At 39.0% G+C, this 144,179-nt stretch overlaps 2 protein-coding genes and 1 long non-coding RNA gene across 14 annotated transcripts; 2 read left to right on the top strand and 1 right to left on the bottom strand.

The window, feature by feature from the left end:
• Window positions 1–45,243: 45,243 nt before the first annotated feature.
• Window positions 45,244–49,057, bottom strand: LOC121335537. 2 transcript variants are annotated; one of them, XR_005952588.1, is made up of 3 exons: window positions 48,886–49,057; window positions 47,368–48,166; window positions 45,244–46,646 (listed from the first exon to the last, which is right to left on the bottom strand). It is a non-coding gene; the product is annotated as an uncharacterized LOC121335537 (long non-coding RNA). The 2 variants fall into 2 exon arrangements; XR_005952587.1 differs by lacking the exon at window positions 48,886–49,057 and having other exon boundaries at window positions 47,368–47,655; window positions 47,998–48,402.
• Window positions 49,058–78,179: 29,122 nt separating this feature from the next.
• SLC39A10 (solute carrier family 39 member 10) lies at window positions 78,180–130,701 on the top strand. Of its 11 annotated transcripts, XM_041403695.1 has the most exons (12): window positions 96,874–96,970; window positions 97,977–98,131; window positions 110,029–111,099; window positions 111,999–112,200; window positions 116,232–116,401; window positions 117,352–117,570; window positions 118,854–118,974; window positions 120,255–120,623; window positions 122,437–122,517; window positions 124,253–124,443; window positions 127,506–127,674; window positions 128,567–130,701. In XM_041403695.1, the coding sequence occupies exons 2-11, from the start codon at window positions 98,120–98,122 to the stop codon at window positions 127,662–127,664; spliced, it is 2,595 nt and encodes an 864-aa protein (XP_041259629.1). In that variant the 5' UTR covers window positions 96,874–96,970; window positions 97,977–98,119; the 3' UTR covers window positions 127,665–127,674; window positions 128,567–130,701. The 11 variants fall into 11 exon arrangements, with proteins under 11 accessions (XP_041259637.1, XP_041259638.1, XP_041259636.1 ...); XM_041403700.1 differs by having other exon boundaries at window positions 96,833–96,970; window positions 97,981–98,061; window positions 127,506–130,701; XM_041403694.1 differs by having other exon boundaries at window positions 96,833–96,970; window positions 97,981–98,131; window positions 127,506–130,701.
• A 4,671-nt stretch (window positions 130,702–135,372) lies between these two features.
• On the top strand, window positions 135,373–140,223 carry LOC121335493 (baculoviral IAP repeat-containing protein 5.1-like). The gene is made up of 4 exons (XM_041403705.1): window positions 135,373–137,341; window positions 137,973–138,082; window positions 138,433–138,547; window positions 139,626–140,223. The coding sequence occupies exons 1-4, from the start codon at window positions 137,204–137,206 to the stop codon at window positions 139,812–139,814; spliced, it is 552 nt and encodes a 183-aa protein (XP_041259639.1). The 5' UTR covers window positions 135,373–137,203; the 3' UTR covers window positions 139,815–140,223.
• The last annotated feature ends 3,956 nt before the right edge of the window (window positions 140,224–144,179 follow it).

The following is a 144,179-nucleotide window of genomic DNA, read 5'->3' as shown; positions in this document are numbered from 1 at the left end:
AGAATTCAGGTTAAAGTCAATTTATTTTTTTCTGATGGCTCATCCATGGTCCATTAAAACTGTTCTCAAAGGTAAAAATGACATGATGTCTGCTAAAAATAACAGCCTTGATATCAAACATGCAAGATAGAGCCTGAGTCTCAAAGGGGAAAGGACATATTTTCATGGACATATGCTTGCGTCAGCAGCTGATGTATCAAAAGATTCCCCCATGTCTAACCTAAAATGTTGCTGTTACTGATTAGGTCAGCGTTTTGACCTGGTGACAAGAAAGCGAGTTTTCAAGTCTCAGACAAACTGGCATTTACCCTTGGGAAGGAGGCAAAATGACCCATGAAGTTTCCATCTGCTGATAGAATAAACATCTGTAGTACTCATGACTGGCATGAGCTCAGTAGCAGTGGAGTGATCTCTGGCCTCCTCACTTACACTGCTATTGAACAGCAGTGGCTTCAGATGGAAATTACCCCTGAGACTCCTCAAAAGACTGGACTCTGCCTGTTGAAAGTACCAGCAAAAAATACAGCTCGAAGCATGCACAAAGTTTAAAGTCTTACATGAAGGGTGAATATGAAAAATGAAATATTCACAGAAATATGTACTGGATAGCCACAGGTAACCAAACCGTGAGGGCTCTTTGGCAGGTAAATCTCTGTGTTGGTTCAGTGGCCACAGAGGCTTCAAACAGGAAATCACAGGTCCTGTGTGCATTCATGCTTGTGAAAACATTTTTCTGTCTCTATTATAATAGCTTTTTTCATGTATTAAAGAAATACACAAATAAACTTCTACCAAATATCTTAGCTCTTTATTGTCCAAGGATAATTTTCATTATACTGTAAATAATAGACATGTTGCTCCACTGTGCTGAAACCAGAGTTGTTTTTTATCTGGCTTGAAAGAGAAACTATTTAACATTCCAAAAGAAGGAAATAAATGTTCAAAGAGGATGAAAGCTCTTGTGATTTAAACTGAAAGTTGTCTACCTCAGTAACAACTAAACTGTTCTGTTTAGCAAAACTGCTTTTTGTATTAATGAAAAAAACTATGCCTCGTGTTTACACTGTCTACCCACTGATATCATGTCCATAAAAAAGCAGGAGACTTGTACTCAACAGTGACAGGAATGTTCTGAAAGTGTTGAGTCATTTGAAAGCAGAATGTTACATTCTTTCTGGCCTAAATGCAAAAAGCAAAGTCAATGGCAATCAATTCAACCAGGCAATCCCAGATTACTGTATTCATTCTTTAATTTCTAATTCAGCTTGCTATTCTAACTGCGACATATGCTTCTAAAAGTACAATCTGCTAGGAACATTAATAAGACAGTATCTAAATAAGTCTAATAGTCTGATTTCTAGAATACTTCTATGCAAATTTCATAACTGATGTGGTTCTAGTTCTTACTCATAAAAATTGCCATTAAATTAGTTGCCAATGTCTATCCCCTAAATTATAAGTAAATTTTAAGTTATTTGAGCACTGAAATAATTTTTTAAAAAATAATTTGGGTTTTCAAGGTTATTCAAATGTGAAGACTAATAAAAGTACAAAGTAATTACAAACCACATATGCTTTTAATTTGTAATTACTATAATTTTAAAAATATGGAAACCATCAAAATAATTCCATTTCAATATTGGTTTCTCTTCCTGCTTTCAATCTTTAAATGAACACTCCTGATTTCACATGCTAGTCTATAAAATCTATTTATTAGCCTAACACAACTGTAAACCCAAAAGTTAACATTCCAAAGGCTAATGGCAACACACATGCTTAGGGGTGGTGCCACCCCGTGGAAGACTTTGTCTAGAATTCTTACTGTATATATTTGGAAGTGGATCTTTATTTTCCCTTGGTAATAGCCAATTTAGGAGATTCAGTTCTAGAAGATTAGTAAATTAATTGTGAAACAATTTTTTAGGAAAGCTGACATTTTTGAGTGATGTCTGAAGTGCTTCTAAATCTTCTTTGTAGTACTTGAAAGGTTACTAATTTACAGTTTCTTTACTTTCTAAACCAAATTCATGGCCCAAAATTTCCCTTGAACTCAGTGAAGGGGCAGACCTGGTACTATCCCTCCAGGATCCCACAATGCAACTTGATCCAAAATCATGGTAGATTCCTGTACTGTTCATAGTGCTGCAGAAATCTGTGTAATGAATAACCATCTCTCCAATGGGCTACGGAATACATGCATTTGGTCAAGGATGAACTATGTGTTTCCCTGAAAAGTTGTGAAATTAGTAAATTTCACTTGAAGCAAGTTAGAACTTGATAATATACTTGGATTCTGTACTTGTGATATACCATGTTGTTATACCCTAGTAATTGCTAAAGCCAAGAAATTGAAAACTAGAGAAAAGAGGTATATGATTTTCTGATGAGGACTGTACTTCCCTATAAAATAGGGATGATTTCATTTTAATTTAAAAGGCATTCCTTCTGTAAAATAAGGAATTTTGAGTCACCCTTCTGACCATCTGTGCCTTGGCTCATTGAGGTTTTAAAGTATGGTGATGGATGAATGTCTGTGACTGTCGTCTTCTGTGAAGTAGGAAGGTTTTCCAGTTACTGTTCTTTGTGCTCCTAGTAAATTAGAGTCAACAAAGGAAATATTTTCAATTACCAATTGACTTATTAAAATGTTTATTCCTAGAGTTTATGCAAGAAGCACTGACATTCTATACTTCAGAATATATTTACCATGCCAATCTCTTCTAAAAAGTTAATTTGGTATGAAAGTAAGAAACAAAATATGAATGAAATTTTTAATTAGAGCACCTTAGAGAGCAAAATGTCACTTTAATTCTATGCTCTGAGTGGATTGTATGAGGAAACCAACAGAAAAATAATTTTACCTCAGATCTAGAGTCACTGTTTATTCAGCTTGCAGGCAGTTGGGTGTTACTTATAATATCAGACCAAGCATTATTTGCACATGATGTAAAGTGCATATGTATTACAGGTTTTATTTGTCTTCTACCATGCTGTATTTTCATGTGCTAGGCATCTATACTTAGGGATCACTGAAAGTGTGACATACATCTTGTGTTCTCAACTCTCCAAATTTTAGTAGAGATTAATACAGGCTTTGTCCATACAAATGTCTTGCAAATAAATATTACTAAGGACACGCATGTGGTTTGTTAATCTGCAGCCACAGCAACAGTTCCAGGTTCTTGGCTGGCTTTGAGCACCATTGAGATTGTAACTGTTGTGAGCAGGCCTATAAGAGCCCAGGCTGTGAGCTTTGATTTCTTGAGACTCAAAATTTGGTGGGGCCATAGTGCCTCATGCATCTCTTGCAGAAGAAGCACCAGAAAAGCCTGTTCCTCACTCCTGTCTTTCTGCTACCCCTTCCCAAAGCTGTTCATGTCACTGAGCAGCAAGCTAGAGCAGGACTCTTGTCCGGTTGAAAGAAGGTTGGAAGGGGAAGGGCCTTATTCTTCAGCTACATTAATTTCCAGTTTAACTCATTGCTTTGCTGAGTCAACCCTCATAAATGCAGGGGTTAACTATGTAGGCCAGTTTGAGCAGCACTAGGACTGAATATGAAAGCACAACCCACCACTGTGGAGTCATCTCCAGCTCAGGACAGCAAAACAACTGAAACTTTTCCTGCCATAACTGCAGGTATTGCAGCTCAAACCAAACATAGAATACCACGTCACAAGTCTGCCCAGCTGGAAGGTACACAACACATGGTACTTCCCCTCCAGATCTTATCCCAAACTGAAAAGAGCTACCCTAAAACATCATAAGCCACAGCCTCGTGATGCTTCCCTGGAGAATATTATTTCAATCCTGCAGAGGACTTTGCATGCTGTTAGTAATGCGGGAAATTATGGAAGGGAAAACACATTGTAGCTGCAAGTTTTCCTAGTTCAGTACTATTCCCTGACAAGTGTGTTGTCCTGTAGGCACAGCCCACTCCCATGACTTCCCAAATACCATGGCCACCAGGGTAATAGGCTAATGACCAGGCTGTCTCTGTCTTGACTGAGATGCACTCATTAATTTAACACTATACTTTGCAGGTCACGTGGTTGTATATTTTGCTGAGCTGAGCAGTGTAACGACTGAGATATTTTTTGTACTCTTTTTTGTGTGTACTGTTAGTGAAGATGAATACACTCCTAATTTAGTTGAATTTGTCACAGATCCGGGCACCTGTCTCTCTAGCTGAGCTCCTCCACATCTCAGCTGTGGATATTTTGAAGTACTTTGGCAACTGAGCTACAACTTCACTGGTTGAACACACTCAGCTGCAAAGTTATTTACAAACTTTACTGATCAAGCTGCATATTCTGGGGCTGAATTTCCTACAGACAGCACTTTACAGATGGAATTGAATTCTTCACTAATCATAAGCAATGAATTAATTTATTTGATTAGCAGTAATTTGCATCATTTGTTGATTATGTTCTCCAATTCTCACTGTTAAGAGCTGTGTTGTGTTGCTAATGATGGTTAATCATTTACTACATTGTACTTCAGAGAGGAAGGCATTTTGGTTGTAGATAACGAGATCTTTGTCTTCAAATACTTCTAAAAACATTTCTTCCATGTCACATAGGGAATATATAATTTTTTTTCATATTACCGGTGAAAGCACATTTTCCTATGAAGGAGGGTTTTTATTAGTTCCTTGTTCCACAATTTTTGAAATTTCTCATTATTTTTTATGGCTATGGAGGTACTGTTTCTATAGCCATTGCAGGGGATGGTGCAGAGCTTTACTCACCAGTGGTGAGTTAGGAGGGAACGCAGTATATTCTGTACACCTCACTGGGCCAAACTGCTGTTTTTATCATCTTCTGTGTGTGTCTGAGCATATCATGGTGTAATTCCTCTGTAAATAAGTAAAATCCATGCAGGACACAGTGTAAAACCTTGTCTTCATAAAAATCTACCTCTACTGTCTGCTGTCAATCTCTTTTGGACAGCTTCTGCAAGTATTTTTTACAAAACTTCTCTAAAATACCTGGCAGTCTCTGTTCTAGGCACTTAAGTCTTCCCCTCCACCTTGTGCAAAGTATTCTTTACTTACCTATGTAGTGCTTAGAGTAGGAAATTTTTGTCGCCCACTGAAGTGGTGCCCACCCATCATTCGCAGAACACAAAACTCATCAGGGGTCAGATTTACCAGCCAGAGCTGTGCTGTATTATTTCATTAACAAAAGGCAAAATTACAAAAGGTAAATAATCTGAAGAGTTAAATCAGTCCTGGCCCCTGAATTGCGTCCAGATAAGGAAATTAATTTTGCATATTTGGTTTATTCAAAACACAGTATAAAAAGACTGAGGTTACAGACCGCAAATGAGGAATATAAACCTTTTTCTTAATCAAAGATATAAAATACAAGTGGACTCTGAATTACAGGGATATTACTTAGTCAAATGCTTAAAAATTCAGTAATTAAATTTTTTCTTAGTTGGCTAAAATTTATTGTAATTTCAATAAGGATAGAAATGTAAATATTCTTTTTGATTTCCATATTGCAAAGTTTATCTTTAAATTTAGTTTTGCTTCCAAATTTGAGATTTATGCAGCACATATCAGGGACTGCTAAAAACCTGTGGCTTAATTTCTCAGTTTCAAAAAGCTTGGTTAGCATCAGAAGTAGAATGAGAGCTTTCTGAAATCTTCACCAAAAGTAGGCATGAAAAATGTAATGCAAATTCAAACTCTGTTTAAAGTTGCAATTGTTTTCCAGTTTATAACAGTTTTGGGGTTTGTATGTTAAATTTTATGTGGCCTTTTAGAACTTTATCCTTTGGTGCCCTGAGGTCATTCTAAAAGTCCTTGTAAGTGGTTTAGTAGTCTGTAGTTCTCCAAATCCCTTAAAAACTGTCTTGAAATCTTGGTATTACATCAGCCACCTCTATTTTTCTGGCACCAAGGTACTTATAAGCAAAAGATTACATATTACCACATTATAGTAATTTCATACCTGATTGCCTCTAAAAAAATCTTACTGAATATCTCTTGGTCTTGGGGATTTGCTGATTATTCATTTTACCAATCTGTTTTTAATTCTGTTCTACTGATGGTCTGTCTGACATGTCCATCATAAAGAACCTTTGTGGTCGATCTTAACTGAATTGGTTTTCGAGAAGTAGGAGAAAAGGTTCATTCTTTGGGCATCTTTCTTATTGTAAACATGTATTGGCCCTACAGACTTTCTGGAATATTTGAAATAAGATAGTTTTAGAATTTATGTTGTTAGCAAATTCATCACTGATTTTGGTCTTCCTGTTTTATATCTATCTTGCCTATATTTGTGTAAAAATAGATTTAAAAAAAAAAATCTAAACACCATCTTTCAAATTATATCATTGATTTCCCTTTCCAACTATACCGACTTAGTTTTCTTTCTAAAACCATTGAGTAACTAACATGCACTTTCTACCCGCCTATAAACTTTTAACCATTGCAGCCAATTTTATCCATCTACAAACTGAATACATCTTTTAAGTAAGTTTCCATAATAAAAGGAAAAGTTTCTTCTTATGACAAACTGATAAACATTTTTATGTAGCTGTCATTTGGAAATAGAAAACTGATAGATCAAATCTCTAGGCTCTCTTGGTGTGATCTGCCAAGTATATTGAATGCAAATATGTTATACTTCTCCTTTTCTGCATCACTTAAATGAAATTTTCTTTACAGCATTCCTCTTCAATTTTTTTTTCTTTGATTTTGTTTCTTTCACTCTGTCCTTGATTTTCCAACAAGAGGCTTCTGGGGCTGGCTTGGGCTTTCTGCCCTTCAGGATCCCTTGACTTTCCCATTCTCTTTCTGGTTACTTGTCAGTAGAGATTCTCCTTTCAAATGCAGAACACGTGGGATCCCAAGGCTCAGAAATATGGAAACAGGCTTTAGTTCAGTAAATTTGAGTGATCTTTACATAAAGTTACATTTCTCAGACAGTACAACTTTCATTTAGCTCCAGTAGGTTTTGTATCATAGTCTGAGTCTTTCAAATTCACTCAATCAAATTACAGTAACTAATCCTGTTATTCCCTCAGGTTTGATAATACTTTGTCTGAGAATTTTAAATTCCCCCTGAAATCTGCCAAAATGGTCAGAACTTAATGAAAACAGAAAGTATCTCCAATAAAAATATATAATTTTCTTTATATGGTGTAAAAAACAGTTAAGGTGTCTCTGCAGTTTTGCATCCCAAGCAAAGCTGCTATAGGTGGTTACTTCATTCTGTATACATAATTGGTCTGCAGGCATTACCCCCACATTACTTCAAGGGATGGAAATAAATTTATAAAATGCTGTGTAAAGCCTGAAATGGCCTCCTTTAAGTTTAATCTTCCCCTTAATGCTGCAGAGTCTATAAAATATGCATTAATTCAAGTTTTTAATAGCTTTTATTAATCCATCTTTCCTTTGTAAAGGAGACAATATCTAATATATGTGGTCCCTCTCTTTATGCTTTCAACTTCATGATAAATCTAATTATCTCACCTTGTTTTAGAGTTACTTTTAGCAATGTTTGGTTGTCTGGAGCATGCAAAGCTATAAATATCTCCTGCTCTGCTGATATCCTTAGACCCAAGCAGTCAATACAAAGGTATATCGTATAGATGCACCCTAGATCAACTGAATGATAATTAATGTCTTTTCACAGAAGCAGAAAGAAAATGGCTCATAAAACTTTAACATATTGTTGTGTGATGTACACCAATTAATATGTTTGTATTGACTATGTACTTTTCCTTTAAGTGTGTGCTTTCAGTAATATCCCTCAGCTTGCTGCTTTCTTAATGAACCTTCTATATTATATGGGAAAACAACACAATAAAAGAAATTACATGAGTAGAACAAGGCTATCACTGACTTCAACCATTCAATCACAAAATAATATTAAAAACTAATCATGGGATGTTGCTTCAACACCTAAAAGTATAATAACTGCAGTCATGCTTAATAATTGACATAAAATACATAAAAGCCAGAGTATGGCTGGGACCAAAGAGAGCAAATATAAACTTCTCCTCTTTGTACTACATGGATGTTTGTAGGCTTCCAGTAGCTTTCAGGGGAAAGGGGGAAAAAAATGAAGGGAAGGCTCCTGCTTGTTTCTGTAGGTCTTGTGGATTTGTGGATTTTTATCTGGAACAATGTATTTTCAGTCAGCCCCTCTGTCCTGGGCTTTCATAATGACAGCGGGACAGAAGAGTTGAAAGACTTTGTTTTCACTGACATTTCTAAATACTCTTGAAGTGTATCAAATTCTTAATTTTTTCCTTTAACTTCATCATTACAAACTATTAAAAAACATCTGTCTTGAGAATAACTGGTTAATATTTTTAAATGAAAATGTAACATTACCATGGAACTTACTTCCACTCACAAAGTACTTGTATAGATTCCATAAAAGGTGAAATATTTATACTCTGATGGGATTTTGTATCTTTTGATTCACCAAAATCCAGCTGAATCAACAACGTTGATTCCCTTTGTTTTCTAGGAGAGAAGGACCAGGCAACCAACTGGAAAAAGTGAGGGCAGGGTGACAGAAAACTCAGTGCATACAGGCACCTGTAGACGAAAGCAGGGTTTGTGCCAATGAGATTAAAAACTGATTTAAGGGAAATGTAGGACAACAGAGGAGATCATCCTAAACTTGCTCACTCCTGTGCCCCTGGCCCTTTTTCCCCCAGCCTGGGTGCCCGTGCAAGTGCTCTTTGCTGCCTGTTGCCCACAGAGAGTCAGAGCTGAAAGGCAGTCCCTGCACAGCACCTGGAGCTCGCCGTGTGAGGACGAGCAGCACTGATTTTTTTTTTGTCCAGGACCTGTGCATCATTAGCTGAGCCACATTTGCAGAGAAGGCAAAGCAAGAGCAAGCACTGCTGCAGGGGGTTCTGAGGGATGATGGCCTTACCCATGAATTCCAGCACTGAATGGGAACACTTTGAGGCTCTGCGGAGCTGATGAAGGGCTGAAAGCCTCTGTGATGGCGAGACCAGTAGATGGTGGTGTTTTGCCAGTCTCAGCTGTTGGGTTATGTGTCACAAATCTTGGGAACAATACTGGGTTTGTGACAGAGCAGCCAGAAATGGGCAATCAAACAATGATTCTATCTGTTAGCAGCCTTCTTGAAGGTTTCCTGCATTGCTGCACCTGATTTAACCAGTTTATGTGTGTTTACTGGGGTTTTTTCATTCAGATACATTCTGAGTGAATGAAAACATTGGCTTCATGGCATGCTATGGTGATGGGCTTGCCAATGAGCTGAAAAGACTTTGTGTCAGGAAGTTTTGGTAGATGTTACCTTTCCTGTGAAAGAACATTTCTTATCATTTACCTTTTCTGGTAGTACCTTGAGTCACTTGCTGCTTAGCCGTTCTGAAACTAATGCTTAAGACCAGCATCATAATGATGCTTCAGACCAGCTTTCTGTAACATTACATTGCAGTACCTCCAGAAGTAAGGTGTGAATGTGAAACTAGGCATTGTTACCATCTTAAGATCAGTACAGTCCAGCAGATGCATGCTTTGTAGGTGCCAGGGAAGAACTTTCATCCTTGTTGAGTCCAGAAATGTGAGTTCTTGATTGTAGCTCTCAACCAATTTTACCGCAGATAATTGTCAGAATCAGAAATATGAAACCTGAAATATGAAAACCCAAACAGGAGTCTAAGGTAGCCAACGAAGATAGGAAGGATGTGTTATTGTAGTCTGCTATTCAGTGGGCTTCAGTTCATGTCTTTGCTAATCCAAATAATGTTTCTGTAACTGAACAAATCAATTTTGTCTGCAAACCCCGATTGCTAAATTAGAATGAAATTTTAAGCTCACAGGAGAAAATCTGAAGTAGGTTAACTTGGATATTATTCAGAAAGACTGGTATCAAGGAAGGAGAATTTACAAACTATTGCAGGGAATTGAGAGTAGAGGTACTAATGAGGGAGGCAGTGTCCACCAAGCAGGGGATGAGGATGGCAGGTCCCTTCCTGCACTTCATCTCACCAGTGAGGTACCAGCAATGCAGGGCTGAGTCACTGGCATCATATTTGCCTTTCTTCTGTTAGTGCCAGGGAAAATGACAGCCTGTGGTCCCTGGAATCACCCTGTGGAAGGGAGATGGAATTGAGCATTAAACAAGATGGTTGGATGGGGAAAGAGGAGAGGCGAGGTAGGCTGCTTTCACATAATACCTTTGGCAGTAGAAAACAAGGAGAATGAGTAGGAAGATCTTACATTAAAAAAAAAAAAAAAAAAAAAAAGAAAAACCTGATATGCTTTCCAAATACCCAACACAGGAGTATTGCCAGGAAACAGGAAGCCAGCAGAGAAGACCTTTATTGCTTTCTTATTACCTTTTTTTCTTGTTATCACTCAAGTGTTTGAAATCCCAGAACATGTTGTTCCTAAACTCTCATTAATAAGCCACACTATAAATATGAGAATGTTGTTTTATAAATACTGCTTTTCTAAATTCCCTTTGGGCAATAAATATGGAAGTCAACTCACTGGAAATTATCAGAATTAAGAAGCTGTAATGTAGTAGCAGTGTCTGTCTCCTGAGCTACCATTTTTCAATTTTCATCCATTATTCTGTCTCCATCCCACTGGCTAAGCCAAGAGAAGGGTGCATTGTCAGCGACACTTCTGCTGAGAAGTAAAGTTGTCTCACTCCCAGTGATGCTAATGGCAGCCAAATGTTTTGCTCACATAAAGCTAGGAAAAACCTATTCCTGGTGGGTCTGAATGCATTGCAAGGCAACTTCCTGTGCAGGGCCTGGCTGGGGACTGGGGTTATTGCCCCTGATACCTGGTGGCATGCAATAGAGTGATGTTTGCACAGCATTAGTATGATCTAGTCAGTTTATTTTAGCAATGTGGTCCGCAGGAGAGCAGGAGCCAAATACCAGCTTGGCTTCTATGGCCACTACTTTAAAAAGTTTTAAATTGATTGAGCAGATTGCTCATGTAAAAAGTCCAACCCTACAACCAAGGCAGCATATTCACTCACCATAGTTACTCATAATTAATCACTAACCATAGTTACCAAGACAAGAGTTTGGTGACATTTTTCAAAGTTAATTTATTTCCATTGACAACAGTGCACAAAGAAAGCGACTGTGGGACACTTGTATTTGCAGTCCATGTTAAGAAACAGAGAGCAGATGATAACCAATCAAATAGTTGGATTTAATAGGTGAAGTTTTGCAGGGACTACGAATGGTCTGTTTCAGTTGTGAAACATGTCTCCACCATGCAACCTCGACAGAATAGTTAGGTCAGTCTGTTTGAATCTCTGAACACCTGAATTTTCTTTCCAAAATACAGCTAGTGAAATCGTGCCCAGTCTGTCACTTTTCTTTATTACAGCTGTGTTTCCTGCTGGCATAGATTGTGCAGAGCTGACTCGAGCACGAGTTAAGAGTGACACCAAGTGGTTAAGCATTGTATTTCGAGGCAATTTTCTCAAAGTATCTTTCGGGTTTATCTTTGATTTTGAAACACCACTCTTGGGGTTTTTATTTCTAAACAGTCCTGATTATGTCACCGAATATTTTTTATTTTAATAAACAGACACAGGTTCTCACTTGTTTTATAAGCAAACATCATCCTCAAATTTATGCTCCAATTCTTTCTGTGCACATAATGCAATTTACATAAAATTTTCCCAGAATAAGGCAGTTTCTGGGTCTTAATGAGGTATGTGTTGAGAAACGTGGAACTGTTTTCAAAGAGGAATAGGAAAGCAGCAATTGCACTATAATTATTTGACTGTAGAACAGTAAAAAGAATGTGCAGCAAAGTGTGCTTCTGGGTAAGGAATCTTCGGGCAGTCATGCTAGAATAACGCACATTTCTTTCTCCCACGCTTCCTTTCAAATGGTAGATATCTAGTTGCAAGCTGTGCCCTTGTTTTCAGCCTCAGCAGAGCCCTGTGAAGGACAGGTGTGAGGTAGCCCACTTACAACCCTACTGAGAAAACCAAAATTGACAGAACTCTTGAATTAGAGCCTACTGCTAGAAAGCTCTTTAAATGATGGCCTCGTTCATATAATCAGCAAAATAACAGCTCTGATGAGAGTTATCCCCTCCTTTATCAAACTGTGATTCTTTATAGCTTCACAAGCAGCCATTTTCTGGAATTAGGTAATCACTGTTCTTGCAGAAAGAAACTATCTGCTTCTGAGGTATTCCTTTTTGTGGCAAGTAGAAAGACTAAGTCAAAGCAGGTTTTCTTACCAAGTAACCTGATTATCCTAGCCAAAGCTTACAGTGCACAGAAATCCAGTACTTTCATTTCTATGGTCAAAAGCACAAAGGAAAGGGAATCAGTGTTGAGGAGCACTTGGGCAAATGACAGACAGAAAAAGCCTGAAGCCTACCTGTAAGAGAAGCCCAACAAAGGGAGCACTGGAAGGAACAAAAGTGATATTGCAGAATGAATATTAGTTGGAACAGCAGTCTTTGGAAAGTCTCTGAGTTAATGGCCAGTCCTGCTACGCACATGGAAAATAGTAGTTTTGGAGTTGCTTGCATTAAAAGTAATGGCAAAGACAGACCAGTTAGAGGCCTGTAGACAAAAATAATTACTTAGGTTAATCTTATATGCTTTTGAAAAATGTAATCAAAAAAAAAAAAAAAAAAAAAAAAAGGCAGCTATTTTAACTGCAGACACGAAATTGTTTCCATAAGTGAATTTTGGTATAAATAGTAAGCTCTCTGCTGTTCATGTAAGACAAGTGTTTTTGTGCCACTGAGTTGGAAGGTGACAATGTTTTTAGATGGTGCCCTTGTGATCTCAGTAATTATCACATCCCTTGCCAGGGTAACAAACTAGCAGAGTAAAATACAGTTTGCTGGTAGAGTTGTGAGAATTCAAGTAATTCAACTGCTGCTTGATGTGTCAGGATGGAGTGAGAAAAAACTGCAAGGGATCCCACTGTGTTTTGTGGAAATGTCAGAGCAGGATCACCATAAAGGGAATAGCCACAGTAATGTCTCCTATTGATGTTCTAGTTGATTTCAAAATTTTTATGTAATTTTTTTTTTGAGTTTCTGTAAATTCTGCATTTCGACAGTGCTGTTATATTTTTGTTTCTTGTCAATCAGAATCTGCTGATAGTGAGTTCTTCAATTTTGCAGTTAAAAAATAGCACTTTTCATTCCATGTACGTGTTTTATACAGAAGTTGTAAAGCTCTTCATTAATTCCTCTGTGTGCCTATTAACTGGCATTTCTTTGGCAACCTCTTATTCACGTGTTTCATTCTTCCACTTAATGGCTCGACAAAAATTATCTTTGTGTGATATCAATATCAGTCAGATTTTGTAAGACACAAGATAAAGTTTGTTGGTAATAGTTGCCTTCATTATTTTTTTTAGTTATAACTGGGTTTGTACATGGGGGTTTTAGACATTTTGAGTTTCAAATGAAAAGTAAAAATTCTGGGTGCAAGGCATTTGTCTCAGGGGTCTGGTGTAGGTGTGAAGTGACACTAAAAGCCAATACCCAGCCATTTCTGGCCATGCCTCTCAGTGCTCACCATTCAGGAATGTGGCAGCTGTTTTAGTGCCAGAATTGTCTGCTTTCCCTAGAAATCTGATATTCCCTCACTACGAATTGAAAGTTACCTAATAAGAAAAACTGTTAAAAGGACTGCTTATGCCATAAAAGGAGTTCCATATGGCTTCACATTTCCCACATTAAAAATCATATTGCTACTCTTCATTCATGCTTTAGCAAATTGAGAGTTATGTTGCCATCCTCTTTTGCAAAAGGGCATCAGAAATAGCACAGAGAATAAACAAAATGAAAAAGAAATTATTGTTGTCAATCAGTGGCAAACTAGGATGGTTCCAAATGTTGCATTTGAAATCTGTATCTCACACCTGAGACCTACATGGGAGATTGCATCAGCAGGTGCTTGGAGAGGATGCTGTTTGTCTTCATTTGCAATAGCTTTGTATGGATTTAATTATTCATAAGCTATGTCCTTCAGTGGTTCATGCCTGCAAATATCAAGAGAGTTTCAAGACTTCAAGTAGTAGTCATTGGAAGACAAATACTTAATTTACCTCAGGGTGATTTAAGCGTAGAGCAGCATAAAAATAGCATTTTTCCAAGATGGAGAACCAGGAGGGACAGCATACTTGTGTTTGGCTTGTTCTAATGTAGATTGAAGTCCTACAGGGGAAAAAAATCACCTTCACTCTCAAGATCCAGGCAGGTTTTTTGACATATGAGGCACCATATGGGATATTGCTGAATCGTGGGACTCAATTTAGCTCTTGCTAAAGCTGTTTTATCTAAGAGATGTTTTGAATTGTTTTCATACAGTTTGCAGGAGTTAATAAAATATCATATGAAACAGTCTCTGAATCCATCAAAAGCATTTTGAATCTCTACTGACAGAAAAAAAAGCTGAGAGCTGTCTAATATTTTCTGGCCTCCCTTGAGGTGCCAATCAAATCAGCTGTAACAAAATGACCATGAGATTTTGCAGTATTATCAGGAACAGTTAAGAATTGCCTTTTTTTTTTTTTTTTTTTTAATGCAAAACAAATATGTATTTCTGGTAAGCTCTCTGTTGACCCCAGCAAAATGGATATGATGCATGAAAATTCTGGTAGTTTTTCTGCCTGGTACTAGAGTAGTGAAGCACCAGACTTTCAAGGAAAACTCAGAAAACCTTTTATGCTTCTTTTGTGCTTTCAAAGGCCATGGGTAGGACCAATTTTTACAGCAAAAATTGAGTTGATGTGGTCAATGTTAGCTGAAGGTAACTAAGGTGAATTCTTGGCTTTTCTATTTTCTAGGAGCTGAGGAGGGTCCTCTAGGTGCTATTTATATAGTATTGATACAGCTTTTTTCTGAGACTATTTCCTTTTGTTCTTTGTTCTCTTTATTTTAAATTATTTGTTGAGGTTTTCAAAGGCTTCTATAGTCTTATCTGTTAACGACTCACTACCATAATCTTAACAGATTTGTGTTACAATACAAAAGAAAAACAACCCATCCTCTCTGTACCAATACAATACTCTCACCTCTGTCCCGGGTTAAGTAAACTTTTACAGTTCTTCATAGAAATTCTGTATCTACTATTTAGAAGAACTTCAAGGGAAATGTCTTAAGAAGCCTAAAAGCAGCTGAGCACAGGGAAATGCATATCATCGATATACAAAATAAAGCATACATTTGTATCTCTTAATTATATACAGCTGATATATGACATGAGGCTAAATTCTCTATTGGGAATTCTCGGTAAAAGTGCAGTTGCCAAAGTGTTTTCTTTAAGGGTGCCCTAGGTACTTCAGCTGCATGTGGTATTCACCTCCTCAGGTGTGGGCTTAAACTTCTATCAGCCCTTATTATTGCACATTATTAACTGACAAGTCATAAATGATTATTCATTATATTTCAATGAGGTAACGATGCATGAGGTCTTAGCAAATCATTCAATGAAATCATCATGCCATGCATGTTAACTTTGGAGTAATACCCTATTAACACAGGGCAGAAAGGAGAAGAGTCATTAATGAAGGACTGAAAATTAAAAGTATTAACTCCTTTTTGTTTTACAATTAACTTGCCCTATATAACACACGAGGAGAACCTAAGCCTTTCCTATTCTAGGGTTTTTACTTCTTCTCCACACTAAAAAGTAGAACTAATCAATAATGTTGCCCTCTTTATAACTAGCTTTGGCATGTTTTCTGCTGCTTCCTAGGTTCTTTACAAGACTTGAAAATCAGTGGTGCCTTTGGGCATGGACCACATTTCCTCAAATTTCTTGGGGGAAAGATTAAATTGTTTCTGCAGATTATATTTTTTAAAGAAAATTGGTTTTCCAGATTTTATTTCACCCTTTTTTACATATACCAATTAAGATGTTTTACTATTTTTCACTCTGCTTCTATTTGCCAGGACACCTAACAAAGATTTCATTTGCATTTTTCATAAAAAGAGAGACCAGTTTGGTGATTGGTATGAAGAGAAAATTGAAAGAATTGGCATTTTGATAATTCCTCTATCCCAGAATAGAAGAAGCAGTCTTGTATTTTTTTCATGGTTATGCTCCATTAAGGAACATCATTGTTCAGTGTCCTCTGAACTCTTCTGTAAATTTATAGAGGAAATGTAAAGGAAAATATTTTGGAAAACCTTGAACCTAGAGAATATTCTTCTCAGCTTTGAAACTGACCTATACATTCCTAAATTAATTAAATGTAATTGTACAGAACTTGTTTGCTCAAATATGGATTTTCATTCTTTCTGCTGGATTTTTGATATTTTAAAAATAAATCCCTTACACTTTCAAATGGTGTCAATTGGCCCAAAATAGCATCAGGTTTATTGCTTTATGTTAAATGTTATATGACTATTTCAAATGAAAATGCATAATGAAATTTGCAGTAATAGGGTTGTCTTTGTGGTTGAAAAACATTCTGCATTCTGATATATTTTAATGAATATTTTGAAAACCCCAGAGACTAATTTAGATTTTCTCTGACATTTTGTAAATACTTCATTAGAGTTATGTTTCCTTCAGCATTGGCAGGCATTCTTAAACTGAGTTAATGAATAAACATTGCAACAGTCATCTAAAATAATTTCCATCCTTGTCCCTGTAAACCTCTATACATTCAGTAACACCAGAAAACAAGGCCAGCTCAGGAAAGCTGCTCTGGGGAGAGATTAGGGGCAATCAACACTGATTTCAGGTATCAGAATTAAGAAGAAAATCAGTGAATCTTTACTGCACAACAACATAAAGATCAGCAGGATGCTCTCAGCAAGCAGGAGTGACAACAGGACACCAAACTTGAGGACCATGATATTCAAGACAATATCAACCCTCTATTTTTCCCTATGTGGCCCCAATATTTATACTAAAGCAGTGATAAAATCAGAACAATCAAAACTTGTATTGCCTGCAGACTCTCTGCTGCAGCTTCCCTTAGGAAGAGTGGACACAGAGCGTGTCCACACAGAAAAAGCAGGAAGTTTTCCTCAGCAGCTGCAGAGGTCACCAGGCCTGCTAATGCTGTGATTTTGGAAGTACATACTTTAAATGAAGGGGGGCACAAATGGATTGGAAGATCACAGACTGCCAGGCACTGCACACAATAAAATTAGACAGTAAGGCACTCTAGCAATAATAGGAAAACAAATCAAAGACGTGAATAAGGAAATATTCATATGAGTTGCAGATGACTTTTTTGGGGGGGCAGGGACAGAAGCAGCAGTGAAGGATGGTTCCTAGGCAACTTCATTTCAAGTCTTTAAAAGCAGATTTGGAGTTCTATTCTTCACAAGATTAATGCTTCCATCTCTATTTTTTCTTCTTCTTCCATCTTGCGGGGGTTAAGAAAGGCAAAAAGTTAAAAATTTAAGATGGTTTTGCCTGTTGAAAGTGTACCTGTTATTACAATCACACCTAAGTACATAACACTTCTAGGTTTTTAGCTGTAGTCAGTATTTTATATCAAGTGAAGTAAAGCACTTTCAAGATCTTCATAGCAGTGTCTTGGGTTTAATATTGAGGAGGGAGATAGTTTATGTAATAGCACAGATGACTTTAGGGTCAAGGGAGTAGCCTAGCACTCCTTTTTTTACTGATTTCACTTTGGTTTATTGAATTCTTCTTGAGGTCTATGCAGTTTGTGTTATCTTGCAACTTTACATGCAAGAGACACACCAAGTTTATATAGTGGGGGTTCCCTTGGCACTGTCCCATCTAGTTCCTAACACAGTTTCTGTGTTAGGAGAAAAGACTGAAAAGACAACTGCTTTTTCCCAGTTTCCAGGAGTGATGGATCATCCCTTGTCACCTTGTTACTCCAGTTCATAGGAAGAGTTAGGATTTCAGCTGCTCAGTTGGAATTTTTCTACACTCACTAATTTGTGTGAAAACAGATTTTTTTTTTTTTATTTAAGTTGGAGTAGCTATTTAAGATTAATCCTTTTTGATGATTCTTACAACAGAATAGTAGTGGTTTTTAATCCAGTTCAGAGTCTGAGGTAAAAACAAAGCATTTTAAGTTCTAGAATAAGAGTTAACAAGCGTTATGTACTCAAAAGCTATTCCCTCCTGTGGATGATCTCCTTAGATTCCATGCCTGATTAGTTATTCAGTGACAAGCTACTATTACTGTTTTTCAGTTTCAAATTGCTTCCAATCCAACCAAAATCCCCATTGCCATTGCAGGGAGAACATAAACATTTACTGTCATTTTTTGTCTGTGCAAGTTTTGTGTTTAAAATAAACCATTTCCAAAACTTCCCATAATCATGGGCCCAAATGTCTAATCACGCATTTTTAACCTCATTTGTTATTTTCTAATAACAAATAGTAGCTACTGTATTATATTCATTCCTTCCAGAGAAGTAAATCCATCTATATGTACAGAATCTGCTTTCAGCAACTGCAGTTTGTCGTTTTTGTGATTGATGTTAGCACCACATCAGAGAGGCTTGACACTGGTTTCTGAAATCAGATCAAAACAAATAGCAGGGCTATTTAAAAATGGTGGGGATTTCCTAGTTTAAAAGGGTTTCGGCTAGAAATTGAAGAACACCTCTCACAGAAGGTGTTCTGAACAAGATTGTGTTTGAACATCCTGGTGGTTTGGGACTGCCCACATGAGATTTGGGAATTTAATATGCAAGCGGCTGTTGTGTCAGGAACGAACCATGATGGACTCCAGGGCACTGGTTGTGTAATGGGATATGAATTTTCTGTCCTATGTGAAAAGTGCAGATAGAGAAAAGGATTTTTTACTTCAAAGAGACAAAATATCTCCTGATCTTTTGCCAGAACACAAAATGTTATATTGTCAACCAAATTAAGTGTTATATTTCAAAAAGTTTGTTCTAAACATTTTGTTTCTCTTTAATGATCTACTGTAAAGTTAAAAATGCTATTTTGAACAAATCTGTATTTAAAATGGAAACATTTCTTGTAAAATTCCCTCCTTTGAAATTTTTTGGCAAATTTTCAAATACTTTTAGCTTCCTGAAATGATAATGAGTGACAAATTTCCTGCTCAACAAATAAGATTTTGCCCATCTCATTGCCAAACACTTTGAAACTCACCAGAAAATACAGATAATTGCACTTCCTGCCAGTTCATCTTTATAGTTAATTAGGTAGTAAAGATGGGCATAAGTCCCAAATCTGAATTAAGGCAGCCTGGGGTTTTTAGCATAGTTCAGTACCATGACAGAGAGACCTCCAGGCTTTCCGGATTTTTTTTTTTGCTTGGTCCACAATTGAGGGTTAGAAATACCATCTCATTTGTCTAGTAACAAACATGAGATCCTCATGCAATGATGTCACTGGCTATAGGTGCTGGCTTTTGAAAGCTTGGGTGTGTTGTGCTTTCCTCCTGATCTGGCTGACAATTGCCAAGATAAGTTATCCAAACAAATATTTTGTGCAACTGTCTGGTACAGTTACCTGCTTTCTACAAAGGAGCAGCCACATGGAACTTGCAATCAGATCAGCTCCTTCCACTCCCCATCTGTATGAGAAGTGGAAGCTTTGGGGTGACTGGGTGCTCTACAGAAAGCTGATGTTCTTATCTGAGCATACTCATGCAGAGAAACTGAAAGGATGGGCCTTGATCAGGGAAGGTTTTTAAAACTACAGTTCAGAACTCTTCAGAAGACAGTTTTGCACTCCCTTGGGTTGGTGGGTGACAGAAGAGAGCACAGGGAATAATTCCTGTCCCTGGGCTTTAGCACTTGGTTAGCCAGCTGCAGCAGCACAGCTGGGTTTTCCATGACAAAGGGCAACCGCATATTTTTGATCTGGCTTTTGTTAACACTGTGAAAAAAACAAAAGCTGAGATTCCCATGAGGAAATGCCACACGTGTGAGTGCTGTGAGCCACAGTCAGAACAAAATAACTCTTGCCTCCATGTAAGAATGGCTGCTCTCCGAAAATTCAGATTCAAGTTTAGTGAATATGGAGAAACTTCGATTCATAACTACTTCATGTCACAGTAATTATATTTATAAGAAAGCTTTTTCAACATAGCTATCCCACAACCTGCATGTCCCTTTCACTGTTTCATTTCCAATAAAGGAGGAAGGACTGACATGATAAAAAAGAACTTCGTTTATTACAGGGACACTCAGAAATATGAACTAGGCTGAAAGTTCCAAAGGCACTGGCTAAAAGCACATGTGGATCTAGTGTGTACCTTAAACCAGACACATCCATCCAACCAGGCTTATGTACACAGGAGTCCTTCTCCTGTTTTTGGCTACATCCACGGGAAAGACCAATTCCAGCCTGTGTTTCAGTGGCTGCTCTCCAGGTGAGGCAGAAATCCTGTGGGAAGGATTTCTGACTGTGTTGATTTGAACCCTGTAAAGTGGCAAACTCTGGTTTCCAAACAGTTTTGAAAATTTATTGCTACAGGTTTTAATGAGACCTGACAGAAGCAGATGACAGGTGCATTTGGTTCACTCATTCTGTTACACTGCTAAACATCTTCTCCTTCCCATGTGCCCTTGTGGGGTGAGAGAAATGCTCCTGTGACATCCTGCTGCCTTTCAAAAATGAGAGAGGGATCTGTTTAGAAAAGTGGGATCACAGCAGGGGAGGACTGGTTTTAATTTAAAAATGAGGCGTAGGTCATATCTTAAAGTCTAAAGCACAGTCCTGAAAAACTGTACTAAATAGAAGTTAAGTGAGAAAATAAGACAAGTAAATACTCTGTAAAAGACTGTTATTTTTATGAGATGCAATTAATTGCTTTTAACTCTCTGGCAAGCTGAAGAAAATAGTTGCCTCCAAAACTGATGACGTTTCTTCCTTTTCCATGAAGGTATCAGAGAGAATTGTAACCTGAAGGCAGTGTTACCATGCAAGCTGTGTTATCTCTGTAGCAGGATGCAATATTGCTGATAAAGTGAAACTTCCCTGAGACAGTTCTGATTTGTAAAGAGATTTTAAAAATGTTCAAGACATGAATAAATCGTTTGATGTATTAGAGCTGGAGTAATGGAAAAGGGAGTTTGGCTGGAGTGTTCTGTATGTACAAACAGCATTTCTCTTTTCTCTTGTTGAGAAGGAAACTGTAGAAGTGAGTAATTACATCTGTGTGCTTGGTATTGTTCATAAAAACTCCTAATAAATTAAACATCTCTTATGACTTAAGTTTTCTTCCATTAGACAAATTTATCAGGAGAGTAGTGGACGTACTTTTTCCTCAGCAACACATTTTATTTCATTTATTAAGACACATCTATATTAAAGACTGAGCCTGTTTTAAGCATTTGAGATGGACTTTAGTAATGGATTTGCTGACTTTTTCCCAAGCCATTTCAGGAGGTCTGTTTTTCTCCCGGGAAAAGTTATTACTTCCCTCTAAAATCTGCAGGAATGCAGATGCTGCCAGTACAAAAACCAAGGCCTGCACAAGCTTGGATGCATGTAATTGGATGTTCCCCAAGGCCTCTCATATTTTTTGCACAGTTAATCATCAGGTAGGGTTTGTTAGAAGGCCCTTGGGCATCTGTAGATGCTGATTTTGTGCCCTAAATAAATGGGATCAGAGCAGTATTAAAAAAAAAGGCATCCCCAACAAAATTAAAATCACTACCAATATATTTAGCCAATTTACATGCATCCATGCTTCATGAATAGGCTCTGTTATCCAATACCACCAGCGCTATTCTGTCCCCAGAGCTGTGCTCTTTTGAGGACACTGCTCTGAATTTCTAAAATGCTATTTGGCACATATCAACTTTATTGATGTCTGGCTGATGCCTTCCCATGCAAAGAAATACACCTTGAATGGGATTTGTTCTGCTCTAGTGTTAAGAAAAGGAGACATAGCTTAGATGATTCATGATTCATTCTCTTTCTTCATTTGACTGCACTAGTTAACCAACAGTAAAAAACATATATCTATAAAAACTGTAACCTTCATGTCCCCTGCAAATTTTTAAGCTCTCCTAGGACATGTTTCTGTGTATCCTAAATTGCAGTTGTAAGTAGGCAAATCATCCTGTCAGCAAGACACAAAACAACTATCCCAAATTTCAACACTGAGTTTGATACCTTGGAGACAAGACCACCGTCTGAGAATTTACAAAAGGTTAGTGAGAAATAAAGGCCAATATTCCACTGAGAAAGGTTACAAGGTGGGCAGAAACAACAGGGAAGCATTTTGCCTCTGTGAGAGGCAACAGGGAGCTGAGGATTTTAAAGAGAACTCACAGATAATGTACTAAGAGGGGTGAACCTTTATTTATTTGTGAATTTATCTTCATACAAAAAGCTGAGTATTTTAAAACATATTTCCCAATAGTCTAGATGTGAAACAATATAATCAGGCAAAGAAAAGTGGAATACTAGAAGCCAGACTAAATAAATCTGCAATGATTTTATAGCAAAAGATTCCAAATTAGTCTCCAAAATATCTAAGTTGTAGAAGAATCATAAAATAAAATTTAAAAACTGTTCAATGTAAAAGCTTCTGATAGCGTTCTTAATCACGCAGCTGCACTATTTAAAAACAATTCTGTAAGAAACTGGGGTGTTTTTTACATGATTGGAATATTCATAAATAGAGTGAGTAGTACAACCAAATCTTTTCTAAATTAGATCCTTCTAGACTTACAATGGATATCTATCTCAATGGAAGTTGCCATGGTTACAGCCCAATTCTGCATGGAGCACACTTTCATCACAAATTGTTACACATTTATATACAAATAGTTTGGGCACATTTTTCCAGCTTCTTTTTGAATGGGAGCTACAAGGACAGCCTTGAAGGAAAATTTCATATTTGTGCCTGGGCAAAGTGATGGTCCAGCTGCACTGGGAATCATCAGATAAGTCAGACTGGGGTGGGCCTCAAGAGGTCTCTAATGAAAGCTCCTGTTGAAAGCAGAGTCAGTTTTTGGATAAGACCACATTACCTGGGGCTGTACCCAGATATATTTTGGAAAACTCCAAGGTTGGAAGCAACAGAGCTTTTCCTGGGCCACAAACTTGTGTGCAAGAGATGGCAATGTTCCTTGGCAACCTCTTCCTTCTTCCTTTCTGTGGCTGGGGTAGTAGAAAGCACCCCTGTACAACCTCTCTGATGAGAAAGACCTCACTGACTATTCAGTCAGCTTTGCTCTCCAGGCTGCAATGAGCCTCCCTTCTCGCATTCCTGCTCACACTGCAGGTACAAACGGCTCACTCTGGTCTCCTTTCCTGGAGTGGTGTTCAAAGGAAATTTCAAAAGCATCCTTGTGAAAAGACAAATGTTTGCTGAGTGCTCAGGCGTCCTGCTGAGGAGGTGTTATAAAAACAAGTTTTTTTCTTTATTGTTCTGCTGCATTATATTACTCTGGTTGCATCAGAGTGTGCCACACTTACTGAACAGAGTGGTAGCTCTTGTACAGTCTCATGTCACAAAGTGCCTGGAGATCAGAGGTCATCTTGCTTTTCAGTGTGGGTTCTGGATGATTTGTCAATGTTTGAAGTAAAATTCCACTTCTGAACACCCATCTATCTAGTTTTATTAAACAGCCTCCATTCTTGCCAGGGTCTGGACAAGTCTTTTTGAATAGGTTCACATGAAAGTCCTGAGGATTAGTTTGGGTGAAGGCTTTGTGCTATAATTTGAGGTTCAAATAGAAAATTTCCCATAATTCTACTTTAGAATACCAAGGAGAAGTTGCAAACAAGGTAAAGAAAAAAAAAAGGAAAAGGTAGGATATCTTTGTCTAGGAAGTATTAAGCTGACAACTCTTACATATTTCCATTAAGTAATCTGCAATACTGTGGAAAAATACTTTTTTTGACTTTTGCTCCATGAATTCCACCACCAGCAAGCCACAAGGAATAGAGTCACTCAGTAAGTTCTCATTATGCATATCTGGAATGGACTGACTCCAGACAGCCAGAGAACAGGTTTGCTGGGTTGGTTTTTTTGAAATATGGAAAGTGTGAGGGGGATCTCTGGTGCTGTAGAGAGTACAGAGTGGCAACATTGATTGGAGTGGAGGAGTGTTCTTATGAAAGAGCAATACAAGGTTATTGCATTTACAAATTACCTGGTGGTCTGCCAGTTGCTCAGTGCCATCTTACTGGAATCAAGCCACTAATCCTCTTCTTCATTCACCCTTCTGTGATGTCTTTAACTCCTGTAATGGACTTCTCCATTTCTGTAGGCTCAGAATAGTTGATTTGAATATTACTTCTGATACAACTCTGCAATTCTGAGAAAGAGGAAGGACAAATTTTTTCAACAGCTGATAAATTCTAAAATAAATCAGCCTTATTAATGACTCTACCTGTGATTCTCATGTGACTAATTTGGCTCAAGGATTCTTGGCATGGTTTAGGAGACAAGACACAATCTTTTTTCTTCTTTTTCCTTTACTGGTCCCTGATAAGTAACATAAATTAGAAAAACCTGCACGAAGTGTGGACTCTCCTCTGAATCTGAAATAAGTTTTCAACATATGATGGTTTTAATTTTCAACATATTGATGGTTTAATTGCAAGTACATTTCAGAGGCAAGAAGAAAATTGACATTTTCCAAACATGCTGACATAATAGAAATCAGGCCCATGTGCTGTCTCTGTCTACTACTAAATATCCCTGTTGAAATTTCTGCCTATTTCTGCCTATTTATAAATATGTCTACATCCAAACACTTGAGCATTTAATGCAAATTTATCTCACATAACTGCTATGAGGAGCCCTAATCTTAGGAAAGCCCTTGGCATTCATCTTGTCTCTGTTTAAGTTTGTTTTTTCTTCCTCTCTAGTGTTTATTTAAATAATTTTTGAAACATTACAAACTAAGACTTCTTATCACTTACCCCAACTCCAGCAAAATCCTTCACTGTGTGAAACTTTGTCTGCACAGCATGCACAGCTCTTTCCTCATGTTCATCCAAAAAGAAACATTGACTTTGTTGTTGGCTATGTGGGCTTTTCAAAATATGCTCTGGCCAGCTCTTCAAGTGGTAATTTCAAAATAAAACTCCAAGCTTATTTAATGATCTCTCTGATGAAAATATTGTTAATTGGCTCTGGTTCCTCAATTTCAACATCTTGCAGAATCTTCCAGTAGGACAGAGAGTATTTTACCGGAGTTATTTTCTTTATCATTCAGCAACTAAAAAATCTAATCACTACCAAAAATCTTCTGGGCTTTTATTAAGTTAGGTCTGATTTATGTAATTTGCCATAAAGTTCATTAAAGACTTCATTAATTTTTCACCAATCTGTAACAGTCTTATTACTGCTGTTTTTATTAGCCGAGATAAAATTAACTAGGTTTGACTTTTTAAATTTGGGGGCAAGTCATTTACCTGCCCTATCACCACTTTCATAATAATTACATTTTGCTTTGTCAGATGTGAAATGGTTCTCTTCTTATCCATCAGTTATTTCAGACCAATTGCTTGTACTGACACTTTGATCCCAGCAGTTTATGTTCTCATCAGCTGACTGAATCCTTGGTCTTTCCCTTTTCCAAAGTAATCATTGGGTTTGAGATTTCCAAAGCGAAAAAGACATTTCCATCACGCTGCAGCTTAACCACAAACCCTGAAGGGGTTGTGAAATTCACAACCTGGATTTCACTTGTATCTGTCCATCTGCCTTTTCTAGACCTGAGTGGTCCTTCCCTGGAACAAGGAAATATTAAAACCCTGCAGATGTATGTTTCATGTCAGCCACAACGCAGGGTGTTTTACAAAAACAGGACTTCTTAACTATTTTCTGCCCTCTGATAAAATTTTTCACTCTCCCATGCACCATCACCTGTGCTACACCAACACCCATTTGCACTTAACTTCAAATATCAGGCATTGATGTCCATAAAGACTGGCATTCCAGCCCTTGTTGGAATGCTGGACCCATTAATGGCCTGGCAGATCAGCTAGACCATTCTGTTATATGGAACAGTGCCCACCAAATCAACCAAATCCAGTAGGTGATGACCTATTTTCATTCAATTATCTAAAAATGTCTACAAGAAAAGTATGGTGAAAGTATTTTCAAAGGAAAAATGAAGCCAATACCCACTCTCTTTTTCCTCCACAATTAACACTCCATGGTAATTTCCTCTAAAATGTATCAATACTCATTGGAAAAGAACCATAATCTTGCAAGAGAAACCCTGCTTTATTCAGAATTACTGCTATATATTTCAGATTCTCTTCCTTGGCCACTTTCCCTTTACACTTTGACTTGATAGAGTAAAATGGCTTTGTGAAAGGTACCAGTGTCACTTGCATGATAACCCTGAGCCTTCTGCTACCACAATATTTGGAGTCTTTTGTGCCAAAGGAACGTTTCAAGGCACAGAGCAGAGCAAAGCTCTACTTGGAATGTTTGAGACATTCAAGTGAACTCTGTCACAGACACAGTGACCTGATAAATATGTGTGTTCTCTCTAATACCTCAGCTTCAGTGGTTTTAATCCCTACCTTTGTGAGGATTTTGATCAAGTCTCGATTTGAAGGACTTCTGGAAGGTCCAGCTGACTCTGGTTCACACAGTGATTTTAAAGCTGTGTCACTTGTATGCTTTTACTAAAGGGAAAGCATGCAGAGAGGCTAAGAAGGAGCCTCTGCACACATTTGAAACTCTGCTTGGAAGCAGGAATGTGTTGACATTCAACTGAGAGTTTATTCAGAGATATATCCCTTAAAATTTATTTAATAGCAAAAGAGTGAACACATCTCAATTACCAACACTTCTGACTTTTCCCTCTCAAAAGTTGAGAAAAATTGTGAATACAGTTTATTTGTAACTCTCATGATTGTTACAAATAGCGCTCTCCTTCTGCACAACATTTTGGGTCTGAAGACTTGGAAAAGTCTGTGTCAGAAAGGGAAAGAGAGTCACTATCCTTCTGGTCACAGTCTCTGGAGATCCTATCCTCCAAAATGCACACTCTTCTAGTAATAATTCCCCACACAAGTTAAATTAGACTTCATTTAACATCTAAATTAAAATATCTTGTTCTATTTAGGGTTCTTGGTTAATCTTTTTTAAGCTATTGTTCCAATTTTCAGGTTTTCTCTAAATTAGCAATATATCTTCCTCAGATTTCTCCTAAGAGGAAAGCCCTGCATCTGCACCCAGCAGCATTAACTCCAATGGGAACAGGAGCTTGCTCACACAGAATTCACAGCTTTCATGACAAAGATTTAACCTTCTAATAGTGTTCATGTCAGATGAATTAACCTGCCTGCAAGGAAATTGCAGAATTAGGATTTCTTACTGTATAATTCAAAGTTTGAATTCATAAAGACCAAAATAAAACAAACAAAAAGAAAACTAAACAAATTACTTCTGTTTTCTTGGAAGTGGTATTTTCTTTTATGTTGTTTCATGACTTTCTATAACTCAAAGGTGAAACACTAGCATTATTGAGATTAATTCTTCATGTCAAAGAGTGAAAGAATCTGTCAGTCTGCAATGAAAAATAAGCAATTTTAGCTTTGCAATGGAAAGGTAATTAAATTCTTCTTGCAAAAATACAGTTTTAGGAATCGCTTTTTGCAATGCCCTTTGAGCCTTATGGAAGTTTGAGGACTGAGCACCCCTAAAATCAGAAATTAAAAGCTTTGTAATGTGCACCATCTTTTGGGATAGAGAATCTTGAGAGCCTGAAGAGCTGGAGAGAGCTGCCTGTGCTTTGTGTTAGTTTGCAAAGTCATTCCCAAAGCTCAGGACAGACTCTAAAGCCACAGAGGAAACATCCCCACCGATTAAGCAGCGCTGTTCTCTGTGCTCTTTCTGATTTATTGCAGCTCTGCATCCTTTCAGCCACTGTGCAGCTGCAGTTGACCTTTTCTCATGGCCATTGCAGGGCCTGTTGCTGCCCTGATGCAGGTGAGGCTCTGTAAGAGCATCCAGCCCTTTCTGATGCCCTTGACATCTGTTGCTTTTCCAAATGCCTCTCAACCTCCAAGGTAGCTGCAACCCAGCATTCTCCTCACAGACTCTTCTGTAACTGGGCTCCTGCCACCCAGACCGGGGAGATTTGTTGCTCTTTGCTTTACCCCCAACTACCCCACCAGTGCTATCTTAATCCACTTCTTCCATCTGTTACTTCTGTACTTGAAAAGCCCTCTGCCCACTCTCTGCCTTCAAAGAGACACTCCTCACTATCACTGTTGTTGAAAATAGAGGCATGCACAAGCTCAGTCTGCACTTGTCAGCAAACTCCAGCTTGGTTATCTCTCTTTCTTATTTTCCTTTTCCACAAGGGGGTATTATGCAGGTGGACATTTGAGAGTGACCTGAGCAAATCTCTGTTGAAGACTTTTCTATGTCCTGCATTAATCTCTTATTCCAGCCTTACACTTATCTTCCACACAGAATGACCATCCACAAAATTGCTTGCTCATTTCAGTCAGGCACACCCACATACAGACAAGAAGTCCTTTAGGGAATATCAAAAATATACAGATATATTAAGATATAAGATATATTAAGTGTGGTCTGTATTGGGAGCAGCTCTATGTTACTCACTCTAGCTGCTGGCTCAAGAGTACAGGTTCTTTTTCCAATGAACACTTCATCCTCATGAAAGTTTTGCTTGGGGTTCTTCAGTAGCCTTATGAATATTTTAAAGTGTCTTCTACCAGCTGTACTCTTCTTCCATATAATTTCCCCTATGATCAGTTCTCAGTTTGGTAAATATCTTGCTCAGAACAACCACGCACTCTGTATTTCAGAGAAGAACAGCAAGGGAACACAGATCTGTCCTGTGCACGTCTAGGTTTTTCTCTGTGCTTTCTACCTTGCCTATGGTCTGAACTTTTTTTGTGGTGGGTTGTAAGAGCAGAACAGCACAAGGCTTCCTGTGGTGTGAATTTTGAAAGAGTTAGCTACTCCCTGGTGAATGCCAATGTGTGGCAATATTTTATATATTCCATTAAGCAAAGGTGTTGTATGCTGGCTTTTTACTTTGCACCAGAATTCTGTCTCACTCAGCTACAGTCAGTTCTCATTGTCTATAGAAGCAGTTGTCTCTAACATGTCTTGTCATTCTCTGGAGAATCTTACAAGTTGGTTACACTATACAGCACTCAAAAGAGACAGTCAAAAAATAGATTCTCATAGGAATCTTCTCAACCATTAAGGAGAAATATTTTCTCTAGGACAGACTTACCAAATCTACAAAACAAGGCACAGCAGTAAGCATAATGATTTTCCAACAATATAAAAAGGAAAAATAATGTGGTACTGAAGTTGTCACTCTTAAACTCATTTTTTCCAGATGAATCCTTGAGAATTTTTATGCATTCCTGTAAAGGTAACAAATTACATCATGTTGTCATTAGACTAATTTTTAATGTAGAAACAAAGTATTTGAGAATTAAAATCAATAAAAAATTGGTGAAGCCTCCATTTGAATTTAATTTCAGCACAGTGACACATTCATTGTCTGACCCTCAGAAGTGGTTGTTTTGTTACTGTTTGTGTCCTATGCACTTCTGTTGTTCCATGCACTTTTTGTACATTTAGACACATTTTTAGCTGTGAAAGCACACAATTTCATTTAATGTGTAGGCAGAAAATAAGCTTACATATTTTGCCAGATCCACATAGAAACAGCAGCAGTAAGATCTTTTATTAAATAAGGTGAAAGATAGAGGGAGCCTTCAGGCCAGGAGTAGAGATGGCTGTGTATTCAATGTTACTTTCAATTAAAACACTGTCAGTTGTAACTTGTAAGTAAAACACCTGTAACTTGTCACTAATCCTGGATTGGTCATTAATTCTCTTAGATTTTGATTAACCTGCTCCCTATTTATTTTATATATATATATATATATTTGTATACGTATTCAATTATACACATATTCATGGCTTATAATTCAGAAATAAGTACTTAGCCAGGAATTCTTATTTATTAAAATGAACATTTTGTTAATGTTTTCTAACTCATTCTTTCAGTCCATAACATAACAATATAGCTAAAAGGCTAGAACTAGCATTTTAAAACAGTTTCATGTCTGGAGGGTTTTTTCAGTGGGTGATTTTTAGTCTTTCTGTAAGGTGTTAAATCTGGGAGACAGGCAGAAGGTTTTGTTGCTCTTAGTGTCTGGAGAGGCAGAGTTAATGTCTCCCACTGCCAGTTCAGTGCATCCCTTTCCACTGGGAGTGGCAGAGACAAAATGCTTCCATTTCTGTACAGTGCTCAGACAGCAGTGAGATAAGGGGTTTGACAGAGAGGGGCTGCTCCCCAGCCTCTGACAGCCAGTAAAACCCCCAGGCTCTGATGGTTCCAGGCTACTAATTTATGACAGGGATGCTGAGGGAAGGCAGCTGGGCAAGATCAGAGGTGGGAAAAACATCCCTGCCACATTTTGGAGGACAAACAGGATATGGAGGCCTGATCTTTGTTTGGAAGGAACAGCAAAACTTACTTTCATAGACATTATAATTACAGAGGAGTTGCCAACTGGCCTTAAGGAAGCCTAATGAGGAGCTGGCAAAGCACTTGGACTGCAGACTGGGAGATAACTGGGAGTAGGGAATAAGTGGGAATCAAGTCTTCTTTTTCTGAGCTCATTCACAACCTGGATTGTGTTTCTTCTCCCACCTTTCCACTGCCTTCTGTGTGTAGAATGGAAAAGATTACTTGAATTTCCTGTAAGAATTACAAATCCTATCTTCATTTTGCAAAGAGTGCTTTTCATAAGGCATTTTTGGCGTTGGCTGAATTTTGGGTTGTTTGGTTGGTTTTTTTAATTCTAATTGAAGAGAAACAGCATATCAACATTTTTTAGGCCAGCACTCTGCAAAATGCTGAGGTTAATATTTCAACTGCTGTATTTTTTAGCAAGACTGTCATTAAAATACAGGGCAAAAATAGGATACAGTCATTTCAACACATTTTGTGACAGACATTTTAATCCCTAGTGCATAATTTGTTGAACAGCAAGTAAAAGAGTATCTGAGATTTATGAAGGCATTACAGAAATAAAAAAACCTTAAGAAAATATAAAAATAAGCAATATTTTGTAATTCTGATATTAATATTTTGAAATTTGGTCCTGTAATCCCTAAGTGGATCCTTAACATTTCCAGAGTAAACCAATGATAAATTCTATGGACAGAACTCAAGATCACAAAATTATTTTTAAGCTAGTGAACTGATGCAATTTGCAAATATTTTGGCAAGTAAGTTGCATATAGACACAGATCTAACTTTATTCAGGTCCTTTAGTCCTGAAATATTTATGCCATAAAGAAACTCATCTGATGAAAAATTTCATCAAAATCTGGTGCATTCCAATTACAGCTTCCCAACTGAATGTTATTTCTGTAAAGAACTACATCAAAACTCAGGTCTAAACACATCTAATCTAAGTTTAGACCCAGATCTAAATTTCACATTCCAATTCATAGTATGTTCTATCCTTAGTGGATCAATCTCAAATCTGCAAAAAAAAAGATTATATTTTTATGTAAATATTAATCACATATGGTACCCACTGTTGTTGATTTTGAGAACCTCTCTTTAAATTTGAATTTAAAAGTCCAATTTTGAAATTCTGTCCTGTGGTCAAATTACTTCTCTGAGCAATAATCAATCTGTATTCCTTTTTTGTGTTATAAATCATGACTTTCAAAAGTAATTTTTCCTCAAGATTTATGTAAATCCTTGTGCAGTAAATCCAAATCAACAAGGATTTGGTTAGATTTGCTTTTCAAATGTCTCTTCTTTGTTCTTTGAAGCTGAAATGAGAAATATTTCTATTTTCTAGTCTGCCAGAATAATCTGGATTTTGTGTCCTTTCAGAAGGAACCTGTTTCCAACTCTCTCTGAGCATGCAGACAGGAAGAGGTGCAATGCTCAGTGCAAGTTACCAGCTGTGGCAGCTGGAATGTCACAGCAGCTGCAAACGCCTCTGCTCCATCCCCCTTTCCAGCCTGCCTCCCCTGCCAGCCTGGCTTCTCTGTCCCTGTCCTTGCTCAGATCTCACCCAAGTTCATCACCACTTCCAGGCTCCTGCAAGACCTTGAGACCAGAGCACTTCTGCTCCCCTCCACGTTCCCTCTGCTCTTTGTCTCTTGGCTTGTTGTACCCCTGGACAAGGCACATTGAGGCACGGTCACATCGTTATTTAGAGAGGATGTGGCACTGCAGATGTCTGCCCATCAGCACCAGGGCAAGACACACTCACAGAAAACAGAGCCAAGCTGCTCCAACCCTTTGCTGAAGGTCAAACAAGCAGTTATCCTGGAAAAGTTCTTGGGTCACTTCTGAATTTCAGCATGACACTGAATACATGGCCTTATAGGAAATGCAGCTCGGGATTGGAAATACAGCTCAGGATTGGAAATACAGCTCAGGATTGGAAATGCAGCTCAGGATTGGAAATACAGCTCCTTGACATTCTGTTGTTGTAAAGCACTGTGGAATTCTGCCAGACGGCTATGAAAGAAACTGCAGGTTTCTCTTTTAAAGCAGGCTATGAAAAGTCGAGAAGATTATTCCAGCTATACAGCAGAGCCTGGACTTAAATTAAACAGTGACAAGCTGCCTATATTTCTTAAACTCATTACAATTATTTAACAACATTTGTGCTCTGGTTGGATAAATCGTGGAAAGCAATGCTCTGTCACAAAGGTACTCCGTGATTAACATTGAATAACCGCTTTACTAAGCACCTCTTGCTACTCCTGATAACAGAAGTAGCTGCTTGCTCTCCATTATACAATTATCAGGCTCTAATCCTTTTATAGACTATAATCTAGCTTTAGGCCTTTCCCCATTCATAGCTATGCCTTTAACTGAGTTTACTTAGGAGGTGAGTTATGCAGTTGTCAGTAACAAAACTGACAGCCTCATTTTTCTACTTCTCAAACAGCTAGCCATGCAAACAGACATAATATCTGGCAGGATCTTGCTATTTGTCTGTCAGCCCCATATTTTATCTTCACTGTTTGTCTAAAATACCTTCTCTCTCTAAAATAATTTACAGGTTCCTGTGGCTTTCTGAAAGCTGGGAGAGTCTGTAAAAATGCTGTCAATGTGGTGTCCAACCACACAAACTGATCAGGCTGTTGTATTAGTCTAGATAAATATAGTCTGTAAAAATGCTGTCAATGTGGTGTCCAACCACACAAACTGATCAGTATTAGTCTAGATAAATATTTTTAAAGGAAATTTATTGCCTAAAGCAATTTATCCAGAGTCTAACAGAGTTGCTGATCTGTCTCAATTCCATCCAGAAAAGTGGTGTAAACCAATCAGAGGATGACAGGTACTCCTCCTTTTGAAGCCCATGTTGAACCTGAAAATGGAGATAGAAAATATGATTTTGTCACTGCCTCAGGTTGAAGTAATGAAGAGCTAAAAGGCAGTTCCTGGTCTCAATAAACTTTAAAAAGAAATAGTAAGAGGGAACTTTTTTTGTTCTGCAAAGAGGAGAACTGGGCAAACTTAACCTAAAGTCCAGCACAAGCTAGCAGAGATTGCTGTGTTTAGCCTGCTCTGGATGGACAGAGAGCTGCAGCACAGGGGGACATGTTCAAAAAGTGGCCTTTGCAAGAAATTGGGGGGGATTTTTTTTAAATGAAGATTAGACATGGCATAAGTCACCTTTCAGATGCAGATATCCCAGTGCATCATCAATGGCACTGCCCAGAACTAAGGATGCAGTGAAGAAAATCTTTAACAATTCAGAAGGTGACAGACAGGTGTGATGTGATGTACAGAATGAGAGGAAGTAGAGGTGATAATTTTTCCACCTCTCTGAGTAAGGCTGCACTCTTGCAGATGTGTTTGTCACTAGGAAAGGCATTGCTCTTCTTCAAAGTGGAAAGGTCTTTTTTAACTTTCCAGCATTGTCATTTCAGCTTGGTACTGCCCAGGTTAAATCACCTGTGTGCCTTAGATGAAAGTTTACAAATAAAACCCAATGAAAGTTTACAAATAAAACCCAATGAAAGCAGAAGCAGGCCCATATTTCCTAGAAAACACATATATAATAGACAGGAAATCAGTCTCTGATGTTCTCAAATCCTGAAGGGCTCTCTGTTGCTACCTCATGTTGCAGTGAAGCTGTGGGAGAGGATGAGAAGTTCTGTAAAAGGCTGTGTGTCACTGGTGCTGGGATTGTGCCTGAGCAGGGCAGCAGCCAAGGTTTCAGTACAGCACTCAGAGCACTCCATGCCCTGGGGCTAAATAAAGAGTTTGACCCTCCTGCTCATGAAAGAAAAAAACTTCCTGTCAGTGAAAATTTACTTATTGCACTACAGGCTCTGCTCTGCTCAGCAAAAATCATGTTTCAGTCTGCATCAGTTACCAGCAGATGTTTATATTTTTTACTTTTGTGTGTTTCAAAAATACAAAGACAATATTAATTCTAATACTTACTTTCCTGAACAGCACCATAATGCCATACAAGAAACATGCTTTCACCAGTGCTTTATCTTCTCTAAAATTAGTTTCACAATGTTTCATAATTGAGTTCAAAAGCACTTCCAGAAACACAGTACAACTAACAAAAAACCTTCATATAATCTCCTGATTTTTTGGAAGTGTGATGGCAAATTTTTTGCAAGTGTGACTCTTAATACTTGGCAGAATAATAATAATCTCTGATTTTCAGGACACTTCTAGTCTAAAATGAGAAATCTCAGTTTCTGAAGAGTTCTAGAAACATTTATTTTCTAAAAACACTGTTAGAAACAACACATTAAAAAGCACTAGTATTTTCTTACAGTGTGTGTATTTCTGAGTGCCAATGGCAGTTTATGTGGCTAGCCATGAATGGTAATTAATCACAGCAATATGTTCATCACAATATCACCTGCTTTCCCTTTTAATTCCAAGCAGCTTACCCGAGCAAGGAAAATTTACAAATCAAAGATCCCAGAAAATTGTTCAAAGCATAATTGCTCCAGACACTAATTTTTTCCAAATCTACTTATTCCTATGACTGTAAATAACAATAATAGTAATAGATATAGTGCTCTTGCCATTGAAGTATATTATTTCCTACATAAAGGTCAGCGTATATGAAATATTTTTTTCAGAATCAGTACATGAAATGCTGCTTTAATGAGTCAGAGAGTGGAGAAATATTTTGGTTCATTTTTCTCAAACAATGCCTCAGCTCAAAATCAGCATGCATTTTGTTTAGACAGCTAAAGGGGATTGTCTTCATATGGCTAAAAACAGAATGCAGCCACATACAAAACCACAAAAAAGTAAGTTTATTACCTAGGGTATTTTTGGCTTTACTTCATGCCATTGAACTATGCAGGCATCCAAGACCACTCAGTGTGATCATTTAGGAGTATTGAATTTCAGTAACTTGGGAGAATCAGAGACAAATATGACCTTCAGAGATACAGGAAATTTGCATAAACCAATAGTTTGTACAATATTTTTTCTGTTACAGAACACCAGCAAGCTGCAGATCTAGATATGTTTTTATTATGTAATGATCAACATTAAAAATTCCATTATCAGAGCTAATAGCTTTGTGGTGGCTAAGGCATGTTCAGAATATGCCGCCTTTATTGTCTGTATTAATGTCATCTTTCCATTTGCTGATAAGACTAAAACCTTCTTTTATTATGAGATTAGGCAGATTTGACTTTGAAGATATACACACACTCTGATACATATGACATTGTTGAAGGTGTTTTCTCCTCCTCAAGTTTAAAATGTGTTTTTTCCCCAGTAAATTGCCTGTGGTATACAAATTTTTGTTTAAAGCATGTCACTACTTTCTTCTCAGAGGCAAAATTGCTGGGCTTTTTATTTTAATTTCTTTTTGGATAAAACTTTAATCTGTATCTCTTAAAGGCACAAGAAGGTCTGAAGTGGGATTACTGGTGAAAATTCTTCTGGAATGACCTTCTTTCCAGAATAAAATTAAAGTTTGATGATTTTATATGAGAGGAGGCACCCTGCTGCAGTATATCTTCCTCTTGCTGCTTTACACAAGCATATCAAAGTAATATTCCTTTAAATTTGTTTTCTATGTATATACATTTTCAAGACACCCAAAAAGTCAATATCATTTTAAACTCAGTTTTTCAGTGAGAACAAGTACTGCATCATTTTTATTTTGATGTGTCTTGTGTCCAACACTATTCACCAGCAGATGAACCACAGCCTTTTGTAAGCCAGAGGAAAAAATAAATAGCTCAAATCTTTCATGTTTGAGCAGAAATCCCTGGGAGATCCAGCTGTTGCCCCCAGCCCTTCACACAGGAGTTTCAGAGAGGTTCAGTTCTCTTCCTCTCTCTAATTCACTTGCATGAAGCTGTTGCTGGAAATTATGCTCTGTAAATGGCAGCAGTGCAGGGGCAACAAAGCACAAGGAAGGCGTATAATTTTAAAATGCTATTGGCAATTTGAAATTTATTAGAACCCCATTGAAAACTATGACTGAATGTGAAAAGAAAAATAAAGCTGGTGGTAGAAAATTAACATAAACACAATTAAGTCACAATACCAGAGGCAGTGGCCTCTGTTGACATAAGAAATATGCTGTCTGGAGGATTTTGCTACATCTTAATATCCTTGGTGGTGGCTGCTAAAATGTCACCTTCTCCCTGCAGCACCAGAAAACTGTCCTTTCTTATCAAGCTCTAATTTAGCAACAGCAATGCACACACACAACTTCTAGGCTTGATTATTGCAATCCATTAGAGCAGGAATGAAGCCATTTGCCTTGAGACAGCTCCAGCTGTATCCACCCACTGCCTCAGCAGCCAGAGCTGCCACTTCCCTGCCATCAACTCTGCCCCTATTCCCTGCCCTGGATCCCTGCAGAATCCACACTCCATTTCCAAGCTCTCATCTTCCCAGTGAGAGGGGGCTGCCTAATCAGAGCCATCCCTGGAGCTGGCACTGACTGGAGCCTGTGCTGGCACCAGCTGCTGGGCACTGGGTGAGGATCCTCTCCTGGAGAAGGAGCTGGCCACTCCCTCACAGATGGGGGCTCTCCGGCAGTTTTCCAAGCCAGCTCCTGGATTCTTTGTCTGCCCAAACCACCCACTGAAATGAGGATGATTTGCATGCACTCAGGATGATCAGATTCCCAATCTCTTTCTTCTAGAGAGTAATATTTAGTTAATTAAGATGCTGCAATAGAATTGAGGCCTTTATAGTTATTATCTAAATTATTATTATATGTCAATACTTCTATCTGAAAATAGTGTCTTATGATATTTGGGTTCTTAAAAGACTGTGAAAGTGTAGCCTGCCACTGTTACTATACAAACACAGATGCTGCGATCAGAGACTCATGAGACTGAACGTGCTGGGCATGGACCAAAAGTCTCTGATAATAGGCAGATGTCCAGGCAAGAGCATTGAAACCAAGTAGGAATACAGCACCAATTTCTGTGATATCTTTTCCCAGTTTGCTATAGTCTTCTCCTTATGAACTCCCTGAAGGGATTGCCCCTACTTTTGCACTTAGTAGGCTTTTCTTATATATAATTTTTTTAGTAAATGGTTATGAACAAGTAGCCATTCTCCTTGCCAAACACAGGAGGAGAATAGGTATAAGCATGGAACTACATTAGTATTGTAAAAATAACACTGAAGGGTCTCCGTGTCTGCAGCAAGCCAAACAGAGATCAAAACTGCACTTTGTGTTCTTCATGCTGTAGTCTCATACAGGTTTACTTTCTTAAGGAGTGGAAGCTCTCTGACAATTCTCAAATTCTTTCCTAGGAAAGGACAGCAGTGAATATATTGATCCTGGTCACACACACAGTTCAGCCACGTCAAAGCCAGAGCAAGAGTAAGGTAAGCATTGCATACAGAAACACTAAACCCCAATTTATTAGTAACTAAGCAAGAATTTCCATCACAGTTCTATTACCGGTCTTTATATTACCTACACACAAATATCATCTCTCAATATATTGCTTAAAGCAGGAATGCAGCACACCTGTACTGGATGACACCAAAGGTGATTTCTCTTCCATCCATGATACCAAGGGAAGAATGCAGGAATAGGCAGAGTTTATGTTTATGTACAGCTACTTCCCACTTTTAGAGTTCTCTATTTGGAAATTCAGGCACTAGAAGGGTGCTTCATTCCATTTGCCTTTCTGACTGTCACTGAGCACCAAGTTATATTTTTCACACAACTATCACAACACCAAGATTTCTGAGTCATAATGTTCAGCTTGGAACTAATCATTCTACGCATGATTGCTGTGCATCATTTTTAAATTAATTTCTATTCAGTTTCACCTGCCATTTTATTTTCCCGGTTTCTCCATCTTATAAGTTTTTTGCAATTCTAGCTGTGGTTTTGCAAACTATGCATCTCAGGGCAGATAGGAAGTATTGTATGAAAAGAGAAAATGGGGGGGGAACCATAGTAGAAATGCAATACAATGAAAACAATGTGTGTTTCATTTCATTAAATAAATGGAGATCATGCAAGAGCACCAGGGGAAAAAAATCAATGGATCCTGACTGATTATGAACAGAGAAGACAGTTTATGTAGCATACAAGAGAAGTACATGTAAAACACTGTTTGGTTCAACTTCTTTTTTAAGCATTAGCACAAGTAGTTAAGCAAGAATCTGGTAAGAAAAAAACATATTCTAATCACATTATAGGAAGAAATACTGGAAATTTGGTGAATGTTCTGTCCCATTTTACCCATTCCACAGCTACTGAGCTTCAGATTGCTTATCCCCAAGTCTGGAAATTCTTCTATTTCTAGTTGTTATACTGGTTGTAGAAGAAATAAGCTTTAGTATTTTAAATTCAACCTTTTAATATTGTAAACAATTGTAGAATAAGCAAAGGGTATAAAATGGTATCTTTTTCAAGATATTACTGAATTTTTACAGGTAGTAAGCATACTGTAAATAACTCCTTGGAATTGCAGCCATTAAAGGCATCTCCCTATTACAAAGCTTGGACAAACACAGTTCTTGGAATATTGCCTGATTTTTAGTTCTAGGAATATTGTCTGTGCAACTGGCATTTCTTGGAGCAAAGATTTTGAATCAGTAATCAAGTAGAAATGTTACTGTGACCCCAACCTCCTCAGCTACTTAAATGTAAGTGCAGATGCTCAAGTGAAACATGAGCTATCTCTCTTCTTCAGTTGGGCAGCAATTATCACACACAAGTAGGTTAAGAGTCTCTTTGCTGTTTTGGCCAAATTCTAGGAATTTCTGGGCCAGATCTAGTGCAGCATCCTGGCAAAGTCTTGAGCAATTTATTCCCAAACCATCCTGTATCGAAGCAATAAAAACACAAGGCTAGGCTAGGCTTCAGCTTGAAGGATAAGACTGCAGCTGTGGAAAAACAGATGTTTCATCAATGTCTTCCTCAGTGGCTGGCACTGAAGGGAAAAGGGTGTGTGATGCTGAATGCAGTGACAACAGTCACTTGAAAGGAAAGCTGAGAAGTATTAAGTGTTACCACAAGCCACTAGAGAAAATCAAAGTGTATTTTAAAACATGCAGACTTACCTGGTTGGCTGGATTTCCTGCTCAATGCCCTCTAGAGATGCTTGGCCACAGAATTTCCTGGTTCATAATAACACCTGGGGTAATTCCTTAGGTTTGCCACCTATGTTAATCTGAAGCAGTGTTCCTTTAAATCAACAAAATAAGTCAATATCCAGAAGGTTCTCAAGGCTGGAATAAGATGTAGTTGTAAAGCAAACAGAGGAGCAGCACCATAATGACAGCTTTACTAAAACATTAGGCTTCACCTAAGGCCAAAATCATGTGTAAGTGGAATAAAATTGCCACTAATGATCTTGGTCATTAATATTTAATTATGCATTTCATTATGTAAAGTTATTGTAAAGGATTTCATTAGTAACAATTAGAGTGCCTCACATCTAATTTATATGCACCTGTTCTTAATTACAATGGTATTGAAATCAATACTGAAAAATGCTTAGGTACTTTATATTCAACATCATGTGCTGTATATAACTAGGATTACAACAACTTCCATGTTATTAGCTGACAATCAAGTTAACATATACTAAAATATGTTCTCTTTGTTCTAAAATGTGGTCAGATCTTACTGCCTATGAAATCCAAGTGCCTTAGCGAAGGCAAAGTTATCAGAATGTGTGTGTAATTGATATTTGTAAGCCACTTAAAATAATCTTTTTTGGTTTCTGTTGTTTTTAAATTCTTCATTCTAGAGTCTCTTTCACTCTTATATACCACAGCTATACATAGTGTACACAATATAACTGCTAAGTCAGCTTTCTCAGCATGCATTACCATAAGATATCCTGACAGAAAGAGCAGCTAGGGATAATAACTCTGTGCCAACAGGAGGATTGCAAACCCCAGATGTTTCATGTGAGGTGACACACTAGAAGCCCATCATCAATTCACTTCTCACACATACTGGTTCAGCTTCCAAATCAATTCTTATCCTTGTAACTTTTCATACACAGCTAGGCATTCCATATGGAAAGCCCAGTTTCTAAAATATTGAAATGTGTAATGGTGTTTTCTCATTAAATTAATGAAAATGTTTCTTGATATTTATCAGTGATTATATTTAACAAGCAATCCTTCAACAAGTAAACAATCCTTCAGCAAAGCATCAGTGAGGTTTTAGAGCTGAGACCTAAAATTGCTCAGACGCAGCAACAAGCACAGGAGTAGAAGGAGAACCCTCCCAGTTTTTCTCTTTCCTCTGGCATTTTGGTTTTGAAACCCTACAGCCCACTGAGATTTCAAACAGGTTGTTATTTAAAGCCATCAAAGCTAAATACAGTGTGTGGTAAATGGAACCCCAAGCACGCTGGATACCTCCAGGAAGCCTGGTGTGGCTTTTTAGATTCTATCTTGCTCCTCAGCTGCCTGGCATGCTCCAGGCAAAATGTGGCCTAAGGTATCCTCCCAGGCACAAGAGTTTTGTTTACCCTTAGACATTGACTCAGATCAACCACAGTGCCTTTATTCTCCTCTCTTCTCCTGCCATCCTCCCATTTATTCAAGCTGCAGCAGCATCAGAGCAAGGCCCTAAGTGATGAATGGTCTTTAAACCACCTAAATCTGATCAGATCCATGTGGTCACTTGTGCTCTAAGCCACAGCATTTGGACACATGCTCTCTCACACCTGTCCCATAACTCACAGTATGCTCTCCCCCTCTGAAAGGAAAAACAGGGAAAGTGAGGAGTCATAGCACCCATGTGGTTCCAGGAAATAGTCCACACAGCCTTTTCAGTACTCACAAGAGAACAAGCCCATGATAAAGTAATACACAGAATTAACAGAATCAACCTATTTTTCACAGGAACAAAATCAAGTTTGTTACCAGTTATGACTTAAAGGTATGGTACATCTATAATAAACCATAGCATCTTTTTAACATGAGAAAGGAGTTCTCCAGCACATTCCCTTATACAAATATTTTCTTCCATGCCTTAAATATTTGCTGGCATTTCAAGATGATGGTAAAAATTTTGCCTACGAGATTCACAGGGTGATAGAGGGCGAAACTGTCTTCACAAGATGAGTTTAGCAGGAGGAAACTTCAAAGGAAAACTGTCTGATGTGGCAAATACATGAAAAGCTCTAGAACAAAGCAATACTCTCAATTGTGGGGAAGTTAGGATTTGGATCTGAACACTTCAGACTTAAGTAAATACCAACAAACCAAATTAGCACAGGCAAACAACAGCTAAGGTTTACTTCTAGTGCAAATTAGAGGTTCTTCTTTAGGGTTTTTTTTTCTGAAATATGACTTATAGATGCTCCATTTGCAAGCCATATCTTAATTGCATTACTCTGATGTTCTGGCTTTAATGCATATTTTTAAACATGAAGGTGACGACCCAATGGCATTCCGGTAAAATGTTTATTTAAATTATTGTTTTGCATGAATTTCTTTAATTATTTTATTTAAAAGAGACATTCAGATGAACAGTTCTGAAAGATCACTTTGTTCAGAAGGACAATATCAACACTGCAGCAATACCTGCAATATAATTACATTGTCAATGTATTTTAAATTTTGCAGGTAATTGCAGTTTATCGTCACAGAAAAATAGTCTAGATAAAAATAATTGTCAGATATAATCAGAGAATCTACTTAAGTATCTTGCTCAAGTGTGGTAAATGTTTGTTTAGGGCTTGGTTTAGTGCTTGTGAAAGACTATGGAAGCAAAGCAAGTAAGATCCTTGCACTGGATAAGCATTCCAGCTTTTATCCTTCAGTTCACCAGGGACTGGTTGTTTCTATTTCTGGAACTTTCCTTCATAAACTGCTACTTATATTGGATGTGTAACACTTTAGTGACATGCACAAACTACATATCCTTCTCTTTTTCCCTTTGTACAGAATCCCAGCTTTGTGATGCAGGACAAGGCTTTTGTCTGGTTTGGGATCAATCACTGAGACTCTTTTGCTATAAAGTGATTGGAATTATTCATTAATCATCCAGAGCAGTAGTTTTGTCTTTCATGAAGTAAAATTGATTTCCTTATCTGAGCTTGTGAAGAAGTGGGATGTGCACCTTTCTTGATTTATAGCTCAGGATGGACGGTAATGGAGAAGCCTTGAGAGCAGCAGCTTTTGGGACCCCAGAACTGACAGGTCTTGGTGCAACAGCCTGATATTTACTCATGGGTGGGCTGCATATGGCACTAGATAGCACTATGGAAAGAGGATATTTAAATGTGGAGAGAATAAATCCTTAGGGAGCACTGGCTTTTGTACAGATTTGCTTTATTCATTCTCTTCTGGAGAGCTTCACGGCAGTTTACAGTGCACAACAAATCTCTTTGGTTGCAAGAGGGGCAGATTTATTCCACCTTGTTTGAATCACCTGGGAGAAATAGAAGCAACTTTGAGTTGAATTACTGAGTAATCAACAGCTTCTTTTTCAAGGACCAGTAGGCCCTTGAAAAAGAAGCATTTCTATCAGAATCTTGCCTGTTTTCTGGCCAGATGGTAGCAAAGAGCATTGGAAATCTGATTAATATTCTGTGGTGGATTTTACCAGCTCCCTGGTTACTGGCCTTTCAAACAATCCAGACCTTTTGAGAGTCTTCTGTTCATAATATCATTACAGTTATACCTCATATCCCTTTGGGGCACTACAAAAAGGGGTCAAATTATGTTTCTCCTCTTTGATTTAACTGAAGATCTGTGGCATTTTCCTATCTAGAAGCTAACATTTCAGGAGCTATATTGTTTCCCATTCCTTTCCATTGTAGTCTGGGAATGACTATGCAGTCCTTACACAGCCACAAACACAGATTCTTGGATCAAAACCTGAAAAAGAGGGTCTGTATTACTTTGGATTTAGATTTTAACCTTTTGTCCACAATCTACTTTACAGTAAAAATGCAAATCATTTAAGCCTAGAGTATAATTAGAGTTCCAGACCTAGATACCAGTTCCCTGTGGCTGCTGAGTAATTTCTTATTTTGTTCATTTTTCTTTCCACTGAGAAGATACCAAAAGTACTGCATTAATGTGCTATGGACAGAAAAGAAACAGAGATAAATCAGCTCTGTATACCACAGTTATTCCCTGGTCTGCAAAATAATTGCTTTGAAAGCCATTTTTCTTACTGTTTGCTCCACCATTCAGAACTGTCTGCATTAATAACAAGGCTTTGCATCTCGATATTACTATAGCAGGGGGTAATCTCTTCTACAGTAAAGTTTACTAGTCACTGTCTGTGCAAAGATCCTTTTTGCAGGTTTTCCCCACATGGTGAGTTAGAAGAAGCTATAAGGGAGTGTAACTGCATAGGTACTGCACCAATAAACAGAGCAGAAAATATGTGCCACTAATGACAAAGTATCAAACCCCCAAAAAAGCAAAAACTTAACACAGACCTTTGATGGTTCTAAATTCTATTCCTCATTAAATTATGTTGTCCTTTATCCCTTACAAACACTAGTGATTACAGTGAGATAAACATTTCACAGAGGTGTTACCCAGCAGGTGGTGTCCCAGGCTATGAGTGGAATAAACAGCAGCTGGAATAAATACCTGAAATGTAAGTCAGACACTGGAAAACTGAAAGCTTCAAAAGTGGGTTCTAACGCCACTTGAAATCGCAGCACTGGGATCTCTGACCCACAGGCATTGCAATTTGGGATCTCCTGACACAGTGGTTCTTCTGTAATTTCTGGTAGCATCAGCAGGAATTAGTTAAACTCACAGGGAAGGAGTCTGAAATAAATACCCTTCGTGCTCAACACAGCCAGGATATGAAGGTCACCCCAGGGAAAAAGAAATCAATGTATGCCAAGGACAAAGGGCCAACACACAATATTAAAAACTTAAAAAATTAAAACTTACTATTATCCCAACCCACAGTTCTGTACACAGCTTACTGTCAACAAATGCTCAGAGAAATAAGAGAGATGGAGTGAAATCCCTCTTATCACTGTTGTTTGGAAAGAAAAGCAACTGGAAACAACTGCATTCCACCAGGGACAAATCTCAATCTCCTATGAAATGGCTGGCAACTGAGTTGTCTTAGACCAGGGCACAGGAGGAGAACCATAAATAGATTAAACTTTTCACAGTCCATATTTACCTATCTCTTTGCTAGTTGTTATTTATCTCAATCTTCTTATTATCACGAAATCTACTATGTGTAGTTTTAAAAGCTATAAGCTGGGGGTGTGCTAGATGGAGTTTGAAGGATTTGCTAAAACCCCAGTGAATGAAGAAGACCTGAGCAGCATGAGGTTACAATCTGGATTACATTTTATCTTCATTTACCACATTCTTAACTGACATTTAAATTGTGGTAGGACTGGCTGCAGACTTGGTCCCTGTAGGACACACAGGGTACACAGCATATGAGGCATGAACTCATTCAGCTCTGCAGATAGAGAAAGGCTGAAGCAACTGTGCCATTCAAAAGGCATTGCCCAAATTCCTCTGGGGGAGAATTGCATGGCTAATGAACCACACTAAGATTTCAGAGTGCTAACTGCTTAATCTCAAAAAATCATGATTTGGTCATCAGTTCTTCAGGATGCGTGAGAAGGGTGCTTTTGGCAGTACTTCTGAAGAAAATAACAGATCAGTTGAGAAAATAAGACTTTGGTACTTCCCATTTGCTTTGTCAGTCTGACAAAATCAAGATAAAATGAGGTATTAAATATCATTTCTGTGGGGCTAAAGTGGAAGGTCTTTATTGCCCAAATGCCAACCTTGAAATTGAAGGAAAATCCAACTAAGAGTGCAAGGCAAATTTCTGCCCAGAAAAAAAATCAATGAGCTATGGCAGTTGTCTGAAATCTTTATTAGTTCAATGAATCACATTTATATAGACACTAATAATTATAATGTAAATAAGGCAGTCAGAATAATGTAAAATAGCCCATCATATGATACTCAGTATGTCAATGTTATTACCACAGTGTTACAATTACTGAAGTTTAATAGAGAAATATAAGACACACACAGAAAGTAATTGAGATAAAAGAGCACAGTAAATTGGTATAGTACTGCAGAGAGTGATGAGCCACACATTAATTTCAGCAATTACAAACCTACAGAGCAAGTTCTACTTGTCTTATCCCAATGAATGATTGTGTTAAAGCAAATAGTCCACACTCCTAATGGAATTCCCCTACTTCATAAAACTGGAAGTTTGTTAAACATCCCACCTGGATTTTCTGCAATGTGCTGCTTGTACTTGAGTGTTTCTTCTGCAGCATTATTTGCAGAGTGGGAAATTCCTTGAAGTGCTGTAGAACATCTCTGCACTTTGAAGTGTCCGTCATAAGTGTGGCAGACATGCCACCAGCCTGCCTCAAAGCTAAGGACCTCCAGCTTTTTACAATAAATAAACCATTTCTTTTTTGTGTTCCCCATATTCTAAAAATACCTTTCCTTTACCATCCCTGAAGTTAGCTCATGTGCTCCTGCCCTTTTGAGTAGCTTCTTCAAAAGGAGGTAAAAAAATAGACTGGCTGTCAAAACAGCATTAAAAAAAAGAAGAAAAGATAAAGAAAAAAAAAAAAGAAGGAGAAAATAATCCAGTAAGATACAGTAGTGTTCAAACTTCTACATGTCAAGGAGAAAAGGCAGGGCAGAGGTTTTGTATTGTCATTATAAGGAACAAGTCAAATCCAGAGAAATACTAAAATTGTAGCAAGAAATTCAGCCTGGTAGGACCTTGGCATGGTTCACATCAGACATTTCTCGGAGAATTTCCATTGGAGAGGGACAGGGAGAGGCTCTGTGTTTAAGGAACAAACAGAGGACTACCTGATACAGTTGGCTTTGGAAGTCAGCTGGATGAGATTTTGTGATTAATCAGAAAAAGCACAAAATGAAGTGTTGAAATGGTAGGATATTGAGCAAAACCCTTGCTGAGCTCACACATCCTGGGAGCTCTCCCACTTGTACAGGTGTCTATGACTTGTCTAACAGCCCCACAAAAACTCTCTGACCTTATTACACTACTGCTTTGTGATTAGTTACCTGGTCTTAAAATAGTATGAAAAATTAGGGTGACCTAATTTTCCACACAGCCACAACAGCCAGCAATTAATTCTTCTATTCCCAAAACAATATTTTCTCCTGCTAGTTGCACAGGTGTTCCTTCTGTGGCTTCTTTTTCACACCATCTTCCTTAACCCCAGAGGACTGCAGAGGTTTCTCAGCCTGACTGCTCCACAGAGCAGCAAAAAGTCTGCAAAGAAAGCATAAGATTTAGTGTCTCAGCTGGGAGCCAAGGGAAAAAATAAATATGCAGGTATCCTGAGATGTTTCAATACTTTTGATGAATGAAATTGTGCTGTGAATTAAATGCTTTCAAAGAGAGAAGGAAACCATTTTTTAAATGTTTGCAAATTCAATTTAGTAATTAATATTTTGCATAGATATTACTAAGGGAACGGTTAAAGCTAGGTGAGGCAAAAAATACCTGTTCTGAATTTGAATTTTCATGAGCAATTGGAAGCACAATTAAAAAGGATTACGTGCAAGTGATAACAGCTTGAGAATTCTTTAAAGTAGAACCTCAAAATGTTTTGATTTGAAGAACCTCTTCAGTATTGCATTTAATGACTTTTGCAGCATTCTTAGGATTTACAGTTTGAAACCTTTAGACTCTGGGAAAGATCAAAGTCTTGTGCCTGTTTAACAGTATCACCTATGAGTCTGAATAGAAGGAAAAAATACGTAAAGCTGGGAGAGGGAATTATTGCTGAGCCATATGTATGCATTTTCCTGCCACTGTAGGAATGCACGGATTATCAGTCTGGGTCACTTTGTCTCTGGAAGAAATTCAAGAATTCACCTAGACGCCTTGTTTTTCCAGCTGCTTTTCTTCAAAGGTATCCAAGTGAGTTCTGCCAGCATAAATCTTTCCATGAAAGAGCAGCATCTGCATCCTGGCCCATAATACTCACAGGCTTTTACAGGCTGCTTCATGGGAGATGAGGAGTCCTGTCTGATGAGGTGAAGAAGCAGTGGCAGTTGTTGCACGGCTCCTCTAAAAATTGTAGCCAGGAAGGGATATTTCAGGAGCACCAGAAGAACTTCTTGCTCCTATGACAGGTGCCGTTATGTTTCTCTGTGTCAGCTTAACCAGAATGTTTAGCACAAGCTGCTACTGAGAAAGCCAGAGCTGTCATATGAAGAACTATTAAGCACTTCTTCAAATGCGTGCTTATATCTCTTTTGATACAGACCAATTCCTAGGATTTAATAGAGTAAAAATAAAAAAATTGAAATATACTTCATATTAAAGCAGAGTCAAAAAAAGGCATTAAAGTTTCTTAAATGAGCTATTTCAAGCTTGAGAGCATTTTCCAAATTGCATTTCAGATACTGAAAATCCAAATTTTTTTCACACTGGTTCATATTTAAAAGGGATGTAGAAACCTTGAAATGTTTCATATGGTGGAAATCCTTTTCCCCCACTAGGTATACTTTTATCTCTTATTCCCTCCCCCTGCCCCACCCCACCCAAAAAAAATAAAAGGGATCCATGGTGTTGGTCATTGAGGTATTCATATAAAAATTAAAAGGAACCTTACCTTTTTATATAATATAATTATGCATGAATTCCCTTTAAAGTCTGACCCAGTATCTGCTGACTTCAAAGAACAGACCTTTTTTGGATGAGACTAGTCACTGAAGAGTTTGGATGATATTAGTCACTGGAATGCAGATTGTGTTACCAGACTCTCTGCCTACGTTATGAATCTTCGGTGAAGACACAATTATTAGCTTGAGCCCACAACAAGCATTACAAATTAACAAAGTATTATGAAGTTACTATGGTATATTTTCTCTTAAGTGTTCAAATATCTTCAAAATTCTCTCTCTGTTGTTAAGAATTATATATAAAAATACTGTTAGTTCATAATCTGGCTGTAAAAATTATACATAAAAGAGCATTTCTCTTTTGAGGAGCCTTACCCTATGTTAAAAAAAAAAAAAAAAAAGTCTGTTTACCCATAAAATGAATGTATCAAACATTCAGATTTAAAAGAAAATGTCATAAATGCAGAAATTTACAACACTTGCATAGACAAGAAATTTCCTGTAATCTACTGCCAGTTTTATCAGTGTTATGTTAAATGATCCTTTCCTGCATTTGCTTCATTGAGTCCTAATAGCATTTGTCTTTAATTCTGAATTGAAATTATGTTAGCATGACAAACACTAGAAGAGAATTCTGCTGGGAATTATTTATGAGGAACTTGGCACAGCAGCTTTTAACAATAGCTAATCCTGGAACCTTAGCCATGACCTTCATTAACCAGTGGAACATCCCCAATTACTAAAAAAGATGAACTTGAAGCTCCAAATTTTACCTAAAAGCATGAAAAACAGAAGAAAACAAACATCAAAACTAAAGAAAAGCAGGGGAGAAAAAGAGAAAGGAAATCTATAGGGGAGAAAAACACCAGTTTCCAAACCCAAATAATTCGTGAAGGCCAAACGCAGGACAAAACCCCCAGATGTGACGTGACAGGCTGTTCCCCAGAGGGCACATCAGGGACAGTGCCACTGCTGCTGCTCAGCTCAGGAGGCACCGAGGGACTCAGAGCTGCCTGATGCTGCAGTCCTGCTGGCCTGTGCTTCCCTGAGGATGTTGGACAGGATGTGCACGGCTGCAATTCCCAAGCAGGCCCTCCCCCTCTCCTTTTGGAGGAGGCTCAGAACAGATGAGGCTGGGGCTGCGTTTTCCTTGCCTGTGACAGATTTGCACAGCTTGCTGTGCTTGTTGTTTTCCTTCTATCAAAAGAAAGATGTTGCAGAACTGTTTAGAGTACAAATGAATCCCTACGCCATATGTTGCTATTTATATTTATATCCACTTAGGACACCCAGCAGACCTGGTTATGGAGCAGGTCCTTGTTGTTTCCAGCTCCTCCTCTGCTCATAAACATTTAAGTGCGAACAACTGGATATCGCCACGTCTGCACTTAAACTGCTCGTTGTAATTTCACAGCACCTTCTGCTCCATATCAATTTTCTAGGCAACATATTACAGTATCTGCTCATGTACTTTGTGCAGACTGTGTAGGAAGAAGCTTAATCTAAAACATCTGCGGCAAGATGAGATGATCACATAAACATAATTTCTTGCAGAGGTTCTGTCTATAAACTGCAATGAAGTATGTTTCCACTGCATCAGCACAATCCTACCTTTGCATTTACCTTTTATCATCCAAATGGAGAACAAAGGAAAATAAAATACAAGAGGAAAAGTCAAATTCCCAGGCACATAAACACTATGTTCAGACAGAAACTGACAAAGCTCTGAAAATTATGTCCCTAATCTGAAACCTGTTCAATAAACTACATTAATTATCACTACTGAATATCTGTTTATGTGCCTAAATTCCCGGTAAGCCATATGGAAAATTACTTTCTAATGTGGAATCACCAGAGCTTTTTAATAGCAAAAGCTCCACACACACACACTAAACTGTTGCAGAGTAAGTCAATAATCAGTGAGCTGCAATTTTCAGAGCCTAATGGATTCAATAGACACCTAAGGGATATCTCAGCTTCAGCAGCAGCATCGTGCTCCATCACATTACCCTGCAAAAGAAACAACTCACAACACAGTCTCCTAAAAGAGGGTATAAATTGTCCTTCTAGGTGAGATTTACCCTTGAAGGTCAGTATCCATACCCAAGCAATTTCTCTTCAATCCTGCCCTTCAGGCACTTTACCAAAAGATAGGAAAGTGCTCCATATCAGGCATGTTTCAGCTCTGAAGGTACCTACATGCAGTTTCATCTGCACATAAAATACAGTACAGGAACAGCTTGCCATCAACACACAAATAGCTTCTGTCAGCAACATGTTAATTACCAAAATTTGTGTTCCAAGACTTTCCATGTTAGTTCCTTTAAAAACTAAGCACATTAGCCGTTTTCTCATTACATCATTTTGAATATGAGAATGAATGCAAGTTCCAACAACAATTTCAGGCACTAGAGAAGGGCATATTATAAAGGGCATATATTTTCCATCTAATAGCTGAAAAATCTCACAAACAAAAGAATCCTTTTTACACAAGAAAGTGCTCTGAATGTAATATCTGCTAAACGCTTAATGCATGCCCCTGGAAGTCAGCAGAGCATTTGGATTCCCTCTTAGCTTATAAGATTTTATAAATAAAAATCTAGATAAGTTCTTGGGATTTGTAGCCTCCTGTTTGATTCTTTCAGTCCTGAGTGTTCTTCACTGTCTTCACTGGAACATAAGCAGAAGAGTCATATACTTGTATTTCTTAATGCAGATCAGTATTTTTCCCTTTATTATGATCCACCAAACTGGAGTAGAATTCAATAAATAAATTACTCTTAACTCCAAATGAACTATATCAGAATATCAGAGACTGGTGTAAATGCAAACACGTCAAAAGTTGAACATCTGGTGATAAGCAATCCATTGGCTTCTATAATTTTTACTAATATAAATTAGTTTTTGGGGGGCAATATCATAATCCCAAGAAGACTGTAGGAAGTTAGCTACCCTGGCTTCAGCAGCTGAAGTAGCAAAAGGAGTAAAATCAACAGGAAGCAAACTTGAGGGAAGAAGGCTCCTTTTCAAACCTCAAAACATGGTTCTATGTCCAAAATTAAACTGAGGACACAATACTGTCACCCGCTCATGAATTCCCTTCTTCCAACTTTAAGAAGCCCCGGGGTTAAATGATGGTCAAAACCCATGGATGATGGGAATGCCTGTGTTCCAGGCGGTTGTGCAGGAGAAGGAACACCGCCCTGTGGTACTGGGCTCGGTCTCAGCTCACAGTGCAGTCAACACTCCTGCGCTTGGTGCCCAGGCAGAGCCTCCCTGGCAAGGAGAGGTTCCTGCACACACAGGCACCAGCACGTCACATCACCACAGGCATAACCACTGCCTCTGCACTGGGGGGAGAAAAAACTGTGAGAATAAAACTTGAGGCCAAAAACTGCCTAGAGCCTAAACACTGGCAATGATTTCACTTTTCTGTTTAGGATAGAAAGGAAGGTAGGAAGTCCTATTATGTGCAGGGAAGGAACAAAATCCTTGAGGCTCATTAATGAAGTCTATGAATTGAAAAGTACTAATTTAACACAAGGGTAGTGAGTGGAATGATGGCATCTCTTCAAATGAATTCATAAATTAAAAGGTGTTTTACATTTTTAAGGGAACATTTTTGTTGTTTGTAAAGAAATTAAGAAAACAGAAAACCTCTGAGTAAGACGCTGTAATTGGATTCACAGGTTATCACTGAATGCTCGTGTTAAATGAAGAAAATAACAGCTACAAAGGTTTGGGCCTAAACTGAAAACTGGAGCAGCTCAGTCTCAAAGTCAGTTTAGTTCTTGGCAACTCTTCTAAGGACACACCGACTGCTCTCTACCCACATGAAAGAAGAAACTGTACTCAGTGCTTTCAATAAATTAAAGCTTTGGATATTCCAAGAAGGTGCAGAGAATATGGGAGAAATGTAGATTCTTAAAAATTGGCAGGTATTTCCTTTTGCACAGTTACTGTGCTTCACACAGTGAATGCTGGATGAGATGCTCTCTGTATATGGAAGAGAAGTCAGACTAGGAGAGCCCTTCTGGCCTTTAAACGGAGATATAACTTAACTACATTTATGGGGACTTGGGAGTACAGGCATCTGGACAAAACAAGTTTTGTAAGAGTATTCTTTTGCATTATAGTTGTGTATTTAATAAGACTTCATACTTACCTTTACTGTAAATTAGTATCTGTATCAAAGTACCAGGCTGTTTCCCACCTGCTTCTTGTTGCTTTTTACTTCATATTTCTCTTCCTTTGTATTCTCTTCTCCAATTGATTGTCCTTTTCCATTGTAGTGTCCCCAGTGGCATTCTTTCAGTCTTTACTTGCATATCACAGTTAATTTTGTTTCCTATTTCTTTTCACCATCACCATAAAATAGACACCTATCATGTGGCATTTTGCTACTCTGCCTGCACTACTGAACTTATTTCATAGCTGAGAAATTGGCACAGGCAATGAATAATTTGCTGGTTTGCTTGTGTACCTTCAAAATATGTGTCACTGCTAAAACCAGAAAATCAGAGCTCTAAAAACAGATGCTAAAATCAGAGATCTCCTGCTTTACTGGACAAAGTCCTAATTTGAATGTTTTTCTTCTCTTTTACACTGAAAGAGTGAAAGAGTAAAACTGAAAGAACTTTATTACAACTTTAAATATAGCATACTCCTGTAGAAATAAACATACCACTTCCTCAGTGAGAGATCTGAAGAACAGTTTTGGGAGGCCTTTCTCTCATTCCCCATGGCCAGGCAGAGCTGTCAGACTCTCTGCCAGGGTTAAAGTTAGTCAGTGAGCACACTGGCACCACGGCCCCGAAATGGAAGCTCCGTTACAAAACTACACTCCTAATTCCACTCCCAACTTTTTCATTCACCAGTTGAGTTTCTGTGGTTTTCTTGCCTGCATTAACTTGTCATGCCATGCCCCCAAATTAGACATCGACCTGGCTTCCAGTGCATTCTCTACGGTGGATGCAGAAGACACAGAAGTGTCCCACAGAACCCACTGATCGCACTGTAGTTTATTAAGAAATAATGAAGAAACTGATTGGTATTAGTTTCAAAGCTTTGAATCAAACCCTTTGAGAATGGATGTAATTAGACTGCATGATATTATAAGCTAGCAGATTTAAAGAATTCTTTAACTTTAGGTTATATTACAAAATATGCTGAAGATATTTATTTAAAAAAATAAATCAAGCTGCCATTTCTCTGTTTGTAAAGGCAAGATAAGCAACTTGACCACTTTAAAAAGTTGAACTATGACACACCTAGCCAGCTTCATCATCTATTTTGTGAATTAAACAATTGTTTATATGTGTGACATTCTCATTACAAGTTTTAAATCATATTTATTCATTGTACAGCAATTCAAAGTGGAACCACTGACTGAAAATATGGAGGCCCTAATCAAAACTATTTGTAGACAATTGGTACTAAAGTAACTTTATCAAGAATTTATCAGCGGGAAAAGGAAATTATCTGATTATCTGGTATTATTTATACCACCACATTTTACCAGTTAATCAAATAATTAATTTTTTCATCTGAAATTTCATCTGAAACTTTTATTGCTGAGAATTGAAGTGAGTGGGTATTAAATAGGGTCTTGTTTCGTAGCAGTGACAGATTCTGTAGAGCACAAGGAATTGTCATGACTTTAAATTAAGCTTTCAGGGAATCTAACTTTTCACTTGAGCCTGCACAGGGTCATGACTTTTTTTTATGCCTGCATGAAATCACAAAAAGAAAGTAATTTTATTCTGTAAATTAGCATTTATTCCTCTTAAAGAAAATGGTTGACCTTGTTCATTACCACAATTTCTGACCTAGCCAGAATTAAATGAATTTTGCATTTAAACTAATATTCTGTAAACAGCAATGAGTAAGGGCACATAACAGCATTTAAATTCATCCATTTTGGTGGAGTGAATATTAATAAAAGAGAAACTTACTTCATATTAGAAATCATTTCCTGCCCAACTCAGCATCTTTATATTATCTTCGTGCTTATTTACTTTTCATATCATTAACACTGTGGCTTTGCCAGATCTTTTTTTAAATGATAACATCAGGTGCTCTCAGCCAAGAATCTTATTTGACATAATTGCTTCTCATATTAGAACTTTTTGGAAATGAATGTCGATTTGGCACATTTCTGAGGTGATGCTGAGGACTTTCTAAACATCAAGAACTAAAAATACACTTCCAAATGAGGCACTGGTAAGCAGATCCACCACCAAATGAAGGTTCCTAACTCAGCTGGTGACACTGACCAACACTAAGCCAGCAAGTCCATCCAGGGGACTTCTGAATTCAGTGGAGATAGGTTGTGTTAAACTGGAGGCTGGGAACACTGAGGGTTTCTGGAATAAAAGATGGAGAAGAAGGTTCATCAGGCATTTAGAAGCCCTCAGAAACAACAGCTACTGAATAAAAATATTATTATATTACAGTATTGATACTGTGGGACACCAACAGGGATGTGTGCTGATTCTTTCTCACCCTCCCTGAACCCACGTTGTGGCTGTATAATCATGGCCAAATGCATCCTGTAGGCAAGTCTGAGTGTCTGCTGCTGAAACCAGCACAGTTTGAGGGGCATGCTGCTCACTGTACATCCCATATATTCTGGTTTACAACATTCACTGGCCAGAATCAGGAAATCAAAACATCCCTTCCTGCATTTGCCGCAGGGCAGCTGCAGTTCTGGCTGCTGCTGTAGCAATGTGTAGTCAAGGTCCTGAAAACCAGCTGCTCTGCATTAGTATCAAGGCAGGCTCTTGTTTGGGCACTGTAATCAATGCAAATGCATCCTGGGTAGTTCTGAAAATAGCCATGGATGTGTGGGAGTACAGAGACATTAAAACCACCCTTCTTAAAGTCATCTGTAAATTAGCTAAGATAAATACAATCAAAATCTAACCTAGAAATTCTCTCTGGGAAGACTTTGCCTATGAATGTATTTCATATTTAGGTCTGCTGAATCCACTACAGAAATTACATAACTTTATTTCGGGATCTTATCAGGTGGTCCAAATTTCCTCACAGCTCAGTTGCTGGTTCTATAAAGTTATTCACATGCTTTAGACATCTTGATGAGAAGCCCAAAGGTAAAAGCTAATGTTCCTAGGCTTTCTATAAACATTAACAGAGAGTGGGGACAGTTATAGGACATGGTTCAGAATAACAGCTAAATTAGGTTCAAAAGGAGCATGAACATTCCCTCCTCCTTCATGACTCTCAAAATTTTATTTAGATGGCACAGTCCAATACTTAGGAAAGACAGAGGCCTTATGTTATCCCTGAACTTTCAGAGATGCTCCAAGTACTACAACAGCACTCAAAATATGGTAGCACAGGTCTAGAGCCTTTTATAGCCAGCTTGTGTTGCTTTTGGACAGGTGGAATCCTAACCTGGCTCCTTCAATCCTGACATCTTCCTGAAATTCTTCTGGAGTTGGTGATCTGAAGAGTCCCGAAACATTGTAACATCTTCAGAGTGGTTGCAGCAGGAACCCCAGGAGCATAGACCCACTGCAGAGAACCTGGTAGGGAATTTCCACAGGCAATAAATTATCCTCACTCCCTCAACAAACAAAAATTAAGGTCCAAACAACTCAGCCACAGAACAGGTCTGCTGTTCATAATTTAGGGAGCAGGAAAACGCTCCACTGACAATACTTTATGACCTTTGAAAAGACAAATGTCTATGGTCCCAGACCTTCTAGCTGCATAATATGATAGATTCCTTGACAGGTTGCCCTGGAAATTTGGTGCTTGGAAAGCCAGGGTCTTGTTGTAGAGAATCCTTTGGGGTATGACAGTGACAATGCTTTTGTAAGCCAGTCTCATTTTATCCATCATTAAGAAAGGGTCTAATATATTTCATGGCACTGTGTGGCATAATTGCTAGTGGCCTTTTTTCCTCTGACTCTTTCAAATGAAGAATGTTACTCCTATACATCCTCACAGGCTGTGCATCATCAGTGACCATCCAGGCCACAGCTGTATATTTATTTCCATGCTGTTTCATACTGTCTCTCTGATGCCTTTTAAAGTCATTCAGTCTTCTCTTGAAAATGTGAATAAGAGACCAGGTGATTTTCTCCCAAAATAATCACATTCTGCAAGAAGTCTCCATGCTGTTTTTTTATACACAACTCTTACCTCTAAGGACAGAAGTACTTTTTGAATCCAAGTGTTAAAGCAAGTCAAAGATAGGAAGGTGATTCAACCATGCAGTCACATTAGGATGAGATAACTCAATGCTTTCATACTGCAGGATAGCTATTTCATTATCTTTTGCTTGCAAGGGGAAGCAGCAGTTCTGATTAAACACTATTTTATCTGTGCTCTTTGTAAGCATAACTCAGTGAAGATGATGGTATGATATGGCTGAGTTTTGAAGGCTTGTGCTTAAAAGCCATATATCTTTAAGGCTTGTACCTTACGTGGATTCTCTCCTAATTAAGAACACCTGTAGAGGCCTGACCAGACCCTGTGGTTTGCAGCAAAACTGCCGAAGGGCTCTGAAAAGGCAGAAACTTTGTGTTGTCTTTTAACCTAAATTATAACAGGGTTCAAGCCTGTGCCAAGCAGAGTAAAACTATATAATTTATGAGCCATGAGGGCAGCTCTGGGCCCCTCTGAGGTGATTTTTATCAGTGCAGTAGCATAAACAGTTCTCCTTTACTTGAACATTGGGAAGAGGGAGCAGTGGAAGGCCTGCAGTATAAAGGGGATCCAGCCTGTGCCAGGACCTCTGTAGCCCACGGACAGCCAGGTAAGTGTGATTGCACTGCTCTGCTTTTTGAGCAACAGCGGAGGAAAATGGTGCAGTGTGCTGAGACTGAGCATGGGCTGTGTGCTGTGGGACTGCAGGAGCTGCACTTCAAGGCCAATGATTTGCTTTTTGCTGTTAAAATTTTAAGCTTGTTACAGAGGATCTTCTTGGATTCATTGTCTGCCTTTGTCTTGGAAGGCTCAGTTGTGCCAAACCTCATCAGTGGTGTAACAGAACTACCCACAGTATTACAAACTGCACTTGGCTGTAATGATGGGTTTGGGCCCTTGCTCTCTCTGGGTTTTGAAGTCGTGCTCCTATGAGCAAGCAGGTGTTACTTTAGGACTGATCCTTGAGTCAAGTGGAAAACTGTTAGATATAAGGAGAACATGTAAAGATTTTTTTGTTTGTTTTTGCTATGTATGAATATTGCAATTATGTATAAACCATAAATGTTAGTTTGTCAAAATGGCAGTATAGAGCAGAACTCGATCTATTCATGTTTTCTGTCAGGGTTTGAGGGGCTTTAGGACACTGAGATAATAAGATATTACTGCAGCTTTGTGTTCTTTTCAACAAGTAGTACACACAAAGTGGGAATAGCCTAAAAATATCAGCTAACTGGAAACAGAACTAAGGCAGTGTCCAGCTGACCCACCTCCAGAAACAACAGACAGGCTCCAGGGACTTCTGGCTTTTGTTTCTGTCTCAGAAGGTTTGGGTTTTGTGGTGTGGAGGCTGGGAGGGAGGAAGAGGGAGCAGATTTTTGTTTGGTTTAAACTGACATTTTTACTCTAATCTTTATAGGAAAAGGGACACCTTGAAAATCTTAGTACTATGTTTCCTTATTGCATATCTCCACCAAGAATAAAGCCTTTGTTAGTATTGGTTCTTGATGATTAAAACAACTACAGTTGGTGTATTAATTAAAAAAACATAACCAAACCCCTTTGAAGTTGCTCTAACTTTTATTTTCTCTGTAATGTTACATGCAGAGTACTGCAGAAGGAGAGCTGGGGAGATAAGTTTCAGGCTCAGCTTGCCAGCTGCAGCAGAAGGGGACTTGTTATTTAAAAGCTTTTTCTTGATGAAAAGCTAGAGCTCTGCCCTCGTTAAGCACAGTCAGTTGGCACAGCTCTCCTGTGCTGCCCAGTTGTGCCCCATAAGTCTGGGATAAGAAGCATTTCTTGCTAAAAGATTAAGAGGGAGACTCCTAGCAATGTTTTACAATGTTAAATAAGAGCTGACACTGGTTGTAGGTTGTCCTTGGACTTGAAACAACCACGGTCACAGTTCCAGCCTGAACATGAGCTCGGTGCTCTCACCTTGAAGTTGGTCTAAATTTTAAGCCATTATGGTCTAAGATTACCACTGTGGTTTAGATTGGCACAGTCTCAAAGGAAGGTATTTCCCTGCATCTGGAAAAAAAAGTGGATGCAGCCAATGGCCTTTTAAAGCACACTGCAAGAAAACTCTACAACAGCTTGAGGCATCATGTGTAGGTTGTTTAATTTCTTCAGCATAATTATCCTTCTAATAGGTGTGTGCTATTCCCATAATCCTCCTTTCAGGATTCCACTAGAAGACTAAATGCTTGGCTAGTTTAGGCCAATGACTTCCATGGGATCTGTACTGTTCTTTTTTTGCAAATTTAACGTAACATGTTTGTTCTGTAAACAGAAGATCAAGGTCAGATTTCTCTTGTAGGACTGAGCATCAAAAAAAGTTAATAGTTTTTAATTATAAACTTGCAATATGTGAAGTAGTTTATGTGATGCTGATAGCATTGCTCATAGTGTGATTGAATAATACCATAACTTTAGACAAACAACATCTTCAAAATATACATTATAGACAGAGCCCAGCAGGTTGTGTATAGGGGTTTTGTATAGGTTGCTTTGTACAGGTCTTCATTAACCAGGTAAATGTGCTGGTCAGTTCCCAGGGTAGGTGTGGCTCTGGAGTATTTCGTACTCATCGAGCTGTCTGACATCTGCCTAGACACTGCTTATTTCAGGATTACTGGTTTTTTACTCACATCATTTTTGCCTGACATCTGTGGTGGTCCTAGTGTTGAGAAAGACATAGATCTCTCTAAATAAGCTCTTCTCAGGTAATTTTCTGTACTATTTGCATTTAAGAGTCAGTGGTGTTCAGAGAATTGATTTGGAGCCATTCATAACTAAGATCACTATCTACCAATCTCTGCCAAGATGTTCTGAGGATTTTAGACTTCAACAAAGCCCCTTTAAAAGGCTCTGTGTGCCTAAAGTCATATCACTGTGCGCAGCAGTTCTTGTCATGGGACTGGACAGTGGAAGTCAGCCAAAATCTTTCACTTCCTTCAAAAGCTTCTGTTGGGTGTCATCTGTCTTGACTTGGTGCTGGGGGCACTGTGTGTATCTTGTTGCTGTGCCTGTTCTCCAGATCAAACAGAATTAGCTGATCAAACTGAGCAAACAAGCTCAGAAAGCCATAGGAGACCTCCCACCAGGATATGTGCTATAGAGAACATGCATTCTGTGATGTGAATGGGCTGCACTCAAATGAGAAGATAATGTCTGTCTCAGATAAGTGCAGTGTGTTGCTGAGGGCAGAGATAAGCCTGCTCTGGAGCAGAGCAGTGCACATGAGGCAGCTGCTGAAAGACTGCTGGGAGCAGACATCAGGTAGGTATCTTCACACAAGCAAAGTCTCTGCAAGCAAAAGTAGTGCCATGACCTAAAAGGCCAAGACGCCATGCTGAAAATAGATGGATCTGTGAATCACCAGCCTGAACCAGCCTACAGTCTGAGGCAGGAAGGGCAGTGGGAAACCTGAGAGTTGGGTGCTTTGCACTCCCTGTCTGTAAGGCCTTCAGGGGAGGGGATCACTTTCTGTGATAGTGGAAGATCCCTCAGTAATAATCCTACAGGAAGATGAACAGTCAGTTTGAACATTTCCAATTGCTGTCCTACCACACTCCAGTCAGTTCTAGTGGCATAGCAGGGGGGAACAGTACAGCAGGGAGTTTGGGGAGGTCCATGAGGAAATGTCTGTTTTACTAGAAGAGAAGCACAGCAGAAATTGTAATCCTTATCTTCATTATCATCACCACCAGCTGCACTCTAGAGAGCACCTGGAAAAGCATATTTGTTCATCCCATCACTTCTGGCGGACTTGGCAGCATTAGGTTTGTGGTTGAATTCAATCTTAAATGTCTTTTCCAACCTAAATGTTTCTAGAAGGTGATCTGGATACTTCTATAAAGATGATATTCTTATCTAGCTATTCAACTGGCCACAATCACAGCAGGTAAGAGTCTGGAAGATCAGGAAATGGCAGTATGGTTACCAGAGAAGGCTCAGTGCATCTTCTGTTGGATTTTTGTATCCTGTTTAATTATTTTAAAATTATATTAAATACAGCACTGGTTTTTAGCTAAGAGAATTTCCTGGATGGCAGAAGGAAAAGCACCATTAGGAAGGTGCATGAAATCAGGAGAGGCTGCTAGAACAGAGCAATGTCTGCTTTTGATGCTGCTGCAAAGCAAAGGAAGATCTGTAGGATATCAGTGGATGACTGGGATTACATACGTTCCTAGCCTCAAAAACTGAAGAAAGAAGGCAGGATATATCTGGGGTTATGGAGGGAGGTAAACCTATTTTGTGCAGGAATGGCATGTTTGAAAGAACAAGCCAAAAATGAGTGTTATCAGGTGTGGAATACACAGCACCAGGAGGCATAGCTGCATATAGCTTTGCACAGCTTTAGGTTTTCTTCAAAAGAAAACAATGGATGGCTGTCTCCTGGGTAACAGGAGAGGGAGAAATGGTGCCATAAGGGCTAAAAATAATCAAATCTGAAGTACGAATTCTGGCCGTGCCCATTAAATTCTCAATAAGCCAGAAATAATCACAGCTTAGGTGACAATCTTGTTTAGGGGACAGGGTTTGCTTATGCTCTTAGAACTGACTTAAAATGTAGCTGGGTGATTGCACTGAAAGGCCTAGGAAAACTGAGAAAAACTAATTGTATTCTCTGTAAGACTTCTGTCATACTCAAGACAAACATTTAAATTTTGAAAAAATTCTACAGATTTCTTCCCTCCTTTACTTGGGCACTTCTTGTATAAAGCTGCTACAACTCTTTCTCTTTATCAAGACAGAAGTTTAACCCTGCAAACTTTCTTTACTCACTTTCCCTTTCAGCTAACCATAAAATTCCATGTGTGTGATGTAGCTAATGTTTTATGGGATCAAAGCCACCCCACGTTAGTAACTTTAATCTCTCAAACTCTTTGGAACTGCCTTTGGAACACTGTGGTCTGTGTTCCTTGGATGTTTCCATTGATGAACATTGCTTATTCACACTCAGCTTCAGCACAGTTCAGCTGGAGCTGCTGTGGTTTTTATCCATTATGCAACAGAAATGTCAGTGTGCTTCACTAAATGTTGGTATGGTTTATTATTTCTTTTTAATCTGTGCTAATTTGGGGGCTACTTGGCATGAATACAAAGCTTTAAAAAGAGAATTAGCGACTCAAATATTGTTGCCAGGTTTCTGTGGCTTACTTTTACCCATACAAAGCATTAAGTAATTAATCTCAAGGTCTTATGTATGGCAAAACAAAACAACCTCTCAGATGTGGCTTACATTTGTTTGAGAAAAACTTTCATTGGAAATGAGAAATTTGAAAGAAAGACAAACAGAATATTTATAAACAATAACTATATGACAAAATGCTTCTGTAAGAGGCTAAAGTTAGCATTTGCCAGAGTTACCTGTGTTCTGGGTATTCTCAAACACAGGTAAACCATTTGATAAGTGAAATAAAAGATCATGTACAAGTTGTCTACAGTCCTTACATGTGTGTTTTTTATAACATCTTTCTGAGAACTAATTTTTTTTCCATTAAGATATTTTTCTCCATTTGAGAGCATTTGATAGACATGCCTCAGGTGAAAAGTTGTCATTGAAACTGGTGCCAGGTATTGTACAGATGAATTACATTGCCTCCAGTGAATGCTGAGCAAACAATGGCTGTACAGCTCAGCCATGAGCCACCACCACTGAAAGTGACTGTCCCTTTAGTGGGGACAGAAAGCCACAGAGCACCTGCAGTGCTGGGAACATCTGATGAGCCACAGCAGTGTGCAGGGCTAAAGCACTGGAATGCTAGGGGTTTTCTCATGCTGCAAAATGGAACCAATTCACTGGAAAACAACAGAAAAAGAAAACAAGATCTATTTTTTTTTTTAGCTCTGTGTCATCTAAATATGTTGTGTATTTATAATTGTGCAAGCCAGAATAAACCAGCTACAGACAAATGTCCAAAATTTTGGATTACATAGGACAGTACCTGTTTGTATACCTGGGTCAGGTACCATACCTTACCATACCTTAGGCTTCCTCCCCTTCTTTGGCGAAATCCCCAAACTTTGCCTGAGACCATGCTGACAGATGAAGGGTGAGTTCTGTAAATCTTCCTGAACCAAATCACATCAGCCTCAAGTGCATTTTTTAATAGGTCAAGATGACCAAGTTGAAATGCAGATAGATTGGCCAATGACCTGTGCAAAAAGCCAAGGCTGGGTGGCCACACAGCAGCCCTGGAAAAGTTTTCCTCTCTGCTTGATGCCATTCCTTGCTGGAAATCAGGATGAACTCTGTGTGACAACATATAACACAAGAGATCACCAAATTATTTGAAGTAAACAAAAGTTTTGATGATACAGGTTGGTTTAAAAATATACCTGTGCCTTCAATGCAAGTACAGCTCTCACATACCCTCTTTCCATCTGTCTAGGTGCATATTCCAATGTCATAAGAGGTTGAAACATTACTCTTTTCGGGGATTGGGGTTTTCTTCGAGAAATTTGTGGGAATTAAGACGGAAAATGTTTGAACAATACCCTTGTTGTTACTGGAACATTTCTTAATTGTGATAGTCCAGAGAAATCTTAGCAGAGCGTTATCAGAAGTGTAAAATTAATCCAGGTAAAATAGCTTTTGCAAAGAAGGTAGCAAATGTTTTTGGATTTCCTGTCATGAGGAATGCTTTCAAATCTTTGTAGGGGAAATCAAAGAGACTGGGAGGAAAGAACCACCAGCCAAATATTTTTGGTGTTTATAACAGGTGTGCAGAAGGTACATAATTTGCTTCAGCCTTTGCAAGCTTCATTAGAATGCAAAGACAAGGACCTAAAATAACCAATGTTTTTAGAATTTTGTTGCCTCATTTGTCACAGTTTTGGAGATATTGGACACTTTTAACCAATTTGGTGGGAGAGCTTTTAAATTTTGTGAATTTCCACAGAATTTTATGGGAGCCACTATATGAGCAGGGAAGAGAGTTCCTGTAGTGAGTGCTAGAGAAGTTGCTCATGGATATGTTTGGTGCTGCCCAGGCTGATCCTGATGAGGTTTGAGAAAAGCTGCAGGGGCTTCTCCCAAGAAACATGAGAGGAGTTGAGTAGGAGTAGCTAAGGATGTGAGTCTGAGGGCAAGAATATGGCTTCTCTCCTTCTAACAGGATTGTTCGATGCTGCTAATTAAGTAATTTTTAAACAAGCTTTTTGCAACAGCTCACTAAAAAGCTGCTCTTCTCTCCTAACTCTTATACTACTATTCAACTAAGTGGAAATCTCACTTTTCTTCTTCTGCATGAAGCAATAGACCTGGCCTTCGTATAGTCTCTCTGCACGGCACTTTCTTCATTAATACACGTCACCCAAAGCTCATCTGTGTGGTCCCCCAAAACCTCTTGCCTACCTTCATGTCACCTATTTTCATTATCTCATTTGAAATGGTTGGTCTCTGTAGCTAAACTTTATTTTTATCCCCTTATGGATCTTATCTATCCTACACTTGTGGCCCCATTTCCTCTTCTGGTGAGCCCCTGGAGTGCTTTATGCCTTTCCATGGAACTGTTTACAAGCTGCATTTGAGGGCACAGCTGTCACTATAAGACTAAAACTAATCCAAAATCAACTAAATATAGCTGTTCCACAGGGAACCATCTTTACTGATAAGGCCAATAAATTACAGGAAAAAATAGAGATCTAGAACATAAGTCCTGTACAGCCAAGACCTGAACAATGGCTAAAACAAAACAAGGTCCAATACAGCCAGGGAAAAACCCAACAATGCGCAAACAAAGCAGCGCAGTTCAGGCAGCCTTGCCTTTCCTCCTACCCAGGTGGGATGCACTCTGGGCTTTTCCCTGCTGCCCAAAAGGCAGGATTACTGCTGTGTGCACACTGCGGTTCACAAGGAAGTCAGGGCTAGAGTCAGTAACATGCCACACCAAATCCACCACTAGCTGTGCCAAGAATGGGCACGCAACAAAGGAATCCCACAACTCCTTAATTCTTTACTGTGATGAAGTAAACTCTGTAGTTCCCCCCTGTTTAATGGGATTTGATGGGGGCAGGGGAACAATAAATGAAGAGCCAGCCTTATTTCTATGCCTGCCATTTTCAAACAGTATGGAAATGAAAGCCCTGCAATGACTTTGGTGAGTTGTGGAAGGTCAAAGATTAGAAAAGGGACTGTAATAGAGGTGCTAGGTAAGAACAACAAGCTTCAAGATGCCATGAGGCCCACAGTTCCAATATTGATTTGGGATAGGATAGATTGAATGACTATGTTTAACTTTAAAAGTAGGGACTCATTTGCATATTGTAGATATTAGGGTAAGATTTAGAAGATAAGAACTGTACAACCCATTGCGCTGTTCTCTCTTTGTTAGCCTGCAGAGTGAGAAGGATGCTGGGGTTGGATATCATTTTACATTCCTCTTAATGAGTGTTGAGGTCACTCATATTTTTAAGTCATTAACATCATGCAAATAAGATTTCCCACCAAAAAAATTGCAGCAGGAGAAGTTGCAGACTCATTTTCTACACAGTTTTGCATGGAACCTAGCTAGTACAAGGGTTGTTCCCAAAATTATAAGTCAAATTATAAGACTTTCATTTCACTTGATTCTTTTTCAAAATACTTTCTGACCTTCTGCTTTAAACCAAAAATCTTTTTCCTCCTCTTGCTGAATGTCATACAATGTTATAGAATTGTTAAGATTGAAAAGAACCTTTAAGACCATCAAGTCCAACTATCATAGAAAATAATATTCAAGAATTTAGGGAAAATGGACAGGCTGTTCCCGCATTCAGTGCCTGTCCTGATCCAAAATTAGCTCCACCAAGAATGTCCATCTTTCCACTTTCTACTTTGAAGAGCTAATGAGTGCTAGGAATTCTAAGGAAGCTGGGCATAATCAGCAAGTGTAAACTTATACCACAGCCAGATACTTAGATGCTGGGGCAGGAGTGTCCAAATGGCATTTATGAGCTTCTATCAAAAGCTTTTCGCTTGGCCAAACTTGGATGGATTATTTTTTTCTCTTGAAACAGCACAGGATCCTCCTTGACACATGTTCCTCTCATTCTCTCATTTTGTTTTGTACATACAGTCTGCTCTGTGAGACATAGAAAACTGTTACCATAATTCTTGGTAAATAGCTAGAATTGGCAGAGCTTTACACGCATACTCACCCACACTCTTAAAAATAAAAGTCCAAACTCAGTCACGTACTGGGCATGGAGTGTTCAAGCCCAAATGATAAACATTTATGTGCCTTGTGAGAGAGGAGTGATGAGCAAGCACATTAATACATTTTAATATAGCAACTTTGACATTAAACATTTCAGATTATGCTTTATCTGTTGTGTTCACTTGCATTTTATGAGACTGGTTAAGTGAGAGGGACAAATGAGATTTTATTCTTGGACGGTTTATATCTTAATATCTGAAATGCAGGATGCTTTTGAAGAGTGTTTAGTACATACTGGAAAATAGTATAAAATACAGTATCTGTTTCTCTGTAGCTTCATATCAAATATTATTAATCTTGTGAAGTAGTAATAATAATATTTTCTTTCCTTGATTTTGGTTCATCATCATTAATAAAATGTATGTAGGTCAAACTAGAATTTCACTGACAATTGCATAACCTTATAGAGTTGCTACTGGCTAAAAATAAGCAATTATCCTCTATGCCTCCCTCTTTTTTCTTTTTTCTTTTTTTTTTTTTTTTAATTAATGAAGACCTCGGAAAAAGTAAGTTTTCAGCATATTCTTGGCTGGACCATTAGAGATGACAAGATAAAAGTAGCAAAAACTCATAACATTAGTAAAGGAATCTATTAATCTACCAGGCCACAGAATTTATCAAATGAGTGAGCTGAATATAAAGGTGAAAGAAATATAGAGTACCAGATACTCTGAAATGTGGTGCTGCTGGAAATGGTGCAAAGGTAGTAGAGATTGTGAATAATTAGACATCAGTAAGGTATAATTTCTTTGTGTTTTAGAAGTGATAGCACAGAGGCAGGAATCAGCTGGAAGTGCTGTACTGGGTATATATTCCTGTGCAGGTTAATCAATAATTGTTTTCCTAATGAAGTCTCCAGAGGTAATCCTGCTGCTCTACACAGCACTCTGTGCACAGTAACAGTGAGTCCCGAGAGGGCCAGAGCACCTTGTGCCTATTTGAAGCCTCCACGTTTTTGTGTTGCTCAGAGAAACATGGCTTCTTACACAGCCTGGCCCATCAAGAGATTACAAAAACTCCCCCCATTACTGTTTAGGAAGTGAATTTTCTGCAGAAATGAAAACAGGATGTAAACTAGCACATGTTCTGCAGCACAAAATGTGCTTCCACTAAAAATCCCCTGTGGGAGTGTACACAGATTTGGGCCAGAGGGAAGCTTGATAGATGGAGCAGTTAGTTCCCCTTTCTCTTTGCAGTTTCTCTGTAGGAGAGCAAAGCTTTGAGGGGTTATCTATCATGGCAGATGCAGTGGGGAGGAAAGGAGTTGTGGAAGAGATGCTTATTGTAAGAACTGAGTGAACATACATATTATCTCTAGCACTACAGCATCCCATTTCCTGTATTCAAATATTTATTAACATTACAGCTGAGCCACAGATGTTCAGTTTAAATGTTGGTGTAAGGAAATTAGAAGGCTGGAGTCAATAATCTTCCAGTTTACAAGTTTTAAGGAAATAAATCAAGAATAGTGGAGAATGACGACAAAATTGGGCCAGTACAAAAGAGAGTATGGGAGTCGCACCCAGACAACACTCCAGGAATCTCATGCAGAGCAGGAAATTACCTTGAAGGTCTTGGGACTCCTTCTGTTCCAGTGAAGTAATGGAAATGGACATGGGGAAGTATTTAACTCCTTGACCTACAGGTGACTTGAACCTTGCTATTACTTCAGCTAGTGGTGATCTACTGACATGAAGCTCACAAAAGATGTAGTAACATGGTCATGGCTCAGAGAGAAAACAGATTTCTGCAGCAGGAAGGGAATCAAGATCTTCAGGGGTGGCACTGATGGTCAAGGGAAGGACAGAGAGCAAAACACAACAGAAAAATTATACAGCACACATGTAAGTGACCTGATAATGGTAAAAGCACTCTAGGTGCACATTAGAGTTTACATGACTAAACACAGCAGTGAAAGAAATCTTACCAGTGTGCCACTGAATGAGCAAAAGTCTTAATCAGAGCCTGAAACAACTACAAAAAACAGAGCAGTTGAAAGTGATGTGTTGGCATGTGTGAAATCTTGAATTGTTCCTTCATTTTCCACCCTCGTCAGTCAGATTCCTTTTCTTCTGGTTTTGCTTGCCCTTTCTCTCCTTCCCAGTAGAATTCCTTTGTGGTCATAAATAATTAGTCAGGTTTCCTCAGTATCAATTCCTTTATTATCTGATCTTCTTTTAATCTTGCAGCTGAGAAATGATAACATGGTAGGATATCATATGTGTAAGGCTTTTTCTTGTCATGGTTTGGGGGACTTGGGGTTTTTTATGGGCTTGGTTTTTTGGTTTTTTTTTTAATACAAGGCATATGCAGATTATCCTATCTCACGTTAGTTCTGCTCAGTCCAAACCAAAATATTCAGCACTAGATAGTGCCTGATCTGAACACTGATGCATACAACTGGCTTTTGATTCATGTCAGTGTAACTGAGGAGAACGAGCACCTCTCCAGAGATGTATATTTACATCATTAGCATCTAGACAAGCCAGCTGAGATCAGCTCACTCTTTCTCTAAATACTATGCTCTCTACAAAGCAAGACCATAAAACCTGATTATTATTATGAAGATTAAAGACAATCAGCCCTTAATTAATGTGTTGGGGAGCAGGCTGCAAGTTGAAAATCTGAAATACAAGAAAGCAAGTCTTTGTTCACAGGCTGGCTGAACTGCACACAGCAAAATTACAATCTTTTACAAATAGCTGTCTGTAAAATGACTCTCAGTAATATCTAAATTGACAGTTTTTATCTGGCCATGTAGTCAGGTAATGCAGCTTAGACGGAATCTGTGTGGAAAAATACATATTGTGTCTTGCAAGAAATCTGCTTCCATTTAGAAACACTGATGACATCAAGGAAACTGAATTGACAAATCATTTTATTGACTCTTCAATGTAAAACTCAAATGAGAACTGAAAGTCTTAGAGCATTACAGAAATAAATTCTGCTGGTTTTTTTACTGAAACATGGGACATATTGTGGCAGCACCTCAAGCACAGGCCCTGAAGCTTCCTGAGATACAGTATGAGTTTTACGGTCAGAACATGTGTAAGGGAGAACCAAAAGTGACCTCTTATGTTGTGATAAGGCACGAAATGATGACACAGACACTGCTGCTCTCGAGGGGAACAAAAAAGAAGAACTTTATTTTCTGACTCCAACATTTATAGTTTTCCAAAGGTGACAGTGGATTGGAGGGGGACAGTGCCACCTCTCCAATGCCACTGGACAGACCAAGGGTCCATCAATTCTCTCCACCTCCATGAAAGAATGCAAAACATAGGTTATTTACAGAACTGTGTGTGAGAAAGTTTGTTGAAAGAATGTAAACATCAGAAGGCTTAACAAAGTCTTACAAAATCAGGGCGACACCCTTAAGCTGAAAACTCCTAACTAGATAAAGTTAATTTCACTGCTTCTCTGCAGTGAACAAGGCACATACCATTTTACACTCCACATTACAAATTAGGGGCCTTTAGAGAAATGTGCAAGGGACTGGGTAGTGAAAATCCAACACATTTAGTTGGGGAACGGGTGGGCAGAAACCTGAGTCTGTAGGCTTTGAAGAGTTCCATGCATGCTTATTTTATGCAGATAAATAATCTTGTTTGCTTCACTGAGTACCTCCTATGTAAAGCTCTGTAAATCTGTGTATGCAAGTAAAATGCCTTGTGCTGATCCTGCAGGGACTGTCTGGCCCTGTTGTAGGGCAAAGCTGCCTGCAAGCCTGTATCACTGCCTTTAATCCTCTGTGTGTGTGCATTGTTATGTGACAGCACTGCATCTCTGTGGGCAGTCCAAAGCATTTATCCACTTCTGAGAACACTGTATGGCTGACCTAATGGTAAGCACACAGAAATGTGGAGAAATGAGCTGCTGAATTACAGGTTAAAAGATTTAATACACGGGTATTTTCACAGTCAAGTTGCAATAGATATTGTGGGTCTTCAGTAACAGCAGATTGAATCTTACTGTGGTGTGAAACCTAACTGCTGTGTACTTTAAAATATCATGAGGTACCATCAGCAGTAATTCTTGCTAAAGTTGCACTGGAAGAGGTGAATAAAGTTTAGTAATTGGGCCTTTACTCGAAATGTAAACATATGATTTAACAGACTGATGGAACAGATTATAGACATAAATAAACCTGGATCATGTTACCTCTTTAGAATATTAACTGAGGTTAACAAATGCTGCATGAAGAAAAAGAAATTGCCTGGGATTCCACTGTCAGCAGTTTAAAATGCATTCACTGTTAATCTCGTGACAAGCATACAACCAACCCCAGCTGGACCTGGGGCTCCCAATTGTGTTGGCATTGTGATTGTTAGAAACTGAATTCCAGGCCCATCTCCCTGCTGCTGCCAAACCATAAAGGGGCAATTTTAATATCAAATTTATAAAGCATTTGTCATCCTCTAGATGTTAAAGAATTTTAGCAAGTGACATGTGAGTTTAGAATGTCAGGATGAATGAGGTATGAGCTTGGAAACAAATAAACTTTAAAATGCCTTCTAGCTTTTTGACTCCAAAGGACTTGAAGCAATGAAACAACAACAATCACATCCTGTTTTGTCACTTAGTCATGTCAAGTGCCAGTAGCCATTACCATTCCTTCATCCTTTCTGTCCATAGTCACAGCTGTTCCCATCATTAATTAAGCCAAACATGCTGGCTCTATTTAGAACTATAATTATAATTCAGCTCTTAATACCAGTAATTAATCATACCTTCTTGAAATTCATCTCTCCACTGGAAATGGCACTGGTAACCAGACTTTGCTTTTCATTTTTGCTCTTGTCTCTTTCTATATCTATTTGATTTGTTTTATGAGTAGCAATACTTTATGGATATGGGCTGAAAAGTAAAAGTAATTTTAAGTGTCAGGCAGAAGAATTTAATTCAAGGAACTGAATTTTCAAACTTAACTAGTGATGGATCATAAGGGTTTTGTTGGTCTTTTGTTGTTCTAAGTTTTAAAATGCTCCATAGTATTTTGTTCATTTCTGTTTCACAGATAATGTTGTATCAAGAAAAGTTAAGAGATCAAATAGTTTGCAAAAGTATAATGACCAGCTGTGTTTAGAATTGCTCATTATCTGTACAGCAAAGTGGGAAATTCTGAGGGACTAGTTTTTAAATTGACTACCTGAGCCATGTGATCTAGCAAAGCCTCCAAAATACGAAAAGTATGCTTAATCTGGTAATGACTTTTTTGATCTCTTACTACCAAGGCAACATAATTAGTGTTGATTTCTGGAAAGTTTCTCTCTGAAATCCACTTAACTTTACTCTCAATAATATGCACAAATTCTCCCTGAAACCTCTATAGCAAATGTTAAGGCTGAGATTTTTGAGTCCAGTAAAGCCCAGATGCCCAACGCCTACTGAAATCTAGTTGCAACAAATGGACTTTCACAAAAGGCCCCACCTAATATGTTGTTTTCCAGTACTTTCAATTAAAGACACATTTTAACTTGACTGTGGCTGTAACTGCAATGAGAGGAAGCTTAATGTGATGTTTAAAATAGAACTCAATAATTTATTGCCAGCATTACATCTTCCTGACACCTTGATGTTCCTCTTGCCCCCTGCCCCTCATCTGCTGCAGCTCTTGAAAAGAGCCAGAAAGACCAATGCAGAGAGTGGCACCTCCAGCCTTGGGCCCATCTCCCTGCAACTGAGGTTATTAAGTTCTTCTCAAACTGCAGTGAACCTGGCAGGGGGCAGCATCAGAATATCTCCTGTGGTACCATATTTCTATCTAGGCCTGCCGAGGGTTGGGGTTTTTGGGTTGGGATGGGGTTTTTGCAGTCAGCTTGGCAGTCAGGGTGTGTTATTGGTACTGCAGAAAAGGGATAACCATGGTTAGTCAGTGTTTGAACACCTCAGTCATGTCATTAACTCACCTCATTAACTTGCTTTCCTGGCTAGTGTGGGGAAAAGGTTTCCCTTGTACTCTTTATCCAGCCTCTGGTTTGGAGTTACTGCGTGGTGCTGGTGCTGTGATACTGATGCCTTTTACATCATAACTTATTCTGCCATTCCTAGTATTTTCCATGGTGAAAAACTAGGAATGGCACAATAAGTTATGATTTTTCTATAGTTTTTTGAGGTTGGTTTCCTTTTTTTTTTCCCTTAGTGATGCTGGCTTGCTCTCAGCTTCATTGATGGCCTGTAATTAGCTGTAGGTTTTCAGTAGCTTTATATGGACCTACAGTTAGCTTGGACTCAGCATCATAATTCAAAGTATTCTATCCTTAGCTCTCCTAATAGCTTCTCATAAATGAGTTCATATATATGTCACTTAATAATTATACATAATATATATTGAGTAAACCTGGCAGTATATACACTCACAGCTTCTTCTAGACTCTCCAATGAAAATAGCTTTATTCTGTGTAATTTTGGGGTGTGGTTTGGAGGTTTGGAGTTGGGTTTTTAGTTTCGGTTATGTTTCAGTTCTGTTTGTTTGGCTTTTTTTAATGATCCTGATAATCTGTTGTTGTTAAATCCAGATGATGTTGGTGCACGTGACAACCACTGAATGTTAGTGAAGCTATTTCTGTGTTCTTAATTTACTTTGTTTCAGTCCAGCATCACTACAAGCTGGTAGTTTTCCCACTTATGGTCACTGATGCAGAGAGTTAATGCAATACCTCCATATTTTCCCACTGCACTTGGGTCCCACTTGCAGTTACTTTCCACACAGTTAATGGTGCCCAGTTCTAAGCTGAATGCTTATCTTCAACCCATCATTCAGGGCAACTGTTTTGAATGGTAAAGCTTCCAGCATCAAAAGAAATCATGTGCATATTTGTGTGTGGCCATCACTTGTTTGCTGTCTGGCAAACACTTCCATATGCCACATTACATCAGTTTTTGTGTTTACACATTCCACATAAAACTCCCACCTAACAATGGTCATGAGCTGAGGAGCTCCAACCCATAGCTAAGATCAGCACATCTCATAGCTGAAGAGTTACTCAGATTTTGTTTGGGCCCATCTCAAAAAAGTTCATGCTAAGAGAAATTTTCCACCTTTTTTCTGCTGCCACTCCCCCAGATCATTTACAGTGTTTGCTTACCTTGAGACTCAGGAGGGAAGCAGTCTTTCCAGCCAGGCTGCTGTGTTAGCCTTTAATCAGTTGTTGGGAAGAGCCATAGTTAAAACTTTTACTTTTTTCCTAGATTGATGACTTCCCGGCTTTCCTTCTTTCTTTGTTTCTCACTTACAATCTCAAAAGTGTGCTTTTGGATCCACTGAAAGGTGCAGAGGGCTTTGGAGGCCCATGTAGCAAAGAATAAGGACACTTCAGCAAACTTCAATTTAGGAGCTAAAGAGAATAGCAAAGGTTAATCAGGAGACTGCTTTTATCAAAAGTTTTCTAGTCTGTACTGGTGAAAGTCTAAAACATATAAACTGATCAATAGCTTTAAAAGCCAGATGTATTCTCTTGCTTTGAAGCTTTTTCCAAAACAGTCCTTTCCAAAAGAACAGGATAACTTTTGGAAACTGCAGACAAGCTTCTAGAACTCCATCCAGTCTGTAGCAGAGCTAGTACTTACTCTATCTTCCTTCTGTTTTGGACATGCTAGAAGGAGACTGAGAGCCTAAAGAAGATGCATTTCTGCAGAACTGTATAATTTCCTGTGCTCCAACAAGGCACTTCTACTGCCTCTGAAACTGCCTCTCTTGGACCATGACACTGTTTTAGCTCCAGCTGGTTTAGCATGACAGGCAACACCTTCTTATTGATAGATATTGTGGCTTACTATAAGAAAATACATACTCCATAAAATGAAGATGATGATCATAAACTTGGGGAAACAGCTGGGGGGGATAACAAAAGGCTTCAAAGTGGGTGGAAGAAAATGTCTTTTCCACTGGAAGATATTTTCACTTTTTACCAGAAATTACCAAACTCTTCCCAATCTGTAACCAGAGCAGCCACAACTCAAATCTGTTGCCTGTACCGTCCTCTCTGTCCCCTACATCCAGTCACAGCCTAAGGCAGTGAGGAACAGCTGCTATGGCCGGTCCTACAGAGCCACATTTGCTCAGCAGCTCTGCCTTCAGCTCCAGTACTGCCCCCAGGACCTCTGCACTATGTCCCAGTGTGTAACGTAGATAAGGCAGCAAATCATCACACTGCCTCATCTTCAAGTGAAGGCTTTTCCAGTTTAGGACCATTGATTGCTTTGTTCCAATTGTTTGTCTCCCTTGCCCCTTTTTTCCTAACTCAAAAGTTGGAAACATTGTCACGAATGCATTCCTTCAGAAAAGGACAAGATAAGGTAATATACAGTGCCACTAAATCTAGTCACCTCCATAAACTTCCTATGAACACATGCAGTTTGCAGGAATGCTTTTTAGTTCAGCTGATTAAAGAGCATGTAAACAGACAGATAATGCTCAAACTGTGTGCATACGCGGGTGTAGATTTTAAGGATGGAAGACAGCATAAAAAATTCTTAAACTATACAAGTATTTTAACTAGGCTTTACAAACTACTTTCACTTTGGGCTTGGGCCCAGAGTGTAACCATATTATGATTTCTTGGCATGAAACTACAGCTCTGATGGTTTAATTCTTCTGTGAATGACTAACACTTTACCAAAAACTTTGTTTAAACACAGAAGAATGGGCGACCTTCAAACAAATAATTTTTCAGTACCTGAGAACCTGGCTAGGAACAGTGCAGGAAGCACATGGAGCTGGACATTGTACCATGTACACCATCCCTTCCTTTTCTCCTGCCTCATGCCATCCTCAGGCCCTCTCTGATTGGTGTCACTGTAGGGAAGTATCTCCACCTTACTCTTTGTGAGAACAAAGGGCTTCACTACGTGTTTGCAAACCAGTGTACTTCTTGCAGGCTTCCAAAGTGGTTCACCAGGTGGTGCTTTTCTTGCCAAAAGGGAGGCTAAGCTCAGCACTTGGGTTCCTGTTGACTTCCAGACTCACTGGGAACTGGATGCCCTTATCCAGAGTTCTGAGTAAAGCAAAAAGATGCATCCTTGGTTACTAAATATTTGTTATCTACCATCACCCTTTAGCTACTCATTGGTAAAATAGGTAGGTGGTTGCAATAGGTACCTGCTTGGGGGAATTCCAAACAGGAAAACAAACATTTCCATATTTAGGTGAGTTCTTTCCCTGCTCACAAAAGCCTAGGTTTCAAATACACTGTTGGCATGAAGTTTTGATATTCATGTTGCTGCTTTCTGAATAGGAGTTAAATAGGTTTTGCACTACAGTGGGGAAGAGTGTCAGGTCTGGAGTGGAAAGCAAATATATTTGAATTAACACCTACACAATTCAGAAAATGCATTTCTTCCAAACCATCAATAGCCTTGCGCACTGGCAGCTCCTCTGTCAAAAATTTGGCTGTTACAGGGACAGCTACTGACAGCCAGCTCAACCCAGAGAGCTGCTGGATGAGAGGAGGTGGCATCCTCCTCTCCCTGAGAATCTGCTGAAGCCCCAGATTTCGGATGATTGGACATCAGCACTCAGCTTTGACTCCTCTATATGCAATGAGGTCCTCATTTACCTTCCTGCAATGCTAATTACCCAAATTCATATGCAGTGCTGCTGAGTGAAGCAGCTCCAGGTATTGGCTCTGTGGAGATGACTTTGCCCTCAGAAAATAGTCCAGATTTTAATCAGACTGTGTGAGCGAGTTAAAGCCACTCTGTAGCTTTAGGTGGCCATTGATAATGACCTTGCTAGAAGACTGTCCTAACAGCTTGGGATCTTGCTCAATCTCACTTCTTCACCTGGTAGGCATCCACATGGAAAAACAGAGAACACTTAAATTTTGTGATCCTTCAACACCAGGCTACCTGGTTGTGAAATGCAGAGGATGGCAAAAGCTGCACTTGATAATAAGTATATTAACTATTAAATGCATACCCTGCAGCACAATGTTCTTTCCAATAAAACAGGCAGCAACAAAACCAGATTGCTCTGGATATGGAGCGTTCAACAGCCCAAACTGGATTTTGGCAGGATGAACATCACAAACAGTAACAGGCCCCCTCTTGTAAAAAAGAAAAAAGAAAAAAGACATTAAATTGTTAATGCCACTACATAATCAGAGCTTTGATCTTGATTCCAAGAAAAGAAACCTCAATCCAGCAGTTTAAATCTCTACAGCCAGCACAGGCATTGATATAATAATAGCACAGAGTAAGCTCCATGGTGCTGTCTGCTGCTAGCTCTCCCACTCTCCTTGGCCTAAGCCTACCTACTTAATCTAAAAATCTAAGAAGTTTGAATTTTATTGATCACCAAAGACCCTTAAAGTTTTTTAATTAATTCATTCTAAAAACAGGTGAGAACCCTCCATTCTCCAAGAAAGGATGTTCCATGGTAGATTCTAGCCATCACTCCCCTTGCTTCCCAAGCAAATCTGAAATGATTACAACAAAGTTTACTTTGGTATTAATTTCCTTAATGGATAGCTCTGTTTGGAGCACTCATTCTTTCAGTGACATGTTACATGTCAAATTCTAAATGTTCCAAATCTTACCTTTATGAAAACAAATTAATTCTATTGCTACTTCTTGTGTGAGAGCATGTAGAATCTGGAGGTTTTCTGGCCATCCTCCAGACAGGTAAAAAATGGCTTCCAGGACCGTACTTTTAGGATATGTGGGGATTTGTTAAACAGAACTCAGCTGGTAAATGAGTTACAAGGGCAACTGAGTGACAGCAATGAAAGGAAATATTCAACAAGCTGAGGCATTGAAAATGACTGGGATTACAGCAAAAGTTAAGTACTGTGTGTCTTCAGTATTCAGGCCTTAAGTAACAGCTTTGCTTTTGCTGTAAAGGATTCCTTGCATAGCTCCTGTTTTTCTTCCTGAGCATTCTGAAATATATTTGTATCTCGAGTCTGGTTTGTGGTGTATTTCAGAAAAAGGACTGTATCAAGGGAGATCTAAAAAAAGTACAAAACTGCTTATGTTTATTATGTGAGAGACAATTTGGGCATTTCTTCGCTGGAATCCACCCTCATTAGTAATGCTTTCCCAAATTACTTTGGCTGCTTTAGGTGTCTCTTTAACAGAGGATGTGTCTATTTTTAATTGCCCTGCACTCACATCTGTTTCTTTCTTATCAACAAATATCTATTCATTGGTCCTATCTAACTCTTTTACATCTATCTGCATTAAAATGTGTGTCACTCATTAACTCAGGGTTTGTACATAAATTAACACCTCCTGTATGTCCTGTAGCAGTGCTATTCTTTCTGCTTATTGCATCACCTAAAAATCAAATTACATTTCATTTATAGCAGATATCTGAATTCATATCCCTTAACTATTTCTTAGTTCAATCAGTCAGTTTTTGCAATTAGATTGTGTTTGAAGTCAGGTGAGTTTGACAGAGTATTTGTATTCAGAACATTCTCTTTCCAAACTTGACAGTGTGGGGGTTTTTTTGTTTTGGTTTTTCTGTTTGTTTGTTTGTTCTTTGTGCAAGAAATAAAAGGTTTCTGACTATTTTGTAAGAACTTTGAGAATTATTTAGTTAGAAAACTCACAGGTCTACAAACCTGGACTGTATTAGCCTTAACCCTGTAATGAAAATCCAGCATCCAGAAGACAGTTCATATTTAAATATGAATTTTTAGTAAGCTACTTGTTGTTATTTTCTGTCTTAGAAATCTACTTGAGAGATAATCTTTGAGCAGTTCTTCTAACTACTCTATAATCATGATGATTTTTTACTTCTTGAGTACTAAAATATTCTCTGTGTGGGAATGTTCCTATTTGCTTTTCACACAATTTAAGAATCTTTCCACACATTTCTTTTATTACAAGAAATAGAATTTCTTGTCATAAAATAAGATGTTCATGGCAAAGCATTATGTTATACAGAGAATGCACTATTGCAAAAATGAAAGGTAACCTCGATCATCTAAATTAGGTCTTGAAAATTAATGCTGATCTATAATCTTTGCCCAGGAGAAATGTAATAAGTCTTCACAAACAGTTGCATCAGATTTCTAGCATTTTATCTAAGTAAGTATGTAACTCTACCCCAGCTGAATGATTAAATACTTAGCACTCGAATATGGGTTTGTAATGGAGAGCATTTAATTTATTTCAGTTACCTGTACAAATAATTCTAATCTACAGATCACTTGCCCTGGTTTGAATAATGCTCATATTTAACACAACAAAATGCATGTGTCTAAACTTGGCTTGCAGTGTTGAAACAACTTGTTTAGACAGATATTTGATGGATATTTAGTATCTCAGATATATTTATCACACTAATTCTGTTTATAATACTAATTCTATTTAGTTAAATGTGCAGTTTTCCAGCAGGTAGACAGAATATTAGTATCATGTCTGAGCAAACCACGTGTAATTAGTTCCTGTCAAAACTGACGTAAAAGCAACAGGAAAGAAATTAACTCATGTAATTCTTTGATAGTTGATGTTCCATTGTCTGACGCGAGAAAAAAAAAAGGAAATAATTTATTACTATTATAATCTTATTTCTGTAGCATAGAAATTGCCTCAGAATTACATAACCATGTCCTTTGCACACTTAGGTGCCCTTTGTTTGTAAATCGTCTCAGGGGAATCCACTAAGCCACTACTGGCAGTCAGAGGTGGGAATTTTACGTAGTTTTCATGATAAGCTTTTTCCCAAAAGTGCCCTGTTTCATGGTCAGTTCCTGGCAGCAGTATCATATAAACATCCTCCACATGTTTTAAACCTCCTTCTCCATAAAATATCGTCCCAGTAGTCTTCTGTGGCACTGCTGTGGATGGAGAGGCTTAGGGAATGCTTTACATTTATTAGAGTAAAATCTCTAGTCTCTTTTGCCTCCCTGTGAAGTCAGAGTCCACCTCCAGGACTGGCAGTAAGTACAGTAGGATATCTTATTTCTTTCTGTTATCCTTGCTGAGCAGACAGCATGTTACCAGACAATGAAATGGTGAAACATAAAAAACTTCTACAGAATTCTTAAGAAAGTTGCAAATGCAGAATGAGTATTTGAGTTTGCTCCAAAATCCTTAACTCTAAGGTCATAGGTGTAAACCCAAGGATTAAAAATTGGCTTACTTTATAAATTTGGAGTTACAAGAAATCAATTAGCTTGTCCTGTTCCATAGATTGTGAAATATCAGTGAGAGCAAAGAGAGAGAAGTAATCCTTCAGTTCATAAAGAGGGGCAATAAACATGGAAATTCAGACTCATACTTTTAGATTAAAATTTGTTGTGGGCATAAAATACTCTTCAAAGAAATTGGTTCTCAAGTGGGAAGCATGTTATCAGATGTAATAGTGATGTATGTAATAGTGATCTCTTGAATGAACTCAAAAGTGCTGTAACTTTTGCAACGTCTTCACTTGGGAGGGCTGGGTGCTAAAGCTCTAAGCAGAGTTTGATGAGATGAAAGCATGTTGCACTCTAAATGCACTTACCAGCTGGATGAACAGCACAAGGCTGGCTCCCAGTATGTGCCTTTTACTTTGTAAACAGGGAGCTTGATAAGTAAAGACCTGCTGGAATATTAAAAAAAAAAAAAAAAAAAAAAAAATATAGCTGGATCAGTTGTACTGTGTTTGAGCAGCACTGAATGAGAGAAATGTACCGGCAGTGTGTTCACCACCAGCCTTTAATGACACACCATGACTATTTTCCCATCATTCATGTATAGAGTGTTAATGGCATGTGCTCAGAAGCAACTCCAAAAGAAACAAGCAAACTACATCACTTCCTCTTGAACTGATTTCCAGGGCTGCTTTAGACATTAAACAGATTAGCAGTAATGTTAAAGTGGTGGAGCAGAAGGTTACATAGTTGTCCAAATGGATTCATCAAACAGCTCAATTAAAAATGTTTATTATAAATGGTTACATTCTGATGAGGCAGGGAATGTTTTTAAGTGTCCATAAAAATTATAGAAAATTTTTTTTTTTCTTCCTTTTTTTTTTTTTTTGTTAGACTAAGAAATGTGCTATATAATTAAAAATTTCATTTACCAGTGATGCATCATCTGTAGCTAAAATCAAGCAAAGGTAAGGGCTGCCATCTCAAGTCAGATACCAAATCTAGGGGTGGCAATATGATAATGTCCCCCAGAAACAACTTTTGGAGGGAAAGGGTTCAGGGAGCAGAAGAGACAAGTCTTCACAAATGCACTTCAACAAAATGCAGCATTTGATTTCATGTAAGGTCTGATCTTGGATAAACTGAGTTATGCAATTAAATCAGACTGGCAGGTTGTATATGCACATGAAGTATCAGGTTGCATGGTGAAAACAGCATCAGACTGGGTCCTGAATTGCTCGAAAAGAAAGGGTGTTTTACATCACAGCAGGTTAAAACTTTAGCTGGGCTTCTGGAGCACAATTAGCATAATCTGATTACTATCCAGGCAGGTGATGGTTGCTCCTGGATAAGCCTAAAGGAAATTAACAATGAAAGCATAAAGGAGTGCTCAGTGGAAGGAGAGAGGAATTCTGAAGTTATTTGGGACTGAATGAATATTACAAAATAATCAATGCTGATAAATTTTAAGAAGTGTCTTGCCTGTTCAGATTTCTTAAGGTTTTAACTTTTCACTCTTTCAAACTTGTTCTTATAGCCATTGCCCTTATGATTTCTTACTTGGTCCAAGAGACATATTTGAGGGAGGTGCTGGGGTGGGGGGAGCACTGTATTGGGTTGGTTTGAAGTTTTTTGGTATTTCTGATTATTATGTTCTCTCATGTCATTTGAGATATTCTCATTATTCCCTGTAACTAACTCTATTAAGCTCCCATTTTGACACTAATATCTCATTCCAGGTGTTAAAGTACTGGCTATTAAATTATTTCAAAGTAAAGCCATGAGTTGTGCTCCTTCCTTCTAAAGGCAATTATGATTTACTGGCAGAGAGCCAGGGTGAGACTGTCAAAACTCCTATACTGTGCTTCCAGCTGTGCATGTCTCCCGATGTGTAACTTCCTGGGATTTTCTTATGGTTCTAATTTCAAGCTCCAAACTTAGGCATTGCAATGCTTATCTTAATTCTTGCAAGCATAGTCTAATTATTTGCACTCCTTTACACGTCGTTCCTCAGACCAGTAGAAATTATATTGCTAATTTAATAGTGTCTGACTGAAACACTAAATGGGCTTTTAGGTCCATACAGGAAAACTAATAAAACCCAAAGACATTAAATTTTTTGAATATCAGATACTTTAAATGGCTTCTAGGTTTTGCATTTCTCATCACTGGTTTTAAGTCATTTTTAGTCCCTCTGCATAGGATTTGAGTAGCACCAGGAATCACAGTGTGCCATTCTTTTTTTATGTCATCATTTCTAATACAGTTCATGTTAAATTGAAAAAGTTAATGTTCAGAACATGATCCTTTAGACACCATGAAAGAGAGCTCTAGAAGAATATTTTTCCTTTATGTCCCTGTCAGTTAAGGCTCAGTTTTCCATTCTGATTAAGGGTGAAAAGACAACATCTCTGAGCTTTTATGCAGGTTGAAGGACCTGTCTGCTCTCAGCTATGACTTTGCAAGGGCACCCCTTTCTATGCACATAATAAATGTGACACGTATAGGGAACCTCAACTTCCTGTGTGTAAGCTGCAATGAAATACCACAGATTTCCAGATAAAAGCTAATCCTGCACGAAAACCCTCACACAACTGCACGAATCTGCAGTAACTGCATGTGAGGAGTCTGGAGGCTTTCACTGAAATTGGGACCAATATGCCAAAGCATTTATTCTCTCAAAAAATATTCTGTCCTGCACCTGAAGATTCCTGGGAAGCACAAAAGTATCACTGGCCAGATCATCTCACACCAGTAGATATTCATGGGGATCTCCATATATGTCACACTTGAATTTTAAGACTGTTAGATAGTTTGTCACTGCTGAGGTGATTCTCTATTGCTACAGGAACTTCTTAGACTTTTCCCCAGAGGTGTACCAGTGAGAGAAATCTGGATCTGGAATTTTAATCTACTCAAAGTCTGAATGTGGGAAGAGGGCTTATGAATGACAAATATCTAGAACTGCTTTCCAAGAGCTTCAGGGACAGTACTATACAGCCTGGAAATTGCTGAAACTGGGGATAAAAAAATTTCTCATAACCTGTGTCTCTTGGAAAATTGGTTAAGTATGTCAGAAGAGATACTTTAATGTTCTCAAACGCTTCCTTTCAGGCATTCTTCCAGGCCAGCAATGGCTTTTGAATTTTCCCTAAAATACTACTTCAGTGCATTGGCCATCCACCTGTGTAAAGGGGAAGGGAGCAGAAAGCTTTTTGACACTGCCAATTCCTTTAGGCACCTGACTCAAGTGACACTTCTATATTGCAGATTAGTTTCCATTTTCCATTTCAGGTCAAACCTTTTCTTTTCTTCTATTAAAGCACTGAACATATAATTATGAGCATTTTCTACCTCTTTAATTTTGTCTGATATTGACCCTTTGATTTTAATTACCCTGAGATGATCTTGAGTTACATTTTAAAAACCTCTGTGAAGCAGACCCATGCTGCACATCTTAACTGTATTTTTCAATGTGAGGACTCCTGCTGTCCGGTCTTCAGCTATATTTGAACTGCATCCCAAAACTGAGGTTTGTAGTTAACACACACCCACACTTACACCTCCCACCCCACCAAGCCTTTCTCTAGAGCAGTACCTCCAATGAATCAGAACCCAGATCTAGTTCAGATGTGGAGTAGCTGGTGGAGTTACCCCTTCGATCCTCTCAGGAGAGAATTAAGGGCAAGGCAGTGCATCTGGTTAGGAACATTAGTTGTTCACTTTGTGCCTTTCTTTTATTCTGACTTTTAAAAGCGCACCGGTATAAACAGATGGGGCTCAAAAGAGCAATTACATTAGCAGAATTTCAAAACTCATGGCTCTTTATGACTGTATCTGTCTTGTCTTGGCCAAGGAAAATCATTATTATAATTCCATCTGCATAAAAGATGCTTACCACCTCCTCAACAATTTGTTCACTGTTATCTCTATTGGTATGCACTTCCATACCCTTCTCTGATTTCTTATCACTGGTTGCTAACTCCGAGGAAAACAGCAAGAGGCAGGACTAACAGGGAGAGTTAAATTAGCCCACTTTCACACTTCACCTCCAGTAAATCTGCACGTGAATAAAAGTCTTCAGTAACCAGATGAGATAATAGAAGAAAAACTATAGCTCACGAGAAGCAAATCTCTGGCTGACTTCTCAGGTGAAGGACTTTGCAGGTGTTCCCTGCAATGCTGCTCTAAGTCCATATCCTCTCATTGAAGACCTAATACTACTCAATCCATATAGCTTTGGTATAATTATTGACTTAACCTTAAACCGTCCTCTCTCACAAAAAAGAAAGCACCTTGCCTCTGCACAGATGAGGTGTCAACTCTCCACAGCAAAGCACTACTCCTGTTACTGCAAGGAGAAACCTCATGCAGACAGTGGAATTAAGCTGGTCTAAAAATACATCCAGTATCTTCTCTTTAACAGAGAATGACAGATCACTGCTGGGATTAAAAATGCAGCTTTACTGCCTGAAAGGGTTTTTCTTATTCCTGTGTTTCATTCTGTGTTCAAAAATTCACCTGGAAAACTCTAAGCTTAGAGTTGTCCGTACAAATAAACGTTCTGAATAAGGAAACACAAGAAAATATCATCATTACTTTTACCTAACATGAGGAATCCTAAAACAAACCATTTACTCCCACAAGAGATATCACACTCTGGAAAGAACATGGTAATTTATGCTTAACAACAAAGCACAATGCATGTATTTTCCAGATTTATACCAGGTAAATCATGAGCCTGTCTTTTACTTTCAACTTATTGATCATTAAAATCATCTGGTAAACCTCCAGCCTTCTAATAAAAAAACAGTCTGATCATAAGAGAAGTGTCAATCACTGGAGACAGAATCTATGAACAGGCCGAGTGCTGTGTACCTAATTAGGTTTGGCTGAGCTAACTGCACTCTGAGCATGTCTTCCCCTGCTTCAGCTACAAAACCATCCTCAGGGCACAGCTAGTTTCCTATTCCCACTGTGCTGCCTTAATCTAGTAAACTTCCATCTCTGACCTCAATAACTATTTTATTTTTTAATAGCAAGATGCTTGCTTCATTCCTCTGCAAGATTACTCACCCTGATTCCATTTCTGCATTAAATGTGTTTAGATTTGGGCATATCTATGAAGACAGATACACAGATATAGACTCGATAGAGAGAGGGATACATATGTGAGCATATGATATATGTAGGATTATATCATATGAACATAAGCAAAAGAAGGTAAAGCAGAGAGGCAATGCAGCAAGGCAGACAGTATATCATTTCTGGAATAGCAATGCTGCAGACTTTTCTGCAACAGCTTCTGGCAGTTGGAAGCAATCAAACACAAACACCTTGCTGCATACAACAAAATCAGAAATTTTCTGTGATGCCTTCAAGAAAATAAAAACTAAAACAATTTTCATGAAAGAGTGAGAGGGAAGGAAAGCTTTCTTCCTGTGCAAAGATTTCTACGTGAGAGAAAGCAAGCCATGACTCTCAATGATAGCTGAGAATTACTGCTTCATTGCAGATTTTAGGCTTATCTTTTATATTTTTCTCTGCCATTTTCATCCAAAAAAAAACTCTATTGAAACTGAACCTTGAGAAAGGTAAAACTAACGTTGAAGTTTATTTCAGAGCTGACTGAAGCAAGCATATTGATTTTCACAGGTTTTGTATCAGCTTCTTGGTATGCTACATTTCTCATTCAGCCACGTAATATTTGGGATAATATTTCTCTGCATACCATGGGGTCCTAAATGTTCCTATCAAACAGAGAAGCAAACATTGTCATCTTGGTCCACACTGAATTGAGTGTGCATTAAGCCTTTTCTTTAAAAAGCAGATTTGTTGTTTTGGTGGTTGTTATGGTGTTACATACCTGGCAGAAATCAAAGTGCTGGTTTGGTTTGGTTGGGGTTTTTTTTAATGTGTATGCAGTGTACCTAGAGAAATAGTATGGCTTTCAAAATGCCTGGATTCTAGCATCTAGGATTTCTCTGGAAATGGCAGAATTTGCTAAATATCTAAACCCTTAGTAGTCTCCCAGCTGAAAACATTCATTATCCCTCTTCTCCTGCCCCACCACTCACAAACACCAGCCTGATGTCATGGCACGTTCTACCTCCCATAACAAATTTGGTGTATGGTCACAACCACATTTTTCAGTAATGACTGTGACCTGCAAAGGACATGACTCAGCAAGACTAAAGCACTCACTAATAGCACATTTACATTCCTATTGATTTGAAAGGAGCTACTAAGCAACTGAGTGAGGTAAATACTTACTTGCCTGTGTAAAGCCAGCAAAATGCTTTAAACTCTTGAATCAGAGCCTGGCAGAGGGTAAGTACCTTTTGTACTTGTTCCTTTGTAAACTTGTTTGATCATCGTTTTCAGGGAAAAAAATTAAACCAAGTGGACTTCCTTTGAGTTCATTAGGTGTCTACTGAAAATGGTTGTTTCAGGGTAATAGAAACCTTTAGAAATCTTTTTTCCTCTTGGAACTTCACCAGCCACAAGCACAATGGGGGGCGGAGGGAGGGAAGTCTTACATCCCATTGTCTCCACAGGACTCCCTGTTCCCTACTGAACACCAGTGTCAATTTTTCCGAACAGCTTTGTCTTTCTGCCAAAGATAATGGACATGTTTGGAGCGTGTGGGTAAAGATTAAAACCTTGTCACTCATATATGGCTCGCTCACTCGCTGGCTTTTTAGGTATTTCAGTAATCCTTCCTTCCCTGTAGTTTGTGGATGCTTTGCAGTACTTAAGACTAAATTGTACTAAATGCTAGATTCAAACACTTCAACAAAGTAGTAGAGCTATAGGTATCAAAATGGTGTACATCACATTTTATATATTTTTTTAAAAATCAATGTGGAGTTAGGTTCTCTTAAAAAGCTCTGTCAGCTTTTTTTTTTTTTTTTTTTTTTTTTTTTTTTTTTTTTTTGTAGGAGGCTTCTGGTGTGGGGTTTTGCTCCTCCTAGAACGTGACAAAGTGAAACTAAAGGAAAACAATTTCTGCCTCCTTTCTGAACTTAACAACATGACTTTTTCCAAAAACAGAAGAGAGTTCAAGACCATAAAAATATTATTGCTAAATTTTAATCTCCTGAAAATAAGGTCAGGCTAAAGCAAACAAAGTCCATTGAGGAGAAGTTGTTTTTATTAAGGCATTAACTTCAATGGTGCTGTGAAAGTCTGCTCCGGTGTAGGTTCACTATGCAAATGTCAAACAGGAGTGTATTCTCAAGGTCTCTCCTTGCTTGGTAATTGAAGGATAAAATTTAATTCTGGGAAGATTATTCCTCGCTAGAATCTCAGGACCAAATGCATACCTACAGCATGTCCTCTGTGTCACCAGGGCTTGGCTGGCTGAGGGAGACACTGTGTGACAGCACTCAGTGGTGAGAGACTTCAAGGGCCTGCACTTCAAGAGTGACTGGGCAGTGAGAAGAAATAGTTACCTGAAGTGTCATATTTGAGCCCTTATCAGCAACAGATTTTTCTTATCCATCCCTCTGTGCCTGTCACTATTCAGTTACAATTCCACCTTGGCAAGCACTGCCACAGAGGAGCCAGCAGCACTAGTTTAGGTACTGTGTTTCCTGACCTTCAAACAACCTTCACTTGGCCTTGCTGAGCCTCATGAAGTTCACACAGGCCAAGCTCTCCAGCCTGTCCACGTCCCTCTGGATGGCATCCCTTCCCTCCAATGTGCCAAGCACAGCATCACACAGCTCAGTGCTGTTGGCAAATTTGCTGGGAGTGCACTCAACCCCACTGTCTGTGTCACTGATGTTAAAAAGTGCCAATCCCAACATCAGCCCCTGTGGAACATCACTCATCTCTGGTCCCACCTGGACATTGAGCTGTTGGCTCTGAGTGTGACCAGCTAACCAACCCATTACCCACCAATTATCCATCCACCAAATCCATGTCTTCCCACTTCAGGGACAAGGATGTCACTGTGATGTCAGTTGCTCTTCTCTTATCCATCACCAACTAACCCCATGCCAGCAGGCCAACACATTCATCAGGCACGACTTGCCCTTAGTGAAGCCATGCCCTCAGGCTGTCATCACTCTCCTCCTTATTTTCCATATGCCTCAGCATAGTTCCCAGGAGAATCTGCTCCATGATCTTGCCAGGCACTCAGGTGAGACTGAGTGACAGGTAGATTATGTTCTTTTGAAGAATACATTGTCAGAGGAGGACATGGAAATACTGCCCCCGGAAGAAACAGAACTGCTAGCCTGGCTTCCTACAACTGGAAGCCAGAATGTTTGGGTCCTCCACCCAGCTGAGACCGTACACTTAAGTCATGTTAGGAAAAAGGAGGTTGGTTGCTTTTGCAGATTCTTGAAAATACAAACTTACTTATAAAGAATCATCTCATGGTTAGTGGTAGGACAAGATGGATAGCTGGACTGTATGATCTCAAATGCCTCTTCAGACCATGATGATTCTATGATTCTATCACCTCTGGAAAGCTTTCTGTGGCAATTTTCACTGTATCTGTCATACTTCAGGAAAGCAGATTTTCTGAGGACAAGAGAGCAGAGTTGTGAGTTGTCTTTAGACAGCATTATAACCCAAGGTGGCTGGGTGACTTCACTGGTGGCTCCAGCCAAATGGCTAAACATGAGCCATACCAAGACAGAAAGCTCTGGCATATGTCAGGAAGACACAACTGTGGTGCAGTGAATAGACAGAGATGTTTGGGGGGCAATTCCATCTGCCTCTGCCAAGCTCTTGAAGTCCTGTTCTTTCCTCCTCACTCAGCTTTCTCAAGGAGTGCTGATCAGGTTATATTAAGACTAAGAGTGGATTTACAGTCCTTAACAAAAGACTCTGTCCTTTCGCCTCAGGAGACCACTGATTTTTGAAACAAATGCAGTTTCTGAGTTGTTTTGCTGTACAACGCAAGTGGCATTAAAAAATGGAAAGCGTTGCAGTAATACTGATCCACTGAAGCCTCCCCTAAAAATACCCCTTTTTTTCTACATTTTAGATTACTGTTAAACTACTAGCAATAACCTCCGAAAAACTGTCTATTGCTGCTTGGCTGTTCACAATAACTGGGGCTTGTACACTGCAAACCTCTCAGTGCTCAACAGTCAAAGGTTTTGTGCAGCAATTTGAAGTGTCCTCTTGTGAAAACAGCAGCTCTGGTTTTATAACTAGAGCACTACCCTAATATTGTTTTTACTAGCTCAAGGTTCAATTTCAATACAATAATAAATAACAAAACCCTCTTCAAACAGCTCCTTAAAAATACAGTAGTTTAAAAAAGAAACTGCATAGACAGCAACTCTTCCTGTTTAGGGAAATGACTAAAGGCCATGCAGTCTCTCCCTCCTGTAAAGGAGGAAGAGGAGAAAGAGAGAAATGACAAGACTCAGACACTGCTGTCCTGAATGATGGAGCTGGGACTCAACTTCGTGTAAGTGGCCTGATCTGATCTGTAGTGTGTGCATGCTGCTCTCAAGAAGGGGATCCTGCAGGACTTTCAGGCACTGGCAGCTCATCTTCTGATTCACTGTTTTTAGAAGCTGCATACCCAGTCTATTTTTCATCTAATTAGTGATAGCTGTGATATTGTTAATGTCTTCTGAGACAAAATTTGTATACTTCTCTGAGAGTAAGAAAAGCACATTACCTTAAAGCCAAAGTCCCTTGGAAAAACAGGAACAAATTATGGTCATTCTGATGCTATGAGTTTGACACATCCCATAATATAAATAATGTTATCCCAGAATCACACTGTCCAAAAAGTGCTTTTCTGTCATCTGAGACAAACTTGAGTAAAACTCTGTGAGCTGGTTTTGGGTTGAGAATTGCCTGGAATCTGGCAATGAGCCAGCCCAACTTAGGTTCATGTGAGCTGGAGAGCCCCAAGCAGTCTCTCTTCAAGTACCTGGCTTAACTAAAATATTCTCATTTCAAGCCTCCTTGCAAATCATTAGTAAGTATTGACTTTAGTTTTAGTTTCTGTTTATCTTTAAGAAGCAATGTCTTGAAGCTTCAGGGTACCAATTCCTTCTTTCCATGATGTGTATTGATTTGCCAAAGGATATTATGTTGTGCTTTGGAGCCTTATTTTCAGAATAAGAATTTTAATAAACTGGAAATCTGACAGATTATAGGACTTCAAATTTCAGATTGCACTTGCAATTAGTCCAGTGAGTTTCTCTCATATATCTAACAATTAACAGAAAACTAATTTGAAAATGTAAATGACATTATAATGTTTACCCAGCTACATATTGTATTATACCCAACTACATTATACTAAACTGCCTGAAAAAAAATACAATGGTGATTCTCTGAAGTAAATGCTGTTCCAAGTAAGGTTATGAGTCTATGAACTGTTTTAAGGTACTGGATGTAGGTAACTACGTAAGTGGCCTGACAGCCAAAAGCTGCTGTGACACTGCTTTCGGTGAGAGCCACTCCCTACTCACTTTAATGGAAGAACAGGGTCAAGCACCTTCATGGGTGATTTTTTTTCCTTCAGAGAAATGACTAGCTAACCTCAGCAGGAGAAAAAAAACTCTTCAAAAATCATACAGATACATTCTTCATACCTTTAAAGAAAGCCATCTGTTGGAAGCAGTTCCACGAGCAGACAGTTGTTGAGAGATGGCACCGTGGTTAAATGAAAAAATAAATATCAGTTCACTCACAAGTCCTTTAATTTTGCCCCTATCTGTCCAAAAGGCAGTATTATTTGGGATTTTTTTTCAATTAATATTTAGCCTTGAATTACATCACTGCATGCTTGTGGTGCATTTTGGTATACGTTCAATAATGTAAATCTGTTATAAAGAACTAACTGCATTTGCTGTTCAACATTTTATTTTGAACATTCTTGGGATGCTCTCCTTAAATAAGAAAAGGCATTGTCGTGGTTTTGGTACTCATGTTTGTCTTGGAGAAATGCACAATAATTTCATTAGAGCTACTGTAGAAGATCATTAAGAGTTTACCCCTTGTGTATATGGGAATGATTTTTTATTTGTATTTATGAAGAGAGGGATAAGAAATACAAAGCAAGGTTACCTGAAAGGAGTGGAAAGACACTAACAGTGTGAGTGAAATCAAGCATTTTCAAATGTAACTTTTTCTTTCTTTTTTTTTCTTTTCAATTTTAGTGTTGACAAAACTGGCATTGAGTTTTGTCTCTGAGTGATTTTCTTTCCCTGAGCTTGTGAGTTCATTTTCTCGCATGACATATCCATGGATGGACAGACTGGATGTCAGTCCAACACCTCAGCAAAGTTAGTACAGCCCAATCATTGCAGAAATGCTTTATTTTCTCTCTGCTTGCTTATTGGCATTGCCACCCTTGAGTCTCTTCAGGGCTCTCAATGCTCTAAAACACACGGCAAATGCATCACCTGATGGGTCAGCAAAGACATATGACCACATCCCCTCTGTCAGGAGCAGTCTCCTTAGTTCCATGCTTGAGAAAATGCTTCAAAACGTCTCTTCCCTTCCAAGCAATAACAGGAAGTATTCACCACTGCGAGAGTCTATTCTGCTGCTGCTGTACTTGCTCTCAGAGGAGTTTGCTGATTTACAGAAGGAGGTATCAAGTGAGCTTGCTAAATCATGCAGATTAGAAATAGTTATGTAATAGGCCTCTCCATTTCCCTGTTCTCTTCCCAGTTCTACTGTCCCACATCCCCACTGTCTGTCTCTCCCTGTAATTCCACTGATACTCTTCTCTGGTTTTTACATTTCTTGTCATTTAGACCATATTTAGGTGTCTCCATGATTCATCTTTTTGTGTATCAGCTAAAGTTTATTCCCTTCTTCATAGCTCTTTATGCTTAAATTCACACTCCTTCTTACATCATTGAAACCAAAAGTTGTCATCCAACTGTGCAAAAGATCACAGCAGCAACCTGGAAAATAAAGCTGCAACACTGTCAAATGGTTGTACTTAAAGGTTTGGAAACTGGGGCAGCACTCTTCCTGCTGCCTCTGTATTTATTTTCTCTAGAAATCTTGAGATACAAGTGTAAAAATTACAAATGTGAATGATGGGGGAAATTATCAAAGTTTAGGTGGATACCAGCATTTCAAATCAAAGGTCATGTAGTATTAACAGTGCCCTAAAGGCCAGTAGCCTACTGGTCCCTTCCGTTCCCAGTTCTGAATTACCAGACATGGAAGGATAAACACAAGCTGACCTTAAGTTAATTCTTTCCCTAAACTGGGCTAGCCTTTGATAATTTTGATTTTGAGAACCTTCCTCTTGATTTTAGATTTTGTTACTGGTACAGTTTATTTAAAGAAAAGCAAACAAAACACCCATTTCATAATTTGCATTATTTCTGCAAATACCTTTGTTTTCCCTGCCACTGCGTGTTCTTGTCCCACCTCTTCTCTGTAGGTATCTCGGAGGTTTTGGATCTGTGCTAAAGATGGGATGAGGCTGCATGACATCCAGTCAAGTTCATATTGGTTTCCCTTTCCACTGCCAAAATTTCACAGATGAGCAATGGCCCAGAGGTGCCCCAAACAGGCAGCCAGCAGCTTAAGGATGTCTTGGCTTCCTGATTCTTCCTGCTGATAATGGCAGAATTGCAGGAGCTCAAAATTTGTCATTTCCACTTCCATGTGTAACAGAGGTGAAAGAAATGGGGAACTTCACCCCAGCTGCCTGCTAAAATCCAGCTTTAGAAGAGCTATGCTTCCATTACTCAGCTAAGTCTAGGTCATATATAAAAAATATCAATTCACCAAATTGGTTAAAATTTGACAGGGACTGACAATAAAAAGATGCTGACCTTTTCTTTCTTATTTTAAGTTCCTCATTGATTTCTTCAAATAATGTCAGGGCCAGTCTCATTAATTTTTTTTTTCCACTCTGTTTGAGAAGAGGGTGTAAAACAAATTCCTCAGCGTGTAAAGAGATTACATTAAAGCCAATATTTTCTCTTTGGTCAGGTGAGTCAGTTTTGGAATCAGTCATTTGCTTTTTTAAGTGAAAGCCTTTAGAGGAATTTCTACCCCACCCATGCAGCTAGCACAGCTTTGTTTAATGTTTTGAACCCTGCCCGGCTCCAGCAGATAATATCCATATTTATTGATACAGAGGTCTTGTGTGAACATGACCAGAAATTCTTTGTGCTCTGCAATCTCACCCCACTCGTGCTGCAGGAAGCAGCTGACTGGCCTTTCCCACCCACCACATCCTTTGGAATGAAGATGATATCTCCCCACAACCACTGCCTACAGACAAGATGCCACAAGCAAACAGGTGTTTTCAGCAGGCAGGCAGGAAGGGAGAAAAACAAATAAACCTCAGTCGGCAAGAGAGGAAGAAGGCTGTGACACACTTTCTAATATCCTCCACGTCAAATTTTATCCCAGACCTGCAACCAGCAAATCCTGCCTGTCTCAGATCCAATGAAAGGGCTTAGGACTGCTTTAGAGAGCAGGACTAGACAGTTATGTTTAAAACAAATAATAACAAAACAAAGGGAGAGTCATTTAACAAAGTCAAGTTTGCCAGCAAGCTTTCCTGTGGATAAGTATACCAGTGTTTGCTAGCCTTGCAAAATTAGCCAAAGGTTATATTGGCTGTTTCCCAAATTGCAGACAAACCTTTGAGTGCACCAAAGACTCGAGTTGCTCCTGCAGCATCACACCCTTCTGCCTATGTCCTTTAGTATTTACGTAACCTTAAGTCTAAAGCCAATGAAATAGGGTTTATATTTTTTCTAAAAATGTCAGCCCATGTTTAAAACCAAAACAAAAAGCCCAGCCCTTCCCCACAAAGAGACCAATTCAAAAACTTCTAAAACAAAGACCTTTAAAACCTATATCTTGTTTTGGCATGTTAAAAAATAACAAATAAAAAATTCCTAGATTTCTGTTTGAACTGACTTCCCATTGGTACTTACATGATACTGCATTTAAAATTATGCAGATGGTATCATTGATTTTGACACTTTTGCTTCAAAACCTATACAAATGCTCATACATGTTTAGATACTGTCTGAACAGAGGGGTATCTACATGTTGTAAGAGAAGGAGGATAAGAATGGTTTCTAGAAACAAAACAAAAACGCTCAGATGGATTTCCCTTTTCTTCCCCATCTTACAACTAAAGTAACTTTCAAATTATACTTACTAGTTCATGCAAAACTAGCCAGATCTACTTTGATTTACCATTGGAATTCATACAGTTGAAACCAATTAGAGCTAATTAAAGGAACCTGCCTAGTGAAGGCTTAAGGGAGAGCACCCAGTTTGGCAGGAAGGTGGAAAAAAAAGCATATATAGTTTCTACTAAAAGTCTTGTTTTTATATATATGGCCATGGAGTAAAATAAACTTGGGCTTTAAATTCACTGCAAACAAACCAAGCAGTGCTGAGGCAGTGAAATCCCCCAGAGGACATCATTTCCTATTTCCAAGCACAAGCTTTAATCACAGAATCACTACCTGCTTGTTTAAGTTCTCCCTGATGCTCGAACGCTTCCCTTCTGTCCTTGCCATAAGCAAAGTCTCTGCTGCTTCAGCACCAACCTCAGTGCCTGGAGATAGCACAGCTCCAACTGCCAAGCAGTGAAAGTACAGGTAAATCTGTAAACACAACTAACCAGAGATGGTTAGACAGAATTCAGAATTCACCAGTCAATTCAGAGCAAAGAGACAACTGTCAGTAGGTCATATTTAAGACACGGAGTAGGAAATTATGATTTCTGTATGATTCCCTGGTATTTCACTTCAGAGCTCTTGTCAGTTTACTTGTGAGTAAGCTTCCTGTAGCAAAGCTCTCCCACTCCTGAGAAATTGGGTGAAATCCTTCTGCTTGGCAAGTCTGCATTGACAACCCCAGTGCCCTGCCAGCCATTTTCTCCTCAAGGTTAGTTCTGCTACTGAATTTCTCTAGCAAACTGAACAATACTTTTTGGTCATTGTCACAGAAGAAATGGCATTTCTGACTTTGTTTCAGGCTCCCAGAATGAAAGAAAGGCAGGGACAGAAAGTAGAAAAAAGGTTTTAAAGAGCAGGAAAGAAAATATGCGTGTAACATGTGCTACAAACCCAGCTACGTTAACATTCAAATGCCTTAATTTCTCATTAAATCTTGGACAAGAAGATTTAAAATAAAAGGAGGAAGTTGATGTTTCAAGCCATTACCTTGGCTTTTTCATGAGGCATCAGTACTTCAAAAGTCAGAAAATTAAGTTGGGCTCTTCAATAAAAAAAAAAGCTGAATTTGCCAACAAGTTCATTTTGGCAACAAGTAGTGACATTTTTCTCCCACTTACATAACAAGATTTCTTTTTTACACCTTCAACTACCATCTTTCTACATTAATTTCTCCCAGTTAAAATATTTTTCAGTATTACTGTTTCAGTTCTCCAAGGAATACTCACAAGACTATTACTTCTCTTTAGAGTCAGAGACACTATCAGGATATAAGGACTGTAGCTTTGGGTTTTGGCTGGGTTTTTTGGGTTGTTGGTTTTGTTTTAATAACTTGTCTAAAGTGTGTCAACCCTCTACCCTCTCACCTGCAATTGGGTTGTTGCGAGGGGGACAGGAAATCAGTGTGTGAGATCTGTGTGTGTATATATATATATATATTTAATATACTTTTTTTTATTTTATCTATATATATATATAAAATTCTCTTACTCAGCCCAAAATATGTGTGCTCTGCAGTCCTACTCAGCAAGGAAGTGCCCTGTGAGAGGAGAGGGAAAAAACCCCCAAACCAGTTCTGTTCTAAAAGCATGGTAACATATTCCTTTTGAAGCTTGAAAAGTCAGTCTGGGTTTGTTGCATACATTTGTGTTTTCTCAAGCTCTCAGCACTCTTGCAGTGCTGGCTGCCCTGTTCTGCTGTTCCAGCTTCCCTGCAGCACAGAAAGCTGTTCCACAGGCTTCACAGGGAAACACACTCCTCAGCTTTTTTTAATGGTAAATGCCTGATCCAGTAATTTTTGGTTTTGGTTTCTGTGTTATAGAAAGTCCTACTTTCTTTTCCTCAAATACTTTAGTGCAGTTCTTGCACTAAAATGTCTGGTTAAATCTACTAAGAAGACTAAATGCAAGATACAATGTTCAGCTACAGGGAAAATATTGTAGATACAAGTAGGCTTTTCAATGTATCAGGAGAAAGCCACGAGCAGACGGACTGGGAAGGTTCTAACCTAACTCAAACTACAAATGAGACTCATTTGTTAGCAGGAAATGTTAGCAGAGTGCTGGCAGGCCTGCTAATGGCCCCTTCTGGATTTAAAATGAACAGATACATGTTAGAGTGGGTAACAGCTGGAGGGGAGGAGAACCAACTAACAGAGATCTATTTATTGGTACACCTTGGCTGGGTGAGTTTCTGGAAAGTCGCTGTGTAGCATCAGTATTTCATTTTATTAGAGTCCTTTATTTTTTTAAGGATATTTTGCATTACTTGGATTTTATTCAGAAAAGCTAACAGCCCCCATATGCTCTATTTATTACTGAGTGCAATTCCCTCTGAATAAACTCTGATGGAAAAAGAAAACTTAATTTTAATTTTTTTTTTTCCACTCAGTGGATCTATTTCTAGAGCAAACAGCAATACAAATCAGTCACATCTAGTGATCAACAGTGGGATTGTGATAAATGTCTAATAACCAATGTCTTAGTCACATCTGTATTTTATTTCCTGTGCTAAAATTCTGAGAGATAAGGGACGTGCTTCAAGGTAAGAATCATTCTAATCAACATACAAAATGATCTGGTGCAAGTTTGGTATACTACCTCATAATCACTTTATAATAGTGCCTAAAACTTGATGTGAGCAGCTGACTTGGACTAGTATGGTTTATATTCTAGTGATGGACTTGGTAAGACATATAGCAAAAAATGAGGGAAGGATTATGGGTTTTTTTTTTTTCCCTCCCCCAAAAATAAATACTAAAGAGAGAAAAGATTTTGGAGGAGATATGAAACTATAAATTCTGTCACTGAGACATGAACCTTATGGGTAAATAAGAGCCTAATCAGAAAAGTTCAGAAAAGATTCAGCATCACATACCAAAAAATTGGTGTAGTGTAATGCACACAGCTGATGTGCTCTTTGGTCATTTGAGAGGTCTACATGTCTTTGTCTGTACAATAGCCGCATTAGAATGGATATTTATTATATTTAGAGAAGTTTACTCTGATTTTCTCTTGCACAGTGACTTCAGTTTAATGCTTATGTGGTTTTTGGACTCTTACAGGTAACAACTTTCTTTTGGTCGCTAAAGAAACAGAAGTAATCCTTTATATGTTACCAAGGAAAAATCAAGTAACTTTGGAGGCTTTTGGAGAGAATAACCATGGGGTATGCCCTGGACTTCAGGGCATATCCATTAGGATAGGATAGGACAGGACTCTTCCAGGCCAGACTTAAGGTAGTGGTGATGTGAATCATCCGGTTTAACAAAGGAACATTTTAAGAAATAATTAGGTTAGTCCCATTCAATAATATAAGAATCTAAAAGCAAAATGTGTGCATCCTTAACAAACAGAGGGAAGGTCAGATTGCTTCTGGATACATTGCAGGCTTCTTCTAGGTTGAAGCCTGCAATGGAAATACTAGGGGTTTTTTGGAGGAAAACGTCGTGAAAATTGTATGCAAATTTCTCCAGAAGAAAAATGAAATAGCCTAAAACTTATCTGAAACGCTCCTATAACTGCGCTTCAGCCTTTGAACGTGTTTTCTATAAATAACCATAACAAAACACGCTGGTCTATTTTAGAATATGATTTGTTGTGAAAGACTCCACTATACTGTAGGTCTTACGTTATAAACCAAAATGTCCCCCGATCCTCGGCGTTGAGCTAGCGAGGGTTTTGATTTACCTAAGCTTTGGTTTGGGGGCTTTATTTATCTCCGTAGTTGTTGCTCAGGAATGAAGTGTGTAGCGGCATGGGGCTCCACCTCGCCATGGGGAGACGTCCATTGCCTGGACAGGCTTTGGTGGCATGAGGGAGCCTGGCAGGGGTTTCTGCAGTTAAATAACCGGGGGTTAGTGCCCACCTCGGCCTCGAAAGGTACCCCGATAGGAAGGTACGGATACCCCGTTGTTGCTGACGGACCCTCTCCCCAGGCGGCTGCAGAGGCGGCAGCTCGGCCCCGGCCCCGCGGGCCCGGCTCCCCAGAAGCAGCCCGGGCCGAGCTCCCTCGGCCGGGACACGGCCGGCGGCCGCGCTGCCCCGGGCCCGCGGGGCTCCCTCCGGCGCTGCCCGGGCCCCGCGGCCATTGCCGGGCCGTGCGCGGAGCCGCCGCAGCGAGGGGCGGGCGGGCAGGGCCGCTACGCCACTTTCGTAGCGCTGGAGGAAATGGCTGCGCATTGGGCAGCGCGGGCTGCGGGGCCGCGTGTGCAGGGCGAGCGCGGCGTAGCCGGGTCTGTGAATAGCGCCGGCGGAGCGGCAGGAGGAGGAGGAGGAGGCGCCGCGGCGGTTTGGTACCGAGCGGAGAGGGAGATGCACACGGCACTCGAGTGAGGTAGCTATAAAACCCCATTTGTTTACATGCCCTCCCCCCGGGGGGGCCGCGCCCGGGCTCCCCCCGAGGCGGCGGAGCACGAGGCGCCGCCGCGGCCCTGGCGCATCCCCCCACCCCCTTTCTTCCTCTGCTCGTGAGGCGACCATGCGGCAGGTAAATCCTCCCCGCCCCCGCGCCCGGAACGGGGGGCCCGGGACGTGGCGGCGGGGCTGCGGCTGCCTTGGCCGCTCGGGCGGAGAGAGAAAGGGGGGCGGCAGGGAGCGCCGGGGTCGGGGGGCGCGGCGGGCCCCTGTGGCCCGGCGGGTTCGAGCCGCACGGAGCTGCCCGGTGCCCGCTCTCGCAGCTCCCCCTGGCAGCCTTCCTGCCGGGAGGGCGGCTTTGGGCGCGCCCCGGCCCTGCCGAGCTCGCCCGCTCGCTCTCGGTGCGGCCACGTGGAGGCCGCGGGTGCGGGTGGGTGAGGCGGCCCGGCCCGGCCCCGGCCGTGTGGGCGCTGCGGCCGTGCGGGGTCCGTGCCGAACCCCGCGGGACCTGGCCGCTCTTGGGGGTAGTACCGGGACGGTGCATGGTGAACAAGGCAGGCGATTAAATCTTGCAGGGCTTACGGTTGGGATTTAGCGCTGACAGCTGCGGGAAAATCACTCGGGCTGTAACCTGCACGTAACCTTAAATAGGGGTAAGGGCGGAAGGGTCAGGAGGCTTTGTTGCTTTGCTCTACAGACACAAATGATGAGCGAAAAACGTTGATTTCCTGTTGTCAGCCATCTCTGCTGCTTATGCTGCATCCTTTGGAAATACACACCTAATGTTGAAACTGTGGAATAAAATTGCTCTTTAAAATCTCTAGCTATCTTTGTCGTTTTTGGGCCTCTTTGTAGAAGTGTTCATGCCTGCTACTTGTTAAAACTCTCTGAACAAGAGTTGCCTGAGTAGAATTACTTCTGGTTTCTAGCACTCCTAACGCTGTATGTGTGTAAGTAGCAATCATGATGTGTTTTTTTTTGTTAAGGTAGGATCTTGTACCGTAACACCAAGGGAGCCTGTGATAACCTCGAGCCTGATACAGAACTGAGAAATGCACACTGGAAGACCTGGTTAGTTTTCAGACGAGCGGAAGCAGTTGTCATCTAGTTAACAAAAGTAATTCCTGGCATGTTCCAGTGGGTATGTTCTTGTATCCCTTTGGGTAGTAGTAACTGACACAGTGACATAAAAATAGAAAACTTTCTATATTAAAAAGGTATCATATGAGGGGGTTTTTAATTGGACTTTAACAAAGAATGCACTCTGATTTCTTCTGCTGAATAATGTGCTTTGCTTCAGATGTGCAGGGAAATAGGAATTCAGACTGAGGCATGCTGTGCAACTTAAAAGTGAGGGACTGATGGTTACTCTGTAGGCTAATAGTCTGGCATGGTAATGTAAGAAAATAACTGGAAAAAACTCTGTGGTCCCCAAGAACACTGACCAGTGACAGTGTCACTGTACTTTTACCAGCTCAATTCTTGTGCTAAATTAATGGTTAAAGTAAAATTAGTGGTGGTGTCCTGCAGCTTTTTAATTTAGACTGCTTTTAACTCATAGTTCAGAGGAAAAAAAATATGCAGTCATGCTATATATTACTAAAGGAGGATAGGGTCTAGATAAATGGACAGACTGTGAATTAACTGTGTGTGTTTGATGAGATTCATGGTGACAGTTCCGTATTGGCATTATGTTAGTGTCCATGGGTGGGTGTAGGGGGGTTGTACACTGTTACCTATCTGGAATAAGCAATATGACTGGAGATTCTGGCTGCATAAAAAAAAATGAGCTTTGTTTCAGTTAATACCTGTGTAGGTCTTGGTGCTTTCCAGGTTGGCTTACATAAAACTCAGGCATTGAGTTTGCAGCATATACCCAGTCAGTCATAAAATGTGCACTTACAGCAGGGTTGTGGTTTCAAGTTATTCAAATATGCTCACAGGCTTTGTCTTAATGGATGCTTTTCCCATTGCAAGAAAATAATTAAATTGGATCATCAGGGTAATTCAGACATGTTCTAGAAAGTTTACTTGACGTGGAAAAGCACATGCTGACCATCATTACTTTGACTTGCACCAGTGAGATAAATATATATATGGCAAAATTAATATATCCAACATGGCATTAGTTTCCTTCCTGGTCTTCACTAAGTAAGTCAAGCAACTGTAATTTACTCTTTCTATTCTTATTACATTTTCTGCAAAGCAGTGGCTGATTCAGTCTGAAGAGACTTTTTAAGTAGTGCCCAGATCACATGGACTTGAAGTTTGTATATAGTCCTAAAGGAAGTGTGTTTGGACTTGTTTGCTTTGCTGTCCAGTTTCAATGTCGTTTGATCGTGACTTTGCCTATTGTAAAGACTTATTCCTGTCCCTGCCACAGTTTTTACAGAAGTGGCAGTTTGTTTTGAATGTGTGACAGGCACTTGATAAATCAGTGATAAAATAAATCAGTTTGAGAACATTTACATGTTTTCATCAGATGGAATTGCTGATTAAAATTACAAAAGCTACTTAAAAGCCAAGCTCCGTTAAAGTTTTTGTGTAAGTTATGATTTGGTCCTTTACTGTAGTGAAACTTGGTGGAAGGATGGTGGCATCTGTGCAAACTGATGGACAGACATAACTGTGTGTCAGCAATGAGAATGATACCAGAATGAGAAAACCTCATTCCATTTTCTTCTCGGTTTGATGATCAGCGATGTCAGAACACTTAATATTTCACAGCATGTTACTTTCTAGGATGTTTTCAGAATTGCCAAATGTATCTTGACTTTTTGTAACACATTTAAAAATGTCAGTAGACGTTTTAGAGAAGGAATGTTTAATAGCAGTTCTGTTCCTTGGGCAGGTATGCTTCTCACAGGATTGAGCTTTAGGTGCAGGACGAGTTCCTTGAATACTGAGAATTTGTGCCTTTCGGGAAGCAATTTCTATTCTAATTGAAGAAAATCTCTATAACTTCCTGGTTTACTGTGGGAGTTCAACTTAATTTAGATAGCAATTATTTTAAACAATTTTATCATCTGAGAAGTATTATCTTTGGGGGTGGGCTACTGAAGTTATCTTAAATAAAACTAGTAATTTTATCTTACTGATAAAGGCCTGAAGTAACACTTAACGCAGAAAGAATTAAGACTGCTCTTATGTCATTCTTTAATTACAGCTGAGCTATTACTTGGAATACACCTAATAAGGTCTGGTAAGGAAATGTGTAACAATTAGGCAAAGCTAATAAAACCTTTTTTTCTAAATTTCAAAACTGATTGAAATGCTGGAAACCATGTCCTGCCACGGTGTAACCTCCTAAAGGAGAGAAAGGTATGTGCTGTGTCAGTCCCCCTGTTCATAGTCTTTTAGTGCTATTGAGTCAGTGCCATTGCTCCAGGCTTTTTGGATGTAATAAAAATCTGAGGAGTAAAGAAGTTAAAGAATAATTGTTTGAAGTCACTTCTGTTACCTCTTGTGATAGTGCAAAGTCTGTACAGGTTTTAATACCCAGAAAGCTGGAAAGCAACATAAAAGACTTGGAAGATGATGGTTTGCTGATGTCAGTCTGAAAAGCTTCTGAGAAAAGGGGATGTTGGAATTACATGTAGGGTGTTGTACCCATGCTGGGGGACATGATTCATTAGACTGGAAATGTTCTCCTCTCACATTGTGCTGCCTCATCTCTCTTTCCATTTCCTGGCTGCTTTTTCCATTGCTGCAGAGGAGGAATGACTCAGCTGTTGTCCTTTTTCTCTCAGTGACCCAGGAGCTTCATTCTCATCTGGCTGTCACCTTCTCTGTAGCCTCATGAAGTGTGTGAGAGAAACCTGCCCCTCTTTTTGTTCTGTGTTGACAGTCACAAGTCGGTGTTAAACAAAGTAGCACGTCTATACAAAATGTGGAATATTAACAGAGGACTTAAAACTCCAGAGAGAGAGAGTTTCTGGACTGTTAAGAGGTACAGAAAATTGTATAAGCATTCAATTTGGTGCTTAAGTGATAAGCACAGTTCTGAATAAGTGAATAATATCTGAAGTCACTGAGGTAGCTGAACCAATTAGCTTTGGGAGAAAGTCTCTGTGATACTGGAAGCTGCTGTATAACTGATCATGTATGAAAGTTATCAATCTGCATTGTGGTTGGTTAGATAAGATAAAATGCATAAGTGAGATAAAATGCTCTTCAGGTTAAGAATGTGTGAAAGAAGTTTCATGCAGAATTTGCATAAAATTGTAAATGCAATAAACAGAGACTGTGCAGTGTTTCTGCATGCAGGTTATAAATGCTTTAGAAATAGTTACCAGTTGCAGCTCCTAGTAAAGACCACCGTAATACAACATGAATTCCAGGCAGGGGTTGTCATACAATTTATTCATAAAGATGCAGATACCTAGATTACCTGACTTGCACTACATTCATAAATAACTCCTTAGGGTGATGATTATTAATGGACAAAAATAATGCTTTGAATTCTCAAAGATAACTGTAATTTATCTAGGTGTAAATTATTTACACCTAGTGATTTGATATCTATAAATGGTTACTCTTTAACCAAGCTAATTGCTGATAATAGCATGCAACCATACTGAGATTGGAGCATCAAAGAGAAACAAAGGAAAAGTGTATGTAATCCTCAAGGTAGTCTCAGTAGACATTGTTCAACATGAATCTTTTTTATGGATTTTTTTCTTTTTTTTGAGCAATGTCTTTGTTAGTATTGATTTGCATTTTAAATAGGATTGAGTAGCACCGAGTTCCATCTAGGATTGTTCATGATAGCCGTACGTCATTTGTACGGCTGGCAGTTGAGTTCAGTTCCTAGTAATGCCCCAAGTGGGGGTTCCTGCACGGGGGAGCAGTGAGCCAGGGCTGCTTCTCAGTCCTGCTTCATTTATGTCTTGCACAGAGCAGTCCAGAAAAGCTGCTTCACTGCCGAGTGGCACACTGCACTCTGTGTTTCACATGATGGTTGCATTACTTCTCAGGGCTCTGTGCAATTTCTCTAACCATTCCTGTCAAAGGCCTCTTTCCACCAGGGCTCCACTACCCTGATGAGCACTTTCATTCCATGAAATGCAAATGATGCCATGTAGGCCATACATATTGTCTGGTGCTGTTTGCAGAATATAGCAGCATTTTTTTGTGCTGACCTGAACATCTGTCTCTAGAAGACAGTATCTCAGCTAAAAAGAACAGTTTCAAAATAACGCGGTTGCCTTGCAATACTAAGCTTTTATGCTAAATATAAAATATTCCTATTTATTTGATGTCTGCTACAATACATAAACAGGATAGATTTCCATCCTTGCTGTTCTGGACTGTGCTTTGAGGCAATTGTCCAGCAGAGGCATTGCATTCTATTAACAGGGTCCGCTTGCTCCCAGACCATACATTCAGTAAATAAATACTCAGTAGCTGCAGCAGGATGTATATAGAAAATTTTGCTTTTCATTGTAGTATGCCCATAACTAGTTATTTTTCACTGAGTTGCTTCCTTTGTACTCCAGATAAGAGATTGAGTTTTGTGAAGTGTGTAGTCTAAATTTACGCATCTGTGTCTTGCAGAGTGTGATACAGAGTCAGAGAAATTCATTTTTGGTGGCTTTAGGCAAAAATTCTTACACTGGGTTTTCCTACCTATGTATGTTCAGTAGTAGGGACAGGAATGTGAGGGGTTAATGCTGACTCTTAAAAGAACAGATGAAGATGAGATGCTTTAATAACAATGCAGCAAGTATAGCAAAGTATTATTTTCCTTGTGTCAAGCTTTATGATTCAAATTGATTGCAGTAAACAATGGCTGAGTGATGTAAAATACTTTCCTAGTCTTAGAAGATGATACTTTGCCTTGTATTTTACTGCTGTTGAGTTCTTAAAACAGAAATAAAGTTGAAAAAGGCAAATTGCCATGTATTTGTGGAAAATCCTGAGAGTTTCTATAAATAAACTAATTTACTGGAATTTTCTCCATTACTGTAGCTTAATTGTTAACAGTAAATTGACAAAGACAAGGGATTAATTATATTTTATAAACAAAATATTCTCAGAGTGAAACAGCTAGAGGAGTACATTGTTCTGCACATAAAAGGAATGTATATCAACAATGGGAAAACCCCAGATTTTTTGCTGAGTTTTGCCCATATCCTATGAAAAGTGTCATACAGGAGTTCCTTGTATTCAATCAAGCAGTGATTGAATAAGAGTGAAATACCAAAATGATGTCTCATGTGCTCTGCAGGTTTTTATTTTGGACATGCAGTTACAGTTTGCTTGTTTTACTTCCCTTGACAATAAGCAATGCCAGACCCTTAATACTTCTGCCTCACATATTGCCAGTAATACTGTGCTTCCTTGCCCCTCTTCTGTCTCTAATCTTGCACTAAGAGTAATATCGGGTATTAAATACTGCATTTTCATTATTTCACCTTAAACTTGTGTCCCTTCCGAGTTAATACCATGCTAAGAAATGTTTATTGTTTGTGGTGAGTGATTTTTAAAGGCAGACAGTATCTGTATCAGTTTGAATGGTTGCCTCCATCACCACACAAACCTGTAATGAGTAGCCAGGTAGATCTTTCAGGGTCATCTTGGTTAAAATAAACGATGGCAGGGAATTGGCATGAATTCTGTTGAGGTCTCACCTGGAATGTGGTGAAAATGGCATTAATTGGCTCAGCTGAGTACTTTGTTGGTGGATTTGCCTGTTGAAATATGTACAATTATTTTATGTCCTGTGTCAGACTGGTTAAGTGTTACTTCTGAATCTGCCAAGACATCTTCACAAACTCCTGTGTCTCCCACAATTACTGAACAAAGACACATTTGGGAGCTCACTAACTCAAGATGTCACTGGTTCCAGTAGCTGCCTGCTGTCTAAGAGTAGCAGTTCTCCTGGTTTGTTCTCTTGGCTGAAAAATTGCTTTGCTAAGAAACTTTGCTAAGAAAAATTTAAATTGCATGTTGGGAGAGCACCTTATAAAAGTCTGTGATGTTGGTTCAGAAACTAAATCCCTTATTTAAAAATATAGATTTGATTCAATGATAATTTGAAGCTTCTTCATTCTAGAAATGGCCTCCACAATTGGGCACTAATTTGGCATAGCACATGTAAAAGTATGCTTTAGTCTCATGTTTGAGTGGACTTCCATAATTGGCAGCTTTTCTAAATTTATTTTTCTGTTTTTTTTCCAGAGGGATAAGTCATTGGCTTAGCAGTAGGCATGCATAATTCCTTTTTTGATTGTAGCAGTGATGGAGAGAGGTTTATTATAATGATGTAGGTATTAAACACTCATCAAAGACATGCCTTTTATGCCTCCTAACATACCACAAGTACTACAGTGTAGTGCAAGGATGTTATAGTGGTGTAAATTATAAGAAAATAAAAGTACTGCAGCTGGTTTTAACACTTTATTAGAAATATTATATTCTTTATACACTTTATTAGAAATATTGCTATATTCTGAAGGGGAAGTTGGAGAAATTATTTTCAAATGGCTTTCAATAGGAAATAAGTTTCAGTGTTGTTTGAGTGCATTTTGAGGTGGCCAGTTGTTTTGTTTGTGCTCTATCAAAATGTTCTGTTAGACTGCAGATCGACCAGGTCAGTAACTGGTGCTCCCACCTAAAGCTGGGTGGCTCTTTTTTTTTGTGTGGACTGTGGTGTTTGTGCAGCTGTACAGTGAGCCAGATAGGAAAAGTAATCTGTCATGAAAATAATTTTTTTTCTTTCTCTAGGCCTTTTTTCAGCAGAATCTAGTTGTACAGCTGCACAGTGAACAGATCAGCAAACAAATGTGCTGGTGTCCAAAAATGGTTTTGTGGGAATGGGAACGAGGGAGTGAAGCAGTGGGGGAGGGCAGCTCTGCTGCTTTAAGTACAACACCGTCTTAAAATATTTGTTGAACTTCAGCTTTGGTTGTAACCAAAACGATTTGCTTACTTTCAGAAGAAAAATTAAATATTTAAATGCAGCTGTAACTGATTTATCTTTTCAAGTATTTCAATCTTAGAAGTGCTGGTTGGTATCTTAATAGGATCTAATGGAACAGTGTATTCAATACAGAATACTGGCACAAAAGCAAATCACTCTGTTATAAATTCTGTGCATTAATAGGTGTTTCACAGACTACATTTAATTTATATATGAAAGACTGCAAATTAATTCTTGGTGAGCAGAACTAGTACTTGCAGAACTTCCAAGTATTCTGAAGTCTTTATATTGCCTTAGCTCTGAGAAGGATCCTGTACTCAGCAATTTCCTACAAATAACTGACCCTTTAAAGAAGGCTCTCCAGCTTTTTTATGTTCAGAATAAATGCTCTTTCTGGACAACTGAGCTGGTAGATTGCTACTGTATTAGTTCAAGATCATTTTATTATGCTTGGGACTTGGCTCTTCAAATACTTCACAGTGCAGATTTTTAGGAAGTATTCATGGTGTGTTCAGTTATGCATAAATGCTTTCTGTACTCTGGAAGTCTTATCTGGTATTAACTTGGCAAACAGGGCTTGGATCAGTTAGTTAATGGTCTGTTCTTACAAAGTGCCCCTCCTACTGGGCTATAGGTTTTCAAATGAATGAGGCTCACTGAAATCCACAAACCTGTTTCACTGAAATCCACAAACCTGTTTCACTGAAATTGAAGAAGGAAGAGAGTACAGGAGATGGGTGAGAACTGAAGTTAGAAATGGTTAATTTTAACTTTATTGATCTGTAGCATGTTTTCCTGTTTCCATTAGCAGAAGCTACTGTCAGCTTAAGACTGATAAAACAAAACCAGATTGTTATTATTTAGTTAAAATGTGTTTATGGCTTTCTTAAAATGTATTTCAGTAACAACAATATATCAATTTCACGTTAATTTTTTAAAACTTACCTTAAAAACGTGTGCCAGATTAATAGGATTTTGTATTCTAGTATTTGTTAAAAATGTGAAATTTAAAAAATGTAGAGTAGGCTCATTTGGATTTTCAGATTCCAGCCTTTTTTTTTTCTGAACTGAATGTTTGTATGAAGTATTGCACAGTTCGGGATGGGGGGGGAAGCTGCATACATCTCTCCTGCATGTACATTGGAGTGAATATCTGCAGTATAGAGAAGCAGTTAAATTTCTAGGACTTTTAAGAAAAACTGCCTTTGTGTAGTCAATAATTTCAAGTCATATTTCTCTTTTTAAGAAATTGGCATTTCTCATAGAGCTGTTACTCTGAGAAATTCCTAATAGAAATGAATTACACAAGTGCTAAACTTGCACTGCCTCTCAGCGAGAATGCCTTAGTTTGGTAAGAATATTGCTTTGTCCTTGTTTTTAGCACCTCCTGTCTCTGGGTTCTCTCTTGCCTTAGCTGGAGCATGTGTTTGGTGTGGAACTCATAGCTGCCCATGAAATCTTGCTGAGGCACTTTACTCTCTGTGGCATTCAAGCTGAGTCACTTAGAGGAGTCAAAGATGTTTTTCATAGATGAGCAGAACATTCTTCAGAGAAAACAAGGATAAGAAAGTTGAACAAGGGAGTGAAACTGAAGTTACTTGGGAAGGAGCGTGGGAAGGGAAGAAATCAGTGCATTTATATTACAAATATTTCAGGTTATTAAAATTGTTGGGAGTAGACAACAAAAACGGTTAGGGGGAAGAAAGTTGGGCACTTAAAATATTCTTGTCAGCATTGTACACAGAAAATTGCTGTAGTACGTGGGCTGCAAGTGCTGGAATAAGAGATGTGGCTTTCATTTGAGTTTGAATTTTGTATGACTACATTATTTGAATCCAAGTTTGTTGTTTCAAAGTAAAGCCTAACTCTTGAACTAGTTTTCTAGTCCCAGTAAAACAGTCAGTGATAAATAAACAAAGATGTCCCCACAAATTACATTCCAGGCTTTAAGGCATAAAGTGAACAGTTGAGATCGATAGTAAGCACTGTGGATAAATTTCAGAAATCCAAGGGAAATTGAATAAAAAAAAAATTTTAAAAGAAACCAAACCAAACCCAACTCTGATCACAGGCGCCGTTGCTTAAGTAGCTGAAACACCCTAGGCCAGACAGTGGTTTGCACAGAGTTTTTGCACTGCCCCAAACCAAACCCAACTCTGATCACAGGTGTGCCGTTGCTTAAGTAGCTGAAACATCCTAGGCCAGACAGTGGTTTGCACAGAGTTTTTGCACTGCCCATGTGCTTTCACCTGAAGCTTCTGTGTGTGTGTGGAAGTTCAATCAGTTCTCCATTTGCTGGGAATGATCTCTTGCACTACTGTGTGGGGAGGGGATGGGGTGCCTTGGGCAGCATCATGTGCCTTTCTGAAATGCCCTCTGGTGGGACACACTTCATCTCTGCCTGCAAATGTACACGTTGTCATTGTGGAGCTTGGCTTGGGGTCGCTTGTGCCGCTGCCTGAGGTGTCGGGAAGGACTCTGTTCTTGCTGCGGCTCAGGGAGGTGCCGCAGGTGCTGTTAGTTCAGCCCTGCCCCTTACGGGTGCTGTAGTTTCTCACTGACCCACGACTGTTTTCCCTCCTGTCTGCTGGGATCCGTTCCTCTGCCCCTCTGGAGCTGAGGAGGGCAGGCAGCAGGGAATCAAACGTGTGAACAGAATTAGGCAGAGGCTGACAGCAGTAATAGGCAGAGTCTTTTAAAATTTTGGTGTAGCCTTGTCCTCAGGCTGCCCTTGCATATTCTCTTGAGGGGATTTGAGAGTCTTAATGTTCCTGTAATGAGATCAGCTATACACAATTTTGTGCCACTGAAGTGTATAGAACTTGGACTTCAGCTTTCCAGTATTATACACATGAGTACTGCCTGACAGGTTAAACATGACTGGTATTTACAGTTGCCTAGAGTATCATGAAGCTCGTTTAAAAAGAAAGAAATCATTCTTTGTGGTTGTTCTTTTGGAAACTTTTTATTATGGCTACATTTGTTTTTTAAGTGTCTGTTCAGTAACAAGATCTGCAGTGGAAGATACAGAATATTGTACAATAGAAGATCAGAAATCCTGTGCTAGGGTTATGACTGTTTTAACTGAAAACAAACAAGTAATTGATTTTGAAACTGCTCTGAGACTGCTCAGCTCTTGTTTTTCAGCAAGGAATCACAGTCATAGGTTACAAAGTATTTTAACCACTATGGCATGGAGAAAAGGTACCATTCAAAGCTAAACACCACAATTAGGGATGCATGACTAAAGTTTCCAAGTAATGTATTAGCAGTATTGTATGAGACAGTCACATGGAAAAGATCATGAGGTTGTGAAAAGGATTATGAGCATGCTTTAGTCATGAATTTCCTGGTAGAGATATTTTAGTCTGGATCATGCTTGTCTAAATGAGAGTAATGTAGCTTTGCTTGTTCTGATTGTATTACCATTATGTGGCAAAGGGAGAGAAAAGGTGTCTTACCTACAAAAGTAGTATTACTTTATATGTTAATATATGAAAATAATATTTCAGTAAATTTTGGGGCTGAACTTACCATACTGAACTACTTGAAAAAGTTTATCACAGCCCTGAAATCAGTAACTGGAATGTAGGGGATTGAACTATGGAGATAAACTATGGTTATTCCAGACTGATGATTGAACAGTTTATAAAAATAAACCACTAATGTACAGTGAGTAGCCACTGACCTATCTGACATCCATGGAATCACTTCTGATGCAGATGCCTCCATTTGACAGATATTCTTCTGGGCTTATGTTTTTAAATGGGACAGCATTGCAAAAGAGAGTTTTGCTTTTTAAAAAATTTTTTAAGTTTTTGAAGCTCCAGTGAAAAAGTGAATTTTCATATTTTGGATTTGTAGAGGTTAACAAGAGAATGGTTTTTCTCCAGTCTTCCGTGTTGACACATTTATTTGCCATATAAAGTCCTTAGAAGGCATCTCCTTCCTTTTCTCTGCCAACCTGTTACAAGTACAGGAGCTTCCAATAGATATTTCTGGAAAGTAATGTGGACTTCAAATGCTTGTGGTTTGCTGGAGGGCACTTGCCTGGCTGGCTTCACAAAGCACATTTTAGTGAGCAGCTGCAGGGGGCCTGGGAAGGACAGCCAAATTTCTGCTGTCTCATGTCAGTGGCACTTCAGGATGCGCTGAGCAGGGAACTCCTGTCTGGGAATGTGGGGCCAGGGGCAGCCCAAGGTGCACACCAGGAACTAAAAGCACTGGCAGTGGTGAGAGCTTAAAGCACAGCTGGCCCATGGCCTGTCCCCTTACATCCTTGCATTTGCTGCAGTGTAAAATGGTGACCTGTAAGTTTGCTACATGTAACACAAAATTGAAAACCACATTGTCTCAATGATAGAATTTCTAAAAACCAGCACTAACTGCTTTCAGCTCAACAGCTGTCAGCATTAGCAGTATTGTTTTAATTGCATAAGCAGGTGTTTTCCATATAACCCTACTTTTAAATGGATGTCCACACAGATCTTTGTGGATGTAAGTGAAAATTACTAAAAATAAGAAAATTTAAGCAATACATTGAAGTTAGTTAATGACCACTTATTTGTACATTGATAACGGGTGATTTCAAAGTAGGGAATTGTGCAGTGTGTGTTTAGTGGAGGCACTTCAGCAGCACAAAAGAGAATAAATGGTGTGTGGGTTTTCAGCTGTACTACCTGCCTGTCACCCCTGTGAACAGGAAAATGCAGCATTGTTATTTTAAGATAATTTTCATTCTTGTGTATCTTGTGTTTTATCAAGATTTTCAATATTATAGGTTATCATAAGTATAGATGCCTCTGAAAATATGCACAAAAATATTCTGATATGACTGACTGTAAATGTTGTTAATCTTTTTCTTATCATCGCCTCCTGTAAGTATGGTTTGTAAAACCACATCTCTAAAATACACAGTCTGTCTTACTGTTGGATAAGAAAAGTGCATTAATACAATTTCTGCAGTAAAAGTACTGCAATTGCTGTTCTTTTATTGCCAATATCTAAAAAGCTTTGCGGATGATTCAGTTGGCATAAGTACCAAACTGATATGTCACATAAACTGACATTGAGATTACTTTACAGCTCAGTGCTTCCCTTTGTGTTTCTTGTAGGAAACAGAGATGAAGGTACACATGCACACAAAATTTTGCATCATTTGTTTGCTGACATTTATTTTTCATCAGTGCAATCATTGCCATGGAGATGGACACAACAATGGTCCCAAAAAGGATCGTGTACACGACCATAATGACTATCAGATCTCAAATGAATCATACTTCCAGAATGGAGGAACAGAATCTATGCCCAGTAAATTTTCAACGTTGGAAGCAGAAAATGAACAAAAATACTACATTGAAAAGATTTTTGATCGCTATGGTGAAAATGGAAGATTATCTTTTTTTGGCCTGGAGAAACTGTTAATAAGCCTTGGTTTGGGAGAGGTAAAAGTAGTGATGATAAATCATGATGATATTGGCCACGATCATGTTTCTCACTTGTATGCTTTGGAAGTACAGGAAGGAAAGCATTTTCATCCTCATAACCATGCTCACAGCCACTCAGATTCAGAAAACCAGACCACGGTTGGTGTGTCTGCAAAGAGAAATCATAAATGTGACACTGAGAGAGACACGGCGGTGCCCTCGGTGAAGGAGGACGGCAAACCCGTTCACAACCAGAGCCGCCGCCACCACCACCACCACTCGCGCCCGCACCGGCACGAGCACAACGGCACGCGCCACTCGCGCAACGATTCCGTCAGTCACGGCGACCCCGCGGAGCAGAGCCACGAGCCTTCCACGGAGACAAACACCACTCAGGAGCAGCCGGAACGGAAACAACGCAAACAGAAGAAGAAGCAGAAGAAGATCAGCGAGACGTCGGGAGACGCCACGTGGGATTATGCCCCGGAGCACGATCCCGGCGATCAGTACGAGCACAACCGTGTTCACAAGCACGACCACGCCCACGATTCCTCTCACTTGCACGCGCACCACCGCGACCACGGCGGTGACCGCTCTGCCGGCCACGGCCACCAGGACGGCAGCCTGGGCAGTGCCAGCGGGCACCGCCACACCAGCAAGCGGGAGGCCTCGCACAAGCAGATCAGCGTGAGGAAACACGCGCTTCCTGCGGCACGTGGTCGCAAGGATCATAGTGAAGATGAGCACAAGCATGAAGAGGTGAGTATGAAATGCAGAGCTGGTAAGTGACTTTCAGTGCTGTCACATAATAACTGAAGGTGCGTAGCCACAAACAACAGGCATGTTTGGGACCGTAGCGTAATACAGTGTATGAATTTGATCTGTAAAGCTTTCTGAGCTACCCTCCTTACAGGGGAGGTTTTTCCCTTCCCAGTATTCCAGAATACTGCCACTACACACACCTTTTTTGGACTTTCTGAATCTGAGATCACTAACATTTTTGAAAACTGCACAGACACTCTTTCCTAAAATACCTGCATTTTTTCAGTACGCTTCTGATATCTGCGTCCTAAGAGATTAAGAAGCAATTGCAGGTGTTGCTTCAGTAGCACTGTGCTTGGTGGAAGCTCTTCTGTTTTGTCCTTCAGCATCCATTAGTTCTGCCAGCACCGTAACTCCCTTCCCCTTAGAGTTCACTACAGATGCAGGACCTTGTAAAGTCATAATTTTAAACTAGAAGGATGGAGGGAGTGCTAAGTTCAAGTTTTCAAACTGTATTAAAAAGTGAAACTCAAAACACAAAAGGTTGGTAGGTAAACAGAAGTGTTGAAAAACCTATTTTGGATTTACATTTTTCCACTCTTTACCTGTTGCTTTTTCTCTATTGCTTGTACTGTGTAAAGAACATGGAAGCTGCTTTTCATTGCCATTTATCACAAGTTATGTAGTTGTTGGGAGACTCGAGTGTGCAGTGCAGGTATTGTTACTGTTTCTTGCTCTCATAAACCACTTAGATCAGTTTAAGACATGTTTTAGCACTGGTGGAACATTTGGACAAAAGTTTCTGCTTTGTTTGTGTTCTCAAATAATATCCTGCATTTTCCATACATGAAAACAGATGCTTTTATATTTGATTCGTTTGTACAATTTGCTTGCAGTGCTTAAATGCTACCCAGCTGCTACGGTTCTATGGTCTGGAAGCCAGCTCCCTAATATCTCCTGAGCTCTTCGTGTACATGTGTCCTGCTTTGCTCTACCAGATTGAGAGAAGGCTTTGTATTGTACATTACGATGAGCTGGAAGATTTTACAAGAAATAAAAATGCATCAGTTGAGAATAAAGATAAAACAGGTGCATCAGGTAGGTGTCTTTTTAAATTAGTGGGACTGAGGTGCTCCATATGTTTATCTCAAGAGTTGGAAAGCTGCAGCATTACTTTGGCCCTAAATTTCTTAATAAATTGTACCTGGAGCTGTTAATTCAGGAACAGAGAACAACACTATCATCACAGTTCATTCACTGGAAAATAAGATTTTTAAGTCTTACTATTTTTATATTTTAGCAGTGGTACAGGTCTGTAGAATTGACATGCATAATTTTCGGTGAACTTAAAAAATAGGCATAAGCAAGTGCAAGAGCATTTAAATTGTTATTTCTGATACTTCCCTTTTCTGACTATTTCTCTCTAAGCACATGAGAAGTGTTCCATCAAAATCCTCTGTTGCCAGTTTTAGTTTTTTTGTGTGTACCTTGAGTAAAACTGAGTAGACTTTTATCTCATCACCATAGTTCTAAGTTAAAATACTTTTACTGTTGTTAAAGCAGTTACTTTAAGGGTGGAATCCATTGTTGTTATTTCATAACTGAACGTACTTTTCAAATACATGTTTGCCACTGCTATCTTTCATGAATTACAGTGGAACTGTTGATGTTTAGTTGCATTAAAATATTAAAAATCTAAAAAATCTTGGATATAATGAATATGTTTTGAAAATTAAAGCATTGGTAATGTGAGGATTGATTAGTACATAGATGCATATTAGCATTATTAGAAATAAATCTTGAAATAACTGCATTCTCATAAATGTTAATAACTTATTAAGAAGAATGCATCGCTGGTAATCTTTCTTAGCAATTGCAGAGTCATTGAAATAATTAACTTCTTGTAGATAAATCTCCTCTAGTGGCACATCTGCTCTCTTGTTAGCTGCTCAGAGATTGCAGTAGAGCAGATACAGTGGGTGTTTTGTACGACAGCAAATTGCTTTGTGGTGTGGTCTCAGTGTAGTAAGAGCTGACCCCTGCCTTATTACCAAGAGCATTGCTAGAGCAATTCTAAGCATTTTCTGCCAATTAAAATGTTGAAACCCTATACAAAACTGTCATGTTGCACATGCTTTGGACCAGTTTAATTAGGAAGCTTCTACAGATGAGTGCTTCTTTTTAAAAGATTGCATTTTACTTTTTCTGTAATGAGAAAGGGAGTTCATTAATAACTCAGCTTGAAGATCTTTCACGTTTTAAGAGACTTAATCTGCAAAATTAGTGAAGCTTATTGTGAACATTTAACATGTTTTATGGCATCTGATACCTTGAGTATAAATAACACCTTTGCCAGTTAGTTGTAAAAATCTGGGTTCTAACTCATTGATTTGGCTCTCAAACAGTAACCTGCAGAACAAGTCAGCTTGATTAGATAATGATAAATCATTCTTCATAACAATTTCCTGTATTCTCTTGTACTAATTACAGCAAGATTTCAGTTGATATAATAATAATTGTTCGTTCTTATGTAAGGAAGTGAATAAAAAAATAACAAGTCCTTATTGGAATGTGGGGCTTGTAGGAGGTGTAGGGGAAATATCAGTCATAGAGTAACTCAACCTATAGGTTGTAGGACTGTACTAAAATGAAAGCATGTGCCCACCTAAGCTAATATAAACATTTTTAGATAGAAGTATTCAGCAGAGTTAGGAGGATGCAGTAACTTTTAAACATGAGCTTTCTGTGGTTTGCTTTAGTTTTTGTTAAAGTTTTCAATCAGTCTCAACAGACCAGTGTTGCTACTGTTCATTGATACCAGCCTGTGAGGTTTCCATTACCTCTGCTAACTGTGGTTTTCTAAAGCAAGATAATTTAGTTAACTTAAAAAAACTTAGGAAGCCATATTGGGTTTTCTTCCTGTAATTTACAGATAGTTCTGTGACATCTTCTCATGGAGGATTTTCAAGGGCTTATCCATAGAACTGAGCTTTCACAGTGTACCTCCTGGAAGGGGGCATCGTCACCACTGAGGCCCCCTAAACAACGGAAAAGGAAAAGCACACCCTGCCACTGAATGAAGCCAGTAGAAGTCACACAAGTAAACAGGGAGCATTTTGTTTGAAGCTGGAGATGGCTTAGAGCTGTTGATGAGAAGTGTCTCAGATCAGATACAAGCTGTAATTCTGCCTGTGCAGATGCCAGTGCTCCCTGGGGCTTGATCCGAGAGGGGCACAGATTCCATATTCTAATCCCATATGCCTTATCTTAATCATGATGCCATGTTTAGGTCCTGTATCATCTGCAGGAGTATTCCAGCCCCTCAGAGGTGTGTCTGCCAAACCTGCTGTGATAGATGAAACTTGAGCCGTTCCATTTTTCTCCATGTAAGGCTGTTGATCATCTACCCTGGCACTGAACACCAGAGTGTGTCCACCCTGGGGCAGTGTCCTGCCCAAAGGCTGTGTCATTTTTATCTGGCTGCTTGTGCATGTGTGCTTGATAGAACATTGAGGGACAGCTCCATGTATGCTGGGTTTTCAGCACAGCCTCCTGGTCCAGGGTACATGGCTGAAGTGCTTTGGCAATCAGTCTGGGGACCTGTGGCAGTATTTTGGTCATCGTGGTCCTGCTTCAGCTTTAGACCTACTTTTGTATTCCTGTTTTCCAGCCTCAGTTTTTCAGTTTCATCTGACAGCAGACTTTGACTTAGCACCAACTCTCTTTTGCTGTGGTCTCAGTACTCATGTCTGTCAGTGCACACCTCACACTGGCTAAAGCTTTTTCCAGTCATGTTCTCCCAGTGGATGTGGTCTGGTACCCCTTGCATTTCAGCGGGATTGTTTCCTTCTATGCAGTGCTGTGGAATGACAGCCACAGAATTAGTAAGAATGAATATCCCAAAATAAAATTTAAATCAGCAGATGTTGTGAATTCTGGTGTTGAAGCAGACCGAGCCTGCAGCAGCCACACTTCCGTTGGCAAAGTCGTATCAATCTGCTCCGTAGTGGGTTTGGTACAGACAGAATTCTTGGGGTGTTTCACCCTCATGTTGACACTGAGCAGCTACAACACATTTGTTTCTCTTTTCTTCTCCTCTCACACATGCCCTGCCCCATTTTCCAGGATGTTTTCCCCTACTTCTGGATCCTCACAGATGCAAGGAAAGTAAGATTGTACTCTGAAATGTGGAAATGTTAGGGATTCTGAGTCAGGAGCTGTAACTCACCTTAAAGCTGGCAAAATGTGGTAGCCATTCTTGATTAAAAGTGGAGCTAGGAAAAACCCTGTGGAAGAAAATCAAACCCTTTGTACTAAAACTTAAAGAAAATACTTTATTAGAGTGAAATGCTGACTGAAAGATCCATGTCTCTTTGTTTACAGGATCTATATCTTCTGTAATTCCTTCTCTTCAATGTCATGTAGAAATTTTCACATCTTCCCTCATTAACAGGAATATGTTGGGTATACCACATCCCATTATTGCTTCTTCTTCTATGGCAACAGTAAAGATTCTCAGATAAAATAAATGCTACTATTTGGTGGTAGAAAGTTGTTTTCAGCTTTTCAAGCTCTTATTGTAGCATTTGATTTTAGAGTTCCTCTGTCAGAGGTTGTATCTTCTCATGAATAAAGGTGTATGTTTCAAAGCACCAGAGCCAAACTAAACATGTGACTCCAAACAGGGAGAACTACAGAATCCAGGAAAATTTTGCATCAGAACCATATTAAAAACAACTGTTACATACACATTAGTGCTTGTAGAGCTCTTGCAAGTTAAGTAGCAGAGATGGTTTTGTCCCTGTATGAAACTTTTTGCTTTTTGTTTCATGGAGGGCTACAAAGCTAAGTCTGGAACTAACATTCAGGAAGAATTGCTGGGCTCTTTCTAGCTAGCTGTCTTCTGATGTCTCACTATATTATACTGTGCTGTGAATAAGCCTGTGTATTTCTGGTTTGCTATGGACTTCAGTACTGCCTTTATATTTTTCAGCACCTTTTCAATGAACAATCACTACTTAGGTTAAAGGAAAGTCACCTTCTTAAGACATAATTGAAAGTCATTAATCAGGCTTAAACGTTTTCCAGGTGTTGTTCTGATAACCTTTCTGTGTTCATTTCTTCCACAGCCTGGTTTTGTGGTATCATCTCTATCACCGTCATTAGCCTGCTTTCCTTGCTAGGTGTGATCTTGGTTCCCATCATTAACCAATGGTGCTTCAAATTTCTTCTAACTTTCTTGGTAGCTCTGGCTGTAGGAACAATGAGTGGAGATGCACTGCTCCATCTCTTGCCACATGTAAGTATGGTCTCCTCACCTTTTATTCTTAATTGTAAATGAGTCTAGAATTTTCAAGGAATTGTTTGATAGTGTCCATAAAGAAAGGTTCACTGATGCACCTGTAGATTGACTTGACTGTGAGGGACACCAACACTTTTGGAGACTTTCAGCTGACAGAAAGGAAGGAAATGTGTTTCTCTAAACAAAAGGTGGGGAAAAGTACTTGCATATTCGTTGTTGAACTGATGTCATGCTATTGAAAAAAACACTCAACAGCCCAAAAAGAGTATTTTAAGATCGGCAGTATTGCTGTCTCCTGTTTACTGATAGTTGTGTATCAGTGTCTAAAAGTATTTCCTGGGGATTAACCTGCCTGGTTGCCATATTTGAGGGAGAAACTAACCTCTAATGTACTGAATCAAGCAATTGCCCAAGGCAGGTGAGCAGCTTCTAATTCATGATGGTGCTCTGTAATTCTTAAAAGGGGAAATATTTTCTAAAATTTTGTTACCTCAGTTGTTTATCACAAAGACTAATATTTACAAGTTTTCTTTGTATAATTCTAACACACATTTTTGGTCGTGGTTTTAGGGTTTAAGTTCATACTTCAGCTCAGAATTTAGACTGTAATTGACTGTAATAGTTATAAAAAGTCAAAAGGCTTGGTTGGTAATGGGAGAGTAAGAATGGTAATTCCTTGTAATATTTCTGAGTGTTAGTCTCGTTTTCAGCATCAGGAGAGAAAACCTGAATCTACATTATCTACGCCCTCAAAACAAAAAAAAATCCCCAGAGGAATTTATTTACTGACTAGGGTAATGAATAATCTATTGAAAAACTTATGTGGCAAAATGTGTGAGTGTGAAGAAAAAGTAGAAAAGGGTGGGGGTTTCTGTTGTTTCTTCTGGCCCAGTGCCACTTCAGTGTCTCGGTTGCCCCAGTGGTGTCACTGTTGTCTCTCCCACCAGTCCCATGGAGGCCACAACCACAGCCACCACCATGGCCAAGGCCACGTGCACGAGCACAGGCACTCGCACCGGCACGGCCACGCGCACGCAGTGCACGCTGAGGGCTTCCTGGAGGAGAACGATCCCGTGCTCAAAGGGCTCTTGGCACTTGGAGGCATTTATGTTCTCTTCATCATTGAGCACTGTATAAGAATGTACAAACATTACAATAAACAAAAGGTAGGTGATGAAATTGTTTGCTGTTTAAAAATGTGTTCCCTAAAGCTGCCTTGTGAGTGCTGAGGGATTGTATTTGCTCTGTGAACAAGTGCTGCTGCTGCTGCTGCTCTGTGTTCTGCCTGATGTTATGTGGGGGATCCCCTTCCTAAAGAAGTTGCTTTTCTCAGCAAGGTAACTTGGGAAAACAGTGTAGATGGAGGAAGCTGCATCTAAAGCTTCCTGGGTTTTTTTTGCAAAAACAGGAGAAAGCATTCTATAAGAAAGATCTGGTTATAGAGCCAGCAATTGTCAGATAATTCACAAGAAATTTAGCAGTATGCTCTTACCTAACAATGCCAGTGTACACGACAGAGGTGTCCAGGTTTTCCACACCAGAAAAATGCAAAAATTTTCAGACCTCCTGCTTTCTGTAAATTGCCAGTCAAATTTAACTTGTTTCTCAAAAAATGACTGGATTTTTAGTGCTGGGAGCACTCTGTATTTATGATAGGGGTATAAAAGGAGAGCAAGTACCCTGGGGAGTGTGAGTGTGGATGGAAATTCAGTTTTCGCCTTTGCCTTTGTCTTTCAGCTTTGAGGAGAAAATTATTTTGGTGAAATTCCAACTTGCTTCTCCCAAAACTACTGTGAAAACTTTTCAGCTTCTCTTTTTCATGTCAGACTTGCTGTCTGAGCTGGACAGGCAGCAAAAGATTTTCTCAGTTGGAGGAGGCATTTCTTAGATCTTCTGATAAAAGATGAAAACTGTTACATTGTGCATATCTTCTTTGAGATTAATTAAACAATTAAATCCCCATGGCTGCTTTGGCAAATCCTTGGGATCTGCTCTATGGGCTGCAGATAGATAAGAGCTTGCTGCATTCTTAAAGGGAAGTACAGGGAAGTTACAGGAATATAAAACAAAAAAATAAAATTGAACAAATTAGAGGAGCTTTTCTTGCTGCAGATTTGCTTTCTTGAGCAAATCTAATAGCTGCATGGAAATATTTCTGGGCTATGAGAGCAATCCTTGTCAGCATATCCCCTCTTATTAAAGTGAAATACATCTGTGTGTAAGTGTTTGAGAGTGAGATTCCATGGTAAGTAGTTAAGAACTCCTGCTGGAATAGGGATTGTTGCTGAGTCTTATAAAGATCAATATTTTGAAGTAACATATTTCTGTCATACATGGTAAAAGAGAGTAGCTTGGTCTGTTCGGGAGAGATTTTTGGACAGCATTTCAGTTCCTGTTATTTCCATCAATGTCCTGTCACAAACCAGATGTTACCTGTTTTCTGTTGCAGAGTAAGCAGAAATGGTGCAAAAAACCCCAGACTGAAGAATCACCAATTGGAAGGAAACTTTCTGATCACAAATTAAATAACAGACCAGATGCTGACTGGCTTCAGCTGAAACCCCTTGCAGGTAGGCAGTTCCTGTCAGAAATCTCTGACTGGGAGATCCAAAGCAGGAGCAGGTTACTGGAGCATGGTGTGTAGCATGTAACCTCTTGTACAGTTTTGCTGCTATTATGCAAATCATTGTTAATAAGACTTAATAGGCTTTTCCCTATTAAATCTTTTTTGTTTTCTTTAGATCTGAGAGCACTCTCAACATTTCCTAATACGCCATAGAGATGGTTCTCAGACTTCTGAAGCAGTCATGTTTTGGGTGGCTGTGGGTCTTTGGGAGTTTGTTTGTTTGTTTGTTTGTTTTCAGGGTGTTTTGGGTGTTTTGGTTAAGCTATTCCTGACTAGCTCAGCCCTGGCAAAAATAAGATCAAAAATGAACACCCACACAATGAATGGGGATATCTAACACTTTGAAGATGCCAGCATCTGACCGGTTACAGATAAACAAAATCTGTTTCTTTCCATAAGTACAACCGAGTATCCTGAGTACTCCTCAAGTATCCAAAACAACTTCTGCACGCTGCTCCTTCATGACAGCCTGTGAATGCTCATGCTGTGTGTACCCAGAATAAATGCTCTATCCCCCTTCTCACAGTAGGAGAGAAGGGCAAAGGCTTTGCTTCATAACTTTCCGATTCTGTTGCCTGCATGGGCTGCAGAATTAATTTGTTGATGAAGAACCTATACAAATTTGTATTTGCACAAATTAGGTTTATTTAATTTGATTGGTTTGTAGAAGAGAGGGTTAGGACTGCAGCCTTCTCCACGCAAACAATCTCACATGGGAACTGGGGCACTGACACACAACAGGGAAAGTTTTCAGCGGTGCAGGGGTTGGAACATGTATTTGAAATGTCTGTATGACAGTGGAGGCTGAGCTGCGACCTGTATGGGCATGTACAGGCAGAGCCAGGTAGGGTTTCCTAAACCATTCAGATCCCATCTACAGCCCTAAGACATTATCATCATTCTGGCAACTCTCCTTTGCCAGTGTTGAACCATAAACTTTGTCAGTAGCAAAATTACAGGCACGAGCGTAGGCTGGGTTAAAACTGGCTTTGAGTGCTGTGGATGCAGTGCTGCTGCCTTGCAGTGGAGACTTTTATATATTGTGCATGCACATTTGTGAAAAAATGTCTCAATGACAGAAAGTTTTTGCATTGAATGCTGACAACAAATTTGCTAGACTGGGATGTGTTAACATACTTGTTTTGCTTTCCCAAAGCAGTTAACCCTTAGGTCAAGGGTTAAACAGGAATTAACTCGGTGTCTCTCCCAACTGATTGGATGCAGGAGCAGACGACTCGGTTCTGTCTGAAGATCGTCTGAATGAAACTGAACTGACTGACTTGGATGGGCAGCTGGAGCCCCCTGCCAAAAACTACCTGTCTGTAGAAGAGGACAACAACCTGCGGCACTCCCACAACGACGTCTCCCACGCCGCCCAAGAGCACGAGCTGCACGATTCCGAGTATGACAGCCATGGCGAAGATAAAATGATAGCTAGAAAACACAGTCACCACTGGCATCACAAACATTCCCATCATTCCCATGGCCACTGTCATTCTGGAAAAGACCTGAAAGATACTGGGATAGCTAATATTGCTTGGATGGTAATTATGGGAGATGGCATTCACAACTTTAGTGATGGCTTAGCAATCGGTAAGCAAAAGCACTGAGTGTTTCTCAACAGTTTCTCCTTACCTTTAGTAACTCTGCTAATATTTTACTCATTAGTGATCACAGGTAAGGCTTCCAGTTAGCACCTGTGGTTACTGCCATTGTTCAGTCTCCTGCAGAGCAGAAATAAAAAGGCTGTCAATTGTAACAGTTTCCCTTTTGTTAATACTCTGTGCTACTTGCACTAAAATTAGTGTACAAGTAGCAGTGACAATCAGTCTCTGCCAAGGAGAGATCGGTGCAGACAAACCTTGGGATTTATGGAGCACAGTAACCCACCTTTCTTGTTTGGGTCTCAGTTGCCTTGGAATTATAAATAAATGCCTTTCAGTCTTATTTAGAATGAGATTTACTAACAATAACAATAATACTATTTCTATTATTGTTAATACATAGAATTACACAGTACTTGCAAATAAAAATACACTGTGAGCCAGGTTACAGAAATAATATTTTAAAAGTATTACTTAGGATAATTCAATTTTAATTTAAGCAAAATATTATTTCGGCTCACAGTCGGTATAGATTTATTTCTAGCCAAGTGCAGAAGAAATTGAAGTACCAAAGAGATTTTATTAGCTCTATTAAATCAGCTTGGAGTCACACAATGCTCTAAATGTGATTTGAATTGTAAAGTGTATTAATTTGGAGGTACAAGTCAGGATGATGGTGAGGGGACTGAAGTGCGCATTTTGATTCGTGACTAAGGCAGCTGCTTAAGAGTAAGGGTGGGCAGGGTTCTGAACTAATGGCAGAAGGGACACACATTTTGAAGGATGGGGGATAAGCATTTGTCAGGGTCTCTAATTAACAATGGAATCTACTACAGTTTCTCCACTTCCTTCTGACAACTTCCAAAGAAACTAAACTCCTTAAAAATTAACTTGTTGCTTCATTTTCACATAAAACAGGTAAGACATTTACTCAGTGGCTTCTAAGGCCAAAAACAATTGCCACACCTTTTGTTGAGAACTTCACAGTATTAAAACTCCATTGCTAAATATTCCTGGGTCAAGCCCAAACAGATGTATCTGTGTAAATTGCAGATTTTAGAAAAGCATGCTCATCTTTTTAATATATCAAGCTGTGAGGAATCCAGAGGAAATAAATTCCCCCTCTGTCTTCAGATTGTGTCTTCTCTTTCTGCTTTATGCTGCCTGTTTAGACTGCTCACTGCAGGCTCTTTTTGTGCTTTTCTCTGCTACAGTACAGAAATTTAATGCCAGTTTTCTCATCTCAGAATTATTTAAGGTATGAACTTAAAGTTGATTGAATTCAATTAGCTTATGCAAAAGTACTGAAAGATATTTATGGCAATGTTTTTACCCATATTATTTTCCAGGTCTGGCTTACTAATATTGCTGATGTGTTTTCTAAAAATAAGTAGAAAGGAGCTAGAGAGGTTATGGTCTAAATATTAGTTTGGATTTCCAGGCTGGAAAGATAGAGCCAGACTCTTGCTCATGTACATTCCTAACTGCCCTCCTGTATTTGAGAGTTCCTAAAAGTGGTGTTATTTATTAGCTTGTTGTCTTTATGTCTCAATTTTGGCCAGTTGTGTTTTCTCCAGGGTTTGTCTTTCAGATATATGATTAATAAAAGCCTGCAGTGGTAATGCACATCCAGCCAGGGTGCTTCCAGTATTTCCCATTTATATACAGACAGGGCACAGACATACTGAAAAATAATAGTGTGCATTCTAACAGAAGGGTGTCAGCTCTGCAAAGTCGATTGATTTTCTGATATGAAAATAGTGAAATATCATTTTAATTTTTTTTTCCTTTTTTTTTTCTAGGAGCAGCTTTTAGTGCTGGACTGACAGGGGGAATTAGTACATCTATAGCAGTATTTTGTCACGAGCTTCCCCATGAATTAGGTAACTAAGTGTAGAAACTGCTCCATCTGTACAAAATCCTTATCTAAAAGCTGTTGTAATACTGTGATAAGCACAATGCAGTGCAGAAGCTGCAGAGGTGACCAGAACTTCAGAGGGTGAGGGAAAAATACTGCTTCAGAGTAGGTACTGCTAGAGGATTATGTTGGTAGTGTCTAGCTACAGCACTTCTGTAAAGCTTTTTGAGCATGTTTGTAAAATATTCTTAGGAGCACGCATTTTACATAGCTCTGCATTTTATAAAGTTCCACACTACTCTGTGTGGCATTGTCTTACACAAAGTCAAGTCAGGTAAGTAAACACAGGTTTACACAAGTAAAATTCTATGTGGGGATCTTCAGAAGAGGCTTTGTTCCAGCTGTGGCCGAGTTCAGCAGGTGTGGCCATTTAGGGTAAAGCCTGTAGGCACTGTTGCCAGTGCCATTGATTTTTTCCCCCCCTAATTGAAGGATTTCTTCTGGAGGTAGCTAACCATGATGAAACCTGTTGTTTTCACATTGCATGAAAATGTACTGCACCCTGAGAGTTTAAAAAGAGCAGCCAGAGAGAGGAGGAATTTTCTGTTTTTCCACTGATGTGAAGTTGTGCTAGATTGACCTATGTCTGTACTCACAGCTTGCTTACTTCAAGAGCTGCTGGGTCTGAATGATCAAAAGTGAGGTAAAACAAGCACTGCAAAAACCTTAGAGGTGATGAGGGAAAGCATTTTATATGGGCAGCTCCTGAGCTATAGGTAAATAATGGGCATAGGGGGGAAATAATAGAGCAGGTGGTGGTGGTTTGACACCTGTGCTATACAATCATTAATTAAGTGAAGCTGCTGCAATAGATAAAGGATTGCAATGTATACTACAATGCTTAGAACTTGACAGCATAGCATGATGAAATGAACCTTGTATAAGGGGTGAGTAGTTTATATCTATTTTTTTTTATTTTGATATAGTTATGATTCTAATTTTTGATTCTAGATTAGGCAAATAATTTCAGGCATGGGTATAAGAACATTACATAATAATATTACTTTAATTGCCCTGATGTCTGTACATCACCTTACACGTCTCATGATCACAAGAATTCATTTTGAATGAAGTAAAACTATTACAGCTGATTACAAGACTGAAGTCTAAATTTTTAAAGAATATCTACTTTTAGCACCTAATTTAGTAGAGCTGTCCTGAATTCGGAATAAAGCACATTACCCTGGCATGCCTTTACCCAGAAAACTGATTCAGGGTGGATGTGAAGTCATTCTTTGTGAATGTGAACTTCCTAGTGCTCAAATTCAAATTCATTGTCATCTGTGGGGACAAATGCCTCGTTATCCTCTTCCTGGATATGCATAATGAGGTGTGTATAGCTAAGAGGAATTTTCACAGGTATTGATCCTAAGCCTCTGGTTTTATGTGCCGTGGAGAACTTCTGAGAAAGACGAGTGTGTGCACACGGGTGTATTCTCTGTGGGAAGAGCAGACCTAGACTCCTCCATCCACCCTTCACAATTAATCACTGCTGCCTTTCTGACACTCAGCAGCATGAACAGGCACCTTTAAATCATATTTCACTCAAGGGATGGCTGTGCATACACACAGTTCTTCCAAGGTGGTCAGTTCCTGTGGCTCAGCGTGCCTGTGAGCCGCTCCCTGCAGCAGCACTCCTTGCTGAGGGGTTTCTCCGGCCGCTCGGGCGGCGCTGACACCCAGCCCGTGTTGTCCCGCAGGTGACTTTGCGGTGCTGCTGAAGGCAGGGATGACAGTGAAGCAGGCCATCGTGTACAACCTGCTGTCGGCCATGATGGCCTACATCGGCATGCTGATCGGCACGGCCGTGGGGCAGTACGCCAACAACATCACCCTCTGGATCTTCGCCGTCACCGCCGGCATGTTCCTCTACGTGGCCCTGGTCGACATGGTATGGCTGCCTGGGTGGGGCTGCGCCTTTGGGGCCTTCTGGGAGGGAAGCTGGGCCTTCTGCGGGTGCTGCACTTCAGTCTGCTGTTCAGGTTTATTCTTCACTGAGACTTCATCGTCATATATTTGATTCTGGAAAGTTCAGTCTGAACTTCTACTATGAGCGGCTGGCAATCCAGAGCTGTTGTGGTGAGTAGCTTTTAAAAAAATTAACTGGTGGAAAAATGCTGCTGCTTCAAGAACACACAGGTGTATTATCCTAAGGGTGTGTACACCATAGATCAGAGCCTTCAGGCAGCAATGCTCTGTGCACATGTTACCAGCCCATATTCAGTCCTGATTTCTCTCCTCTAAGCTGCTTCAGAGCTTCCTTTAAATGAGACAATTTTCTCACTTCTCGTCTTTACCAGAGATTGGTAAAGGTGATGAGATTGTTTTTCACTTTTGGGGTACTTTGTCATGCTCTCCATTTCATTATAGAGACTTTAATTTGTAAATATAATGTTGTTATAAAGTCCCTCTAATCTATTAATAGGTGAATAACTCCTTTTCAGGGCCTGCCAATTTGTTAAAAAGAATGTCTAGGTAGAGTGATCGTTCTTGCACCTTTAGGTGTTCTATAGTAGCTTATAATGCCTGAAATATCACTTCCTTGTAAGCTCTGTGTCTGATAGTTATATCCTGTTCTTTGACTGAAGATGTCATGGATAAAGGAAAGGAAGGCACTACTTTCATTCCTTCATTCCTCTTTCTTTCCCTCAGCCATCATAGTAGTAACCAAATAGTCAAAGTCCCATGGCCTGACTCAACAACAGCAGGAAAGCTTCTGCAAGAGACCCTTGAAACTGAACCAGTTTTGTCTTGGTGTTTCAATAATCAGCCTCCTTCTCAAAGACCTCTTTACCTGGCACACTATAAGATTAGATTTTGATTCCTCCCTGGCTGATAGCAGAGGCTCACAGAGGTGCAGTTTTCTATCCATTCCTTACACCAGCCCATTGAGAATGAGCCTTTTGGTACTTTTGCATTTGACTGTCCTGAAGTTTGTCTAATTACATGGGTTTCAATGATAAGGATATTCCTATCCAGGCCCTTCACTTAAACTCAGGCATTTCAAAGTCGTCCTGGTTTTCCATGTTATTTCATGACATTTCATTTGGTGATAACTTATAAGTGTAATCATAATATCCTCCTTCCTGACACTCCTGTTTTGAATGGGTACATTGAATAATCCAACTTGAATAATTTTATCTTACTGGGAAACAAATTTATCTGTTGCAGTTTTTGTTCCTTTTATCTCTAGTACTGACACCATGAGATTTCAACTTCAAAAGGATGGGGTTTTTTAATTGACAGGACCATTCTTTATATGGTCCCTGAAATTGGTCACATCAGCATTTATTAGCAATAAAGCAAAACGTTTAGTCATCTTTGGATGCGCTGTCAAAGTAAACATCCAGAGTGTTAAAGCCCATTATGGTAATGCTAAGGTGAAGCCCTTTATTCTTTGTGACTTAACAGCACTTTGTAATTTAGACTAGTGCTTGCTGTGGAGCTGCTTGGTCTAGTGTATATGTGATAACCATTTGTCACAACAACTGGGGGGGATTTTGGGGTTTTGTGTTTTCAGGAATAGTACCCCTTTTCTTCTGTATCATCATTTTCTGTATTGAGTGAGTCTTGAAGGCATTCCTGTAAGAATTCCCTCCTTGAAGGAATTACTGTAAGAGACTTAAAGATCACAAGTGCCTCAAACACCATTAAATCACCGAAGGACTTTGCCCACTGTAGCAAACTGTGCAAAGAAGCAACTGCTCCTCTGCCACCACAGAATCCCACCCCACTGAGTATAGTCCTGACTTAAGATAAGGTTAAGGTGGGACTATTGTCCAGTTATCTCAGGCCTAAGGAGAAGCAAACAGCGCTGGGGAGAAGAATGCAAAGGCAAAGCAGCTCTGCTGAAAATGAGCTCTGGCTGGGCCCAGCAGGGGGAGGCCACAGCCCAGCACTCCTGTGAGGCACCCGACTCAAAGGGAGAGAGAGAGACTGGGATGGGATAATTAGCATTGGAAGTGAGGGAATAATTTAACCCCTAGAATAAGAGAACTGCATAGCCAATGAGCATTGAGCCTTTGTTTGCTAAAATGTGTACATGGTGACAAGTTTTGAGTGGCTGGCTTTGGGGAAGCCAGGCTGAAGAGGACCAGGAGGACACTGGCTGCATCCACAAGTGGTGACTATGTTCTGCTTCATCTTTTTCTCCTACTCTCTTTCTTTCTCCTCTCCCTCCTCTCTCTTTCTTATTTCTTTCTCTCTCTGCCTCATATTTGCTGTTAAATAAAATCCTGACTCTTGACTTTGGCATATGGTCTTATTTGCACCATAATTCAGGCAGAAGCATCTCTCAGTAACCAGATCTTAACATTTACCTCCTGTTTACTTGAATTAATTTCCTTGTTAATGTTCTACTTCTTTTCTACATGGATGGCTTTGTAAAACACAAAACTTTATTTTACATTTCCAAGAGCACTACTATCAGTTGATTTTGTCAGTACTTTGACTTTTCCTCACAGGTGAGCAATATCCAGAATGTCCAGAACTTTCATAAGTTCTTCTGCACATAAAATTTCTCTTTAATTGCTTGTAGCTATCATTCCCAGATTTAAGAAGGATGTGTATGTGAATATGTGTAAGCATCTCAAATGACAAATGAATGGCTAAGTTAATCAAAGTCATATGTTTATTTAACCATGACTTGAATTATTTTCAAATGAAAAGAGCAGAACTTGAAGAATATTGGCTGCACCCTGTCTTGAGGAACTTAATGTTCAGTTGGATGATCTGGTGAAAGTTGAAGGAAAGGCATTTTTAGTTTGTTTTGTAACTACATCACATGATCATGTTTTTATTGAATGTTCAGTAGAGTTTAAGCTGTGTCTTAGTGTATTGATTTTATATCTGAACGCTGGAGTGTTTATCCTTGCCAATATCACCTTGTAAACTTGTCCGTGTATAAATGGAAAAGAAGTGAAATAACTTCCTAAATTGCTTTGTTTCTTTTAGCTTCCAGAAATGCTTCATGGAGATGGAGATAATGAAGAGCATGGTTACTGTCCTGTGGGGCAGTTCATTCTTCAGAATCTAGGCCTGCTTCTTGGATTTGCCATCATGCTGGTGATTGCCCTCTATGAAGACAAAATAGTGCTTGACATCCAGTTTTGACCCGATGCTGGTAATCTCTGTGGTTCCAGTCTGTTGCTGTCTGGCTTTGAGTCTGCACTGTGTGGCTGTGTGCACACTGCTCAGAGGACACGTGGTGCTTGCACTGCTTACACAAGGACAGGAGATTCCTTTCTGCCTAGAGTAGCTTCTGCTTTTCTCTAATCCCATCAGATGAGCTTACCCAACACAACTCCTAAACTCGAGTGAGTGACGTTTAGGAAACCCTAAATCTGAGAAATAAGGGCCAAGGTCAGGGTGCTGTATAGGGAGCACTGCTTGCTTAAGAAAGAAGAAGTACAGGAAAAGATCTCATTTGGGAAAACACCATTCCATTAGTGCACTTGGACAGAACTCAGATGTTGCAGCTGAAACTCACACCTGTGCAAGGAACCCAAGGAAACTTTTAGTGCCACCTGAGTCTTGAGTAGCTCCTAGCTCTATGTGTGTGTAGATCTGTATAGATACAGACAGATGTGCACACATATACTTGTGTGTGTGTGCACCTCTGTATATATATGTATTAATCCTGTGCTGATTTTTCTGCGTAGTGGTGACTTGAAGTATTCAGTCTTACAGCAGGACATGGCTGGAAGCCACTGTGCTGGCTTAAATTTTTAAAAAGAAACCCCAAGCCTAAACACTGTTTAAACTCTTGGAAGCTGTGTTAAGCTGCACTCCATCATTGCAAACCTCTTGTGTAAGAAGGCAGGCTGTTGCCATGTACTCTGCAAAGTGTAACTTCTGTTCAGGGTCAGTTTCATGATGTTTTTCCCCAGCTGAGATTTATTTGATGTTTGTTCCTTGATATTAGTAGGAAAATGCAAAATGCAGTAGAATTAGTGTTAGCTTGGGGAAATCCCTGACCTTGGAGTTATTGAGCTGTTTCTGGTTCTTTCTTACAGACGCTAAACATGTATTGTGTGCCACTTGCAGCATAAACTACTGAAGAATTGTGGCTGTGAATTTGTGCAAACTCTTTTAACAAGAGAATCCATGTGGGAATTTCTCCATTTTTTAAAATGATTATTTTTGGACTGTTTTCTCTTCATTTTAAACCAAGGTGCAAGATGCTAGTAGCTGAAGCTGGACACAAGGGTTAAATTATGCTCTGTGTACTGGTAGGGTATTTACCATACTGTAACAGCGCATCAAATCTGTTCCTACAATGCCTTGGTATCAGACATTGTGACACCAGCCATTTCTGGCAGTAAAGAATATGTAAGAAGATTTCTACTTCCAGTATAAAGGAGTTCATTTCTATGATATTTTTTTACAATTTTGGTATTTAAATTAGATTATTAAAAAGCAGATGTGGTAGAACCATGGTATGTGTCATTTAGAAGAATAGACTGAAAATTTGGGCCTTAACTTGCTGGGACCAGCTGTCCTAAATCAGATTGTGCTGACAGGCATTTATTGCCAGACATGAGTTAATTCTTCTTGTACCCATCTCCTTAACAAAAAAATAAATTGTGAGTTTGTGGGGAGTGCAAGTTGATTCTGTAGTACCAGTCCTAAGCATGGTAGTAGCTTTTAATCCAAACACCCAGTTTGTCTCTCTACTGTGTATGCCAGGTAAAAGCTGTACTTCGACTGTGTGCCGTAAGTTTTAAAGTTCCGGTCTGCTTGGTGCCAGTGTAGCTGCTAAAAACACTACTCCTAACGCCTTTAATGAGAGCCAGTGGGTCTCTGCATTCCATTTCAAGTTCCTGTGTTTCCTGTGGCCCTTTACTTCAGAAGCTTCATTGGTCAGTTTAGCTTTTCCTGAGAGCAGCTCATGTGTTTTAAAGGTATCAGTTGGTTGCCAGTATTTGTTCCTAATGCAGTATCAGGAAACAGTATTAAGGGTCCATTTCAAAGAAGGGTGCAGTTTCTTCAGTGAAGAAGCCAAAAGCCCAGAGTTCAGGCACACAGCCATTTGATGTTCTGAACTCAGGTTTTCTTTTTTCCTCTTTAAACATATTTAGTGTAGAACCCTAATTAGCAAACACACTGTTGTTAGCTTCAGATTGCTGAATTTCTGCAGTGTAAAACTCCTGGATGACATTTTTGCATAGTGCCCATGTTAAGTCAATGAGACAAGACTTCCTGGATATCTTCTGAAGATACGAGTTTAAACAATCTCTGTTTCTTTTGTATTAAACTGACTGACTTAGTTTTTTCTTTTCTGTTAATTCTGAAATATAAGGGGGTCATTATGCAGCTGATGTTTTGTCACATGATTTTTTTTTTTTAAGATTTATTTCTCTTAATTCTTTTCAAATGAAGATTTCTGGATTTCCAGTAGTATATTTACTGTTGTATTAGTTGGAATGTGGTTATAGCTCAATACACTGCCTCTGTAGGAAAATAGTTAACTTCCTTCCAAGACCATCTTCAGACAAGGGAAAAACATGGTCGTTGAAGGTAGGTACTGTATTTTTCATGGAATATAGATTGTTTACTTTTATTTTCTAGTATTTATTGCAAGTGTAACAGAACAGTGTAACAGCTGTGACTTCTCTATATTTCCACCAGTATTGAATTCCAGATGATTCTAATATACACTTTTGAGTTACAGACAATCTGAATTCCACTACATTTCTACTTGGCTTCAACATTCCATTTGGCTTGAATCCAGAGTCTCATTTAACTTGTATTTGTTGGAGGGCATAAATGTTACTTGTATATTTTACAATGCTGTCACTGTGTGACATCCCATGTGAATTCTGATGTAAATCACATTGCACTCAATCCGCTGTGATTATGCTTAGAAAATGTTGTAGTTGCTAGATGCAGTGTGATTATTTTTTTATTATTTTTTTCTTTCCTCTCCCCATTAACAACTGAGTCTATGGTTTAAAATGTGATAATGGTCCAATAAGATAACTTGCTGAGCTATTGGTTTTTTTTGTTATAACTAAATCATTTTTAAAAAATTTTATAAAGCTGGAAATTATCAAATGCTGTTTTGTTCATTGTCAACAGTGTTGTGTTCATTTTATGTATGTTCCTTATACATAAGGAGCCTTCAGAAAATAAAAAAAAAATTCAAGGAGCAGATATTTTTGTTGAGTTTCTTAAGGTTTGATTACTTTTGTGTTTTAGTATTCCTTTCAGTTCAGCAGACATCACTACAAGCCCCTAAAATAAATTCTGAAAAGGAAGATGTCAAAATACTTTGCTTAACAGGGTTGCTTAAACAATTAAAAACCAACATAAATGCTCTGTCCTACATTTATGTCTAGGGCAGTTGGGTAGGAGCAATACTGAAAAAAAGAATAGTGGATTGGGGGATTCCCTGGAAAATTACTGTGATTGTCTGGCTTATCCTGTAGTCATTGGACTGCTCAGAGAAAAAGTCCATAGTCTCTTCTGGAAAAAGCTGCCCATCCTGGGAAATTCTCACTCCCATCCTTCAGAAACATGATCTGCCCAGAGCATGTCTTGAGTTTACTACCTGTAAACCCTCCTCACTATTCCTATTTCATTCACTGTGGCATTGCTGCAAGTGCCTTCCTCTAAAGCAGCAGAATTCCCTCTGTTACTGCAGTACAAGTTACTAGCTTAGAACTAACAAAAGTCAGTTGCCTACAGCTGTCCTTTTTTTTTTTTTTTTTCCTGAACTGTGGCAAAAACTGTGGTGGCACTGGACTGTACCTGGCTTACAAACTGGACTAGAACTGGCCAAGGGTTGAAAACTTAAAAGCTGGAGGAAGTAGGAGATCTATAAACTGACTGTACAGTCACAAAATGTTTCCTTCCTCTAAAGCAGCAGAATTCCCTCTCCTACTGTAGTACAAGTTACTAGCTTAGAACTAAAAAAAAAGAGCCTTAAAACATTCTTGGCTGTACAGTCACAAAATGTTTCCTCAGGAAGACAGTAAAAAAAAAAAAATAGAATTCTCCCCCGCCAAAAAAAAAGCCTTAAAACATTCTTGAGTGGAAAAGTAATTTCACCAGAATGGAGATACAGTGAAAACTCAGGAGGGAAGGTGAACATACTAACATGGATATACAGTAGAAAATTAGGGTAAGGTGGTGTGTGGCTTTGCATCGTGCCTGTGTAAGAATTCCATCAAACAGCAGCTGTGTTCCTGACTGAGCCTTGGTAATAGCAGAATTTGCAGTCATTCCAAAGATCTCTGGGAAAGGATTCTGTGCAAGTGTCTTTGTGTATTCAGTACAGCTTCAGTACCGAGAAGAGATGGGGAAAGACACCTCTAGAGCAAAAAAAAATATGCAGAAGTAGCCAACCAGCCCACAAGAGGCCACAAGCTGTACTTCAAAACCACTACAGGCTTTCCTAGAGTGATTAATAAAGTGTGTTAACTAAGATATAAAAAGACACAAAGATATAATTCCTGAAAAATTCTGGGAGCTGATGGAAATTCAGTTAAAATGAGATACCAAGTGTAAGGGGCTGCAGCCCCTCTCCAAGCCCACTGCCTGCCAAGTGCCTGCAGGTGTTTTGCTGATGGCTGACACAACTCCTGTGTGATAAATTAAGCTGGTTATTGTGGCCTTTCTGCCCCCAGGAAATATAATGAACTATTTCTCTTATGCCTATTTTTAAATGCTTTAACTTCACTGGGCTGTGTTTCTCACTTACTGTCCCCTGAGTGCTGACTCACACAGAGTCAATTTAGATGACTTGTGTTTACATAATGTCCCTTTCTTAGAAGTCACTGAAACCAGGCCTGAGAGAAGGTCACTGCCACCAAAGCAGTGATTGAGTAAACACTGAGACACATCAGTTTCAGTAAAGATGCATCTATTAAAAAAAAAAAATGCTGTTGGTAATTCTGTTGTTCTGACATACATCTCCTTCAGGAGAGGCAAAATAAACACCACTTGGATCAAGTACCTAATTGACATTTGTAATGATTTCCGAGGAAAATAACATCTTCAGAACACTTACAGAGCCAACCCCAGTGTCAGTGCCTCTGGCACCATAATTGCATTCCCCAGTCACAGTGAGGAGCATCAGCTGGCAGCTCCTCCAGGAAAACAGGACAGTGATCAGAGCAGCAGCCAGAATTCTCACTGGAAAGTTTAAAAGCTGTTAATTACTTCTGCTAGTTCATGCTTGAACCATTTCATCGCCAGCCCTTCAAATACTTTTTAATAATCATCCCTCAAGTCACCCAGCCATTGCTGCTTTTGAAGAACAACAGCACCAAAAAATTCCATAGTAATGCAGCTGAAACTCCCTGGATATAAACTTATGGAAAACTTTTCTAAAAATATCTCTACTTCAACATATTTCTAAAATAAATGTATGCTATAACAAGGCCATAGCTGTGCTCATAATTTTATTTATTTTTTAGAAAATCAAACATGCTTAAATTCTTGAGGTGGGGAGAAGCTGGACTCCTCTTAGGTGCATTAAAAAAAAAAACAACTTTTGAGTGATAAAAGAAAATTACTTGCAGGAAGGCAAGAGTGGTGATACACTGAGAACTGGGATAAAGCAAACCAGTCAAAAAAAGTATCAATAAATGTTTACTACATACAAATCTTTATCTTTCAGGGCAAAAAAAAAAGGTTCCCTCCCTGCTAGGAACTATATTTGTAATTTGTTCAGAACCTTTGGTCATGTAATAGGAGGACATCCCCCTCACAACCCCCCACGCCCCATTCTCCTTCAGGAAAGAAACACCTCTGTGAAGTTGCTTGAGCCACTTGCCTGTTAATCACATTATTGCCTGAATTATTGCTGTTTAACCACACGAATAACCAAAATCACTGCAGACTGACAGTGAAAGGAACACCCCTGTTCCTGCCCATCCATACCTTGAACAGACTTTGGCCATGCTGGACTGCCTAGGAAGCTGGAGCATGAAGAAGTGCCATGTATTGCTGGCAAATTCCCGAGAGGCTGCTCTGGCTAACGCCCACCTACCTCTGCACACAGGGAAGGAAACGCCCTCTGCCAGAGCTGCTCTCTGCATCCCGGCTGCTTTCACTCTGCCAGGGGCTGCTCTTGTCCTGGCACTGAATAAATCACAGCCAGCCAGCGAGGGTGGCAGTAGGATATTTTACAGCTTGCAGGAACAGTTCATTTTTTTCTCCTGTCCTGCACAGTTGAGCTGAGCTGCTCAGAGCCCAGCTTCTTCCTGCTCCCACACTTTGTGAGTCAGGGGAAACCTCTTCTTGACAAACAAAGGCCTTCAGCAGGAGCTCTTTAAATGGTCATGAGCATCATTTCCCAAGTCTCTTAAAACCTCAAAGCAATTTTATTTTTAAAGCTATTAATTAATGTAAATTTAATTGATATACATTACATACAACTGTATGCATGAGAGCATACACCTATACATTTTTTAACAGCGCCGTGTTATAAAATATTGTTCATATAATATTTTAGGGGTTTTTTAATCCTTACCAAGTTTGATTTGTGGTCTTTACGCAGGTAGAAATGTTTGATTTGGTTTCCAATTGAGACCATCTAGCTAAATACACAATCTCATTTAGATAATCTACATTAATTACAGAAAAATAATGCAAAATAATGTAAAATGTGATTGCAAACACATCCAATTATTAAAACAGTGGATAGGTTTTCCCAGTCTTACCTTTGCAAAAAAAAAAAAAAACACACCTTGAGAACTGTATTATTAATGCCATAGCAATAAGTTTCAATTGATGAAGTATGAAAGAAGCAAGAAAATAAAAAATAAACGTACTCCACTATTGGCAGTAATTGAAACTACTTTCCTTGCAGCGGAATACAGCTATTTCATTTGTGAGCCTGTCTTCCCCCAGATCACAGATACAGTTCATCAGGGTCGACTTTAACTGATTTACAAAGTTGCAACATTAGTCACAGTAATGAGTGTAAAAGTCAGGATCAGATACTGGATGTCAGATATTTAATGTACTGTATCATTTAAAATATGATTTAAATCTTTTCTTTCATGTCATGCCACATCTTGTGTGTCTTCCAGTGAAAAGCTCCATCTACCCATCCATTTAATCCAGACCTATGAAATTCTGACAGTTTCAGATCACTTCTGCAAACAGTATTCTCTTGAAGGATGTAGACAGCCTACTATAAAATTTTATATCCCAAAAAAAAAGGATACCTTTACAGGTAGACAAACGTACTCCACTATTGGCAGTAATTGAAACTACTTTCCTTGCAGTGGAATACAGCTATTTCATTTGTGAGCCTGTCTTCCCCCAGATCACAGATACAGTTCATCAGGGTCGACTTTAACTGATTTACAAAGTTGCAACATTAGTCACAGTAATGAGTGTAAAAGTCAGGATCAGATACTGGATGTCAGATATTTAATGTACTGTATCATTTAAAATATGATTTAAATCTTTTCTTTCATGTCATGCCACATCTTGTGTGTCTTCCAGTGAAAAGCTCCATCTACCCATCCACTTAATCCAGACCTATGAAATTCTGACAGTTTCAGATCACTTCTGCAAACAGTATTCTCTTGAAGGATGTAGACAGCCTACTATAAAATTTTATATCCTAAAAAAAGGATACCTTTACAGATAGACTTGAAATATACCTGTCATTCTCAACAGCACAGAATTCTGACAGAATTATAGGCAAGAAATGCAAGAAATACATCTTAGGATGTGTTATTACATGTATAATCTTACTTTCTAGTAAGAAAAGCAGTACTTTTCTACATAAGAACGGATTTGGGTGGATGTGTTATTACATGTATAATCTTACTTTCTAGTATCCTAGCAGGACTTTTCTACATAAGAACGGATTTGGGCTGTTGGGAATTTTTTGTTTGTTTTAAATGCCATAAAAACAATCAAAGCAAAAAAACCACCCCATATTTCAATTCTGATGCATAAATATCACCCAGGACTCCAAGGTCCCACATTACTGTGGTGTTTTTGATTAAATTATACATTACACATAAAGCATTTTTGAAAAAAATAGCATTTTCAGATAAGACTGCTTACATTTAAACTATTGTGGTTTTGTTCCATTTTTGCATTTTCCATTTGAAATGACACAAATTAATTAGTTAAATAGCTCATGACATCCCAAGATGATAAAATATGCCAAAATATTTAACCTACAGTTTCTTTTAAACAACAGACAAATTATTCATTCCTGAAAACAATCCATATACATGAATTAGTGCCTTATTTTAAAGAGAAGCATGAGATCAATTTTACTGGTTTTGGGCAGTTAAAAACAGGTTTTGGGTTTGGTTTGGCATTTCCATTTTTAGTTAAACAAAGTTCCTTGCGTCATACAAATACACTCACATGTTCACACATATACACACACAAACATCAACTACAGTAAAAAAGAGATTAAAATACATATGTAACAGTAAAAAAAATATTAAAATACCTGATCATCAGCAAACTTAAGAAATGCTGCCATGGAGTCATCACCAGGAGAAACTATTAATATCAGTGCTTGGAGGGCCCAGGTTATGAATGATAAATTCCTGCACCACTGGTATTATCTGGAAAAAAAATAATTAAAGTATCATATTTTCATGTAACATGTTACTCTAAATATCTGATATAAATTTCAAGGACAATATTCCTGCATATACAATAGATATCAGTACAGTCCCAGAGGAATCAATGATGTAGCATTTGTAAATCTAGGCAAAAGCAATGCCCCAAGTGCTGACATTGGAAGTCCTATACAAATGTTCTTTAATCTCATTTCTGTCACCACATCTAGACAGAATAATGGGCTGGATTATTTTCTGCACTTACTCCATCTGTATTTCGGGGAAGATTTAAATTTTCCAGTGTCACAGTGCAACATCCTTCAGAGGTGTTAAGATCTTGGCTTAGAAAGCTACTGCGTGCAGCAGTCTTGAAGACAGTGATGTTTAAACATCTACTGAATTTAACTGGACTCTGTACCAAAACAAGAGACAGTTTATCAAATGACAGCTTAATGCTTTGATACTGTAAACCCTTACAGATATACACCTTTAAAATATTATCATCCAGCATCTAGCTATGCTGTATAATATTTTAAAATAGAAATGAGTACTTATAATATTATAAAACAACCACCTCCTCTTTAAAGAAATGCAACACTATTTGCAAAGACAATCCTATAATATTATAAAACAACCACCTCCTCTTTAAAGAAATGCAACACTATTTGCAAAGACAATCCTAAGAATTAATCTCTGAACATGAAATTCAAGAAACACTGAAGGATTCAAACAGCAATGTCAATTCAACCCCTTTGCTTGCAAGCAGGATAGTATTTTTTAAAACTTTATATGCAAAGTTTCTGTAACTGCAAGAGTTTTAAACCTGCAGTTTCTGACATTTCAACTGTAAAATCTGCAATTACCATAGGTGCTTTCAGTTAAAAAATATATAATGTCACCAAGGACACAGACTGTGACACAAGAAGAAATTCCAGAAGCTCAATTTCCCTTGGCTGTCCTGCCCATAAACTCACCTGTGTAGGAAGGGACTAAGGCTCTGTTAGGCCTTCCCCTGCCCTCCAGGTGTCACCAATTAGCAAAGCCCTTAAAAGTGGGAGCAGGAGGGGAGGCTCCGCCTTTCACTGACTGCAGGCTTCCTAAATGGAGACTCTGCTGCAAGAGCTCAGCTCAGCTTCCAAGCTCTTAACTGACTTTAAGGAGATGTATGAATATGAGACCCGTTTAAAAACTTTCACCAAGTGGCCCTTCCAGGAAAACTGCAAGTGCACTCCAGAGAATGTAAGTCTGAAAATGGTTGGTTTGCTGTTGCCTTTATTTATATATGCTGTGCCTCAATATGAAGTCATTATTAAGTGTATTCAGGTTCAAGAGGAGTCCACTAAGCCTGAAGATGAGTTAAATACTCAGCTTTCCTCTGTTCCCTGCTCAGAAATACTGTAGTGGGATTTTCTGGTTTTTCTGTGTTCAGTCCACAGTCTGCCTACAGATTTTAATATTTACTGTTCTTGTTCCCTTTTTATTTTTTTCCTGTTCCTGTCATTTAAAAATTAATTTCTTGTTTTACATAGTCTTTCTAATTGCAAATTTCTACTCATGAGAAAGCAGCCTACATTAAACAAGTACAGATCCAGCAGGAAGGATATAGTGGAATGATCGCTACTTCAAATTCAGAAATGGGAATTATTTAAATAAAAAATCCACCTGACTTCTCCTTTGGCACGCACATGACACTACCAGCCTGAATCTCAGATGAGTCATACTGCTAGAGTTGCCTGAGGTGTTTGGTTACTGAAACAAACTTAAATTTTGGTGTCCTGACTAGATATGATTCTGAAGTGCCAGGAAATGTGAGTAAATATGAGTAGTGTGTGTGGGATAATGCTCTAAACTTGTAAACTGTCCCCTGCAGATGGCAAAGGCTGGCTTCATCCACTGTCCAACTGCAAATGAACCAGATGTGGCAAAATGTTTCTTTTGCTTGTTAGAACTGGTGGGCTGGGAACCAAATGATGACCCATGGTAAGCAAAGATGTACCAATGCTCTTGAGAAGTAGCTCTCCAAATTTCTGTAGTAATTTTTGTAGTAATGTAATAAAATTAACTCATTTTACAATGAGTTAATGTCCCTGTCGATTTCCACTATGACAGAGCACAAAACTGGAAGCTTATCTTGCCCAGTAACTGTGAAATTGTTCAACTAGTTTTTATCTGAGATCCACTAAAATCTATTTCATCTTTTCTGTATGATATTATTTCTGCTGATAGACAGCACAAGTACTGAAGAGACCTGTCTGTACAGCTCTCTTCCTCTCCTGAAATGAAACTTCTGTGGGTTTAACATCCATTCTTATTCTGGGTCGATATTGCAGGGAGGAACACAGAAAACGTCACACCTGTGACTTTTTATCCCTTCCCAAGCACTTTGATGAGCTGACAATGGAGGAGTACTACATGCTGGAGATGACACGGCTGAGGACCTTCATTGTAAGTGTTAGCCACTGTCATCTGAAATTCAAAGCTAGAATATAAACAACTACTCTTGCTAAGATTTCCAAGCATCAGCCAGGAATGATTGTCTAAGGCTCGAACATGACTTATTCTGAAGTAATGATTTATGTGTATTATTGGCTAAGAGATTTGCACCTAAGCACTTCTCAGTGTAATTTATTGTCTGGTTTTTGAATGCAAACCTGTTTCCTTTAGAAGTGTTTTTCCAACTCATTACAGCAGAGAAAAAATATATAGGGTGCAATAATCAATGCACAAAACTCAACAATGAGCAGCTCTATCATTCACAGGAGGGATGAACAACATATGTGAAAAGACAAAATTTGACCAGATCATTGCTTCACTTGTCCAGTTTTACATATAAATCTGCCTAATTAAACTTTAAAGCTCATTTCAAATATTTTACTCCTCCTCACTTCTGGGGAGTTTCATGCCATAGTGTTGACATGTAAGAAAGCACACAACCGAGCAGCTCAGTTGATCAAGATCAGCTGATCTGTGAGCCCTAATCCTACGGATAGTAAGAATCAAGTGAACCCAGCTCCCTGATGAGGAACAGTAAAAGGTTCTGCTTATTACTTGTTGGTGGGTTTGCACAGATAAGATCCTGCCTTGCTAATAATGTTCTGTATTAAATATATACCTGGTGACTCTCAAGGTTAAGCATTTAAGGTCGCTGTGCAACAGATTAAAGTACAAAAAATAGGATCATGAGGCACAGTGATATCTTAAAGTGGACTAAGAGTGGTGTTACCTATCTTGAACTGTGAATGATTTAGAGCAATGTATCAAGATATAAGAGGGTCATAATATGACGGTATTTCTAAGTAAAGCATATAAAAAATGAGAAGCAGCAGCCTCAGGTGAGGGCACTTAGCCCCAAGGATACTGTCACCAATAGCTGGGAGGGCTGTGCACTGGGCTGACCAGGGTATGATTGCTATCATAAAACACTGATACCCGAATGCAGCCTGAGGAGAGAGGGTTGGAATGTGGCTGAATGCCACAGTTAAACTGCTCCGCTGAAAGGCTCAATCTCTTGCTTTGATTCAAGTGCAAAGTTGGCAGCCGCACCATAAACTCTTTTCAAGAAGAGGTCGCAGCGACGAGGCAGAGGCTGGTGAATTACTTTGGCTCCAGACCCTCGCTCCCGGCACCGCCGCCTCTCGGGGAGGAGCCTTCAGCCCAGCAGCCAGGAGGCTCCGCTGCCGGCCAAAAGGAGCCCAGGACAAGTGAGCTGTGACTCTGGCTCTAAAGTGACTCTTAATTTCCTCTCTTTGTCTGAGTGCGAAGCCAAAGCTGAGCAGGTGTGTGAGGAAGTGTATGTAGAGAACTGCTCCTGGATGGGAGGAGTGAGTGCAGACAGGTATGGCCTGTCTCTCTCAGTGTGCTTTCTTGGTATGGCTGGGACGGGAGCTAAGAGTAGTTCCACTACCCTGACAGTGTATGGAAAATGTCTAAGCAAATACTTCTATTCTGGTTTTTAGCAAGCTGACTTTTTGTTTTGAATAAAGATTCACAACTGTGAGTACTTTCTGTGATCTGTGTTAGAACCTTATACCCAGACTCAAATCACAACAGTTCTGCTTCAAAACACTTTCCAGGGAACTAAAGGGATCTGTGTGTCTGCAACACTTGCTTAAGCACCTGCATTATCTACTCTCCTGCTTACCACCAAGCTGTCTTTCTAGATCAGATCAAACTGACACAGACAATGACATCCAGCAAAAATAGCAGGTGCACTGAATAAGGGTAGGCACAAGGTGTGTAAGACAGTCTCAAGGAAGAGCACTGGAAATTTTGGTGTGCAACTGAAACAACAAAAGCTAAAGTCCTACTATTCTGGTTATAAAAAATTTTCATTAAAATTTCAAACTTGCTGGAGTTCTTTAAAAATCTTATTAATTTCTGTTTTCCTTTATGAGAGACTGTTGTAGAATACAAGTGCATGCATACTCACAAATAATTTTGGTTTTTAAGATGCAGACAGACCTTTCTCACTAAGGTGAAAGCTTTGTACATTACATTACATTTGTACATTTGTCAGGTCTCAGGCAGTGAATGAACAGCAGCTTTTGAAACTCCCCTGACTTGTCTTTCCACTCTGCAAGAAAATCCTGATGCTGGGGATCCTAGAAACATGTATTTCAACATTCTTCAAAGCATTTATGAATTCCCTATCTTGAGAGTAAATTATCCCTTAAACTGATACATCAATCCATGAAGTATTTTTTCTTAAGTTACAGAAATGAGGTTGACATGCTTAAAGCTTTTTAAAAAAACATTTAAATATATGCTACTCTAAGAAGCTTCTTGTACAGCACAGGATTACTATCTTTGGAGTAATTTTTAAGTTCTTCTCTAGAAAGTGAAGAAATTATGTGGGGTGTGGGGGTGGGAAGAGAGCATCCATTTTAGCTCCCTCTTTGTTAGAGCTCTATTCTAGTGCCAGTTTTTAAGGTTACAATGACAATATATCATCAGTAATAATCACACCACAGTATTACTAGGTAACTATGAGTTAGGCTGCAGCTGATGGCAGAAAAACATGAATGAGAAAATTAGTGTCAAGCAAAGCACGAGAGAGTTCGGTTTGCAAATGGCCTATGCCCAACCCAGCTGTTGTGTTGTTATTGCAGCTTCCAGAGATGGGGCAGCTATAACCCCAGTCTGCATAGTGAACTAGTTCCCCCTCAGTCTCTTTTGCCAATGTCATCATTTCTCTGTTCATTTTTCAGGTGACCATTTCTCAAAGGACTAAAGTCTTCAACTTGCTGGTTTTTGGGTGGTGTTTTTTTGTTTTTTGGTTTTTTTAATGCCCAAAGAAAGCCTCATTTTCATTCTTTGCCCATTTCCTGCACTCTGGTCAAGTGTTTAGTTCCTTTAATGTCTCTCATTGTACTCTTTTATAAGCATTTCCAACCAAAAATCCATTCTTTCTCTCTCAGCATACTTTATGCTATTTCTTTAATTAAAAAGTATTTCTAAAGCCCTGATATTTACAATGAAAAAAGTACACAATTAATCTTTTTTTTTTTTTAAGAGTGAGTCTACGAAGTCCTGGGTCATGTCACTGAATATTGGTGATAGATTTTCATCATTTAAATTAAGACAAGTGAACTGGCAAAAGTGTTATCTGGACAAGAAAGTGGTTACGGTCAGAGATGAAGAGTAAGATAGAAGGATAATTAATTATTTTTCTGAATACTGTGAGCACCTCAGACAAAATAAGGTGAAGTCTATTCAGGTGATTTGAAATGCAGTGTAAGAATTTGCAGAAACTACTTCAAATTCTTTTTTCAAGGTAGAAATAAAGATGTGGAAAATCTTTACAGCTTTTTCCCAATTACCTAGGTCACCAAGCCCTTGGCAGAGAGCTACTCAGAGAGTCATTCCTGTATTTCAGGCATGGTGATCATTCTGAGACCTAATTGTAATCTATCATCATTACCAAGTGTAAAGCTTTTGACAGAAGATCAAGAATGAGAACAAGCTATGCCGTTTGATCTGTATTTCCTTTTCAGTCTTGTGTTTCAATCTATTTCTGTTTTCTTCCATTCAGTTAACAACAAATTGATAATTTTAATATTATTACTGTAATAATTACTGAGTTATTATTAGCATTAAGTCCTTCCAAATTATGGCTCCTCATCAGTTAAATGAATGTACATACAATTTATGCAGACCATCCTGACACAAAGCTAACTGTGGGACAAAATGTAAATTTTTTTCAAGTCACAAAAGTAACGTGGTTTGAATGAGAAAAGAATGGTTAAAAGAATCTCAGCATAGAGCCTGTTGTAAAAAGAGTCTGACCTGTGAAGGTAGCCCAAGCCAAACAGGGCTATGTGAACCATTAATTCACAGAGAAATTTCTGTGGGGCTGCGTGCCTCTGCCTTTGCTGGCCTCGTGGCTTTCTTCAGTTGCTGCTGGACTCTACTGGAGTGCTTCTTGCCTTTACTGGATAAAATCGTCAAAAAGGGGTCTACCCTGAACATTCCCTGGGGATGACTGGTGTAATCTACACTGGCAGCTGGGATTCAGGTTCTGTATATTCATATTTCTGCTGACAGAAAGGTTTGGAATCAAAGGGAGGTAATTTTATTTATTATATACTCTAATTTAGGCACACAGGGATACAGGGGATTTTTTGAGATGTAAAATAGTAAGATTTAAAGTCAAAGAGTTAGATTTATAGAACACAGACTGCCTCAAATGTACATTCAAATTTAATCCCAAAACATTAAGCTCTGACTAAAATGATTATTAGCAATATCTTTAACAGTTCTGCTAAACTTAGACTGCCCAGGCCTTTCTTTGTCCCTAACAGATAAAAAAGCCCAATGCAGCTTTTGCATTTGAGGTGACTACTGCATTAAGTCTTGTAAATATTTTTATTAAAAAAGGTGAGCAACTAGCATCACGAGCTCCAGACTGGAAAGGTGATGAAAGTAATTAATTAAATAAACTCCTAACTTAACTGGATGAAAGAATGTCAGAATTGCAAGGTGAAGTATTAGATGTGAGAAATGTCAACACTTGTGGTACCAGTCACCCAGCAGTGTAAAAAAATGTTGGCAGGGGAGGTGGAATAAACGAATGCCAGAAATTCTTACCAGGTTTTAGCCAAGGAATCACTTTACAATTAAAACAGAATTGCACATTTATTTTCAAAATTCTCACCTTAACTGATTTTCCAGCAAGATAATGTATTGAAATATTATTATTCTAATATGGAGAAAAAAAAAAAAAGAAATGGCAATTCTCATAAAACAACTAAATATATAGATTTAACTGAGTATTATATTGTCCTAAGAAGTATCTTAGTATAGTTTTAAGTATTACTGGGAGTGAGGGCTTCAATAATACTCGCTTGATTCAAAACAAGGAGGGAAAAAACATATTTATTTCCCTTAACTATGAGAACATTGGATATTCACTACTTTCATTTTTTAGCTAATTGTGCCCCCTCCAGGTCCTTCTGTAATTTACACTTTCATTAGTCATCAACCTTCCAGCACTGCCAAACTGAATGCACTTTTCCAGTGTTGTAATAAACTGAGGATCTCTGAGTTTGATTATATGCAAACTATTGGCTTTTTCCATGTTCTTTATTCGTTTGTTTGTTTGTTTGATAGCTCCCTAAGGAGCCATCAGCAGAGGCCATCTTCTTGCATTACCAAAGGGAAAAATACAAACTTTCAAAATTGAAATGTAAGCTCTTCAAATGTTAACCTCAAAGTGCTTCTTAAGGCAATTTATTCCCTTCTGTCATTACAGCAAAAGCACATCAGTATGAAATCATAGCAGGCACATAGTGCAATTTAAGAGGAGATAGATGAATACTAAAGTTCTTTGTTTACAAAAAAACAATTTTCCTCTTTGAGAGAATGTATTTAGAATAAGAGTTCTTACCTGCTAGAAAGTTTAATCACATTTACTTTTATATTTAATTCAAAATAATATCCCTCTGAACTTTTGAACAGCTTTAATACAGTTGCATGCATAAGTGAATATTTTCAAGTAGAAATGAAGGGAATTATTCACTAATGAAAATGGCTATTGTGGAAAAAAGCCTAAATTTAGGAGAGGAAGTTTTGGTGGAGA

The sequence above is a fragment of the Onychostruthus taczanowskii genome, unplaced genomic scaffold (genome assembly GCF_017590055.1).
Source record: "Onychostruthus taczanowskii isolate IOZ18803 unplaced genomic scaffold, ASM1759005v1 scaffold20, whole genome shotgun sequence".
Taxonomy (NCBI): Eukaryota; Metazoa; Chordata; class Aves; order Passeriformes; family Passeridae; genus Onychostruthus; species Onychostruthus taczanowskii.
The sequence above is the reverse complement of the archived record's forward strand: the minus strand, read 5'-3'. Positions and strand labels throughout refer to the sequence as shown.

Coding starts and splice junctions, on each gene's coding strand:
- LOC121335493 (XM_041403705.1), top strand. CDS start 137,204: ATGGAGACTCTGCTGCAAGAGCTCAGCTCAGCTTCCAAGCTCTTAACT. Junction 137,342..137,972: donor GCAAGTGCACTCCAGAGAAT/GTAAGTCTGAAA, acceptor TGTCCCCTGCAG/ATGGCAAAGGCTGGCTTCAT. Junction 138,083..138,432: donor GAACCAAATGATGACCCATG/GTAAGCAAAGAT, acceptor TCGATATTGCAG/GGAGGAACACAGAAAACGTC.
- SLC39A10 (XM_041403694.1), top strand. Junction 116,402..117,351: donor TGCTCCATCTCTTGCCACAT/GTAAGTATGGTC, acceptor CTCTCCCACCAG/TCCCATGGAGGCCACAACCA. Junction 122,518..124,252: donor CGAGCTTCCCCATGAATTAG/GTAACTAAGTGT, acceptor GTTGTCCCGCAG/GTGACTTTGCGGTGCTGCTG.